Source organism: Nelumbo nucifera, chromosome 2, assembly GCF_055504915.1.
Source record: "Nelumbo nucifera cultivar China Antique chromosome 2, China Antique-T2T, whole genome shotgun sequence".
NCBI classification, from domain to species: domain Eukaryota; kingdom Viridiplantae; phylum Streptophyta; class Magnoliopsida; order Proteales; family Nelumbonaceae; genus Nelumbo; species Nelumbo nucifera.
Genome location: NC_142650.1, coordinates 102,477,189 through 102,613,217, shown reverse-complemented (window position 1 = coordinate 102,613,217; position 136,029 = coordinate 102,477,189). Strand labels below are relative to the sequence as shown.

Below are 136,029 nucleotides of genomic sequence, written 5' to 3'. Positions count from 1 at the left end.
CAATTCCACTAGTCCAGCAAAATCAGGTCGTGCAACCCGTTCACCAAGTGAACCAGCACCAACCACCTCCACCACCAACTGATCCCCTAGCTTCATGTGATGAAAGACGCCCTAAGCGCAAAGACAAGTTGCCTTTGCGACGTGACTGACATCGGGGTGAATGTGTGAAGAGAAGAGAAGAGGAAGGACGGGACAAGCACAACCAACATTAGCAACCTGAACTCTCTGCTCGACGTTCCCATGCTTCTTATGAGGTGAGCATATCAAACTCCCCGAGAACCCACCAATCACGAACGGTCGAGCAGACTAGGAAGTGGAGGCCGCACACACCGAAGGACCACCAAGGTGAATGATGGGGGCATTTAGATAAGCTAGACTCCATTCACCTAGAGACAATAAGCAAGTCAACTGCTATGGTACCCAACCTAGCTAGAGCATCCCCATTGGTTCCAGATATCCTTTCGAAACCACGACCAAAAGGGGTTTAAGACCCCTACCTTTGAAACTTATGATGGAACCACTGATTCAATGGATCACGTGGAAAATTTTAAGGCCCTTATGTTGTTTCATAGGGCCACAAAAGACAGTACGTTTATGGCATTTCCTAATACATTCAAAAAAGGCAAGCAGAATATGGTACTCCGAGCTGCCACCTCGGTCCATAAGTATTTGGACCCAATTCTCTTATTTATTTATCACTCACTTTGCTACAAGTCACAGATGCCAAAACAACTGTAGTAATGTTAATGCACATCAAGCAAAAACCTAGAGAGAACAAGCTAACAAATACATGAACGCCAAGGAGGCATACTTGATGAAGAAAGAACATAAAGAGAAAAAGCACAAGAGGAATGGTGATGAACGGGAAGGAAGAAAGAAGGCTAAGGGTTCTAAGGGTGAAGGGTTGTCAAATCGCTCTTGGACTCCACCTCGGAAGTTCAAGGTGTATACACCCCTGAACGCCCCCATGGTCAGATTCCGATGCAGATCTAGAAAGAAGAATATCTGAAATGGCCCAAGAAGTTGAAGGGAAACTTGACCAAGAGAAACTAGAAAAAATATTGTAAGTTCCACAAGACAGTGGTACGTGATACTGAGGATTGTTTCAACCTGAAGAATGAAATAGAAGAGCTGATAGCACAGGGTTACTTGAAGCAATTCTTGAAAGACACCCGACCTTTTGAAAAGCAGAAGTAGAAGTAGAAGGAATAGAAGAAGATCTGGGCGACCTCACATAAGGTATAGCAATTATTGTCCATGTTATCGCAGGTGGATCGATAGTAGTAGGATGTAGCCACACTGCGAGAAAAGCTTCAATGAGAGAACTACAAACTGATCTGGAAGGTCGAACTGAGAAGAAACCTAACCACCGAGTTGATCATGTTTATAGACGATGACCTAAAGGATGTTCGATTCCCTCATGACAATGCCTTGGTCGTCCATTTGTTGGTGGAAAACTACCTGGTAAAATGAGTGTTAGTTGATTATGGTAGTTTTACTAATGTGTTGTTTGTATCTGCTTTTGAAAATGAGATTAGACAGAAAATGACTCACCCCAACTGATCAACCTCTGGTCAGGTTCTCAAGAGAAACGATCATGCTACTTGGCAAGATCTGCCTACCAGTAACAGCGGGGACCGCGTCAAGATAGGCTACTATGATGACAGAATTCTTAGTAGTTGATTCACCTCCCTACAACATCATAGTAGGGAGACCACTACTTCACTCCCTTCACGCCATGGTTTCAACATTTCATTTGGCGAGGAAGTTTCCAATAGAACACGGCATGGGGACAGTCTGAGGAATCCAGATCGAATCTTGGCAGTGCTACATTGTGGTGCTAAAGGGAAAACAACCCATCAAAGAGAAGAAGCCAAGGAAGACAAAGAAGAAGTCGTCTAAAGGCAACAAGAAGACCACGATAGAAATAGTCGATCTGGACTGACCTGTTGATGAGAATGCCAACCGAGCTCATCCCATCGAGCCAATAGTGGCAATGCCCATCTCAGCAACTGAGCCTGAAAAAATAGTGCAGATCGGCTCTCTCCTTCCTCTAGAACAACGAGATCGGTTGGTAATTTTATATTTAAATTCTGATGTTTTTGCTTGGTCTGTGACTGATATGCCAGGGATCGATTCTTCAGTCATAACTCATAGGCTTAATGTTGACCTGAAAATTAGACCTATAGTGCAGAAAAAGCGGAAGTTCGCCCATGAATGACTAAAGGCAATCGAGGAAGAGGTCGAGAAGTTGTTGGATGTTGATTTTATCAGAGAGGTCGAGTATCTGGGCTGGGCTAGCAATGTGGTGCTCGTCAAGAAGGCGAATGGGAAATGGTGAATCTGTAAAGACTACATCGACCTGAACAAAGCCTACTCGAAGGACTGCTTCCCGTTACCTCGAATTGACCGCCTAGTTGATGTGACTTCATGCTATGAATTGTTGAGCTTTATGGATGCATTCTCGGGATGTAATCAAAATTTGATGGACCTAGCAGATATCAACTTTAAAAGGATAGTGCACATGGAGGATTTGAAGCGACCAATATTTTGGATATATCTACTATCGAGGTTGTTCCAGTGTTGGCACCTGAACCGAGTTGGATGGACTCGATTTTGAGTTATCTACAGACAGGAGCTCTGCCCTCAGATCAACTATAGGCAAGACAGATACAAAGGAGGTCAGCTCAGTACATGACCATTAAGGACTAGTTATACAAGAAGTCATTCACCTAGCCCTACCACAGATGTCTTAAACCCTTTGAGGCCGAATGTGTGCTCTAGGATATACATGGAGGAATGTGTGGGGCACACACAGGAGGCAGGTCGCTAGCACAAAAATCTCTATAGCAAGGATACTACTGGCCTACCATGAAAGCAGACGCGCTCGGCCTTGTGAAGGAGTGTGATCGTTTCCAGCGTCATGCTAACGTACCTCTTCAGCCCGTTGCCGACCTCTAGTATCTAGTTAGTCATTGGCCTTTTGCTCAGTGGGGGATTGACTTACTAGGACCCTTTCTAGCAACATTAGGACAATGGAAGCAACTCGTTGTTGCCATAGATTATTTCACCAAGTGGGTAGAAATCGAGCCACTGGTCGTAATTACTTTATGGAACATACAGAATTTCGTCTGGAAGAATATTATTTGTAGGTTCGGTTTACCATGGGTGCTCATCTAAGACATTGGAAAACAGGTTGACGACGTTGGATTTCAGAACTAGTGCAGAGAGATGGGCATCCACCAATAGTTCACCTCGATCAACCACCCACAAACTAATGGGTTAGTCGAGGTGACAAACCGCACATTACTACAAGGACTAAAGACTCGGCTATAAAGAGCTAAAGGTTGGTGGGTTGAAAAACTACCAAGTGTGCTATGGGCATACAAAACAACAAGTCGAACAACTACAAGAGAGAGACCCTTCAACCTAGTGTATGGGACAGAAGCAATAATTCCAACTGAGCTAAAGTGCCTATACTACGGACCGAGACTTATAAGGAAGACCTCAATGATGACGAGCTCAGGAACAACTTGGACTTAGTTGAAGAGACAAGGGACCAAACTCACATAAGGACAACTGCATATCAACAACGGGTAGCTCGGTATTACAATGCCCGAGTCCACAAGAAGAGTTTCAGAGTGGGTGACCTTGTCCTCAGGAAGGTGATTGTACCTGAGCAGGGAGTAGGAAAATTCAGTCCGAATTGGGAGGGCCCCTACAAAGTTATCAAGGTATTGGGACCAACGACCTACAACCTACAAACTCTAGGTGGGCGAGCTATACCAAGAACCTAGAACACCATGAACCTGAGAATGTACTATGTATAAGAACTTGGAATTATAATAAAGTTTTGAGTTTTCAATCAATAGATTTGTTGCAACTCAGTTCGGAATAGAACCGAGATGGGAACTTCATTTTCGTAACTTAGCGTAGTGTTGAAATACTAAAAACATAAAAGTGTTGAGGCATTCAGTCAGCTCCCTACTAGGATGACTCGAGTATACCAAGAAAGTCATCTCAGGAAAAAGGGGTAACAAATAACTCAATCAAGTTGGTAAACGCATGGGTGAGTGACTTCAGTCAAAAAAAACTTAGCTGAAACCACAGAAATAGCAGAAATCATGCACTTCCATTGCTAAGGAAAGTTTTGTACAATATATTAAATTTTGTCGAGCTCAATAGCTCGAGAGTACAACAGGAAGACAGACAAACAAATCATTGGGAGGCCTGATCACCGGACACCTAGTTGTTGGGGGTGGTAGACTCAACATTGCCAGCCGTTGGCTGAGCTCCATTTTCCTCCTCGGGCTCGCTCTCCACATCGGCTGCCAAGATCATATCTACAGGCGCCTGTTCTACTTTCAGCTTAGAGATTAAACGGTTAGGAACAGTAGCTAGAGGAGCTTGCAAAGTCTGAAACCCTTTTTAACGAAAGGGACGGTGTAATCAAGCATCTCGGCATCATGCTCCGTGAGCTTCGCCTTCAAGGCCTCTTCCCTCTCCGTGTTGGCCTTGAGTTTGGAGGTTGACTTCTAGCACTCTGAGTTGGAAGCCTCTAGCTTTTGTCTCAGCTCAACAACGAAAGATCGGAGACCAATGGCTTCATGCTCAAGCTTGGCCTTAACAACAACAAAGTTAGTTTCAATTTGGGCCTTTTCCATTGCAAAACTGTTGAGCTAGCATAGGTAAACCTCCTCAATCTGAGCCAAATTATCAACTCAGTCTTGCTAGTTACGAGCTCGGGCACAAACCCCTTGGGCCATGGCATTGGCCTAAGAAAGCAAAAGCCTAAGTCAACAACTCGAATGAATCAACAATACAAAAAGAATAAGAGCAGAACTTACCTTTATGATGTAGAAGAGATGAGTCTCTGAAACATCAAAGGGGAGGTTCTCTATCTCCTCCCAAGACGTCGACAACACCGCACCTCTGCTTAGCTCGTGGGCAACCACATGATCTCTCACGAAGTCGCCATTGCAAACTGTCCAATCGGGGTTCTAGATGGGCGTGTGCTGGGGGTGCAAGGCGGAGGATCACTCTCTTGTCGGAGCCATGGTAGGAGACCGAGTGATGATACTTGGGACGATTTCAAAAAGAAGCTACGTTGAAGTTTCTTCCTGCTGAACCTACACCTCGGTTGTAGAAGTCGGAAGAACTTCATCTTCCACAGTAATGATCTCAATCGAGTTGGTGGCAGGTTGATTGACTATAGCTCAGGATGACTCACCTTCCATCGTCTTCCTCTTCTTCAGCCTCGACCTCCTTGGACCTGTCAATATGCCAATAAGCCGATCCATATCTACACTTGGATCTAAAAAAAAAGAGAACAAGGTCAATACTAAAAACAACTCGGAAAGGAGAAAGCAACAAAAGGGACAGGAACTAAGTTTTAACTACCTCGACGTCATTGGCTTAGGCCAACACACAGGAGAGCATCATCGATCAAGTAATCATAAATCTTCAACCCGAGACATGCAAGCTCCTACAATTGATCATGTGCCTCTAAGGACAAGAACGGGCCCCAGGGTTGGTGATGGTTGCACCCCATTGGTTAATGAAGTGCCAAGGGTCATCGTGAACAACAAAAAGTACTTTGATTTCCAATCTGAAACCTTGTTGGGGAGACCTTTTAGGAATTTCCTATCGAACTTGAAAGTAAAATAGAAGAACTTTTCATCCCCTAGAGTGTGCTTAATAAGACACAGAGCGATGAAAGCTCGGATGTCGATGGGGATGCCATGTGCATGACAAGCCGAGATGACACCGATAATTATTCTAATGGCATTTGGGGTGAGCTGCCCCAAAGTGACGAGGAAGATACGCAAAGCGTTGGTGATTATACGAGGTAAGGGGAACCTTACCCCCGCAATGAAGTGCTATTCAAATACACAAACCTCATTGTCACTATGGTGCCAAGGGGTCTCATTAGGAGTAGAGAGCCTAAATTGAAACTCGTTAATGACCCCGTAAAGAAGCTGGATCCTTTGCAGGTTGGCTAAAGTAGATTGAGAAGGGGAAAATGGCTCAGTGGGATTGATGATGAGCAGATTTGGGATGGAGGCATGCTCACTGGGAACCGAGGTGAGCTGCCCCGAATCCCTATGAGCTTGAGAGGCCGACTCCACAACCTCTCTATACTCTTGCTCGGCTCTTCCCATCTCGGCAAAATCTTCTGCCGTGGAACTTGACATTGGAATACTAAATGAAAAGGAAAAAGAACTCGACAAACAAGAAAAGAAACTCAGTTAGAGATAACTCACTCGGGACTAGCTAAGAACAAAGATGAACGAACTGGAATGGGGGGCAAACCAAGCTTCAAGGACGAGCTCTCTGACATCAACAGGACCACTCCAAAGAATGAATGTGCAAATGGTCCCCCCTGGGGCCTCTATTTATAGCCGAAATGGGTGGAGGATGAACGACCACAATCAAATGTTTCAACGATTCAGATTTGTGACCATTGGGTTTCTTGAGGTCCCGAATCAGTTTAGCGCATTTTTTAAGTTCGAAAATGGTTAATCGACACTATTTCAAGTTTACGCATGACAGGTGGAACGCTTCATGGAACTCGTCCAAACATATCACCAAACAAGGAGGCAGGGGTAACAAAAGAATCAACACCAAAACAAGCGACGTAGTCAGGTACTTTCTTCACCCGAGCTTAGTTACATCGGATTCAGAAGTGGGGCAAGTGATGAGTGTAAGTCTGACCTCCGACCTACTGAACACGTGGCACGTTTGGTTGAATTGATAGTCTTGCCTTCAGCTTAGAGAACATCGTCTTGTCGTTGTCTCAAAGGATAAGAATCACCTCAGTGACATATAAGTCCATCTTAGACTTCTTAGATAAGCTTGTACATATGGGCTTCACTGACCTCCGGCCTTCGAGGAGATCTCCCTATCGAGACAAGATCCCACCCAAGAGAGCTCCTCCCTAGCATGAAAAGCTCCCTTTCAAGAGAGCTCCATACTCCGACACTTGTCCATCAAGTGACCACCTGGCAACATATGTAACAAGATTGTCAATATGTAAGGTGAACCTACCAAGTAACTGATCTCGGGACCACTTCATGCATTGAAGATATGGAGGACATATCACCACTGCATGTCACAACTATTCACCAAGTGGCTAATGCATGTCTTAGGTGGCTAAACAGGTAACACTGATTAGGCTCCAGGTGCCTGAACCGAATCCCAAGTGTCTCGACCGGATACCAATTGGCTTGAAACAGGCCACAGGTGTCTAGACTGAGCACTATGTGGCTAAGCTCGAGTAACAGGTGACCTGGAAGATCCCTAGGTGTCTTACCTGAGCTCCACCGAAGCAAAGCAACCTCTAGGTGTCCTTCATCTTTCCAACATGTATACACTTTGATAGGTACCCCGGATCCTATTTAAGGGGCGGGTTAGCATTCAATTCATACTTTATGACATAGTGAATTCTCAACCACCCCATAGATTACTCGGTACTGAATTAATCGTCAGAGCTACAAGCCCAAGATATCACCCCGGGCCCTCTAACCTCGTTTCCTTCTTATAGGATATCTCCAAGCTCGTCCAGAGACTTCATCACTTTTGGGGGGCATCAATTTATTGACGATCAAAGTTTTCAAATAAGGAATGTTAGATTTAATGTGCTCCTCGAGACAAAGTAAATTCGGAGCAGTAAATGCAATGTAACTCTCAAGTTTTAGAATTTACCTTTAAAGAGGGTGGGGTGTTCATGTTAACCAACACATAGTGATAATGGGTAAAACACCAGGTAAATTTAGGCACATTTAGGTCATTTGTATGTCACATTCAAGTGTTTGTGGAGAAAGCTTGAGATCCACTCTTTGATAGAGTGGGCAAATGGGATGATTGCATTGCAAGATGGCTGTCATTAAGTACACGCGGTGCAGCTCGGTTGTGTTTCTTCTTATGCCAAATCAGATTGTCAAGGTGTGTTTCCTTTTACACTTAGTTCATCTTGGATGTTAGATTGGTCCTCAGCAAGCATTGTCAAGGGAGATCAGACTAAGTATTTATTATTTGTTAAGGACACCCAAGGTGTTGCCAAGTCTTCCGATGTCTCCACGGGTCACAATCTTGTTGGTGGCAAGTTAAACCCTCATCACTATCAATTATCTTTCACAAAAGATTCAAAACATTATTAAAATTCAACATACGAGCCATAAGTTCATATGCCTTACAACAATTTAATTATACGCACTCAGGTATTTTAGTAAATTCAATATATAGGTCAAGGTGGGTTGGGTTTAGCCTAATACCATATCTTACTTGTACTCATACATGTTCCAAAATATCAAAACCCATCATTGCCCCAAAATCCATTTTTCAAATAAAAAAATTGCCTCATTGAAGAAGGTATGGTTAGGGGTGCAAGTCAAGTGGGCTGGGTCGGGTTTATAGTCAACCTAGACCAAATCCTATGATTTGGGCCTAAGGCTCGAGCCAAAGAGCAAGCCCAATCTTCCCAACCCGAGCCCAACCTACATTCTAATTTGATGCACTTGGGTTGGCTAGTGAACCCTCTCTAGAAGCAAGGTTCAAAATATCGATATGCTTGATACGTTGGTAGAGGCGTATCGGGTAGTATTGATATATATTTTTTTTATTTTTTTTTTCAAATTTGGTTTAGAGGGGCCGGTTTAAGTTTCGTCCACCCCATAAACCGGTCGAGACCTCGAAACACCCCTGTAAGGGCGTATTGGGAAGCCTCCGATACGGCCCAATATGTATCAAAACTTTGAACATTGTCCAAAAGTATTTGTATGTATGCATTTATGCAAATATGTATACATATATGTATGTATATATGTGAATATGTATACAAATATGTATGTATATATGTAAATACATATCTATATATGTATGTATGAATGTGTATGGTTGGACTAGGCTTGGGTTGGGACAAGGTCAAGTTGGGTTCGGGCTACCTAAGGGCTAGGCCCAGGCCCAGGCCCAGCCTTAAAAATAAAAAAAAAAAGCCTGAATTCTTGGGCTTGAGTTGAGTCGATTTGGGCTCAGGTTGGGCCTACTAAGTAGCACCCCTAGGTATGGTGGCTACATGTCAAATAGGGTGGAAATTGCCATCTCAATCTTAAACCCTAAATCTTAAATTTTAAACCCTAAACCCTAAAACATAGAGTGTAACTCTAAACTCCTAAATCCTTAAATCCTAACCTAAACCATAATGCATTTGGTTGGATTATGTGCACTTGTGCAACTCTAGTAGGTTAGGTTAGGTTAAGTTCAACCCTGACCAAATCATTTACCAAAAAAAAACCCTGACCCAATCTAATGATTTTGGGTACTTTCATTCATGTTGATATCAAGTTGAGCTAATTCCACTACTTTTTGTTGAAATGTTATAGTTTTATACACTCTAAGATTAGATTAATGTTAATTAATTCTAACAATATGGCACCAAAGAAGCAATTTATTGCAAATTGAATGGTCTAGGACTAAGGACAAATTGAAAAGGACATGGATTGAAGTAGTAGGAATTATTTACACTCAAAACATGATTCATGTATCCAACACTTACAGTTTGGACAAGGCTTAGATGATGATGATTGTATATGCATAGACAAAGTTATGATGTTTTAAGGATATAACATTATAAAATTTGTCTTAAAATTGTGAATACACCTATCCTATGTATATACTATATAAAGTAGATGTTTGCCTTGGTGTTGATGTAGTTCATAAATTTTAAGTTTGATTATATAATGTTAACTTATATTTTTACCATTTACCATGCACATGTGCTTAGCAGATGCCATTACACTAATCTATAACATATAAGCCAGAAACTTGCCTTGATTTTGTTGCAAATCATAATAAGTTAAAATTTCACAACACAAGGGTAACTTATATATTTACAATTCACTTGCACATGTGCATAGTACATACTTCTACATTAGTAGTATATAAAGTGAATACTTGTCTTAGTTTGGTACTAATCATAAAAATTAAATCTGAATACCATATATCATATATGATTAATGCTTACTTGCACAAGTGCATAATGTATACTCTTACACTAATACATATAAAATATAAATACACTAGAAGAACCCCATGTGATGCACAAGCTAGTGTTAAAAGATAACCATATTTTATAAGGGAGTAATTACATGTTTCATAATAAAAGGAAAATGAAATGATTGTACATACCATATTTTATTTTATTTTTTAATTTTTAAATAAATAACCACAAAATTCTAAAGGGATAAGGAAGCAAAAGTGAGTAGGTTGACATGGACAATTACATTTTCAAATATATAAGATCTTCTTCAATTTCAAATACCAACGTATCAAATCTTAGCCTACCTATCACCTATGGTGTGTTCATATCAAATTAAATTGCTAGATGTAGGGGTTGTTCTTTAATGTGGATAAGAAATCGGTGGGTGTAAAGTAGTCCACGTCACACCACACCACTGTGGTAGAGATGAATCCACACCACACCACAATCCATAGTTGTTATAAATCGTGGACAAATTGTGTAGAACGGTTTAGTCCACACCCTATAGTGGCGTTCTATAGGCGCGGACATCCACACCACACATTTTGATTTTATGTATCTCATACAATTTATGAAGTGATCAACACAGTTGATCATAAATGACTAATTTGTTACACTTTATATAATCAATAAATTAATATTAACCAATAAATATTTATTTTAATATTCATATAAAAAGTATTATTTATTGATAAAAAACTTTAAAAGATTACTATTTAAATAAATGAAATAACAAATTATTGTAAATGAGTTTCCCCTTGCGGTGGAGCACAACAGCAGAGGATAGTTTCCCTTGAGTAGACGATGATGGAGAAGAGCTTGCAATAGTAAAATGGTGTAGGGCAAAATGAGAGGTGATGTACTATATCAATAAGAATGGAAAATAGGTGTGGACGGAGTGCAAGCACAATAAAATAATGTTAAGAAATTTTGAGGTGTGGATAGGGGCCAGTCCACGTATTTTGGACCAATCCCATCCACACCAAACCGGACATTGTTTTTCATCTCATGGAGTGGACCAAAACGGTCCATCCACGAGATGAACATAATTTCAAACACCCCCATAGTGTGCTAAAATCATTTTTGTGTCAAAAGTCAAATTGCTTTTTTGTGTCAAAAGTAAAATTATTTTTGTGACCCTTTGCATAGAATCATAACATCATAGAGGGAAGTAAAATCAATGGAAAAAATAAAATAGAAATTATTAATTTTAATAATTATTATTTATTATCATAATTAATGGTTGTTATAAGAAAAAATATTATACCACCCTATATGCTATACTATAATTTAACCATTCAATTTACGTTGGGGCTTTTTTATTATAGGAAACAAAAACTCACCCTATCATTTATCAAATCGAAAAAAACTTACCCTACTGTTTGAAAAAATTACTACTCTTTTTTTTTTTATAATAGACAAAATCTTCCCCTACCGTTAACATGCCCTTATACTCCATTGGTACGGATGTTACACACGAATTATATAATTTTGGATAAATTATAAAGACCCCCCTTGTACTATGTGGTCAGTGACAAAATCCCCCCTGTACTTTTTTTTTGCGACAAAAACCCCCTGAACTTTAGCTGTTAAACAAAGACCCCATTGGCCATTAAGAAAATAGAAAAAGTGTTTCTCAATTACTATCAGAATTCTGTACCTTTCACTGCATTTAACAAAACAGTGTTGTTAAGATCCTGTAAAGAGCAGAAGAAATATGCATATTTCAGAAACTATCAGGAATAAAAACCAAAGAGGGGAGAGAAAAACAGATTGAGAAACCCACATTAAACAGGGTATGGGATTTGATAACAGGAACTATAGAGTAATAAAATTTCTAGCCCATTTCCAGTTAAACGATATCATAATGTGTACTTAAATTTAGATGGAAAATGAAATCGATAGCCAGTAGATAGAACTTACCAGATTGAGCATAGAAGCATGATCCTAGCTGCAAGTCCCATAGTCACATTTCTCTGGTGGCCACCAGTCCATTGTGGCACAAATAAAATCATGGTCTATCCTCCCAATGGAAGCGCTTCCATTAATTAAGACAGTACCTTCAATAGTTCCACCTCCTGATACATTCTGTGACACCACTGTTATTGAACTGTAAATACAGAAACCCACCCAGAAGTTGAAACCGAGAACCCATTACGGGATTCAGAGTTTCAATCAATGCTGAGGATTCTAATCCTTCTCAATCCCCATGAAAGCACAAAACTAGTTGAGTCTAAAGCTGGACATTGGAGGAAAGGAAGAATGGTAACTGATTAGCAAGGGAGATGTCCTTTGCTACTGTAACTCGGGGCTTGGTCACCAAGGAGAAATAAGGTGAGAAAACGTATAAAACACGAAAAGAGGGTTAAAATTGTCAGAATAGTTATTACAAGAGTAGTGTGGGGATTAAAAAATATTGCAATGGACTTTTCATCTTTTTTAACGGAAGGCTAAGGAAGGGGGTCTTTGTCTCACGGTCATAGTATAGGGGGATCTTGTCGCAAAACAAAGTATAGGGGGTTTTTGTCACAGACCCCATAATACAGGGGGTCTTTGTAATTTACCCTATAATTTTTCTTAATACCAAAACTACTCATTTTCGGTCAATTTTATCCTTCATTGTTCTTTAAACATTCAAAATAAACCCCAATGACAATTCCTTTTTTTTTTTTTAATCTCCCACACCTCACTTTGGCTGTTTGGGAGTTGATAGAATGGCAACAAATGGTTTGCCCACAACAAACAAGAGGCAGGTGAGAGTTTTGTTTCCTATAAAATAAAGAGTAGAGAGGGTATTGTGTATTCAGAATGGTGGAGGACATGACTATTTATAGGAATTGAAAATAATTCAATTGTCCAAAATACCTTAAAAACTAGTTGTCTTTTTAGTTGTTGGGAGGGGTATTTTGGCCATTTATCATTTTACCCAAATGCCCCCCAAACTAGCTATTATATAGCTATTAGAGAGGTATTTTTGTCATTTTTCTCCCCTAAAGCCAAAATACATAAATACCCTCTATATAGTTGTTTATAACTGTTGGGGGTATTTCTATAACCCCCCCCCCAAAAAAAAGGTAAAACTAGCGAGCAATTGTGTAGTGCCATGCCAAACCATGGACTTGAAACCCCAAGCTTAGCACGACCCATAGAATCGTGACGGGCCATGCTGAATCGATCCAAAATCGTTTTGGGTCGTGGGTAACACAACCCAATTTACACCTCTAAGCAAGGTTTTTAAAACTAAACCAGACAACAAACCGGTCAGGGGTTTGGTTCCTGGGTTGAACAGTTTGACCGTTCGAATTGAATGGATGGCCCACTCTAACAAAAAAATAAAAATAAATAAAAAACGGCCAAAACCATTAAACAGTTCAAACGGTTTGACTACCCAAATCAGCAGTTTGCTGACCAAATCAATGGTTTTTGGCAAAATAATAATTATGGGATAAAACGGAATTGGTTCCCGATTTTTCAGGTCCGATCGTCCGGTTCGGTCCTGTTTTGAAAACCATGCCTCTAAGTATTTAACACAGATTTTTTTTTATTCAAAAAGCACTCTGTAGTCTGTATTCGCTTGCATTGACACTTGTATAAACCAAATGAACGGTGGGTATGGATTCCAGTGTGATCCTAATAAACCAGATAAAATGGTGGGCCCATTCACGGTAAGTTAGTTGTTGGTCGTTAAAAACGACAAACTCTTCTCTTGATGATCGATGCGTGATTGCGTGTGTGGCATCGAATTCCTTAATCCATCAACTTCTCTGTTTTCGTAACATCTGATCATTCGTTAGTCGTTACAAGCAGTTCCGGTTCCAGACTCAGCAACTGACGTCGAGAGAGAAACTTCCGAGCTTGACTCTTCTATGTTTCTCCTCCAATCCTTTCCTTCCATCACCAGTTATGCTTACACGGTCGACGATGGTTCCCTGTCCGGAAGCCCTTCTGCGCTTTGTTTTCTCTCTGACTCTGTTGTCCGCTGCGGCATTCGCATCCTCACCCTTCCCAATCTCTAATGGCACTACGGTCTTCGATCTCCTCCCCCAATTCGGGCTGCCGAGTGGACTCTTACCCAGCTCGGTGAGGAACTTCTCTTTCGCCAATGATGGAAGGTTCGTCGTCGAGATGGAGAAACCTTGTTCCATTCAGTTTGACTACTTGGTTTACTACGAACGGAAGATCACCGGTACCCTCAAGTACGGTTCGATCACAAATCTCAAGGGAATTAGAGTCAAGCGTTTGTTCTTGTGGCTCGACGTTGAGGAGATCAGGGTGGATTTGCCGCCGTCTTACTATATATATTTTCAGGTCGGCCTCATCAATAAGAAGCTTGACGCCGGCCAGTTTCGGACTGTGCATCCTTGCCAGAATGGGGTTTCATGTGAAGGATCCTGGAAAGATCTTCTCAAGGTAAAATTTTTCCTTTCCCCCTGCTCTTCGGCTATATTTCTTGGTTTTTTTTCTTTAAATTTTAGTTTGTTCGTATTCGAGGCATTGAGTCTTCTGTTTCTATTAGGGAATATGGGTGGTTGAAATAAGATGGAAGGAGTTTGAATTGGATTAGGATAAGTTTGATCTAGAGATTGTGTTAGATTGGGTTTATGTTTCTCATTCATCTCCTTCTCTCATAGCCTCTGCGTCTGCTGTTTTGAGCTTATAAAAGCGCATGGGGTCACATTCTCACTCCAGGACTCGTTAGACCGAGCCACCGTGGCAGAGAATCCCCAGAAACTCTAAAACTTGTCTATCTTCCTTCAGTCGCCATCGACCTATATTCGGTTTCCCATTTACAGCTTGGTTGCAACGAGTTGCAGGGGAACGGAAATGAAAGAGAGAACGGAAGAGAGGAAAGGGGAGAAAAGAAGGGAAGAGAGAGAAAAAGAGGGAGAGGATTGATCCACCAAAAAACTAACTCGAGCTTCTAATTAGTGCGGTTAATATAGTTGGTATTACAACCATTACAACTGGACTGGCAGACTAGCCAACTGCTTAACAGACCAACTTTTGAACTGAAATAAGTTTAAAAATAACTATATTCCAGGCAATTCAAAAACGACCCCTTCTTCAGTTGCAGCTGCAAGCTGCAACTGTAACAGAAACATGCTCCTTTGCAACACCACCACCATCATCACCTGCTTTCCCTCTCAATCTCTCTTGTCAGCGTTGCCTCATCGTCAAAGAGGTTCACAATAAGGAGTTGGTATTTTGTTTTTGAAGAAGGACGAGAGAAAGGAAGAGAAGAGAAAAAGGGATACAGGGGAGATGGGGGACACAATGAAATCTTTAGAGAACAGAACACTGGATTCAGAAAGAGAAAAAGACATACGTGCTGCACTGGATGAGATGAAACCAATGAAATCAAGACATGCAACTGTGACTCTGTGAGTGTGGATGAAATGCTCAAGGCCCTGCAATGTACAACTCGGGAAAAGGATAAGAAATTGGAAGAAGAGGATGATGCGTTTATAAAGTCAATTGTTTTCCAAGGTTCATTTTATTCGAAGAATTCATGATGAGGATGAAGTTGTGGATGATGACAACAATTTAAATCTGCTTTCAACTGATACTGGTGCACAAAATGATTCCAAAAGAAGGAAAGCTTCAGAACATCTGGAAAACCAATGGATTCATTGAAAAAATGCATTTTTTTTACAGCTCTTTCATTGGTAGGAGTGTAGTGTGGCTGTGAAATTGTCCAGTTGGGGTTCAAATTATATGGACACTCATTCCTTAGTACTTGCTATAATGTCTTCTTCACCATGGTGACAACAGCCAGATATTAATCTTTTTCTCTACCAATAAAAAAGTAGGCAGACGGCAGACCATGCATGTTATTCCATGTAATACTTTTGATCTTTTTTGATGGCTAACCTCAAGTTGGATCAATCATCAAGAAAAGCTCAAGTTGGATCAATCATCAAGAAAAACTCAAGTTGGATCATATTTTTAAAAATGAGAAGTGCATTATGTTCTATCCTTGTAGGTTTAACTCATAAACGGGTTAAATTATTTGAACTATAAACATCATAGCTACAAAATACAATATGCCACTTGTCAAATTACCTATTAAAACATCAAATTCAAGGTTAACTCATCCAAAAATAACAAGAAGCTAGGCAAAGAACACTCTGGTTGCATGTGTTTTTAAAGTATGCAATGGTTAATTTGGATATAAGAATCTTGTCTTTGTTAATTTTGGTTGTGCATGATTAAATTTTGGGTAACAATTTAAGGCTTTCAAATTAAGATAGAAAGTTTTTTTTCTTTTAATGGACCAATCTTCTCAAGAATAAAGGGTGAATCTTTCTTCTCTCACAGAAGCACCTTGCTTGACCACGAGAATAATGAAGTCATTTTTAAGTTCCATGCAAACCAATGTGTACTAATTAGATTATTGCAGAAGTTTCATTAGATGAAACAAATTGTGGTTTTGCCTGATTTGATTCTTAGGTAATCAAGAAACAGTATGTACGCTGAGTGGCCTTAGCTGAGATGGATAGAACAATGGGATCATTGATGTGCTATCTAGGGAAACTCATCATGATTTGAAGCTGATTGGTAAATGAGGAGAAAGATATTCATATTGTTTAGTCAAATGTGAATGAAAAACATTGATGGAATGAGTTGGGAGTGCCCAAATGCAGGATGAAGAGGCTTTAAAACAAGTGTGCGAAAAACAAATTAATGTGGATAGGAGTACTTTGAAGTTGTTCCAACACATGTTGATTATGTGCAGCTTTCATAGACACAAAGGAGTGGTAGAACAGAATCTTGATTAATCACTTGTTTCCAACGACCCTTGAGTATTAGCAGATTGAGCTGAACATTCTAGTTGCAATGTTTGTATGATATTCTTATCATGTTTCATTTGAGGTGCTCCTTTTTTAACATTACCTTTTGTGGTAGGAGACAGGAGGTAAAAGATGGAAGAGTATGACAGAGGGAAGAACAAACCATTAATTGTTCTACCTTCTGCTTGCTACAAAATTAGGAATTGTAGCAACATGCTAAGAGTCAAGGAGGTGTCCTTTTAACCAAGTTTGATATCAGAGGATTGAAACATCTTATTCTGCAATCCATTTATAGCATGCTTTTAACTATGATACATCTCTCTCTAATATATAAAGAAGGATTTGTACTAAAAAGAAAAGATAGAATTGATATCTTATTTGTTAGTGTGTAAATAAAAAGAGTGTCACCCTTCATCATCATCTAACCATTACTTCTGACACTAAAATATCAGAGATTAATTCTGGAGTCAAATGGTCGGTATTTTAGTGAAAATGTGGTAAACGATATTTGAATGATACTGGAGAGGACTCCCGCAAGTCCTAGAGTAGTTCTAGGTCCGTGTTGAGTGATTCCATGTTCTATTTTATTTTCTTTATTTATTATTTCTCTATCTTCTCTCCGATCTGCAAGAAGCCATTAAAGCCATCAAGAAACCTCAAATTCTTCATAAAGAGTTCATTCAACACCCCTAAAGGATGAAATTTGATCCACGTATGTTTGTCTTTAGATTAAAATCTGAAAATTTCTTCTTCAGCTATTTTCATCATTTTGTACAAAACCATCTCTAATTGCTATCATATCTGTACGCCCTCTATAGATTTTCATCATCCTTTCTCCTACCATATTTCATCCTGGCACTCCATCTAAACGTCTAGTTTGTGAAATTTTGACATTTTTTTCCACAAAGGGAAGTGCTCAGGATGCTTTCAAATTAGATTGCTTATACTGCCCATCATTCTAAATATTTCTAAAAGTTTCATTAGAAATTCCATCTCTGCTTGGTTTTTAGATTTTCTATTTTTTTCATCTCAAATTGAAGATAAAACTTGTAGATCTCAGCAGATCTCAGCAAGCTCATCTAGAACCTTTCTAACTCCTAATAATCATTTCATTTAATCCTAACATCATCTCTAAACTCTTCTTATTCCATCAGTAACTTTCTGTTTTCATCTTTGGGTCATTCCAATCTTACATCAATTGGTATAGGAGCAGATGGTCCTAAGTAACTATAGCTATTGTTCTTATGCTAGACTTTGGAAAACCATAAGCTGTGTTGCTCTTGGAGAAACTAGAATGAAGCATTCATTGCAAATCCTAGGTGATGGATCTCTGTAATGGTGTAAGATAATCATGATGCCTTCAAATCCAAATTCTGTGTCCTTTGTTTGTCTGTAGGCCAGTATTTGTGCTGCGGAAGTTTTGGGGTTTTGAGAGCTCATGCAAATCTTGATATGAGAAGGCTGGTCATCTTTCTGAAGTGATTATAATAAGATACTCTGAAATCCCTTACAAGAAATACATCAATCCTGCTAGGCTCTCGTTTTCAAGACAATCTTATTGAAGCCTAGTTTGATTTCCCCTTCTTTAGGTAAAACTATTACCTCATTGATTGGCATACTTTTAGGGGGCAACTAAACCACTGAATGTTCAACTAGGATGGTGACCAGGTATTGCTGGAGTTCCTTTCCTTCTTACATTCTTTTTTCTTTCCTTTCGCTTTTTCTAATTTGGTTTGGAGAAGAACAATAAGCTCTATCCATCATTATATAATATGAAAAATAGGTGCAACTTTTTTTTTTTTTTACATTTATAAATGTTTCTAGGTGTTCACCAGTTTCCTTTTTTCTGACAAAAATGGCCTTAGCCAAGAAACTCTGTATGTGTATGTGTGTCTATTTGGGGGTGGGAAGAGATTACATATCCAACCATTGTATAAGAATGTTAATCATACATAGCCTACTTGGTTGTTTTGATTTAACCTTTGAACCATTGAAATTTGGACTTACAATTTGACAGAAAACATGACTCTTGATAGAGTGCAATGGGTGGACAGGATTCATGTGCTGAACCCAAGTAGTTAATCCTAATGTTGAGCTTGAACGATAGAAATTGTAGTTTTATTTATTCATCAGATTTTCACAATATGCAACACTTCTGTAGGTTACATATATTTCAACTTGGAGTTAAGGGGGGTATTTTCCTTGTTGGTTAATCCTAACCACCCATGTCTTTAATCATTCCAATTTCCAAATGCCGAAGCATTACTGTTTGTTAGCTAATGCTGTAATTGATATAATGTGGATAGTATGATGGTTGTGCATGTAGGAATTATAGAAACTGTTGCAGATACTGATGATTTGGGTGCATGGCATTCCTTCTTTGTATTATATAATTTGGGTGAATATGTAGATTGAATAGACATGACAAGTGTTTAAGTTTTTTAATTATAGATCAGTTTAGTCCCTTCTGCAGAAAATTACATTAATCTGCAGTATGTTTTATATGTGAAACGGTTGCAATCATGCATGACTGATAGTTATTGTTAGTTTCTATCAAATGCATGACTGATCCATGTGTTCCAATGTTAAAATTAGTAAAGGAAAGGTTTATAGACTCATTGAGAACCTTAGGATAGATATCTATATGACCAAAATTGTATTAATGGTCAAGAGAAGTGTGTTCTGCATTCAACACCTTAAATGATGGCATAGTTCAGTAATTTTGGTGAAACTACATCAATTTATTCCCTATTATCATGGATTAGAAGCAGCAGTGATTGCTGAGGTACGAATTGGTGTTTGCAAAGATTTGCCTATTTTTCTTGTCTATTTCAATTATGTTGAGATGCTTGAACCTAAGTAATGTTCTTTGTTTACAGATTATAGATCATTTCATTTCATTTATGTTTAGCTGCTTGAACCTAAGTAATGTTCTTTGTTTACAGATTACAGATCATTTCATTTCATTTATGTTTAGCTGCTTGAAACCTAGAAATGTTTGTTATTTTCCCATTTGTTTCTTTCCATGAGCCCCCACCAAATTTTACTAGGCTTCAGGTCTGATTCAGACCTTTTTTTGTCCTTGTAAGTTTGTTATGCAAGTCAGTAATATCTAAGTCCTGTCATTTTCTGATATACTCCCGAAATTGTTAACAATAGACCTTTTTTTGTCTATTGTGCCATTTTACTTGGTTAACAAGAAATTGTTATTTTTGCAGGTGCCAACTCCTTTTAACGAAGTTACAATGCTACTCACGGAGTAGAGAGGAACTAAATCATATTCCCATCAAGAGCAGTAGGTATAAATTATCCAATCACTAGCATTATCATGCTAGCTTCAGAGGATTGCCAACCAGAAACCAGTTTAAAAGTATAATATGTATATAGGCCTTCAGTTGACATGGTTTCAGTGATCAGTATTCAAGTCTATGTGCTGAAATCACTCCCACCATGACTGTTAAGGGGACTGCTTAAAATGCAATCAAAAGTTCAAAAAAGGTTAAGATAAATGCCCTTAAAGGGTACATCTTATTTTACCAAGTACCAGAGTTTCCTCTAATGGTGTTTCAGTCACTTATACGAGTCTCATCTCCAGGCCAAGTTTTAGTTTCCAACCCCTTTCTGTAATTTGTTTAAAGAGAGGAGAAAAAGAAAACTGACAAGGTTTTTAAATGGGCCTTACATGATAATATGTATTACACGTGTCAAAGATATGAAAAAGTAGAAAAGCATGTTTCTATCCAGCAGAGCTCATAACTGTTTTATTATTTTATATTGGGTAAATTACCTTGTACTTTGGGAGTGGTGACAAATAGGTACCTGAACTTTCAATTGCAACACTTGATTATCCTGTACTTTTAAAAATTGACACTTGGGTACATCCGTTAATATTCCGTCAGTCAAACATTACATAATGCCAAAAAAACCCTTCTTGTGTATTTCTGAGATCATTCTTAAGTAACCAAATGTCTACCCATGATGACATTCTAACATGGACAGCTGGATAACATATTCAAAATTTTCGATGTCAACATTTTCTGGTGATGATTCTACTATGTAGAATGATCTAAAAACATACACAAGAAGGGCATCTTTTAGATTATGTAATGTTTAACCGACAAAATACTAATAGATGGACCCAAGTGTCTACTTTTAAGAGTTAAAGGTACTCAACTATTGCAATTGAAAGTTTATGTTACTCATCTGTCACTATCCCCAAAGTATAGGGTACCTATCTATAAGTTACCCTTTTATATTTTCCTTTTTAGTTGCTACTTGGCCTTTGTTCATTTTTTAGGTTAAACAAGGGTCAATAAATTGGTCAACGCAAGAGTTGATCAAGTCACATGCATTCATATTGTAGTATTGGTGGGTCCCATGGGAAAAAAATGATTCCTGCTTGCAATTAAGTATTACCCTCTACCCATTTGCATTAATAACTTTCTTGTTTATTGGAAAAATTATTAACACATGATGGGACAATATTGTCCCTTGAATAATGATAGTTTTTATGGATAAAATGGTCATTGTCTAATCTTACTTAAAAAATGAAAGAATAATAGTAAATTCACTTTTGCTCATTCAATGACGTCCCAAGATTTTTTATTGGGCCAGCTGGATCTATTAATCCATGTCAGAGTTGCTTGTCCCAACGTTTAAATGAGAAACTATTGGTTAGACAAACGCCATAACCAATCGTTTCTCATTTAAACGCATTGGGACAAGCAATTCTGACATGGATTAATAGATCCAGCCGGCCCAATAAAAATCTTGGGGCGGATGAATGGCTCCTTGAGAATTGGGCATGGGCTATTCAGTGGGCTGTGAAAGCAATGATAAGGTTTCAGACAGCAATAAAATACATGATACCCGCACCTTTTTTAATAGGGCCCACGAATTTATAATCTTATCATTGATTCCACAGCCCGCTAAAAGTACAGCAATGTATTCAGCTAATTCGTAAAGTGAATGTACCTCGAAATTATTTTCTCATACCAATTTTTTGGGACCCTCATGGAAATACCCAATTTTTTGGAAAACATGTTAGCTAGTGATGAACACATCAGATGTTGAGTATTTTTGTTTTGTTTTTTTTTTTTTTTGTGTCTCAGGTGCTCTCCCAGTTTAGAAAGTTACATATCCTTTGAAATTTCAAGAAACGCTCCAAAGCTGAGAGTGACCGTTTCTTCAGAAAATAGGCTTATCAAAAAACATTTTCAATTATCCGCTGATATAACAAGAAGATAAAAGGCGTAAATGGGCAAATTAAGGAAAGGGTTCCTCTTTCCAAACACCCACTTAAAACCCACTTTTAACTCTGACAGTCAAGTCAGTTACGTTGAGCTATCTAGAGAGTAGTTGGATATTCAATGAATTAAGTGTAACCTGCCCCTTATATAGGATTCGGGATGCCTATCAGAGTACATTCTTGTGGGATAGAGCTTGGTCTCGGTGGAGTTCAGGTAGGACACCTGGGGCTCAGTCAAGACACCTCGGCCACATAGTGCTTGGTTCCGGCATATATGCAAGGTTTAAAATATTGTAATATATAGGCTGATACATACCATTTTCATAAGAAACCGATACATGGAACATGTAAAATTCATGTGTTCCGTTTCTTTTCGTATGTATTGACCGGTACAGGCCCATATCGAGCCGTTTTGGATTTGTACCAGTCGATACAAACCGAATCGTTTCGGTTTCCCTTGTTCAATTAATCTATATTTAATACCAAATCTCTTTCATTAATTTCTTTTATTACTTATCTATTTAAGTCTAACTTCTTCATTAATTAGTTAATTACTCTTATATTTAAAGCAAATTTAAATTTAAATATGAATTTTAGCACCTAATTGCATATCTCTCATTAATTCTATTAATTAATAACTCTCTCTTTCTCTCTCTCTCTCTCTCTCTCTCATTAATTTCGTTTTGTTAGTGTAAAAACTACAAATATTAACAATAGAAAAACTCCCTTGTCACCAAATTTTAATGCACATAATATCGTCACTAAACCAATCTGATTTTTTTTGCTGTAATTACATGCATTTTTAGTTTTAAGTCAATTGTTTTTCTTTTCTTAGTGGTGCTTATTAATAAATGCTGAAATTAATTATTAAAATTTATATATTAATAAATATTAAGATAATTATATCGATTATTTGAAAATTGATGTATATACATTCATATTTTAGTTTTTTTTTTGTTTTTTTTCACATTTTAGTTATTCCATCATTTTTCAATGGCTACTATTATGTATCGATATGTCACATTTTATATAAAAGTTAAAATTATGGTTTTTTACATTTAAATGATTTATTTACAATCATATAAAACTTGTAAGCATTGTTAATAATATATATTTTATGATTTATTTGAATTTTTTAACATATTTATGTGTATCTTGATTTTTCGTATGTATCCATGCGTATCCAAAACGTATCCTGATATGTTTCTTAAAATTGTCTTTCTGATACACTTTGTGTTTCCGATACTTTAAACCTTGCATATATGACCCGATTTAGGCCATTTGGTATCTGATCGAGACACCTGGAACCCGACCTAGCTACCTGGAGCCTAATCAAGGCTACTTGTTAAGCCACCTGTTGCATGTGTCGGCCACTTGGTGCTTAGCTGTGACATGTTATGGCGATCTATCCTCATGTTTCCAATGCATGAAGTGGGCCCGAGACTGGCTACTTGGCAAGTTATCTTACGTGTCAATGATCTTGTTGCATGTGCTGCCGGGTGGTCGCTTGATGGACAAGTATTGGAATGTGGGCCTTCTTGTGGAGGTCGGAATTGCCTGCACATATGAGATGAGTTTAAGAAGTCTAAGGTGGTTTCACCTGTCCACGAGGTGACTCTTGTCCTCTAAGATTATGACAGACAATGTTGCAAATCCACCTAAATATGCCACGTGTTCGATAGTTTGGAGGTCGAATTTACCCTCATTAATTGGTGTTACAACATTTTCTTAATCAGAACCTACTTTTGCTTACCACAGAATGTTCCGACCAACTTCCAGGCTTCTGAAACCGATTAGCTCCTACGCATACGCAACAAAAGATTCAGAACTGAAACAGTCAGCAACCCGTCAGACACGGGCGAGTCAGACATGCCACCCTTCCCTTTTCTTACTTGACACGAGAGAGAGGAAAGTTGTTGACTTTGAGTCAAGTCGTTGGTTATTCCATTCCTCTGTTCATGCTTTTGTCCGCACTGGCCACGGATTTTCAGACAGTTGGAACTTGGGAGCCTCCGAACGATGGCCCTTTCGCCAAGAATCCTGTGTTTCCTCTGTGTCCTGTTGGCTTCAACAGCGACCTCTCAATCTCTTGCCATAGCCAACGACAACGTCATCAGCTTACCGATAATTTACCCCATCGAGCCCATCACCACTGTCCGCGATCTTATTTCCCAACACGGCCTCCCAAAGGGACTTCTGCCGGATTTGGTGAAGTCCTACTCGCTGTCCAGAAATGGAGACTTCCGGGTGGAGCTTAAAACCACATGCTACGTTGACGCCGGCGACCTCCTCTACTACGACAAGCGCATTAGCGGGAAACTCAGGCACGGAGCTATTTCCCACTTACAGGGAATCAGAATACGGAAGCTTTGGTTTTGGTGGGTGATTGTCACTGAAATTCAAGCCGATGAAGATCGTGTCACCCTCATTTATCAGTCCATTTCCGGTCTTATTTGGTTTTCTGTTTTTCCCATTATGTTTATGGTTATGGGGGACTAGAGGCAGTCAGCGAGTCAGTAGCTTTGTAGGGACGGACTAACATTTACATGCACTTTTTTTTGTATTGTTCAGAAGCTATAGGTTTTCAATTCTGGTTTTTAACCATTATAAATTAGTAATAGTTCATGGAAGGCATTTTTTTAGTTGTTGAATGGGTTGGTTTAGTGTTGAAGAGATTCATGAGTTGGAGGTTCAATTGGGGTCGAATTAGAGGTTGGATCATGACAACTATTTTAACACAATTTGAACCCAACTTAAAAGAATAAAGTGCAAATTATTGATTCTCCACTTCACAAATTTGTAACCGTTTGTATTAGTCACAGGTGGGGGTATTTGACACAATACAAGGGGAGGATGTGTGTGTCATAGGTGGGGGTTTTATATAATAAAATAAAAATAAATAAAAATTTACAAGATGGGGTAAATCATAATTTTCACAAAAACAAATAAGATTCGATTAGGGTTAGAGTTATGATTAATTGAGTTTTCAACAATAATTTGGGTTGGATTGGGAGTGATCTCAACCGGACCCAACTTGAGGCCCCATTTCTTGCCCTAGAATTGTGGTTGATTTTCATCTTTAATTTCAAACAAAGGGTGAATTGCTGAAACCTCCCTTGAACTTTCAAAAGTTGTTGAACCATACCCTACTTTTTGGCATTTGCTAATAGTATAGACTTCCCCTTAAGTTTTTGACATCTGGTAGATAACTAGATATACCTATAAGGTAAGGAAAATGGAACTGACCCTATTCAATTTGTTACCAAGAATTTGGAATTAGACCTCAACCCAATTTGGTTCCAAGGTCTAGAGTTTTATCCTACTCGAACCAACTTGGAAACCCGACCTTGGTTGGCCCTCGTGGAACCAATTTTGTAATTGAACTATTTGTCTTGAAATAAATCTCAAAATACTTTTAACGATGTGAAAATTTGAACCCGAACACTCATGATTAGGTTATAAAGACCATAGTCTCACTTAACCATCGAGTCACTTATGTGATTTAATCTTTTTTTTTGTTTTAATATTTGAATGTATATAATAAGTATTGTAAAAGGTAATATTTGCAATATTTAAATTATAATGATGAGTTTTGAACCATATATTAATATATTATGATAAATTGATAATCTATATATTAAATTACTCAACTTTATCAATAAAAAAATATACTTTTTTAAACTATATATTATCTTTATTGAAAATCAAGTTTTTAAAGAACGTTTTCCCCCTTTTTTGGCCAAGGGTGTAAAGAAAGAACGAGTTTAACAAGTAGATCCTAAAACTGACCCTAGAACCACTAAGGTCAAAATCATTCTTGAAACCGATATTGACAAGTTAGGTTCCAGTTCCAAAAGCCTAGAATTGACCCCTATAAGGTAGGGTTTCGAGTTTTTCTTTAAAACCAAACCGAACCGACCCATGCTCATATACCCCTTCAATTAAAATCTGCTAACAAAAGGGAAAAATGACTAATATACCCATTCATAAGGGTGCAAATTGGGCAGGCTGAGCTGAGTTTTAGCTCAATCTAGGCCCAACACTAAGAATTGGGTTTAAAGCCCGAGTTCAAAGGTAACCCAGAATTATCCAAGTTCAAGGTCAAGCCTGAATTTTGGGCTCGGGTTGATTAATCAGCCCATACCTAAGTTGCAACTCTACCCAATCGCTAGCTGCAGTTTGATCTATCTTCTTCCTCTTCACCTTGGGTTTCACACACGTGCCCTCCAAGGTCTGGAAATCCAAACCCGAAAAGCCATGGCAATACTCTTTGCCTCGCTAGTGGAGCCTTCGATTCTAGAAGGAGAGAAGGTAGAGGAGGTGGAGAGATAAAACCTGCCCCTAAAAACACTCACCACAGAAGCTCAATTGATCTTTTCTTTAATACCATCTTCAACAAAGAACAACATTTAATAAAATGTGTGGGAAGAAGATTATACAAAAAAGAATAAATAAACAACTTACATGATTAATAGAAAGCAACAGATTAGATACCTCTCCTTACTCCTTCCCTCTTTTACCTTTTCTAGCCCACCCACCTGACCGTTCGTCCTCTTCATCCCAGCTCAAAACTCTGGTTCTAGCGCTCATACAGTCTGAAGTTGCCCACTTGCGAGAACAATGAAGTTGACGATGAGGACGAAGACTTTGAATACCCATCTCTTCAAATTTGATTTTCTGCTTTTCCTACAATTGAATTTCAACTGCCCAAGAGAGTGTGAGGCGAAAGACACCTATAACTCAGTGGGTTTATGTGTATCGGATCTTGTACTTGATTACGAAGACCTTTGGAATTTGAGATGGGTTCATCACTGATCAGTTAAAACAGCTATAAACTCGTGATCCGATTCGATATTCTTATCAGATTTGACCTCTTACTTTGCTCTTTTGTGTATCTGATTTCACTGATGTTGGTTTCTGAGTAATAAATGGAAGAAGATCAAAAAGACAAATGGGAGATGGAAGATAAAGAGAAAAGAATGGGAAAGGAGAGAGAGAGAGAGAGTGACAGTGATTGGAGTGGTGGCAAACTCTGGTTGATTGGGGGGAGACAATGAACTGTATTGGGATCTGATTTATTTATTTTTTTCTTTTTAAAATGGGTGAGGAAATATGATTGGGGAGGGTCCAGAAGATAAGGATTCTTGATTTTGAGTCAAGTCGTTTCTTCAATCTCTTCTGATGTAGTGCGATCTGATCACTCTTAGCTGGAAGGGGCCTTGCTCTTAGTTGGTAACGGACAACACCTGAGAAGGAGAAGATGAAGGATTCCCGGGGAGCTCGCCCGGCGGGAACACTCCGATGCTTAAGTTAGAACTCTGAGAGAGAAGCTTAGAGAGTAATGACGAGCTAAGAGTGGGGATACACACTACTCAATTACCAAAAATTCAATTACCTTTTTCTTGGGGGTCGAAGCCCTTATATATTAATGCGCTGCAAATCGGGTGTAACCGCCTCTGGCTCTCTTCTACAGCCGTTATTCGTCAGGCTGATTTGATTGGCGCATGTATCTGTCGCAGGGTACGGTCCTGTCACCTGAGAGACATTATGCAGAGCTGGCGTGTACGCCGCCTGACGTGAGACGTGAGCGCAGTCCTCTGGATTGGCAGGTGTTGCACCGCCGGACAAGAGACGTGGGAGCATACTGAAAAGCACGATCTTGTCGGATAAGATGTTGCCCGAAGACTCCGGGTTACTCAATAGCGAGCTCCTGTGTAGCGAACTCCTCTATAGCGACCTGCCTTGGTGCAAGCCATTCTGTAGCGGACTGTAGCGAGCTGTTCTATTGGGGTTTTAGCGAGCTCATTACGTCGAGTTGTGGCCAGACTGTCATGCCGAGCTATCGCTTACGTCAAGTCATATCCACGTGTCCCTTAGTTAGGAGGTCGGGTCAAATCACCCTCCATCATCTTCGATGGTTTTTGTCTGCACAACACATGGATTTTGAATCAGTTGTAAGCCACCAGCGATGGTCATTTCGCCAAGAGTCCGCATTCTGTGCACCTGGGTGCATTGAACTCATGAACTCACCAATAAAAAGCTATCACGTAGCATTTTGAATTTTGGTTTTAATTAACGGGTTTTCTACTGTTAGTAAATAGAATCCAGTTGAACTAGATACAAAAGGTGTAAGCCAGTTTTGAGAATTGGAAAAATTGGGTATATTTATAATTACATAAGAGATGGTTGGTTATGATATAACAACCCAGAAACCAACTAAACTACAAGTGGGCCACGTGGCTAAACCGCACGTGGGCCCAAGACTCTAATCCTAACACCCCCTTCAAGTTGGAGTATCAAAAGGTATCAAGACGCCCAACTTGGAGCGGAGATGATGAAATTTTTCTATGGGAAGAGCCTTTGTGAGGAGATTAGTTGGCTGAGAAGAGCTCGATAAGTGATGAGTCTATAAGGAGCCATTTTTTACTTGTTCACCAAAAAAATGACAGTAAATTTCAACGTGTTTTGTTCTTTCATGAAAAACCAGATTGGTTGCTATGTGAAGTGCTGCCTTGCTGTCACAACTGCATTGTGAAGGTGACGAAAATTGAATAGTGAGATCAGCTAAGAGACGTCGAAGCCAAACTAATTCGACTGTGACAGAGGCCATTGCTCAGTATTCCACTTCTGTTGAGGAGCGAGAGACAGTCAACTGCTTCTTGGTTTTCCAAGATAGAGGAGCCGAGCTGAGTAAAGTGATGTAGCTAGGGGTTTATCATCGGGTGACAGGGCAACTAGCTCAGTCAGAGTTAGAGTATTCATTGAGAACAAAGTTGCTATTGCTCAGAAGAGATATGCCATGCAATGGAGTGCCTTTGAGATACCAAACAATGCGTAAGGCAGCATCAAGGTGCTCTTGACGAGGTTCATGCATATGTTGACTGAGACAATTTACAACAAAGGAGAGATCGGGCCTAGTTACTGTGAGGTAAACTAAACGACTCACGAGTTTGCGATAAGACGATGGGTAAGCCAAGATGGGGCTAGAAGTGTCATCAAAATGGCATTGGGCCTCCATGGGTGTTGGTGATGGTTTGCAGTCTTGCATCCCGGTGTCAAGGAGAATATTAGTGATGTATTTATGTTGACTAAGAAATATGTCATCAACTGAATGGTGGACTTTAAGTCCCAAAAAATATTTTGGGGGGCCAAGATCTTTGATTTTGAACCTGTTGTCCATGAACTGCTTGAGAGATGTGACTCGTGTAGAATCATTTTCAGCTAGGAGAGCATGAATGACTGAACAAACTCACAAAGATTCTGCCATTTCTAGACGTGGAAGAAGGTTGTTTTTCGTCTACAGTCGTCGGCGACACTAGTTCTTAATGCCGACATCTTTTCTTTTTTCTTTTTTTTTTCATTTTTGGCATTTGCGCTGAGTTTGGGCGACACCAGTGCTCCAAGCCTCTAACTGTTGAACGTGTTTCTTGCTGACAACTGTATTGGACTAGGCAATTCAAAGTTTCAAACTTTAGAGAGTGGTGGATTCTTGGTAAGTCTTTTATTTTATATTTTGTGTTTTTCATTTTTTTTTCTAGTTTTGTGTATTTTTCACTTCCGATTTAGGATTTTTTTGTGTGTAAGATTTATAGTTTCTAACTTGCTAGAAGCTTAGATGTTGGCAAACCATTTTCTTTTCATTCATTTTAATATATTTCTTTTTTAATATATTAGAAGTTGGAAACCCGAATTTGGATTTGGAGCTTAAGTGGCATTTGGCAACACTTTTGAAGAGGTATGTCAAAGTGGTGAATACTTGAATATTTGATGGTTAATGATTATGATTGCATAACATAAAAAGATATGTTAGGTTGTTTGAAAACTTAATTTTCATCTTCAATTGTTATTCTTCTCTCCACTTTCATAGGTGATGATCTATGGTTGCACAACTTAAAAAGATTATTGATATGTCAAATAGTTAATGTTAGATGATTTGGATTTTTTTTTTTGCATTTTATGTATTTTTGGCTATTGTATATATTGTAAATATTAGGCTTTTTTTTTATAAAATTTAAGTGATTTTAGACATTTTTTAATATTTCTAATTATGACATCATGGGCTAAACTATCTAACCTGTTCGGTTGAATTGGTGATCCATTACCCAGATGAAAAACAGCTTGACCTCCGGGTCGGTTTCAAAGCATTGGTCTCTTCTTCACTCGAGTGATGTATTGACCAGTGATGCTTGTTTTTTAGTTTTAGCATATGTTTGGTCATGTTGGAGTTTATAAAGAGGCCATTTATTACTTTAAACGTTTATCTGTACTATCTTACTTTAAACATTTCTTGCTTTTTCTGTTTGGTTGGGCATCACTTTAAACGTTTATTGCTTTTCACCTTATATTAACACCCATAAAAGCATGTCACATCGGTATTTCATTTCAAGAAATGGTGGGACGTAAGGGGAAACGAAAAATTGATGTTTCCCCAAATGTCCCATGCATAAGAAACCAAGCATTTTAGTTTCTTTGTGTTTATTTGATAAATGGTGAAACCAAATAATGGTTTCATATGCAATAAACACAAACGCCCATGTGGTGCTGATATGGTGGCATTTTTTCAATAAACACCAACGGAACCAAACATCCTCTTAGTTAGTTCAATGAGTTTTTAGTTTTGCACATCTGTTTCATTTTCTTGAGGAAGAAGATGATGAATGGTTTGTTTCAAAAGGGTAATTTTGACATTTTCAAAAGTTTTAAGTCGCACATGATGTCATGTGATACACATAATTGACAACTGGTTAACGGTTAAGTTGACAAATTTTGGAAGTTTAGGTATTGGACTAACATGTTTTCAAGTTTGAAGACTAAAGTGAAACTAGGCCCAAAAGTACAGGGTACTAATATGTAATTTTTCCTTATTAATTTTATATTTGAGGATATTTTTTTTGTATGATGTGAGTGACCTGTTCATGGGTCGTGTTTTGGGTTCAACTGATGATCATTTTACACTTCTTCAATCTTGGGCTTTGGGCCAAGCCTATTCAAATTTTGGCAAAATCTTTGTTCGAGCCCGACCCATGTTTAGATGTAAGTATAGTATTTCTAAAACAATAATTTTCCCTCTATATTGTTGTGCATATGTATAATAAATTAATAATCAATTTCCTTGTATATTGTTGTACATATGTATAATAAATTAATAATTAATAGACCTTTTATCTCAATGGTTGTCAAGGCAACATGATGCCCTTGAAGTGTTACCTACCCCAAGTTATTATAGATAATAATATTGTAATAGATGTTATTATACTAAATTATTCATTTTGTGCATTTATAGTATTTTAGTGTTCTTATGTTAGTCTATTTTTATTAGTGTTTTACTAGTTGGGACCCATGCAATGCACAAACTTTGTTAATAGAAACTAAGGTAGAAGGAATCTTATAGCATTCCTAATTGGGCCAAGCTAGTTAACCTGAACCCACCCAAGCATTCCTTTTGTGTTTTTGCACTATCCAATAAATTTATATTTATTAGTTTTGTTATTTTATAGAAAAATATGATTAAATTCTATTATTTTTATTGTGTTGAAATTAAATTTAAATGGATTTTAATTTTATAATAATTTTATTTTTATTACTTATGTTTCAGATGCATGGGCTTTACTAACTGAAATTAAAGTATAAGAAGCCTTAAGAAATTTCCATTTGGGGATTGTTGGTTAAAGTCCAACAATAAAATTATTTATATAATAAATAAAATTTTGCCATTTTAAAAAGAAATCTAAATGGTTTTTAAAAACTTAACAATATTTGTTAATTATTCATTTCATTAATATTATATCATTTATATGTATGTATGTGTGTGCATATATTTATATGTATATATTAGTTATTGTTAGATAATTTTGCATTAATTTTTATTATTTTTAAATTGACTTTAACTTACTAAAATTAATTTTTATTAACTTATGTGAATAAATTACATATGATTGATACTTATTTTATTTATTAATACTTATTTTAATTTCCTAATTTATCTTAGTATTATTTTATTGTGACAACCTTATGTGTTGGTATTATATACTATTAGTTATTAATTTTTTACTACTATTACAAATCTAATTTTTTGATTAATTTAATATATTGACATGGTGGAATTTAGGCTGAGTTTGGAAAGAGTACAAATGCAAATATGTACTGTGCAAATACATACAAAATAATACAAAATGTAAGGTTTAAGTTGAGTGGGATCAAGGTGGGGACCATACTCCCCATCCTCGTCCCCTGTTTCGAAGTAACTCCCTATCCCTATCCTTGAACCCTATCAATAAGTCAATAGCGACCCGATCTTCATCTTCCTCACCTGATTATGAACACGAATTCCTTGAAACTTGAAATTGAAATGCAAATGGAAAAAAATTTGAGGTCATTGCTTTGCCCATTACATTTTTAAAATATTCTCCTGTCCATGTTTAAATGATTTGCTACAATATTGAATCCGATAAGGATGTCAGATTTGATCCTAAATAACATGTATATCGGATTAGATCCTCTCAGATCAGATAAAGGGGTGATCCAAGTTTGGTTCAATTTAAAGAATTAAAATGGGGATATCTGAATCCGACAAAATAAGATCGAACTTCGGATCGGATCAGATCATGATCTAATCCATGTGTACCCTTAATTGCAGGAGTAGAGAATGAAAAACTCACACAAGGCCCGTAAGCCCTAATCCAAAATAGCAATTGTCTAACCTCTTTTGCAAAATTCAAGGTGCATGGCACCAAGATCTTAAAAACCAAAGTGATCATTAAATATCAAAGAGGAAACTAACAACATATCCTAGATGGGAGGGGTTGTGCATGATGCAAGGATTTTAAAAATTGTTGTAATTGAGCCTAATCATCACTTTTCGTTCCTGCCTCTCGGTAAACATTAAATTTAAGTCTTTTGAGGCTATAACATTTATAAGTCCTTCTCACATGCCAAGCTTGACAATATTGTCACATTTGTTGCAGATAAGTACTACTTATGTGATTAGACATATCCACACATTTGTTATTTTATGGCTCATACTGCGGACAAAGATATTGGATATCAGATTTTTGTTATAGATGACTAAGAACTAGGAAGAAGAGGTTTAATCAAGCTCATGCGAAATTATGGAATGTAATCGAACGGGCGTTCGGGGTCTTCAAAGTACAATTTCAAATTCTTAAGTAAAAGGCATCGTTCCCCTTTCCAATTCAACAAGATGTGGTTATTGCATGTTTTGCCCTCCACAACTATTTAAGGAGGGAGAGTATCAGGGATGAATTGCTTATAGAATATGAAGGCGGTAGTGTTGGAGGGACGGGGATGAAGAATCAACTAGTGAAGAAGATGACTATGATCCCAACATTGGGATTGGTTCACCTAAGGATCGCGAATTCATGTTTTAATTACATGAGTATATTGCTGATCAGATGATATAGTAGATGATATGGTACATCAATATTATATATATATATATAGCATTGTGTCACGATTGTGGATATTGAGATTGAACATTGATAAAACTTTGATGTACTTGTACTAGTTATCTCGAATTGTTTAATATTTAGGCTATAATACTTGCCATAATGTACATTGTTCTATTCTTGATGGAATTAAGAATTAATTAGCAATTATAATAATATTATACAATTACAAAATAATTATATAGTATTGTACAATTACTAATAATATTATATAGTATTATACAATTATTAATAATATAAAATTTCAGAATTAATTAATTAATAATCATAATATTACTTAATATTCATAACCAATTAATAAATAATCATAATTCATTACTAATTAATTAATATTTAATTATTCATCATTAAATCAATAATTAATATTTATAAATACTTATTTAACATTTAAATATTAAGTAATAATTAATAATTCATTGTTCATAATATTAAGATTAATTAATAATATTAAAAATATTAATTAATAATCTTTAATAGTAATAATAATAATAATGTTACATTAAAAAATTAATCATATTAGAAGCAAGTAATAAATAATAATATTAAAATTAATTAATAAAATATTAATAATCTATAGTCAATAATAAATAATTAAGAATAATAATATTAATTACTAAATGAATAATTATTTCATAGTAATTCCAAAAAGTAATATTAAAATTAATTCATTAATGATTAATTTGTAATTGATGTTATTAATATTATTACTAATTAATAATACTGTTTTATACTATTTTATAGTTATTAATAATATTAATAATTATTAAATCATAATTATTAATAATGAACAACACTTAATAATAATATTACTTAATATTAATTATTTTAACTATAAATTAATAATATTAGTAATTAATAATAATCAATTATTCAATAATTGTAATTATTTAATTATAACTAGAATAATTAATTTGTAAAAATAATTAAGTAATTAATTAGTTAATAACAATAATACTATTAATTAAATAACAACGAATTAATAATTTATAGTTAATATTTCATTAATAATTATTGCTTAGCGATGATTAATTAGTATTAATCATTAATGAATTATTAAGTAGTACCTAATAATTAATTAATAATAATATTAACAATTGTTAATAGTAATATGAATAATATTAATCATTAATGTTAATTAATAATACTATTAATACTATTAATTATTAAGTAATTAATAATTAATCGTAATTATTAAGAATTAACAATATTAGTAATTAATAATGATGATGGTGATGATGATGATGATGATGATCTTAATAATAATAATAATAATAATAATATTCATAATATGTAATTAACAATAACTTCTTAAGAATAATATTACTAATTAATGAATGAATAATTAATTCATAATAAGTAATATTAATTATTTATTAATAATAACGCATAATAATAGTCAATAATAATATTATATAGTATTATACAGTTATTAATAATTTTAATAATCAGTAATGCGTAAATTAACAATAATTGAAATTTATTAATAATAAAATTACTGAATATGAATAATTGTAATCAATAATTAATAATATTAGTCATTAATAATAGTAAATTAATAAATTATAATAATTAGAATAATTAATTAATCAATAACAGTGATAGAAATAGTTAATTAACAATGAATTAATAATTAATAACGAATTGAATATGAATTAATCATAATTAGTAATAATAATAACGAATTAATTATATTATTGATTAATTTAATTCTTAATTAATAATAATAATAATTAATTATTAATGAATTACAAAAAGTTAATAATGACTTATTAATTATTAATTGTTATTTAATTATTAACTATTATATTAATTAGCAATAATTATTTATTAAGAAATAATTATTATACTAATTTTTAATATTATTTTTTATTGAATTACATAAACAAAAAATTATCTGATAGGGTTAAAATGGACATTTAAATATTTTCACAATTCAGACTTCAAAACAATATTCTTTACATTTGAAAAATTTCACTTAAGTTTAAAGTTTAAAGACGATGGCTTCCATTATCAAATAGAGAATCTGACTCACTCTATTAACGAATCCCCTTTAGGCAGGCGTTTTACAGCCCTAGATGCTCTGACTGACTCCATTAACAGGTGGGGCAGAGTTCGGGTTGGGACCGTTCTTCTTGTTCCTCCTTTTCTGCTACAACAACCCGAGGGACCATCGGACCAGAACAGCGCACAGCCCATAAAAAAATGAACATGGGGACCCACACCCACCTGCGGAGTCTATAAATTTATAATAATTCTAGTCGTCGCCTCTTTTATCTCTTTCCACTTTCATCGCTTCTTCGAACAGTCTTTGACTCTGAGGAGCTCCAATAATGGCGATTTCTCCGAGAATTATCTCTGCAACTGCGACCACTTTGTGTTTAACCTTTATCCTGTGTTCCATTAACATCCATCCTTCTCTCGCCGTACCAGACGACGACGTCTTGGAACTTCCTCTTCCGATCGTTTCCACTGTGGAACCGCCTATCAAATCGGTCCACGACCTCCTCCCCGAATTCGGCCTCCCAAAGGGTCTCCTCCCCGACGCCGTCACATCCTATTCACTATCCGACAACGGAGACTTCTCTGTCGAGCTTGAGCGCCCGTGTTACGTCCATTTCGACGAACTCGTATACTATGACACCAAGATCACAGGGAAACTCAGCTATGGAGCTGTAACCAATGTGTCGGGGATTCAGGCAAAGAAGCTATTCTTGTGGGTGAGCATCACAGGATTTCAAGTCAACGAAGCCTCGGACACGATTACCTTCTACGTCGGGGCTCTGTCGGAGAAATTGCCGGCTAAGCAGTTTGGGACAATTCCCCAATGTAAGAGCAAAGCGTGCCAAGGGAGAAAAGATGTATCTCCTTTGGTTGCTGAGGTAACAGATAATCTACCGTTCTACCATTTACGATCTTAACATTCAAATCTGCTTGCTTTGCCCTGTTTATGTTTTCTGATCTAACACTTCTCGGTCTTGACAATTTTTTTTTTCCGGAAAATTGGGGGTATAAATTTAAAAAGGATTGGCCGGTGATGTAGGAATTTTTTCCGGAATTTAGTGGTTCTGGGTATTTCAGTAACCATCTTCCCCACCCCACAGGCATTAGCGTTACCAAGCTTCAAATCTTCTCTTGCATCTTCCTTTACTGTTTAAATCTCTTCTTCAAGGGAAAACTTATCAATTTCCTTGTTAACAAGCTTCTATTGAAATAAGTTTACGAAATCAACATCTACTGATTTTACCAACTTTTCAAGCTCGCATCTCAAAAAATGGAGGGGGGAAAAAAGAAAAAATAAAGGTGTTTGTGATAAGATTATTTGCACAATCGATTTCCAATAAGAATTTTTACAATTATTTTGTGTATCAAATCAGTTGTACTTGGATTATACAGCCCTCTGATGGTTTTAGACTTTTAGTAGTAGATATGATGTTAGAACAACAGTCGTGGGTAAGCTGAAGCAGCAAAAATTTCTGTGTTGGAATAGCATGAATAAACAAATTATGTTGAAGCAGTTTCTGTGGGTTCTTTGGTCATTCAATTCTTTTGGCTGTGCAACCTTCATCACATTGTTGCAGCATATTCTTCTTCTTGCATTGAGAAGGATACCCCTTGACGAGTTAGCTCTGGGTTTCCCAAGTTTAACCCATGCGGGTATGCTGGGGTAGTGAGGTGTATGAATACAGGGAAATCAGATTATATAGAAAATTTGAAGGTGCATCTTTCGGTTAGCAATAGTTTTTTTTTTTTTTTTTTTGAGAGAGAGAAAGGTAACTGATTTCATGCAAAAGTTATTGGCTATTATATACCTAAGATACCAGGATACCCGTATAAGGGTGTTGTATCTTGTTGGATACTTCAATTTTTTAGAGCAAATTTCGTATCTGACACCTTGTTCAGCTATGTCCTCACCGCATCTGGGAAACATAGTTATATACAGAGAGAGATGCTTCATGTTTGAAATGAAGCCTGCCTTTATAAAATTGTAAATGATACAACTCTGCTTTCTATAGTGAAGTTGCAATTCATGGGACGTGAATTGAATGAAAGAAAGATGATCACCTTTAACTGTATGCTCTATTTCAGGGATTAGGGGTATCAATCTGTTAGTATTAACCAGTGATGCAGGTTCATTCCCTGCTCATCCACTAAAATTAAGTATTCATTACCATCCAAACTCACCAACTCAAATATCTTTAAATATGCCAAGTCATCTCAGTTTGTCAGGGAATTCAGGATATGCCCTAAGTTGGTAGCATTATTTTATTCTTTTAATAAGATTGGCCATTTATTGGTTTTTCCAAGTCAATCCATGCCACATATTCTCAAATTTGAAACAAGATGCTAAGTTTTTTCTGGAGGAATACCGAATATGGAGTAAATTGAGTATGCTGAATCAATTTTTGTGGTCTTCATTTTCTTCATGAAGAGCTTTTATGGTCTATTCCAGGCTTCCTGAAGATGCATGTAGAAAGGAATAGTCTATACATATGACTCAATTTGTGGAATGCATGATTCAGTTAAAAGGACTGTCAATTCTTATTATCCTCTTCTATGCAGTGATCATCTATTATGCTTTTAAATATCCATTGTTATCAACTTGCTTACTGTAATTATTCTCAATCCTAACTAACATATGAATTTGAAGTAGAGTTAGAATCCTGAAGACAATATGAAGGGGTCGTCATATCACTTATGCTTCTTGTTAGTTACTTCATGCGTACCTAGGGATTGCCTTCTTAACTGGTATTTAATTTAACCCATAGGACTAATGATGATGTTAACTTTTCTTTTCTGTTTCACAAAATGTGACTTGTCTTTGGGCCATTTATAGTAACTCATTACCCAATGATGGTCCTGCCTATCTGCTATCTGGGGTCTTGGGATGGGTGGATACAGACCTAAATTTGGCATTTTTCTTTGCATAAAGTGGACACTCTCATACTTGAATTCTCACACTTGTCGGTCCAAAATTTTACCCTTGCACCAGGTAATGTAATTTGTTGATGTATGCCATGTTCTAGTTCATGCCTATAGCATTTTTAGGCTTTTATGCTTATTGTGAAGTTGGATTCTTTTGACAAAGGCTAAACAGGAAGTTTCATATTTGCTTGATTTTTTTCTCTAATCTTTATTGCTCTTCAATATGCAAATGTGGGTAATATTATGGTCATCAAAAGGCAGTTTTTGACAGCCCCATAATGAGGTTAATGCATGATGCGTGAGAGATTTAGTTATCCATGGACTGATAATTGTGAAAATATTTTGCAAGTGCATAGTAGTTGCCTTGGTAGCTTATTTGTAATATAAGCTATTCATTGGAGTGGAAATTGATTTGTAGGTATAATTCGGTATATCCTCTTTTGCTGCCACCCACTTCAGCTTGAAGTTCTTCAGTTCCATGCAAGATGGAGAATATCAATAGATGCATGCTGATGTGTTTACATGTTCTGTATTCAGAATGTTATGTTTCAGTGAAGAACTTCTATTACCACAAGTAAAATTTCTCTTGGTCTCTAGACATATTATGTATGTGAATGCCATGTTTGTGTATGTAGCTGTAACTAAGCATTCATGAAAGGATCTTCCCTGTTCTAATCCATCCATGGTATGGCCTTGAAATGTTTCTCTGAGCTGTATAAAATTAGATTCTTATGAGCTTGTGGGTGATTGGGTATTCTAACTGTTTTTTTTTTTTGGTCTGAATTTGTAGGCAGAGAGAACCTTAATGCAGTCTGCAGCTCACAAATTTTGATAACATAAGCCATCACCTGGACCTAGGGTGGTGCACCTAGGCCATGGTCCAGGCCTGGGCCCAAATTAAAGTCCCATTTACAGGGTATGTGGGCTTGGGTTTAGATTATTAAGCCCAATTGTAATGATAAGCCATTAACCTTATATTTTCTGGTTCCTGGGTCTAACGGTCCGCCATTTGAACCAAATAGATGGCCCGTTCTGACAAAAGAAATTAAAAAATAAAAAATGGCCAAAAACCGCAGGATAGTTTGAACGGTTTGAATGGTTTGACTGCCCAGGTCAGCGGCAAGGTTCAAAGTATCGACAATGTATTGGTACTTTTTTTTTTAGGTTTTATTTTATTTTTCAAAACCGGTTCAGAGGGGTTGGTTTAAGGCCTGGTTACCCTCTGAACCAGTGTCTGACCCGATACAGCCCCTGGAGGGGCGTATCGGGAAGCCATCGGCACAATATGTATCGGCCCGTATTTGAACTTTGGTCAGCGGTTTGCTGACCAAATCAACGGTTTTTGGCCAAAAAGATGACTCGGGGGTAAAACGGTCCCAGTTTTTCGGTCCGGTGATATGGTATGAATAGAAGGAATGGTAAAGAGGATTCATGTAGCCGAACCTTGGGATGGCAATTTTCCCCATCCCATTGGGAACCACCCCATAATGATTTTCTCCTGCGGGGGTGGGGACTGGGAAGTTTCCATCCTTCCTTGGGGGGTGTTCACCAAAAATTGAAAAAACGAACTGAACTGATGAAGAAATTGAACCGAAAATTTTGGTTAATCAAACTGGTCAGTTCAGTTTTGTTTTTTTCTTTTTTGTTTGAAAAATTAAAGAATTGGTTTGGTTTTTGGTTTTCGGTTAAAAAAAGCGGAATATATATATATATATATATATATATATTTACAATTGCTTTAAAATATTATTTCCCTTCCCAAAATCGAAAATCAACTCAGTTTTGATAGTTGAAATCCTAGCTAAGTTCCTCTCCTCCCTCGCAAGTCCCAATCCCCATCTCTCTCTAGTCTTTATAGTTGAAGGGAGAACGACGAACATGCAACAAAGAAGAAGCATAGCCTCCGACCTTCAGTGCTCCGTCGTCTGATGTCCGGCATCTGCCCCTTTCCTCTCCGATAGCCTCGGCCTTTCAGCGATCTGCCAATCCATAGTCCGAACTCTGAAGGAATAACAGATGCCATATGTCCAACGTCTGCCCCTTTCCTCCTTGTTAGCCTCAGGTCCTCAGTCCTCTATGCTCTGCTAACCCTCCAATGCTCCGCTTGTTTGCAAACTTCATGTACGACATTAAACACGAGAAAGAAAATTTTGAAGATAGAAGGAACATAATCCGTAATCAACCTTTTGCCTTTTCCTTTGCGCAATACACATTGTAAAACTTTTGATCAGAGCAGTAATTAAAGTCCCGTTTGGTTTGTGGGAATAGGGGTTTGGAATCGGAATCAGAATGGGTTATTCCGATTCCAATTATTTGGTTGGGTGGAATTAGAATCCAATTCCCATTCCTGTTGGAATAGCATTTTCCCATTTGAGGGAATGGACATTCCTTGCCTCTCCCTTGGGAATGAAATTTCATTCTTGCTGGTTTTAATTCTCATTCTCATTTAAGTCTGAACCAAACAGATTATGGAAATAGATCATTTCGATTCTAATTCTGAAGGATTTTGATTCCAATTCTGACTGCAAACCAAACAGATCCTAAGTTTTGATTCACAAAAGAAAATAACAGGCCTTAATACAAGAAGATTAGATAAAGATCTAAGCTGTAAATAGAACTAGATTGAAAAGAAATTGAGGTTATTATTGAACCTTGCATAAAACGACACTTTTTAAAAAGCTGTAAATAGAACTACATTGATTCGGTTTCAGTTCGGCTTTTTAAAAAGCGGAACTGTTCGATTCGGTTAAAAAAATACCCACAGTTTGGTTAACCTAACTGTGAAGATCCCTAGCTCTCCTTGCCCCATGTGGTTCCCAATCTCTACCTCATTGGGATCCCTGGTAGTGCTGAGTAATATATATTTGTGTTAATATTAAAAAGGCTGAATATGTTTGGATCTATTTGCTATGATTGTAGTTTGGGTAAATTATAAAGACCCCCTGTATTATGGGGATAGTGACAATTATTCTCCTGATCGAACTTTTATTTGTGACAAAGGCCGTCACCCCTCATGAACTTTCACTTTGCAACAAATACCCCTTGGCCTTTAAATTAGATGATGAAATATATTAAATTACTAAAATACCCACTTGAACTTTCTTTATTTTCTTTTCTTCACCCTTTTCTCTTAAACCCTAATTGACCAAAAAATACCTCTCCAAAGGAAACCAGCTATAATAACAGTAATCATTTCATTGACATAGAAAAACAAGTTTCTTTGAATTCTTGTTTCATTTCACTAACATGAATGCCCCTCTTCATCTTAAAATATAAAAGTTATCCACTCCTTCCTCCAATAAACCAAGAAAAAACTAAGTGGATCTTAAATTTATATTTATAGAAAGAAACCTCTACCATTTCATGTAAAAATTGAATCCAATCAGAAATCTGCAAGGATTTATTAGAACAACCAAGAGGGCTTTAATATTATATTTAGAAAACCTATTGAATCATAAATTGTTTAAATAAATAAGAAAGGGGTAGTTTGGGGATTTAAAAAATTTAAATAGTTGAGTAAGAATTTTTTTAAGTTAACTGTTGGAACTCTTATAGAGGGTGTATTTGTTGCAAAGTGAAAGTTCACGGGGGTCTTTATTGCAAATGAAAGTTTAGGGATAATTGTCATTGACCTTATAGTACAAAGGGTCTTTGTAATTTACCATCCTAAATTGTAACTATTTATTAAAAAAAATGAAGGAAATAGAAATCAAAAAGTAAAATAAATTTCACATCATAAAAAAATGATAGGGAGTGGGGATCCCCACAAGGATAGGGAAAACGTTATCCTTGTTGGTGGGGATGGTGATAGGCAGTGGCTCCCCATCCCCGTGTGATTGCTATTCCTAGCCAAACCCCATATAGTTGGGACAAGATGATGATCATGATGATAATAATGACTTCCAACCTTTTCTTGATTATGGGTTACTAAATATTTGTCTCATCTTTCAAACTACTAAAATGTGAAATCTTGTTATGTGTTCTAGATAAGTTCTCTTTTGTGGGGAAAGTTTCAAATTAAAAGTTAAAATAATTAGGGGGCTGCTACTAATTTATTATAACTTTAATTCATGAGTGTAATGGAGCTTACTTGGAGTGTTTGATACATGACAAATCCAGAGGGTCATCTATTCTATTGTTTTTCTTTTCATTTGTGAGCCTTAAGGCTCCATTTGGTTTGTGGGATTTGAAGAGAAAAAAAAAAAGAATGTTCTTGGAATTTCTTTCTTTCCCATGTTTGGTTTGTGGGATATTAAGAAATGGGATAGGAAAAAAGGTAGGATTACATTTCTCAATTCTTGGGAAGTTGAATCACACCATTTTGGTGTGAAACAAATGAAAAAGGAGGAGGAAACTTGTTTAGCATAAAAGAACACACCTTTCTTGTATTTTTAAGAGTTAATATTAGATCCGTGATCTAGTAATAAATTATTTTTTATTTAAAAATATTAATAAAATAATTTAGTTAAATTAATTAATTAATGTTAATAATTAATTAACTAATTATTAATATCAATTAATTAATAATTACTTACTAATTAACAAAATATTAAATAATTAGATAAAATATAAATAATCATTTGATAATAATTTTATAATTTAATAATTACTAATAAAATATTAAAACTATAATTTAATTGTCATTGGAGTTGATTTTCTTACTATTTTCCCTCTTGCAACCAAACAATAGAACATGAAAAATTTTCACCCGTTTTCTCTTTCTCATCCCATCCCATCCCACCAAAATCGTCCCTCGTCAGAGGAACAGAAAATTAAGGTAATATTCTTTACAAATTTTGTGAAGTTTGGTAAGAACTTTTCTTTCCATCAAAAGACACTTGTGGCCTAAAAAATTTGGTCTCCTTAGCAATGACAGAATTCTTTTCACAGATGGGTGATACAATCCTGTTTTTTTTTTTTTTTAACAAAATTCTTATTTTTTTGGGTACTAGTTGATGAGTGGCACATGCATATAAGAGCTCATTGAAAGTGAATGGAGAAAAGAAATGAAATAATGGATAAAAACCGGAAAATTGTATAAACAATAGAGATTGTTAAAGGGCAGAATGTAAATTTGAAAAGATATTACTTATTAGGTATCCATGTTGATTTGACATTTTGGACAACATGTAGAAAAGTACAAAAGAATTGCTGGTTTGACCTTTTCACCTTTCCACATGAATATTGGTCAAAGCTCTCAATCTAAGGTGAAGGCACATGGATTCAAAGGTTCCACATGCATAGATATAAATTTAATGAATTAATATGGATAAGATGGAAATTTGTGAAAAATTTGATCATTGAGTAGTTGAGGATAGAATAGAAAATTATACAAATAACAAAGGTATTTTAAACATATAAATGTTCAAATCATTCGTTAAAATTGGTACCTAAATAACAAACAAGAATAGAATAGGAAATCATATAATAAATAATATATATTAACATGGAAAGTAGCCTAAATGGAAGAGGTATTGATGCTGTTCAATCTGAGTTGGTGCACGAATTGAGGAGGGCAATTAAATAGTCTTTGCTGGCAGGGCGGGGCTAAGCTACAAGGACGAGGCTGTGCTTCAAGACCTGTGATCAAGGAAACAGAAGTCAGAGGCCCGAGGAGTTACCCCTGGGTAAGAATTCCGATGCTCAAGTCAGTAGGGGGTGATAGGATGGTCGGGCCGAGCTATAAGGATGCCGGTCCGAGCTAAGTAGTGGTGTAGGTCTCGGGAGTTGGATGCCTTACCTCGAACACGGAGTGCCTTTTTATAGCCGAAGATCCATGTCCTGGTCGGACTGGGCTTCTGGGGTTGTAGGGATGAAGTTAGCCGCCGAGGTATTCGGGATAGAGTCCCATTCCCCAACGGAGTCGTCTTCCTTCTCTTTACCCGTAATCGTACTCATCCATATGACGTGTAGTTGACGTGGCTGGAAGGATAAGATGGGGTTCCACAGTAATAGCGTAGCTTGGTCGAGCTAGCCCGACATGGCCAGACTAGGCCAACGTGGTCGAGCTATGCCGACCCAGCCAAGTTAGGATGACATGGCAGGGCGATAGTTGAGCGGCCACGTGTCTCGCAGGGCCAACTCAGCCATACCCGAACATGTATTATAGGTATAAGAAAGTTGGACCAAAGGGATTGGGCGTGAAACTAAGATAGATAATCACAAAAAGAAAAAAAAATCTTAAAAATTCTTATTGAACACCATAACATAACAAAACTGCTTTCTATCTTAGAAAAAGGTTTACAAATAGTAGATGTTATCCGATTGCTATTTGTCTATAAGAAGGGATTACATGTTCAGTTTTTGCCTAAAAATATTGTAACGTGTCTTTCTACAAGCCATAAAAATATAATAGTAGTTGAAATACCAATTTATTAAGGCCCCGTTTGGTTCTCAGGAATAAGGGTATGGAATCGGAATCGAAATGAGCTATTTTGATTCCATCTATTTGGTTGGGCAGAAGTGGAATCTCATTCTCATTCCTGCTGGAATGGCATTCTCCCATTTGTGAGAATGGTCATTCCCTGCCCTTCCCTTGGGAATGAAATCCCGTTTTTGCTGATTCCAATTCCCATTCCCATTCCTGTACGAACCAAACAGACTATAGGAATAAGCCATTACGATTCCAATTCTGACTATGAACCAAATGGACCCTAAGAATAATGTTGTGCTGATCTGGCCGTCTAAACTGCCAAAGACGAGCATTGATCTACTCCTCGCACCACTGTGTATCACTTGTTATATTTAACCAATCAGGGATGAACATGTTAGTATTGTACACATGGAACCCACACATTGATGTATGGAACACTGGAGTGTTTACTTGTGATTGGTTACATAGCAAGTGATACATAGTGGTGCAAGTTGTAGATCCCGTGACCAAGACATGGTAGTTGAGACTTGAGGTGATCACTTCACATCATTCACATGCCAGAGACAGGACCAAACCCACGGAATTGTAGGCTTTGACTAGCATGGTCCTTGTGACTTGGGACTTGGGATCTCCTACCAACAAAACATGTTCGAACCCCCTACCAATTTTATCTAACACTTCACATCTAACCATGAGATTGGGACTACCATAAAAGTGGGACCCACCATGAATGAGATGTGCAATGTCATATCATGTTGGTAAGGGGTTGGAGCGTGTTTTCTTGGTAGGAAACCTGGACTCGGTCATTGGACCTATGTGCAGTCAGGTCCCCATTCACTATTGTATCCCTACTAACCTCTGACCAATTGATTCAGACTATCAAAAGAAGTCATTTGGATATGGGGAGCGGGCCTATTCACGGGCCGAGCTTTGGGCCCAATTTTACACTATCTCGGGCTTAGGCTTCAGGCTGGGTCCATTAGAATTTTGACCAAAGCCAAGCTCGAGCCCAGCCCATGGATAGGTCTAGATGTAAGACACGTGTTTATGTTTGGACTCCTTAACTTCCACTTGTTCATTGATGATAAAGAAAACTTTGGATGGCTTGGGTTGTCAATAGGGCTCTCTTTGCATGACAAATCAATCCATACAGACCTACAGGGTGTTTGGTATGGCTTCCGTTTATTTGATAAATGGTTTTAGGTCATTGCCATGTGGGCATTTGTCCCATCATGCTATTTCGAACTCCTATTTATCTTATAAATGTTTGTCTTGGTTTACGTGCAAGTCAACCATTGGGAGAAGTTTATTTTAATGTTTTCCCCAACACAAAGGTATTTATTTATTGTTTCGCTTATGTGTCGCCTAGTGGTGTCTAGCCACCAACAAATCAAGTACAAATGTTTATTGAATAAATGGAAGCCATACCGAACATATACTTAGTATAAGGGAAAAACTTTGGATGTTGGGGGCCAACAACCTATGCTATTAATAGAGTTTGGGCTGGGCACGTTCATGTATTCACGCTCATGTCTTTATTTTTGGTCGAAATAAATTAGGAGGCGGTTACTAATTAACCCATTCTCATGGTAAGTGGCATTCCCAAAAACACTCTCAATAACATAGGCTGTTGGCCCCCAATAGCCAAAGTTTTTCTCGGGATAACTTTGGCTGTTGGGGGCCAACAACCTATGTTGTTGAGAGTGATTTTGAGAATGCCACGTTACCATGAGAGTAGGTAAATTAGTAATTGCCCCTTAATTTATTTCGACAAAAAATAAAGACAAGGGTGTGAACAGCCAACCTAAAAACTCTCTCAAGAGCTTTTCCCTGGTATAAGTGTACAATTTAGACAACCAATTTTTTCCGTTATACTAAAAATAGTGAAAATTTTGGCTATCCACGTTAGAGAATATGCATTGCCCACAAGACTCTCCATATGTTGCAAGAAGGTAAACAACCAAATTTTTCCCAAAAATCATTTTAATCAGATAAATAACTTTATACTTAAAGCATTGGGAAGATGTACGACGACATTTAGAGGTTGACACATGATTTTCTCTTGCCTTGACCGACATGTTCTAAATTATTGACATGTGTTTCTCACTCCCTTCTCTCCTTTACTCTCTCTCTTCTCTCTCACTTCTCTTTACTCTAGCATTCAAAAATTACAAGAATGCCACGTATACGACAAAACTCCCTCCCTATATAATTGATTCTATAATATTTGAAAATTACAGAAATGTTACATATAAGACAAACACACATTCTTTACCTTGTCATGTAATTGCCTCTAATTATAGGAGTGCCACATATAAGACAAACCTCATTATGTAATTGACTCTATGGCATTCAAAAATTACAGGAGTGCTAGATACAATTATTTATGATTATTCCATCCATCTTCTTTCTCGATTCTCTCTTTTTCCCTCTTTCCTCCTATTCTCTTTCTCAATTTTTATTCATTTATTTTATTATTATCTGAACATTTAATAAATTATTTATTTTAATAAAATAAATCAGTAAAATAAAGGAGATGTAACATTGAGAGGAAGATTTTAATAAACATTTATTTATTTATTTTACTAAATTTCTTATTTATTTAGAAATAATTTACTAACAAATTATTCTCTCCCCTTGAGCCCATATTCAGGGGCTATTAACAGGTCGGGTCTAGTTTGAGATAGCCTATACTAGTCCCATCCGAATAAAATTTTATTTATTTAATTTTATTCAAATTAATAAATTATTATATAAGCATTAATTTATCTAAGAAAAACTAGGGTTGAACCAATAGGTTGGGTTTATCTTGATGGAACATATTGATTGAACATAATTATAACGGTTTTAGTTCCATGGTTTTGTCTTGATTAATTATAATTTTTATGAAATATATAATTTTTCTTTCTTGTAATTTTTATCATGTTTCATGTTTGAAATAGTAAATTTGATAAATAATAAATCAGATAATATTAGTTAAAAATGTTTAACTATTGTTTTCAATATAATAAAGTCTATGATTTGATCTCAAATAAATAATTGGTTCAAAATTGGTTTTACTTAGTCCTGACTTATTGACAACCCTGAACTAGATATAGCAATTACCGTACATAAGACTAAGTACGTGTTCTTCCGTGGGCGTTTATTTGTAGTTTTTCACTTTAAACGTTTATGATGAGGGGTAATTTGGCCCGGCCTATCAACATCCAGACACGTGGAAGTGACTATTGACTGGATGATGACTCGGCATTTCCTACCACCTCAGTGAGCCAGGTCATGGGTACCTCAGGAACCTCAGTCAAGACCGAGGTCTGAGCAACTGATGATGGCCTGACCTGCTGAGGTGACACATAGCCAATTTCTAGAAGCTAACCAGCTGTCTCCGGCCTCTCCGGGATCACGTTACATGTCTACATGCCCTATCCTTATCCCGCTCGGATCGGACGGACTCGATAAGCCTTATCAACTCACATGAAGGCCGTCTTCAAGTGTGGAACAGATTCCTAATAGCACGGACCGGGGATCTTGAAGCTGTTTCATAAGACCTACGACAACTCACCTATATAATGGCACTAACCCCAACGTCATAAGGTATGCATGATTATTTGCTCACTAGCTTTCTAGCATACAAGCTTTCAGTTCACATACTAGATTACTAACTTAAGCATCGGAGCACCCACACCGAGTAATCCACCCCAGGTCCTCTGAGCCTTCTTTTGCAGTTTGACCGACCAACTAAGCGGATCAACATCCAAGCAACCCTCCAGATAGGAGCATTCAAATCGTGCACAATCAGTTTATTTATACTCTTTCACTTTAAACGTTTTTTACTTTAAAAGTTTCCTATTTTTGTTGTTTGATTGAACTTCACTTTAAACATTTTTTATTCTTCACCTCAAATTATTACTCATTAAAGTGTGTCACATCAGCATTTGGTTTCAAGAAACACTGGGGTGTTGGGGGAAATAAGAATTTGACGTTTCCCCAAATGTCTCATGCATAAAAGTCAAAGTGTTTCAATTTTCTACTCTTTATTTGATAAATGGTAAAACTAAACAATTGTTTCATTTTGCTTGCTTCATCTTCAATAAGCGTCAATGCATATGTGACGATGTTTTTTCAATAAACGCCAATAAAACCAAACATCCCAAAGCTATAGACATCGAAAGGAGTAAACAAAATTGATAGAAAGGAACTCTCAAGTCTCAACAGATAACAAGTATAATAATGAACATCAGTTCTTTGGGCTTCCTACTTTATTTGGTTGAATTCTATTAATGAAAGAAATGTTCAAAACCATGTTATATTAGGTAGTTTACAAGGTTTCTGTGGGTTTATTAAAAAAAAAATTGTGAATCTTTGGACCACTTAATAATCCTATCCAAGGCTGTTAGCTAGGCTCCATCTCCACCCGTCATCAAATCATCATCCATTTCTACAGCTCCTGTCTCTATCTCTAGTCAATAAATAAGCATAAAATACTGACATAAAAAAGCATAAAATTGTATTTGGTGGAACAAATCCAAGATTGAAAATGAATTGAAAAGAACGGATAAAAATAAAACGAAAATGCAAAATAAAATAACACAAAACAGATTTACATGATTCAGCTTATAGACTATTCCCAAGCTCTACTCTTTCTCTCTCTCAACAACAATATAATGTATTTGGGCTGAATCCATATAATAAGCTGTAAATGGATCTGATTTATACCACTACTATGAAATTTTGTTTTTGGGTTTTTCTTTATTAATGCAAATCGAGACGTCGAAAGATCATAACAAAAACATTTCAATACACAATTCAACAAACAGAAATAAAAATATCATGTTAAACAAATCTTAACATATATAATTGCTAATTAGACTATGGATGAGGTCTATTAAGAGAGGAAGAATCCCATGGGAATCCATTGTAACATGATGGTATGGACTATGGACCATGGAGGTATTTTTTTGGGAGAGCAATCCGGTGGGAGCCCCTCGTAATAAAATGCGAATAGGATAAGCAGAGATGTAGCAATTCTGTTTTCTTTTGCATCTCACTTGGAAGACAAATAATATATTCCTTTCATGTAGTTGGGGCAAGGATATACTTGTCATGAATAAATTAATAAAGAAGTTAAGAATTGAAGAGGATAATCCTGAAACCCCTCTCTCTTTCTCCATCATGGTCTTTTTTTTTTTTTCTATATTTTGCCACATGGAAAGATGACGTGGAAAACCCAAATGGCCCATAAAATATCTTATCCATGTCAGCCCAGAGGTCCCCACCATGAGTTGGAGTTCCTGCACTTTTTTGTTTTGGTGGCATTGGATCTTTTGCACTTTTGGTAATAATTAAATTAAGGCCAATGCCTTTTTCAAACAATGTTTTCTTAATCATCTTAGGTCATATTTCTGCAGCCAACTTGTGAACAATCATATTATATAACAATAATTACACTATTTTAAGGGCTTTAGCAAGATTAGTTGTTAGTACACATTTTTTTATATATACAAGGAGAATTAGTACTACTGAGGAGGCTCACCTCATGCTTTGTACTTCACCCCAAAATGGAAAATTAGTGGGTGTTCTCTAGTGTGAATTGTTTTTTTGTGAATTTCAAAAACAAATCAAAATCATCTAGTTTGTAGAAAATATGTTTTTTGTATGTTGTATATGTGTTTTTTGTTTTCAAAACTGAAACCGAGAATGTATTTGTTGGACTTTTGGTTTAAAGAACATGTTTTCATCTGATTATTTAATATCATGTTCTATAAACTATATAATACGAGTACTGATATGAAATTTGTTTTCGAAAACAAGTAATGTTTTTTTGAAACAAAACCAACTTATTTTTAAAAAAACATATTAATGAAAACAAAAAATGAACCTTCTAACTCTCTTCCTTCTTTGTCAAATTCAATTAGTCTCCATTGTCTGGTGCATTAGTCCGTCTTAGTTTATCTTCATGATCACTAGAAAAATTAATTATCTCCCAGTTATCTTTCACCATGGAAATAAAAATGATAAAGTGCCTGGGGTCATTTTCCTAATAATCACCACTAATGATGTTTTACTTTTAATATAACCCTAGCGATGACTAAGATTGTGTTTGGTACCATTGCTGTTTTTATCTAAAGGTTTTAGGGTTGATCATGCAAATTACTGTTTTCAACTATTAGCCTCAACAACCAGTCCCATACATGCATTTTTCTAGTTGGATTGAGTCTTATACATGATCTCATCACAACACATATTTTTCCACCCAAAACATTTCAAGCAAAAGCAGCAATGATACCAAACACAACCTAAGTATTATTGTTTTTTATGTTTCTTATATTCTTAAGAATCTGGAGGTAGGTGTTTGGATGTGAATTTATAGGAATTTCTTTCCTTTTTCTTTTCATTTTAAAGATTTTGCATGCTAAGATATCACTTGGTTTATAAGGTAGTAATAACTGTGTTACTGTAAGAATGGTCTTACAATTCCTATTCATTAACACAATTGAGAACCCCAAATTTTAGTTTTTGACATTTTGCACTCATAGACTGAAATACCTTCTGAAAAATTTTGAATTTTGGTTCACCAGAGACAAACAACTCTGAACAATTCTTTTTAGATTCTTCAATGGTCGTTGTACTAACATATAATATAATAACCCATACTATGCTTTCTTGGAGGAAAAGAAAGAATGAAAGATAAAGAGAAATCAAACGGGTAGATTTAGACATGTGGCAATACAAGATGAGCTGTGAGAGTTAGTTAGGCCACTAGTTTCCGGGTTGGCGATTCGATTATTCGGCTCAAATGGATGGTTCATTCTAATTAAATTAAAAATAATTAAAATAACAACTGCTATTAATGATCAGGTCGTCAGCAGGTCGCTGACCAAATTAATGGTTTTATTGTCAAGGACCAGATTAAGAGTGAAACAGAACCGATTGCCTGAACGATTCTCTGGATGAACAGTCCAATCATCCAGGTCAAGGGCGGTTTGAAAACAATGGTCTTTCTTTTCAGGGGCTTCATATTGTCTAAGTTCCTACTCATGTCAAAGGAGATCCTTGATTAACACTCTGCAGATGGATTGGTTTCTGATCATATAATAAGAGCTGGGGCTGTAATGGTGGAGTGATCTGCATTTTATTCAAAATCAAACTTTGAAAAGATGACAATCTGAAATTTGTTCAAAATCAAACTTTGAAAAGAGAATAATCAAATTTTGTTTAAAATCAAACTCAAAGAAAAGAACAATCTGGGAAAGATTGTGAGGCTTTTGTTAGACTCTATTGTTTAATCCTGTAATTCTAAGTTCTAACCTGATTGGGTCATTGGGTGTATATAATCCAATTCTAGGGTTATGAGATTTCCACGATAATTGTACTGCACCACGCATGAGATTGTTGAACCAGTAAACTTATAACCGGACTAATTTGGATGGTTTATTTGTTTGGTACAGACAAACCACTTGGTTGAACCGCCACTACACCGTCACCCAGCCAAGACAGTCTGGGTTATAAGACACTAATGTGTGTACGTAGGAGAGGTTCTAGACATATTAATTAAGCATTTCAAAGTTCAAACATAACAGGCCAAAATAATTATAAGCATACAAACAAAATATTTTATTTATTTGAAAAAAATATTGGATTAATCAAATTTGATTATGCTTCTTTTGTCTCCTTCCTTGAGATTTGTTTATTTATTTAAATTTGTAGATGATGATTCCACCTATTTCTCCCATGTGAAGAGATTATTATTAGGCCAATCTTGATACCACATCATCATCCACCAGATAGTGCACCCCCAGATTGAGCTTGTGCTTCCATGCATTCACTTCCCTAGTCCACGTCAGCCTTATTCCCTTCAAACAATGAATTGGAATTTCATCCTCACAAAACCATCTTCACACCGTGGTCACAGCCTTTTGCAGTTGTGCATCTAAAATTTCTATTTTTTTTTTTTTTTATTCATGAGGAGACATTTCCGATACATAATTGTAAGTACAGTTTTGTGAGGACTGAATTCGATCTCCACAATGATATTTCCTTCATCCCTTTTTATCCCAATAATTGAGGTATTGGTATTATTTCTTGACGTTTTGGTGAAAAATGGGCCTAAGTAAGGTTGCATTTGGCACTCCTTAACTGCGATAAGTCCTAAAAATAAGGAATGCCAAATGCAGCCTAACCGGCAACGTTTTGGGAAGAAACGCCTACTCTCTCGAACAAGATCCAAAACACAGGGGATCAAGAATCTCTCTGCCTGTCGATCTAAACAGCTAAACTCTATGTTTTAACCGGTGTTGGTTGGTATCATGATTCGTGACCCTGAGTCGCAGATTCACTAACATGATAATTGGTTTGAATGTGATCGGATCATGGAACTTATTATTTTATTAGTTCTTGACGTCGTCACTGACGAACGAAGATTCGGACCAGTCGATCTGCTACAAACCAGAGAAAAATCGAAATTACAGAAAAAGAAAAATCTCCACACAAAGATGAGAGAACCGATGGAGCTATAGAGAAATGACGTGGCATGAGGATGTGCCAACCCGACTTCCCTCTGCCTGCGGCTCTGCCCCCACCACACACAGTCCGTCTCTCACACACCACCTATATAAAGAGCCAGCAGACCGCCAAGCGTTTCCAATTCTCCATGCTTTCTTCATTCAATTCAATACGTGATACAACACAACTCTTCTTCTGGGTAATCCCTCCAATCCTTTGTCCACTCTCTCTCTCTCTCTCTCTCTCTCTCTCTCATGTGTCGTATAGTTTTGTATTGTTATCTACACATACGTATGAACTAGTTCTTTAGCTTATGCTCTATGTATAAAGGGTTAGTCTTCCTCTTTCTGATACTTTCCATGAACCCCCATAAAGCGTTTCTTTTCTTATAGATGCCATGGAACAGTTTTCGTAAAGAAGGTCGTTTGAATCTTTTTTGGGTTTGTGTTTTGTCATAAATAGTAATGTGGGCAAGTGTGATCGATCAAGGTTGACAATTTTAGTTTATGGTCCTAGTATTGTAGGTATATATATTAATGCTTTATGGTTTTTCTCTTTGAAAACCTGTTTTCTGCAACTTGGTGTACGTGTGAAAATGATTTGTTTATGTGAATGTAGGACATTTTTTTTATTGTTCCATGTTCTGTTGCTTATCCATCTTTTCTGGGGCGAATTGGAAGTGTGGCATATCTTTCTAAAGCCTCCATCTGTCCTCTGCAGGATTCTCAGCATTGGTAGACAACTGAGTCTGCTCCAAGGAACAATAAGTTCATCTGTTTTCGGTTTATAGTATGGATGATATTGAATCATGCACTAGACCCCTCGGTAGAGGGTCTGTCTTCTGCTATGGTGTTGGCCACATGCTTAATGACGTGACAGCTGCCTGTTGGTTTACTTATCTATTGGTGTTTCTCACAGATATAGGACTGCCTCCAAGGTACTTTCTGGTTATCCTAGGAACATTTGATTATGATTATCAATTGGTGGACTCATGTCTCATCAGTAGACATATGATTTATGCAAAATTTTGTCTTCTTAGTTGATTCTTGATTTATGCAGGAACAATGTGGTAGGAATTTAGAACTACTCATCATCTAAGCCTTGTCCCAACTATATGGGGTTGTTTACATGAATCCTATTTCACCATTCTGTTCTGTTCAGTGTCATATCCATCATAAAATAATGGGCAGGAATTTAGAGCTACTGCTAGGATAAAACTTGTTTCTTACCTTGAAAATAAAGAATCTAATTGGCAGGGGGAAAAAGGATGCAATAAACAAGCCTATGAGATTGATTCATCATTGTTAGTTGTTTGGAGATGAGGATGGCTACCAAATGCTATGAAGCTAATTCATTGGGATAGATTTTGTTTGGTATTTTTGATTGTTTTGAGCTTATTAGGTGTGTTTACTTGGGTTTACTTTGTTTATCCAAGCTTTATTGGACTCCCCCTTTTGTACACACATTTTAATTGTATACTTTTTGCTTTCTCCTTACTGTAATTGAATAAAATGTATGTTACCGACAAAAAATTGGGTATCTATATTGATGATAAAGTAGCAAATTCTTGTTTCTTGGGACATTTCAATTATTACACAAACTGAATAAATCAAATTTATATAAAGATACAAGTCAAAAGGTAAAGAAGAAATTATTTTTAGATATTTTAGGAACAATTCTTGCAAAATTTGTGGATCCTGTAGCAGTGAATCTTATAAATCTTAGGCTCCATACCTGGGCTTCTTAACTTAAGACTGATAGTAGTATAGAATTATCAAAAAATTCCCTGCTCATTAGAATTGGCATTTGTTCACTTACAATAACAGTCTTCTATACTGCCCATAGATGATGATGCACTGATGAGTAGTAAATTCATCCTTTTATGCTTCTTACAAGATAGTGATTTAATTCTTATTACTCATTTTGGACTTTAACATAATATATATTGCAGTATTATATCAGATAAGGTGGCAAACCTCAGTAGGAGTCTATTCTAGTCCTTATGTTGGTCATTCTCATGAACAGGGATGCAGCTACTATTATGCTTTCTGGTCAAATTGCTGATGGATTTGCTACTATATTTTCTGGAGAGCTGGTACAACCAGATGAACCTATGCTGATTGTCATTTCATTTAGTTTCTTTGCTGATAAAGATAGTTTTTTTTTTTTATCAGTAGAAGATAGTCATTTTTTGAGGCATATTTTATTTCCTTAGAACACTTTGCCAGTATCTGTAACATGAAAATTGCCTTGTTTAGAAATTTCTAGATTTCATATCTCATTTTCTTTAATTTTTTATGCACTTTTGAGTTTATTTTAGATACACTATTTTAAACATGTAGCCCCTTCTAACAACACCTTGAGAATTATGGTTATTGGGGAAATTTTTTATCACTGTCATTGACTAAGATTCCCAACCATTTAGGATAAGCTGCATGAATAATATTCCAATTCTGGTGTATTTAATCCTTGCCTGTACTCCATCAAGAGAAAACATCAAATAGGATTCGTGGAAAATATTTGGTAAAATCCCACTGATGGTTAATGGTCTGGCGATATCCTTTATTTGAATTGATATACCCACAGAAAAAAAGGTTTTGGTTTTTACCATTTTCAATCCAGTTATATGTTGTATATGTTCAATACATATACATCTATTCATTCTATTGAGAAGATTTAGTTTTCTTGTCGAAACAATGCATGAAACAACAAAATAGTGGCGGAAGAGCAAGTACAGTGCTATATTTTATTAATTTATTTTTTGTGTGGGTAGGGGTCATTGCTCGGTTCAGGTTGAGAATGGCCTCTTTGTGCGAGGAAGTGCCAAAGGTTAAATCCATAACCAGTCCACTCCTCCCATGGATATCTATGACCTACATTGGGTAATGCCCCTTTTTCATCTATTTATTTATTTATTTTTGGGTGGGTAGTGGGGTTGGGGAAAAATGATAGGAAAAGTGCATAAATGGGTCAATGGTATGATCTGAATATAGTTCCTATGGTGGCCCCTGCCTTCTCTATTAGCCTTAGGTGCATATTCATATAGGCTGAAAAGGGCCTTAGAAGGACTAAAAGACATAGCTAAAAAAACTGAACAAAGAATCAACTTCGCATGGTTCGCTCAAATTTAACAGGATAGGCTTCTCTCTCTTAAGTGGGATATTCATGCATCTAAATTTCTGAACTGGGATTTAAAAGTTTCTACTATAAGCAATACTGAATGTTCTTTTGTTTACATGATAGATTGACAGGTTTGGACATTTCAAAATATGCCATATTGCGGGATCAGTTCTGGTTGCTATTTCCTTCTCTTCTGTTTTTGGTGTTTGTGTACCTTGTAAAATCTTTAAGACCGATTCAGCTACAATGGAAACAGTTGGTTACAGCATTTTTGCTGCAATTTTCAATGTGGGTTGGGCTGCTACTCAAGTTTCACACATGTAATTACCCTTCTTGCCTTGAAGTTGCCACTTGATTTGTTATTTTCTATTCACTTTAGCCTACAACTTTGGCCTTTAAAGTGTTAAAATTGCAAGCTTGTTCAGCTCCACTATCTTTTTCCCTTCAATTTGTAGACTTCTACTCATTGTAGTTAACAATATTTATTCTCACTGAAGGTCTATGGTAAATTGCATGACGCTGAATCCAACAAGCAGAGTTGCGCTAGCTAGCTGTAGAAATGCTTTTACAATGGTTAGCATCGTTATCAATCATGATTTTGTATTTGTTTTAATTCTGCACAAATTTTTAATGTTGATCCTTTTTGTTATTACTCCCTTTGTTATTGAAGGTGGCCAACCTCAGCCTATTTGCTGTTGCTTTAGCTGTTTTCAACTTGAGTAAACCCAAGACACCTGTGGATATTGAAAACCAGGTACCTTGTTTGTAGTATACTTGCCTCTTAACAAATGCTTAAATTCAAAAGAGAAAAGGGGAAAAGCTATGAACTTACTATGTATCTTACATATATGCTATTTCAATTGCATTCTTAAACTTTACTTTTGTAAAATGAGCAGTACCGCTGGATTGCATATTTGTCAATTCTTATTGGTTGCTGTTTCGTGGGCATATTTCTTGTTGGAACCAAAGAACCAAGGTGCGCTACATATGATTTCTAGTAATAGTTGTAAAAAAAATTCATTTTTTAATACCTACATGTTAATGCCACTTAAATAATAAAATTTCAATGTTATGTGATTTATTGTGAAGATTGAGGCAAGAAATAGAGGGGAAAAGTCTCCATAGGATTTCATGGAAAGACTGGTTCAAGAAAGTTCTATACTACCAAGTTGCTCTTGTGTATATGCTAACTCGACTAGTAACAAATGTTTCACAGGTTAGTATTCTTTTCCTTCCTACTTTTTATAGAACAAATTGTTTGCCAGAACGTGACATTTCAAAAATAAGGCATCTCTCTTTTGGTTATCAGAGATGCTTCTCTGTTGCATTTATTATAATATGGAAAGGTATCTGCTAGGAATTGGTTCATATTGCTTTGTCTTTTACATTTGTATTGCATTTTGTCAGGCACTTCTTGCTTTTTATGTCATTAATGACCTACAAATGGCTCAATCATCCAAGGCTATAGTAAGTTTCCACAGCCCATCTCACTACATTTCATCATTCTACATCTGTATTTTTAGAGAAACTGGGGGGTTAATATTATTTTTTAAATAACGTATTGCAGGTACCTGCCATCATCTACATTTTCAGTTTCGTGGTATCCGTCATTTTACAGGTCTGTCATTTCAGTTTCAGTTTTCTAGTTGAAGCATCTTTTATGTTTCAATTGTATCAAAGAAGATAAAGAACATTTTCTCTCTTGTTGATATTATTTCTTATACTGAAACCACTATATATCAATTTTATAGGAGATGAAATGGACTGGCCAGCGTATCAAAGCCTTCTTTACTGCAGGAGGCATTCTTTGGATATTTTCTGGTGCAGGAATTTTTCTTCTTCCAAGTAGCCTGCACAATTTGATGTACCTCTTGTCAGTAATTATTGGTGTTGCCAACGCTTTAATGACGGTACGATTTTTGTTCAGTCTCATTATCTTTGTTAACTTCAGTTATGCATATACAGATCTTGTTTTCTAAGGACCTCATAATTTCTCAAACACAGTTGAGTGCCTGAGGCAACAGATTATACAATCTTAAATAAGTCCAGCAAAGAAATATATTTCCCTTGCCATTTATTTAATGAAAAGTAATATTATCTTTAACCGATTAACTTAGGTAATGGTGGATCACAATCTACGATGGAACTGCAATATGCTTAATGTCAGATTTCTGAAATGCATGAGCATGGATAACCTTGTTATGCTAAATTTGATTCAAATAATGCTATCTGATAACCACATTATTATGGACAGTAAAAAAAAATATGGTTAATGCTCAAAAAGATTTAGGGTTTTTTGGCAAATTTTTCTAGGTAGATCCTTTCAATAGCCCAGTAGATGAGAAGATGCACTGAGCTTTTGGAATCTTGTATTTAAAGACCAAGACTGTTTGGTTCGCATCATAGTCTACCGGGCTGTTAAAAACAGCTTGGCTTTTGTGGTCTTTCTGCATGCTCATCTTTGGGTCTTACGCGATACCAAACGGGAAAAGACCATTTTTGGTCTTTTGAACTTCCTGCAGACCGAAAGACGTGCCAAATACCACCTTATACAGGACATATGACTGACTCATCTGATTGAGTTCCTTATGAGGCTGGAAGGTGGAAACTGTCTAATGATGGCTCCAGAGTCCAGTCTCTTCACATCATGGTATGTCAATGGCAGAGCTAGGTGTAGGAAGTTGTTTACATGTCCTGTCCACTCTATCACCAAAAGATCTGGGATAATGTAATCAGTAATGGATCATGGTACATACCGGAACTTTAGGCACTTACAAACTTTGAAATACATTTGCATTGCTCTGCACAATATGACATGTGCATATAACAATTGTACTTTCAAGCCATTCTATCTTATTATTCAAAGCCACATACTTTCTGATTCATTTAGGTTTATGCATCCCGACTTCATATCAGCCATAATTTTATGTCTTTGTTGGAATAACAGGTGACGGGAATAAGCATGCAGAGTGTTTTAGTTGGGGAAGATATTAATGGTTCTGCATTTGTTTATGGGTCATTGAGCTTCTTGGACAAAGTGTCATGTGGAATTGCCTTATATGTTATTGAATCCTATCAAGGTGGGTGGTTTATCCATTCTTTATTTTCCAAAGAACATTTTTGAAATTTTAATTTCTTTCACTTGGTTTAGATGAATTATATTAGACGAAAAATGCATAAAAGCCATATTGCTTTTCTAGATACTGTTTGCAGAATACATCAATGACAGATGCCAAAATTGTTTTATTGTTTAGTTTTTGAATTCTTCTTTTGCTTTTCTAGTTAGGTTAGTTGTACAGTTATTTGGTATTTTTGTGTTACAACTGCAGTCACTCTACACTTTACTATAGGAATATTGAAGTCACTGAGAATTTCCATCAGTGGCTCAGAAAAGAAAGACAATATATAATCCCTAAACAGTATCATAAGTCCACCATAGGAAAAGCCTAGTCTTCAGAAAGAGGTCTTCTGTTCTGGGAGATTTTCCTAAACAGTGTCATAAGCCACCACACATTTATATTTCTGGCATCTGCTTATAAAGTAGAGTTGATTCAGTAATTTTTGTTCTTTGCCTTTTAATTGAAAATCAAAACTGAGTTGAGGTTCAGCATTTTGGATCATGAGCTCAACCAATGGTATTTGGGGTCTCAATTCTCTCTACTATATTCAATATGCTATCTATTTTTCACTGGTTTCTTAGCTGCTGAAGTTAAAATGCTTTTATCTCTTTCAGTTAAAGTGTCTTTGCATATTTCATTTGTGAGGTTTTTGTCTTCTTTGGTTTTTAATTTTTTCCTTCAGTTGTCTCGTCCCCTTTCCCAAGTCAAATAATAAACAGAGAATCATGTAGTATAATAAATCTATTATTGGGTGCCAAGCGTATAGATAACCTCAAACCTGAACATCCAATTAATTGGGCACCTAATTCAAATTGGGTAACTTTAACCATACATCCGGTCAACAATTAAACATGGTATTGCCCATAGGCCATAGCTCTAACCAGTTTCCAAAACAAACAAATGGCCATTGTAGTTAGGATCATATGGTTTCTGATATTTGGTCTATAATTCACCACACATCTACTTCTAAGGTTTATGGATCACCAAAGGCATAATTGCAACTTCACTATGGTATACTTCTTTGGTGAAAAGATGAAGAATTGATTTATTTCTGAGCTCATGGTCCCTCTTCGCTGAGAATCTTCTATTTTGTATCTATTAATGCAGATTTCTCCAGCATTGGTAGTTTATCCATTACAAGATATGGTTTGAGTCTCATCACTGCTTCTTGTGCACTTCTTGGGGTGTTGGTCACATACACCATAAACTTGGAAACTCCCAATTTGAAACATTTAACAGAACCCCTCCTGGCTTAATGTTGATAAGGCTCCATTGATTACATTTCACCATGTGCAGCACAACTTGGTATCATGCTTCGTAGTTGAAACTGGAAAGTGAAGCACTGAAATGGACAAACCCCTATTTTCAGTTGTTTTCATAACATAAAGTTTCCATTTATGGGGAGGAACTGAGGCAAGTACAGTTATTAAAGAGAGTATTAATAATTAAATTTGAACTTCTCGTTCAAATGAATTCTGAGGTCAGGCAACTTCTTTCTGCTGCTAGCCAGGAGTCAGGTTAGCTACACAGATTTGTTTTTAGACTCTTCTATGTATTCCAGAGTTGTTCTTTCATCCTGTTTTGCCCCCAATCTTTTTCACTTTTTCTTTCATGTTGTCATTGAAAGAGCAAATATTAGAGTGCTTGGTCAAGAAGAGAAAGAGGGAAGAGTTGGTTTTGGAACACGTTAAGTACTATATACTATGGTCTTCTTTGAAGCTGTGATAGCCGTGTACAGGAATTTGGACACCAGTAAGATTCATTAATAAGATGATCATTTGTAACTTGTGGTGTTTTTTTTTTTTTTTTTTTTTTTGATATTCAACAGGGAAAGATGAATTGTATTCAATGTAAAACTAGGAGCCCATGTTGTCTATAGCCATACGGCAGGGAGAGTAAAAACAGTTGAGTTAGCTGACAAATTGTAAAGTCTTTTCCCATAATGTTCATTGACCAGCAAAATACAAGCTATGGTAAAGGAACACTGTTTAGAAACTAAACTTCATGCTGACAGTCCATAACTAAAACATGATATTAAATAATTGAAAAAAAGTTATTTCTTACATGCCCCCCACTTATTGTTTGCACTGTAGGTGTGAAACAATATACAGGCTGTTTGGTATTGTGGCTGTTTATTTAATAAACGTTTTGTACAGGATTAATCTTGAAAAACAAGAAAAGTGGTTGATAAATGTTCTTTTGATGTTTGACTACTAGGCGCCATTAGATGCCACATAAGATGAACAGTAAAAAACACCTTGGTGTTGGGAGAAACATTAAAATGAATTTTCACCCAATGATTGGCTCTCACACAGACCAAGGCACATTTATTTAATAAATGATTTACCAAACAGCATTTCAGAATAAATGCCTATGTGGCAATAAGCTGACACTGTTTTTTCAAATAAACGGCACCTGAACCTAACACCATCACAGTGAGTGAAGCCATAAGTTAAAAGATTTCCCATTCAAAGTGCGGATTGGAAGGCAATGAATGATGTAAAGGTAACCAAGCAACTGGCTTTCTTGCTAGCCTCAACCATCGCCAGGAAGTTATCTAATGAAAGATTAAAACTCATTTTCCTTCCTGTTTTACCAAAAAAAGGCTTCCCTGAGATGAAGTATTGAAGTTATGAACCCAAAATAAAACTCTCATTCTAATTAAAAAGTCGGTTCAACATTGGTCGGGAGTGAAAAATTCATCTGAGAAAAATAGGTGAAGGAATTTTCATATTTGTACGTTTAGATGTACAAATATTAGTCTCACTTAACATTAGTCCTTGGTGTATGACTTGATGTCTATCGAAATTCATTGTTTGGTCTAATGCTTGATTGTTGGCTCTTGGATTCTCATCCATTTGGATAACACTTGAATACCTCCAAAAATTGCCTTCATCTTCTTCAGGCCTAAGCGCTTCACAGTGGGTGCGGATGAGTGGCTGGCTTTTGTCAATTTCTGAGTCCAGCTTAGCGTTTTCCCCAATGACAGTTGGGTTCTTGGGTTCATCTTATATTAGTGGCCTAGGGGTGGCCATGAGTAATTAACATACCCAGCCTTCGGTAGTCAATGATAAAGGGTTTTTGCTTTTTTGTTTTTTTGCTTTCTTTCAGGTCAATGCTAAAGTTTGAGTCACAAGCCATCAACTTCACCTTATCTATTCAACTGTTTTGTGGGTCATATGCATAATGCACTTAGGAAATTTAGAGTCCGGATCACCTGCCAACAAAATATGTTCCAACACCCTCCCAACATGATCTGACACTACACTGGCAGGTCCCGCTTTTATGGTGGGTCCAGTTCTATGGCAAGATGTGTGGTGTTCGATCATGTTGGGAGGGTGTTGAAGTGTGTTTTATTGGCAGGTGATCCCAACTTGGAAATTTATGCTTTGTTCTTGAGAAAATTTTATTAATTTTCTAAATATATTGTCCGAAATCCCCACAGAATTTATACTCCCCGATCAAGTTCACCTCACCTATTCAACTGTTCTCAATTACTAAAGAGGATTATTGAATTTCACAAGAAATATGTCCATTTGTTAAATTGACACATTTAGACATGATATAATAAAATATTACAAATATGGCATGAGAATAGCAATTTCTCCCCTACCCGCAGGCACCCCCACCCAATGGATTTTTTTTTTTTTTTTGGAAAACAGATTTTTGGGGCAGGAATGGGTTTGGGAGTCGTAAGATCAGCAGAGATATAGGTAGAACACAGTATTAATATAAATTACTAATATAAGCTAAACTCAACCCTTCCCACCAGTATATTACTAAAATTCCCCTAGCGCTTATCATTAAATAAATTACTAATATGTTTAACAAAAGATAAACTACTAATATATATCAGAGGATACATTTACATTTACATTTTAAATTGGAAACCCTAAGCTTTCCTCACCCAATATATATATATATATATATATATATATATATATATATATATATATATATGTTTTTTATGTGTTTTAATCAAATAATTGGATAAGTAAGGCCAAATAAAAAAATGTAAGGTCAAGAAAGGTTTGAATTATGAAAATCCAACTAATTGTGGGTTTTGAAGAGGGGTTGGGGTTTTGGGGAGGGTCTAAAATTTATGAAACCTTCCCTCTTCCAAAACAAAGCCCTCTCCAAACCTACCATGTTGCCATCCCTATGTGGAATTAGGGTATCTAGTCATTCCGAACAACCCAAATCGATCCCGACCTAATAATAATAGGAACAGTTTTGTTCGGTTCAATGACAGCACCGACCAGTTGGAAAAGAGAAAATCCACTCTTTAGCATGCATAAGGTTTTTGTCAATTTCAATAGGGCAATGCCTAATTGTTCCAAATCAATTGGTGAGTCCAAATCTGGAATAGGGATGGAAATGTGGCGGGTTCAATGAGGGTTTTGTAAATTCTAGGCACTATCCGCCTTCCTAGATCTCCAAACCTGTATCTGCCCCAAAATCCATAGCAGGTTGGATTTTGAGAATCCAAACCCTCCGCGTATATGAAAATGCAAAACTATCCCTGACCCTACCTCCCAGCATTCAAGGATAGGGGCGGATTGGGTTTAGAACCTGCATTTAGTTTCCTATTATTTTTGTCATATATAAGCAATAAACAAGTAAAATAATATAAATAAACTACAAAATTTCCAATTATTTGATTAAGACGTAGAAAACACATAAACTATCAATTTTCCTTTACATAAAATTCAAAATATTATTAAATTCAACACTTAGTACATAAAATTTATATGCTTCCCAACAATATGCGGGTCGGGTTTAGCCTAATACCGTACTCTCATCATACCCATACGGGTTGTAGAATCCCATAACCCGTCCCTCAAGCAAAAGAAAAAAAAAAAAAAAACCGCCCAATTGGGGAGGGTAGGGGGCGGGTACCCCACCCGGTAGGGTAGAAAATGCCATCCCTAATCTGGAATTACCTATGTCGTACGAGGTCAAAACCGACATGACCCGTTTCAAAACCCGATTGTGGCCGGCCCAAACATGACAGTTGACATCCTTATAAGAGATTCTGATGTGGGACCAAACAGGCCCTAAGAACCTGTTTGGTGGTTTCTTGACTTCATGCATGTGGCACATTTTGTTTTATCGAAACAGCCAACCCTTTCACCCCGAAGGAAAATACCGAAAAATCTTACGGAAAAGGAAAAAAGTGCCTGAAAAAGCAAAAAAAAAAGAAAAGGAAATTCTAAGACACCACCACCAAGGCATGTCTAGGAGACGGTCTTCCCCTAAGAAGATTGTGAATCTACCGTTGATGATTGATATCCCACCATTGTAGTAGACGATCATGTTTGTACTGGGACCAGAATGGCCCACCAACTAATCAATCAGAATCAGAACCGTCGGATCAAAGTTTTTTTTTTTTTTCTCGCTCTTGCTTCTTATACCGCAACGGCCAACGGTTGGTGTCAGTTGAATGATCAAGGAACTACCAACGGTTGGTGAGTGATGGACATGTTAGTCATTTTAGAAAAATTCTAAGAGTAGTATAAAAGGGAGTATTACGTGAATCGAGAATCTTTCAAACCTCCCCCCACCAGCAAGCTAGCGAGGAAGACTGGTAGCGGGCGGCTCTCTCTCTCTCTCTCTCTGTAGTTACAAGATTTCTGGATTTCTGGTAATCCAACAAAAATTTCTACTTTTATGCGGCTGTTATCCCGTCGTTTACACATGATTACTTCCCTCTGTTCTCATTAATTTAGCTAGGTTGTATTTGCAGCTCTAGACGTGTATGAATTTGTTCTTTACATGGTAATTAACTGATGTTGTTCTAGATTAATTGTGAAGTTTTATCTTGTTTTTCTAGATTTAAAACTTCTCATAAAGGGGTCTGTGCTGTTTGTTGAAAATGAGTCTAAGATCTTGTGCTCGCTCTGCGTTCTTTATGTTTTTGGCTTTCAATTTCTTTCCCCTGCTTTTAAGTAGTATAACTCTTGCTCGTGGTAGTAATACAGTCTCGGGGGCAGGTTATTTGATCAGGATTGACATTTTCGATTTATGGGTTGAAATGAGTATGCGAGTTATTTAAATGAGGTTTAACGACTTATGGGTTCTGGACTGAAGCTTAGTTGCTCTGGGAACATGTGAAGATGATTTCAAATTTTCAATAGCTTCCTTTACTAAACTGTTTAACCATTTATATTCCCTGGAAATTTGAGGGTCTGTTGCTTTAACCTCTTTCTAGGTCATTTAGAGCTTTGGAATTACGTTTTGACATTATGAAAACTGAAATTCTTAACCTTTTAGAATGTGTAGGTGTAGCAACATCCTCTGCTTTATTTTATGTTATTTGTTTATCTGTTTTGGTGAATGGAGAGTATTGTCTACCTTCCCTGAAGCTGCTGTCTGTTCCAATGCAGGAGTTATCACGACTAGAGACAATTTAGTTTTGTATTAGGTATTAGCAGTCTATTGTTATGGTTTATGGAATGGGAGATGAGGAATCATGCAATAAGCCCCTTGGAAGAGCTTCTGTGTTTTATTATGGTGTCGGCCACATGCTTAATGACATTACATCTGCATGTTGGTTTACTTATCTATTGGTGTTCCTAACAGATATTGGATTGTCCCCTAGGTACACTTTTTGTTTCCTTATGGTATCTCTATCAGTTTTTAAGGCTCTTTTGTAGTTCTTAGAAATTCCTTCTAATACTTCTATTGGTCATTTTGATGTACAGAAATGCAGCTACGGTTATGCTTTCAGGTCAAATTGCAGATGGATTTACAACAATATTTGCCGGAGAGCTGGTATCTTCCACTGCATTTATGCTGCTTATCATATCTTTTTTATTTTTTGTTGCTAACTGATATATAGTAATATTATAATGTTTAGCTTCCTTTCATACATCCAAGTGTTTAGTGCGAAAGAATACATAATTTTTACCTTTACTCCACTAAAATTGCTTAGTTGAGAACTTTAGGACTTTCCATCTCATTTTCTTTGATATGGCCTGCCCTCCATCATTCTTCTACTTTGTTGTAGAATTTCCAAAACTAAACTTATATTTTCTTGCAGTTATTCCATAACAAGCTCTCATTATATTATTCTAATCTGTTGATCGTCTGGCCAATCATGGAAAGTGTTTCTGACTGGCTGTAGAGGAAATTGTTCCCAGTGTCATCATCTATCCTGACAATATAGGATTAGCTACAGAAAATTCTATTCCGCTATTCCATTCAATCTAGGGGCATTTTCATACCCTAATTATGAGCTTGGAAATTTTTTTTTTTATCAATAACACAATTCATTATATAATCTTAATAAAAATTACAAAGAGGAAGACAAACTTTCTTATGTTCCAAGTGCAGTTTGAACCCCAAAAAAGGAAAAAAAGAAAAAAGAGAAAGAGAAGGGGAAATATTTCCAAATGCAGCTTGGAAATATTTTTCTTACAATGAAGATAGTTATTTCAATTGAAAATATTTTTTATGCTGATGATAGTTATTTCAATTGAAAATATTTTTCTTATGCTGATGATAGTTATTTCCTTGGTTTCTCATGCTGGATATTCAGGATTGGCCAGCATCAAATAGTATATCTTTTTCTACATTAGCAAGTTCGAACCTCTTTATATTTGAGAGGCTTGGTTTTGTTTGTTGAAATAATGGTATTCCTAGGGTTGAAATGAGTGAAATTGTGGGGTAAGTGGGTAACCAAAATATAGTGGAATCCCATAGAGAGTGCAATACAGTTGGGGGTAACAACAGATTGAAGGTTGAGTTATAATAAAGATTCTCCTAGTGGCCACTGCCTTTGGAACATTAGGTTTATAAATATGTTCATATATGCTGAGAAGGGCTTTGTAAGAATTAGAAGATGACTAGACTTGGTTGAACAAAGGATCAATCTCCCTTCCAAGTAAAATTTGGTGTATCTGAATTGTTAGCTTTCTTTCTTTTTGATAATTTATTTGATAACATTGGTTTGAAGTATTTTTCTTTGGTCTTATGCTGAAAATAATTATCTCTTTTTCTTTCACTAACTAGATAGACAGGTTTGGGCATTTCAAAAGATGGCATGGTGCAGGATCAGTTCTGGTTGCAATTTCCTTTTCTTCTGTTTTTGGTGTTTGCCTTCCATGTAAAATCTTTGCAACCAATTCATCTATAGTGCAGACGATTAGTTACAGCATATTTGCTGCAATTTTCAATGTGGGTTGGGCTGCTACCCAAGTTTCGCACATGTATGATGGTTTTTGGCTTAAATGTTCAAATTTATGCAAAATTCCCATTATTTTCTCCCTTAATTTTCATCATTTTTTTGCTAAAATATATTTCTGGACAACTAACCATATCTTGAAGGTCTATGGTGAATTGCATCACACTAAATCCAACAAGCCGAGTTGTGTTGGCTAGTTGTCGTAATGCTTTTACAATGGTTAGCATCTTTCTTGATCTTGAATCTGATTCATGTTTTATTGTTCTATACATTATTACCAATATTATGCTCTTTTTTGCTCTAATTATTGTTAAAGGTGGCCAACCTCAGCCTATATGCTGTTGCTTTAGCAGTGTTCTATGTTAGCAAGCCCAGAGCACATATTGATATTGAAAATCAGGTACATGATTAAAAAGAAATCTATTTTCTTTAAGACAATCATATCAGTGAGAATGGGACTTGGGTTTGGCTCGTGAAAGTGTATCGATGAAAAAGAAAAAACTTTAAATAATTGCCTATAATTTTATATTTTTCTTTGGTTTCACCTTACACTATTATTAAATGAACAGTACCGCTGGATTGCATATTTGTCAATTTTCATCGGGTGCTGTTTTGTAAGCATATTTCAAATTGGAACCAAAGAACCAAGGTATGTAGCTACTTTTCTTCTTTTAGTTCGTAGAATTGTCCGGTCATACCATTTCTTGAAATAGTTTCACATCTAATGCTACTTGTCCAAAGGAATCATCTTTCATTTCATTTGGTCTATTTTGAAGATTGAAGCACAGAAGCCAAGGAGCAAGTTATCAAAGGATTTCATGGGCATACTGGTTCAAGAAAGTATTATACCATCAAGTTGCCATTGTTTACGTACTGACTCGACTAATAACAAATGTCTCACAGGTTGGAGTTGTTTTCTTTTCCTTTATTTGAGAAGAAATCTGGTCTGGCAATAAACAATAGAATGGAAATTCTTTTGGTTGCTAAATATGCTTTTCTGAAGTTCCTATAACTATTATCCAAATACATCTGCAAGATTTTCTATGGGTTAAGATTTTGCAGGAAATTTGTTCTAGTATTGTTGTTTTCTCATTAATGATGCTTTTCCATTTTATTTTTGTTCAGGCCTTTCTTGCATTTTATGTCATTAATGATCTGCAAATGGCTCAATCATCTAAAGCTTTGGTAAATGCATGAACCTTATGATATTAGACCACCATTAAGTTTATATCTGTTCCATTTGGAGATGACAGTGGGTTCATTACACTTTCTGTGTGGATAGGTTCCTGCCATCATCTACATTTGCAGCTTTGCTGTCTCTGTAGTTTTACAGGTATAACTCAGTACCAGTACGCTAATTGAACGTATTTTTGTGAGTCATCAGTATAAGCAAACCTTGCTTATTTTATGAATTTTACTACTGTTTTTCTTGTTGATATTAAACACCATTATATATCAAAATTATAGGGGATCACTTGGACTGGTCAACGCCTCAAGGCCTTCTTTACTGCTGGAGCTGTTCTTTGGATATTTTCCGGTGCAGGAATTCTCATTCTTCCAAGTAGCATGCACAATTTTATGTACCTTTTGTCAGTGATCATTGGTATCAGTAATGCATTAATTATGGTATGTTCGTAATTTCCAGGGTTTCTAATGTTAAGCTTGTATGAAAATGGTGCTCCATAACCTTATATCTTTTTGTAGATACAAATAAGAACTTTAAGCACTAGACTGTATTGTACATCTGATATTACATGCAAAGAAAACCAAAAATAGAACTTACTCCATTCTCATTTGTTTTTATTGCTTAACGCATCTGCACATCTACCTAAAAGGACAACTGTGATTTCACATATTACGTAGTAGTGGATCTGGAGATGCAAATGCAAAGAATGGAACATGCATTCACTGGTATACTTATAAATTTTAGAGATGTTTTCTTTCTTCTCTTTTCATATTGGATTCACATCAGAAGATAAACCATTCACAGCTCTTATCAGTCAAGTTAAATGTACTAGTTGCATTCCCAATTATGCTATCCATGTCTGCCTTCTTCAGAATATCATAAAAAAAATGAGGGAGGTGGTGAATCAATCCATGAAAATATCTGACTTAGGTGGTCACAGTCAACCAATTTACCCAGTTTTGGCTTAGGTTCACAAAGGTTATAAGCATAAGATGTTAACACCAGAATCCTGTCTTTTGGTAGCCATGCCAGATGTTTGGTGCCACCCAGTCAGGTAGTGTATACTGAATGGACAATTTGATTAGACCTGGAATAAGCCATGGTATCATACCGCAAAAGTATCCAATTTGATCTTGAAGTAGCCAACTTAATTTTAGTTTTACTGAAACTTGATATGCTTTCTGAGTATAAAGAAATTTTCCTATCAAACTACTACTACTTCTCTTAAAAAGTACTTACTTTTTATTGTCTTCAAGATCCCAGCTTTATAGCTGCTACTTATTTTGCCTTAACTGAATTAACAGGTGACAGGAGTGAGCATGCAAAGTTTTCTAGTTGGTGAAGATCTCAATGGCTGTGCATTTGTTTATGGGTCATTAAGCTTCTTAGACAAAATTTCTTGCGGTCTTGCTCTATACGTTCTTGAATCCTATCAAAGTAAGTAGTTTATTATTTTTTTATCAGAAAGTATATTATTTAGAATATACAAAAATAGATTTAATCAAAAGAATTTGGTTTAAAAAGGTTATTCACTTCTTTCATCTTTAGAAAGAATGAAAAGTTTATTTTCAACGTGATTCTTATAAAAGAATACGTCTAACCTTCATAGAGACCTTCCTGACAATCTGAGATGTCACACTAGCAAAAGAGCTAGGACATGTAGATGATGCAATTCACTCAAAATTTGCCAAGGTTCCTAACTGGTGGATCCTGAAAGTGCATGTTTATATATTTCATTGCTGTCTTGGTTTTCATATCTTGAGCATCAAGTTCTTGGCCCCAAACAGTTGGATTAAGGCTTTCTTTAGCTGAGCATATCTTAAGCATCACTATCTAAGAGAATTGCAAGAAATTTCACACTTCGTACTACTAACTTACAGAATATTAATTGATATGAAACAAATGTTGATTGAACTTTGAAGGAACCCGTTTTCAACTGTTAGACAAAGCAATCCCTAGAAAACATGCAATGTTGACCTGCATATATTGATTAATTCTTATTTGACAGTAATTAAGACATAGATGTATATTATAAAAATAAAGTGTTCACAAGAAAACACATGAATGTTTATAAAGGCTACCTATAAGTAAATTATCAAAGTAAATAGTTGTTGTTTACATAATTTTATTATTGTTTTTAAACTTAAAATGTATTAAAAGCACAATTGATTTGCAAAAGATACATTATTAATAAGATAGTATTTTGGATACATCTTACAGGTTTCTATTATGAAAAAAATGTTTGCATTTTTGTTTAGATTTATATAACATTTGTAAATTTGACATGATTCTTGCAATATCATTTGAGTATGAGTATTTAGTGCATTTGTTTTTACTTTTTAATATCTTAAGTGCCAAGGTGGGAATTTATGAATTTGACTTTTAGACTCTTTATAAGAAGTGCTTTTACTCTCTAAATTTGTCAAACCTGTCGTATACTCCTTTTTTTGCAATATAATTCCTATGTACTCATAAAATCCATTTTATCTATCTTCAGGTTCATGAAAAAAAAAATTCTCCTAAGTGATTTCTAGAATTCAAAATCATGCCATTTTGTAATTTTTTTGGTTTCTCATTTTAAGGTAAGTTGTAGATGTTTGATACATTGCCATCTAAATTTACTAAAGCATTGCATGAGGAATATCAAGATCACATAGGAACTAGGATTTAGTAATTAGATTTTGACTCTAGAATTGGCATGACCGGACCACTCAAAGTTTCCAACAACTATCATCTGCTCACAGTAGGTAAAAAGGTCAAAACGGATCTTTCTACATGTAAGCTAATTCATGTGCCTTGGCAGTTGGCATTTACTTAAAAACTGTAGTCACAGGCTCCCTGCTGATGGGATTACCTTTTGAATGCTTTGAGGTCATGAATCTGATAAACAAGTAGCATTGGTCTATAAACAGCTCGCATCCAGGCATGTACTGGATCTGGGGGAATGTATTCTATGAACCTATAGTCCCATCTGGGTTTGTGGCCTGAAGGAATTTAAGCTGATTCAGTGCATTATTAGCTACAAACTACAGAATGTTGAATTAATTGGTCTCCCGATAATGCCAATTATATGTAATGGAGGTTGGTAGTTTCCTTGGTGTCCCCTATCATTGATCTTGTAATAAAGATCCATTCATTTCCAAGGAAGTCAGAAGGAAAAGACAGCACTATAAGATAAAAGGGAGTTGAAGAAACTACCGTGCTCAACTTACAATGGTGGAAAGCAACGATTTGCAGGCCAGGGAGGACAGAGGACCAAAATGGAATCTAGTTTTCTTCGTTTGATTGCTATGGGGAAGACTTAAAAATGATATTTTAGGTAACCTAGGTATCAGTTTTATGGCACCACCTTTCGGGGCATTTCACAAAACCTTTGTGTTTTATTTTATATTTTTTAGTTATTTTCCGTGTCCCCGTTTCTATTTGGGGTTTTGGTAAGTCGTCTAATCTGCGTTTTTCCTTCTTGTTTCTGTTGGTGAGGCCAAGTCATCTGGGTTGGGTTGTAATGTGTTGAGGCTGGTTCATTTGAGGTCCTTTAAAGTTGAGAGCTTTTTTTTTTTTTTGATAATGCAGTGTGGCTTCAACCCCCATAGGGACAAGGTGTGTTATGCAAGACTAGTAGTTAGCCGGCCAGTGGGTTAGGGTAGCAGGGATGCACATAGAGACCACACAGTTTTTCACAATACAGAGATACTAAATCATTGCCATCATCATCATCTAAGCCTTGTCCCAACTACATGGAATCGGCTAACATGAATTCTATTTTACCATTCTGTTCTCAATAAATATTTACTTACCAAAACAAAATTTATGTTGATTATGTGATGTCCCATGCAATCAGTTAATCATCAGGGTATGAGTCGGTTACCCAATTTGAAGAGTTTAAATTGCATAGGGCCAAGCTTCCAGGCCAGGCCCATTCACATTTTGACAAAATCTCAACCCAAGCCTGCCCAAGTTGCATACCTAGTTCATCATTTGATGGTAGTTCATATGTCCATTTTGTTCAAATCAATAAAAATTTAGATAGTTACAAATTAGAATTGGAAAATTTGCAGAATTTGGGGGTTATGTTTCATAAAATTAATAAAGATCTTGACAACAGTATATCTACCACTTTACACTTGTGCCAACTACACCATTACCCATTTCTCCATACCACTTTCACTGTGATAGCAAAGTCTTTTTACAACTATATGAGGTTGGCTACACAGATCCTCTTACATCGTCCACCATCAAGGATGATATCTTCTGTCTATGTTATTTCAAAAAATAAATAAAGAAAAAAAAAAGGCTGGATAGATCTGTCTTCAGAATTTCTACTATTCTTTTATAATATCCTTTTTATGCAGGTTCTGCTGCAAGCCTAAAGGGCTGTCATCGGATCATGGGCTGCCTGTCAGTTACAAGATATGGTTTGGGTCTGGTTCCTGCATCTTGTGCACTTCTTGGACTGGTGGTTACATACACCATGGACCTTCATACACCCCATTTGAAACCTATTATGGAGCCCCTCCTGACATAGTGTTGAAATTGCTGGTGCAAGCATATAATTGGGGAACAACATTATGCATTTATACAACTCAAGCATCAGCAATAACTCTGGTTTCTATTTTTGAAGTATCCAAGTGTCAAGGGGGTTTTCCTTTAAAATGTCAAGCAATATTCAGGAAGTAGACTCCAAATGGAATCTAGCAACCTGCTTCAAGACAGGCTAAAACAACTCTACAAGATGTCTCTCTCCTGACCATGTACAGGATTAGATATTTGTAGGATCATCATTTGTAAGATAGACCAACGATGTACAATTTGCTGTAGTGTTGCAAAATCTAATTGAATACTTCTTGTTCATAAACTAAAATGTGAAAGTGATTGTAGCATCGTATTATTTTTTACTTCACAATTATAGATTTTGACACCTGAAAGCCAGCGCATATGGATGGAGAGTCCATTTGAATGCATCCCATTCCCCAAGCATAATTATGCTGTCTCTGGGTGTTGCTTCTTGTACCTTGGATTTTCAACCATTTGGATGATTCTCGTTAGCATTTTGAAACTTGTATTAGCATACGGCCATAAAAGCATCAGACCTTTCAGAATTGGAAAGGGAAACTAAACTCCATGGATTGTTAGTTATCGCACAATAGCGATCTCTTATGCGATGTTTGGTTTGATAAAAATGAGAAACAGTTCCCTCAGCTCTCTATTTCTGATTTCTCCTATTTTTTATCAAGCTAAACTCAGCCTTAAAAGGTCTAGCCTTATAGTTGTCTCTGCCCCGAACAGGGTTGGACATGAAAAGATGTCTTAATACAAATGCTAATGTCTCAGCACAATTAGCCGATTAGTCCTTTCAGTCGCAAGAGGCAGAACTAAAAACACCCACTCAGCTTCAGCATGAGCAGTTGAGCATCCCTTTTGTCTTTTTTTGGTGATTAGCTCTTCCATTTCCCATGTTTTATTTCCACATACTAAAGGAAAGGAAATATGTCTGTGGACACACATGCCAACCAGAAAGAATGTACTCTCTCTCTCTCTCTACACATGCAGATGGATGGTCTACATTTGACCTGGAAGCACTTCCAAATGGCAAAGAATCATTACTGTACGCTCAGAGTATATGACCTTTCACCAGAAATGGACACTGGAATTTTCAGATCTGTAACCAGGACGCTTTGCATTTTTCAGCTTTTTGAAGACTACGGAGGCAGAATCTTAAACGGAGCAGAATACGGAGGCAGAATCTTAAACGGAGCAGCTTCCCTTCCATAGATATGGAGCCTCACCCACTTAAAGCCCTGATTAGTTGAAAGTTGAAACATCCGTGGAACCAGCCCTTTTCTTTGATAGAACACCTGGCTCTTCTTTAAGACGTATATAGAAGAGAAAAATAAAATTAGTTGAATGCGTTGCCACCTTTTTCTTTCATGAGCTCTCAAGTCTCAACAAAAAGCAATCAGCCCAACATTTTGGATTACAGGGCGCTGCAGGAACCAGTTCTGTTGGAGCATGAGGGACAAGGCAGTTAGACCCTTCTACACTGCCTACAATAGGAAATCTTGCCAAATCCTACCTTCTCAGCGTTGGGAACAACACTTTGGAGAGAGAGAGAGAGAGAGAGAGAGAGAGCTGGGCGAGGCATTAGTGCATTATTTATTTATTATGAATGTCCCAACTCTGAGGTAATCAAGGGATCATTTGGTTTGCAGTTAGAATCAGAATCGGAATGATCTCTTCCCATAGCCTGTTTGGTTTAAATGAAAATCAGAGTTGAAATTGCAATAAACTGGAATGGGATCTCATTCCCATTCTCTCAAATGTGGGAATGTCATTCCACCAAGAATAGGAATGGGATTCTGATTCCCTCCAACCAAACGGTTGAGACCCCTATTTCCACAACCAAACGGACCCTAAGCATGTGCTGTAAAGTGGCGAGGCTCCACCCTTTTTGGTGGAGAACCCTTCCCTCCACCCACATAAAGGAAGGAAAATAAAAGAGAAAACCAATTGTACAACACCTCAAGAAAGAATAATAGAGTATAGAAAAACGAACACCAAAAGCGTTGGTAGACTGTGCCACTGCTACTAGTTTGTCAACCATCAAGTTTGAAACCAGCGTCTGGCTGAGACCACCATGCCCCACCCTGTACTGCCATGAACGCCAGAAAGAACCTTCTCCAAGGATGTAATTCCCCACGAGAAATGTTCAAACTTTAAATTTCAAATTACTATTGATTTCCACAGCATCCATAATGATGTCTACGGTCCCTTGGTAGAATACCTTTGGAACATCTTTAATGGCTTTCATCTTCTCTGACAATTTTAGTGGCTATTTAAATAACAAATTGCAGACCTTTTAACTTTATCAAAGTCTAGTCAGGGTCCCCCTTGAAGACCTGAAACCAAGCTCATGCACCCTCAAGGAAAGGAAGAAGAATAAGAATGCCATAAGCTGCCTACGTTCTGTTAATTTCAATGTTGTCTTTAATGCCAACATGGCCACTAAAAGCTTTAATAATAGAAGAGCTGTCAAAGCTTTCCAATTGATGTCTAAGTTAAATCAAGACATATCCAGGAAGGTGCAGGCGTGGCAAGCATACTTTCAAACTTGTCATAGATGATGATATGATATGTCGTCTGGCATTTAGACTAAAGCTTCTCTCTCTCTCTCTCTCTCTCTGCAAAAGCGTCCAAGGTGAAGTAGACATTAATGTCATGTTCTACTTGTTTTAACCGGATATTCAATGGTTTGTTGCTTTCTGAAAGAACTATAATCCCATATCGACCATACATACAAATCATAGAGATGAGTAAAAGGGCAAGTTGATCGACAGCAATTGGATGTAATAATATATAGGATTCCTTGGCCAATCTCTATAGCCCATATATATTCACAAAGCAGTTCTAGGAGTACATATATCTCTCTTACAAATAATAAATCTAGAATAAATATTACTATGCCAGGATTAACGACTAAAATCGCACATGCACACCCACCCACCCACACAGGCAAAGATATGCATGCAACAGAGCCACATGACAAGACTTACAAGCTGCAAAGGCGTTGCATGTCACTATGCTCTCTCTTCCTCCACAGATGTTCAAAATGGCTTCTTCTACAACCCCAACTGTCTGCTACCCCAGTTCTTTGGCAGTTGCTCATTACAGTATTAAATTTTATACTATCTCAAAATCCCAGTTTAGAGCACAGGCATGGGAGTATTGAGATGAAGCTTCCTTTAAACATTTCCATTTCCCTTCCAGACTTGCACATAAAGCCCACAACTAACATGAGGTAAATTCTCAACATCGTTTTTCATAGACAACCTTCGAGATGACTGTTGACTGAAACTGCAGACAGGCATTCGAACAATTGAGGGAGCATGCTGCTCCATTGAGACTGGGACCTACAGTAACCAGTGAACATACTGATTGCATGTAAGAAACTCATCATGACAAATTGTTCTGTAGACAAGCTCCAGAGAATCTTTTGAGTTGGGCAGAGACAAGTTCAGAATCATCAGAAACCTCCTGCAGTTATGCCTGGAGCACCTGACAGTGCACAATGTGACTCTTTAAACCACCTCTACCTGCAATACTGGACAATATGTTTGTGACTAGGGTCCTAAGGGGACCTTTTGATCCAATAGTTTCCCAAAGTTGAGGGTTGGTCTCCACACTTTTATCAGGGCTAGAAACATTAACCAGACTGATGCTCATATTGTTGCGGATAATGCAAAGCTTCCCATTGAGAGGAACAATTGCAGCAGCTTCCAGGGCACGTGAGCTTCCCAGGTGGAGCTTACTATCCATAAATTTGTTCCATGAATCTGAGGCTTCATCATAGACTCTCAGTTTGCAACCATCTCTGCAATCCAAGGCATAAAGCTTCCCATTCAAAGAGATACTGGGGTTGCGCCATCCTGAAACCATCCCATCATGAACTGGGGCCCAGCTGTTATTTTCAGGGATGTACACCTCACTCATCACCTGACGATGGGACCCAAGCCCCTTCAGAAACCACTTCCCATTGTAAACAACTCCAATGAAGGGCACCATGGCTGTGCTCATGTCTGCAATAAAACTCCACCTGTTCTTGTTGGGATCATAAACCTCAGCTGACCTGAGAGTTCTTTGGATCCCTTCACACTCTCCACCAGCCACATAGAGACAGTTATTAATGACACACGAACCAAAGAAATGGCGCTTCCGCAACATATCTGGTGCACGATGCCATTTATTTGTCCTGGCACTATAGAAGATGACCCGTCTCATGGAACCCCTGAGTGGATCTTTGCCTCCAAATAGATATAGATGGCAACCACTTAGAACAGCACAACCGAACCCAAGTGCTGCTGAATACTCAACAGGAACAGGAGGAAGAGGCTGCCAGAGTTGATAGATAGGGTCAAAAGCATGCCATGAGATCCTTCCATCACGGTCTCTTTTTATGACATAGACCCATTCCTCTGCCATTCCTAGATTCTTCCTGAGTGAGTAAAAGAAGTTACCAGAAAGGAGCCGATACCATCTCTTGCAGACTAGACGCAGCTTTCTATGCTCAAACCGTGGAACCCGGATAAGGCAAGCAATAGCAAGATCATCAGGAAGGCCAGGTATAAGTGGGGGTTGAATCCTGGTCCTCTCCCTGCGGGAATTTTTGCTCTTGTGTGCACGAGGGTTGATATCAGGTTGTATACAAAGTTTTGATCCTGGGACAAATTTCCTTGCCCCAGCAACTGTTTTTAGGCCTGCATCTACTCTGCAGTAGCATGACACAGACTCCACCTGCATCAGATTCAATGTTAGGGTGCAAATGGTTTATTCTTCTGTATGACCATATTTATGTGCTATGAAACAACAATAATAACAGCAAAAAGCCAATAACTACCTCCACTCTCCACTACCAACAATAACAAAAGTAGTAATTAAGGACTGCATATAGTCCACATGTCTATGTCAAAAGAGAGCAATACTACTATTATCAATGTTTTCGAAATTTATCAGATTTTCAAAACAGAGTATGCATGTTTCTATATTTATATTTACATAAAAAGGAGCATCAGAAGATCAGGTGGAAGTGAACAAGTGATCACATCTTTTTGTGATACCAAAGGGCTTGATGTGGTATCTGCATGAAGACCACCATAAATAAACATATTTCATTTTTATGCTGAGGTGATTAATAGATGGTGATTACAGTCAATTATTAGGAAACATATGGTCCACACTCCACAGTCAACTCAATGCTCCTAAAAATGTAGCTTATTTAGAAGAAATAACTGTGACTTACTGGTGTATTTACTGAGAGTAATTAGCTGATAATAGATTGCTCTAGTCACTACCTCAGTGACTCTCAAGATATCAAATTGCTTCTAGCTGAAAAGATATCTTTCAATAGCACCAGCCACCAAGATAATGAGGAAACCACACAGAAGGTGAATAGCTTCTGAAAAAGATCCTAAAACTAGAGGGTTTTTTTTTTCAAATTTTAATCAGTTTTTTTTTTCAGAAAAGCAAGAAGAGCATTAAAAAATAATGGTTTTGTATTTGCAATAACTTTACAATTTACAAATGCCATCTCATGGACAGAACCGGTTGCAATTCCAGAAAGCCCTGGAATGCAATACTTACAATTTTATGCAAGCTACAAGGAGTATGGTAGTGTATGCACCATGAGAAACACAAAATCAATGACATACAGAGATGGACATCAATATGGGTATTGACAGCATGTTGCAGTTAAGAGACAACAAGCCTTCACTGAACTATTATGTTAAGACAACTAGTTTTCTTTTATTACAAGATTTATATGTATAAATGTACTGGAAACAGAGAAATTGACTTCCAACAACTACAAGGTTCCTATTTAGGTGCCTGTATTTTGGGTCAAGCTTTTGCTGTTTTTTGGGCCTCAACATAACTGGGTTCAAGAACTTTAAAACCATTTTGTTATTTTTCTAATTGAGGTGCTATGATCATTGGAACAACTGTTTTTTTTTTTTTCTTTTTTGTAATAAAAGAACTTCTTGAAATCAGTTAGGAAACAATACAAAAGTCCCATCAACTTACAGAAACCAAAATGTCCAGTAAACCATACAATTTTTGCAGAAAAGAGGGGATATAGAATGAAATCAAGTCACTGATTGAAACTCAAAAAGAATGACCAATTAATACGATTCACATAAATAGAAAATAAGTTGCTAGCCAGATAAAAGTGCATATGGACACAAAGGCCCCACCATGTTAATTTTGTGGTCATATTATTCAAGGCATAACTGAATTTTCATGGATGATTAATATCTATTGTGGATTTGAGTAAAGGGGATAAAAATCCAAGTGAAATAGTATTACGAACTTTATATGAAGTTTTTATTATCCTTTATTCACCATATGTTAAACAGGAAAAGAATTAGGTTTTTTTTCCCTTCTTTTTGCAACCAAACCATGGGGGAAAGACAAAAAAAAAAAAAAAAAAAAAAAGAAAAGCTCAAGGACATACATGCCAATCATAAGAAAAATTAATAAAGGGAAATATGTACAACCTCAACTTCACATATTGTGGTGGCAACCATGGCTGTAAGCTATGCACTGAAGTGGCATGTGCTGGGCACAACCCAACCAAGGTAGCCCAGCACAAACTGATAGGTTAATCAGAACCAATGGATCTGATACCCGTATCAGATTGAATTCAATAGCTAATTTCAAATAAATCATCTAAAATAAACAAATATGTTCATAAGATGGTCAAAGCCAGAGGAGAAAATAGCAAAACTATGCATTAAAGCAATAGTATAAGCAGAAGACAAACAAATGCATCTAAAGGAAGGGTTGTATTAGATACTTAGTGTATTCATTCTCCAAGGAACCAAGAAGTAAGAACAACTGATAAGCATAGGCAAAGGAAAAGCAAAAAAAAAAAAAAAAGAAAAGAAGAGAAATAACATGAATTAGAGTTATTGCTTATCATCCTTGAGCAAGAATTGGAATCTGATCATTAACATTCAATTCTTACAAAATGTACTCTACACCAAAACAAATTCTTACAATAAATTCCAGAAAAAAGGCCAAAGGCTGACTACTAGAGGCTCCAATACAAATACAATTGAAAAGTAGATGAACAAGAATTAAGTTTATATTCAGAGAGGTACTAGCCTACTAGGCACCTTGAGCACGTATGAACAAATAGAAGGAAAGAGAACTAAAAGCATGGCTCAAATACTCGAATCCAGCAGAAACTAGTGTGCGTGGAACTCTAAAACCCAATGTACAAAGGGGTAAAACAATAACCAGCTAGAAACGTATAAACAAGAATTTTGTTAAAAGCAGCCGAGTAGGGAAACGATTCTCCGGGCTTAAGAACTTAGAAGATCGAATCTTTACCTAAAACCAACTCTAAACGAAACAAAAGTTGAGATAATTCGCCCCAACAATAAGTTCCATTACTCCCCGACTGAATGAGAGAACCGATCCATTTCCTCTCCGAAGCTAGAGACTTGAATATATCCATCTCCAGAAACAAATAGATCTGGTATCCAACCTACCCATCTCCGAACTGAAAAGGGATTCCATATTCCTACCTCTAAACCTCAGTTATAAGAGTAACACAGCGAAATGTAGCAGCCTTCTACTTTATCTTCAGGATTGAAAAAAGAAAAAACAGAGCCACAAAAACTTGGCTTTTAGTAAGCAGAAACGATAGTTAGAAAAACGCAAAACTACAAGGGAACAAAAACCCAACAAATTAACACATCTTCACCAGATTCCAAAGATACAATCAAACACAGTAGATTCACCAATAATTCGATCTGGGTTTCTCGGAAAACGCATGGGCTGGATGAATAAATGTCGAATGACCAGAAGTGAATGGAAGGAACTTACCAATGGAGCTTGAATTCGAACACCTCTTTCCCCATTCGAAGATGTCTGAGAGGCCTCCATCTCAGAATAACAACTTCATCTATAAATTAGTTCATGAAATTGCTGGCCGAAACCAGAACCAGAAACGGGGAGAAGAGAATCTCAAGAGACTCAGATCGAGTTGCTCAAGCTTTAGTCGGATGAATTTGGCACAAAATAGAAAGCTTGTCTTTATGTCTGCAAATGGAAATAACGGACAACAGTAAGAGCTGAAGAACTACAGCAACCACTCCAACAGCAGAAGCATCAAACGTGAGGGCAAATGGGATCCTTTCTCTTCTCCCCTCTCTATAACTGAAGATTACAGCATAGCTGGACCCATTGTCTTCACCAACTTCTTAATACTAAAATGAGAAAAAATATTTATTTATTCGTGGGTTATATTATTATTTTTTTTTCTCGTCAGTCTATCACCACAAGGCCATAAAGAAGCTCATCAGATCAGAGTCCTACATACCGTTTTATCGGTCAAAGTGTCAAACCATGTTGGGGTGAGATCAGAGATGGAAGAAAAAAAAATGGAAAATGACGATTATTATGCATCTAATGTCTATCATCCTCGATGAACACTACCCACCATTTCATTCAGGATCCTACGATCAAATGAAGGCTTGCTTATTTAGTGGTGCATAGTGGAGGAATTGAGTAGATCAGAGGACATGAACCTTTGTACTTTGATCATCTTATAGTAAAAAACTTTGATCATCAGGTGTAAGTTTACATTTCAGACAATTATAGGAGGGATCAAGTCATCTGGCTTCTTTAGAAGATTCATCAAAAGGTGCCCACTGATTGAAGGGTTTGATAATCATGACTCAGAGGATCATCAAGGATTATGGATATGAGTTCCATCTTATATTTTTAGAAGGTGACATAACATAACCAAGAGGGAGAGAGCTATGTTGGGAAACATCCCAAGATTGTAACCACACAGCCAATGATGATAGATATATGTTCCGTCATATATTTACTCACCAACTAAAAGGTGGCCAACTGGCCATAAAGTTTGTGAGTGTGTGAAGGAGAGAGAGAGAGTCAAATCCAAAAAATGGATACTCTTAGTCATATTGTGCAACACATTAGTTATAATCCAAACACTAATGATATATAAAAATAAGAACAAGAACCTAATCTGGTGCTGTTTAGTTTAATTGTAGTTTATCTTTAAACATTTTGTACTACTTTTCTCTTCAAAATGGAGACATCTCTTTCAAAATTGAGATTGATGTTTTTATAGCATATTAGTCGGGACCAAGGATTTAAATATTGATATGATACGTTACATATGGGATACGGATTGGCAACTCGGTGTTTTCTTGCGCGTGCGTTTATTTTCATAAAGTTGCACCTAGCGTGATTCAAACACAAATCACCCAACGCTAAAGCCTTAAGCGCACGCTTGATCCATTAAGCCAATCCTCATCTTATGAAATTTATTAAAATAAAATAACTTCTTTCTATTCTAGTGTCCACATGTGATGCAAAAAATTTACATTTGTGTTTAACAATTTCAGCAAAATAAAAAAATAATATTCAAAACTAATATTTTATAAACTAATAGAATAAATAATTTCTTAAATTCACATTTATATAAGAAATTTGTTTAATCTCAAGAAATTTATACGAAAAAATATATTAATAATAGAATAATTATATTAGTACTTAATATTTATAAATTTGAACATGACATGTATCTTAAAATTTTATAAATTATTAATTAATATTTTAATTTGAACTAAATAAAAGTATATATTATTTATAAAAATAAAAATATTGTTTACAAAACCCTCAATAATATAATATAAATTGAATTTGTCAAATCCATTAATCTACACATATCAAAAAATGATTTTTTTTATCTCAAAATTTATGAAAATAAAAATATTAATATGGAATAATTATTTTAGCAGTTAAAAATTATGAATTTGCATATGATGTGTATCTTAGAAAATTTAATATATTTTAACTTAATATTATATATTATTATAAATTTTTAATTTATATTTTAATTACATTTTATAATAATGTGTTTATTGTTTACAAAAATAAAAATATTGTTAACTAAACATTTGAGAATTAATTTTTAGTTGATTTTCAGTTAATTTTAAAAATTAAAAATAGTAAAATAGAAAATAATCAACATAATAATTCACATAAAATATTTGCATATGTTTTGTGCCTTGAAATTCAATAGAAAATAACATAATAATAGCTTTGTGCTTGTATTAATTTTAAAAAAATATATATATTATATGTTCCAAAATTCTTGATTGATACAATATCAATAAAATTTTATGATTTCTATTCATCCCATTATATTAATTGTAGTATATTTCTTCACATATACCTTTAGAATATACATTTTCTATGTATTTATACATTAATTATGGTTATTTTGATCTTACAAATAATGTTTATGGAATTTATATGCATTTTTTAGTGTATCCATATTTTTTCGTCTGTATCCATGCGTTTCCAAAGCATATCTGTATCCGTATCCGTATCTGAGTGGTCCGATACGATACTCAATACCGATATTTTAATCCTTGGTCGGGACCTGTGCATCGCATGGGTTCATCTAAATGGTGTCCATCTAAGTTCAATTCAAGTATTAATTAGTTTTTGGGGTTATGCCTAGTTTATCCGATCACAATCTAAGTTGTGCTTTAGTGAGAGTGGCCAATTTCCTATTTTTAGATAAATTTGAATTATTTTTTTGTATATTAAATTATTAATGCTAGTTTTTTTGAAAAAATATTTTTTATTGGTTTATTATTATTTTCTTATTATTTTTAGGTAAAGTTATAAAAAATCCTCTTATAACAATTCTATAAACCACCTTTGTGTTCTAATCATAACAAAGACCTTCTTATAATTTTGAGAAAAATAGTGCAAATACCTCCTTTCCCTTGGCTCTTTGGTACCAAAGATATTAAAGTTACCAAAATACCCTTATCAATGTTAATGCATTATCATACATAATATATTTAAAGCTTCAACTTTACCCTCCACTAATTTATTTTTCTAGTCAACTTTCAAAGAAAATTTCTCCTTACTGTTCTTGGACAAATTTGAAAAGGTAGAAGTGAAGTAAAATTAATGCATTGCATCAACAATTTTTATTTGGAATGCTGACTAAAGGAAGGTATTTGCACCTTTTTTCTAAACATTAGGGGAGGTTTTAAATTGTTAAGGTCAAAACACTGGAGAGTTTCATAGGGTTGTTAGAAAACCTAATGAGGTTTTTATAGTTTTCCTTATTTTTAAATGGAATCTAAATTGATATTAAAATAAGTAAGCTATTTTAAAACAAATATTTTTTATTAATTTTTAAATTAGCAAAAATTTAATTTATTTAAGTATATTCAGTTTTATTAAATTTAAATTCCTTATGAATTTAATTAACTATATAAATTTTTATTTTTTTTATTGGAACTTAAAGTTGGTTTTAAATTAATAAAATTTAAATATACAACTAATAATTGTTAGATAATTTTTTATTAATTTTAAATTGATATTCATTTTTAATTTATCTTATTCCTTTTATTAATTAAATATTTTTTATTATACTAATGAAAATATTTTATCAATAATAATAATTAATAATTATTTTTGTTTTATTTAACTTAGTAAATTATTTTTATTATGGTTATTTAATTTTTATTATTTTCAAATGGAATATAAATGGATTATAGTTTTAAATGGAAGTAGATTATTTAGCACACTTTCAATATAACTAATCTTAATCTACTAATAATATCTCAATTTCAGTATAATTAATCTTTACTAATAATTATAGTTTAATACATATAATTGTAGTTAAATTGAAATGGAAATGAATATATTCATTAACTTACTAAAGTTAATGAATTTTATGCAATTTAATGGAGAAATGGAGATGAGAGAGAATTAGTGGCATGATTTATTAAAGGAGAGAGTTAATGGCATAATTAATGAGGAGAAATTATTAAAAGAGTTAATGGGAGGGAGAGAGAGAGAGAGAGAATTAATGGTGTTTTAATGGGTTATGCTAAAAGTCTTGAAGGTGATTGGTCACTTGAATTATTTTGTTTAATTTTAAAATTGGAAAATTCAAAAAAATAAAAAATATAAATATTTGCCTTTGAGGATAAACCAAAAAAAAGATAAGTGGCCTTGAAAATAAACCATAGAGCAGGAAAGTGCTAGCTTGGCACATTGCATTTTAGCATATAAATATAGATAGGGGTCATTAGGTGCCAAATAAGATGAACAATGAAAAATGCCCAACTGGTAGAAGGAAATGTTATTTCAAACTCCATTGGTGCTGAGTTGACACTGATTACTCCTTTTTCCTCAAAGTGCTGGTTGCGGGATTTGATTCCGCATCAACACTAGAAGAAACCAGTTAACACACCAATGAGCCAGACCTCGGTTGGTGATATAACAAAGGCTTTTGGGATCACTCTGGTGGGAAGGAGTAAACTGACCTCATGGAAGTATTTCTTTCCCAAAATACTTATTATCTTCTTCAAAAGGATGGTTTACTTCTTGCTCCCTAAACTCTATGACTAACAACATTCATTGCCCTGTTTATTTATATACATAAAGCATCCCTAACCCTCACCATTACCATCTAAGCCTTGTTCCAATTATATGAGGTTGGCTACACAAATCCTGTTTTGCTATTCTTTTCTGTTTGGTGTCATGTCCATCATCAATATGGTTAAGTGGCTAGAATTAGTAACCGCCCCTTGATGGATGATCAAAATTAACCAATGCAAATTCCATTTGTGTGGAATATAAGGTGTTTTCTCCCACCCATAAAAAGTTTTAAACAAAGACAAACCAATTTTCCTATAATAGGCAATTCTTTCTCAAGCTCCAGAGACTCTTTTTCCATACAAACTTAAATGGACACATAATTCTCATGGTTTCTTTCAATCGTTTTTCGATAATTCCAATATAATTAAATACATATATTAAATAAATAGGATAATTGAAATGATCATGAATAATTTGGTAGGGAGAATAAAAGATGTGGTCACAAAAATGAAAAATCAATTGAACAAATTTGGTTCTACTACAATTTCAGTAGTTGAGACATGGTCTGCCCCTAATTCTTCTAGTTTCTTGAACATGTAACAAGGTTGCCTTTTCTTATGAGTGCAGTAGATGATCTTCTATGCATGTGAACAAACCATTGTTGTCTATTTTTACTCATTTTATCGCCTATTATAGATATTCCTACGTTCCTTTGGATGATTTAATTTCTAATCCAATGCTTTTAAGTTTTTTTTTTTTTTCCACTTATCCATCTCAACATACCCATTTCTGCCACACTCATTATTTTGACACGTTTCTTGACAATCTAACCCTCTGCTCTGTATGACATTACTTGTCTTATAATTTTTTATAGAATTTTACTTAAATCTAATTGATATCCACCTATCAAGTATGAAAAATGTATATTTATAGAATGCAATATTATCAAATTAAATTATCCCAAAAGATATTAATAATAAGCTCTGTATTTTGGAATACTTTTAAGCATTATACCTATGGTTTGTGTTCTTAAAAAGAGGGGTTCACTCACCTATAATACCAAAAAGACACGATATTTGAAAACCTTGTGACCAATCAACTGGTGTCACAAATTTATTAGCCAATTAGGTGGTATTTATCAAAATTCATAGATAGATTTTGATTGATCAAAACTCTTTCGATATCATGTCTTTCCAGCATCGTAAGTTCTATAACATGCACAATACTGTATAAAAATTTATTAACCATGGATTACTCACATTAACATTGTTCATATTAGTAGGGCTTTTTTGGTTGTTGATTTATATATTGATCACACGTTGACATAACCCTAGTATTGCTCTCATTTCCAGTACATTGTTTTGTAGCAGTATTATATAGAAGCATAAAGTGAATACAACGGCATAATCAAAAATAACTTTTTCTATTAAAAAACAAAATAAACAACTCAAAATTGATTAATAAGATGTCACCAATGTAAGATATGTGCATAATATATGTTTGTGCTTTCATGTCTTTATGTGCATCTATGTTTGTATCTGTATGGACATGGCTCTCGGCAGAAAAGCCCACCTCAAATACTTGGGTTATTTTACTTATTTAGGCTTGGTTGACAAAAAAGTTTAAATACAAGAAGAAAGATTAGAAAAGAAAGAATTTAATCATGACTCGGATACATATAAAGAATTGTCTCCATTTCTACTAGCTAGTTGAATAGAACTCAATAATCCCATGGTTGATCAGATAACATCTAAAGCATATGTGGAGAAGACTTTAGGGCAATTGGGGCAACTCAAGTCCCATGTGTATGAAACACTAGCATATTCACCTTGTGATTAGATACATATAGGGGTGTAATTTGGGCAGGTCCAATCCGAGCTTGAACCAATCCAGCCTAAAATTTTACATGGGTTAGGCTTAAATTTTCGGTCCTTGAGCTGGGCTTGGGCTCAAGAATTCAGGAGTTTTATTTTTCAGGCTGGGCCCAAGCCTAACTCCTAGGTAGCCTGAGCCCGACTAGACTATAAATCTATATATATATGCAAGACCGTCCACGTTACCTTACTTCTCCTTGCTCCACTACCCCAACCCTACATTCTCCTTCACTCTCTCTCCTCCCCCCTTCCTAAAACTCCTAATGTTCCATCTCAGCACTCTCTCTTCATTCCTCTCCCTTCCAAATAGGTTCTCTCTCTCCCCCCACAATTGACGTCTTTTACTTTCTATAACAACTTAACTTCTCTCCTTAATTAACTTGATATATATTTTATCCTCTCCTTCCCTTCTGTCTCTAATTCCCCTCTATTCTCTCCACTTTCCCATAAAAATAAAGCCATAATTTATTAAGATTTGGTTTTCCAAATCAAACAATATTTATATCTATAGATGTGATTTCAAGTAAAGAGATGGGGATAAGGGGAATTCGATGTTTCCTATATATTCATGGCATCTTCTATTATTGTTAAATAATCTATTCTTAAATAATAATCTATTGTTAAGTAATCCATTAGTTAATAAAATTATTAAAAAAATCTGGAAAATATTCTACTTCAGAAACAACCTATTATTTAACAAATATTAAATAATTTAATAATCTATCAAAAATTAATAAAAATTCATTATATAATAATTTTTTGTTATTAATAAATATTCAAAATTTCAACGTTTAGTGTAATTTACATTAATCACTGTAGTTTAATAAATTTTCATTAAATTTTTACAATAATAATTTATTGACCGAAGATATTACTAATTAGTGTAATTCACTAATTTCTATAAAATCAATAATTATAGTTAACAATTATCAAATAATTTAGGGAAACTATTTAATCTATGAAAAAATAATCTCCAAAACTATTTAAATAATAATCCATTATTGTTATTATTCAACTACATAATTATTAAAAAAATTAGGAAATTAATCTATCAGAAATTGTTTATAGTTATTTAAATAACAATCCATTATTATTATTTCAATAAATAGTTATTAAATAAATTAGGAAAACTATTAAGTCTACCCACACCGATCTAGACCACTTGGTTGACTTCGATCATACCTGGTTTTACATTAATTAACAACAAATTGTTTACTTTTAATTAAAAATAATGTAATTTATCATAATTATATTAATTTACTATAATTACATTTACTTTGATTAATAGTAAATAATTTAGGCTTAAAAAGTAAATAATTTACATTAATTTATTGTTATTGTAAATAATTAATTTACTATACATTACTACTAACCAATATCAATTTCAATAATTTTTTTTTGGAAGTTATCATAAAATGTTGTAATCTGTTGTTATTTAATTTACTATTAGTTAATTAGTTGTAAAAAACTAAATTGTAGGTATGGAAATTTTCCTTTTAAAACCGGGGCCCTACCCCGCCCCGTCCTGAACGGGGCAAGTTTTCTCAAATCTTAAACAGGGACGGGGCAGAGACAAGGTGGGGACAGGGAAAATATTTTTGCTCCAAATTAGGGATGGGGTTTGAATATAATTTCCCGAACCCTATTGTAAATTAGTAAAATATCCATAGATTTAATTTTGATTTTTAAAATATCTCTAAGTTTTCCTCATATTCTTCTAACCCTAGGATCCCATAATTTCATTTATAAAGTACCCCAAAATTGTCATAATCCAATTCCTAAAATACCCCCAAATTCCCATAATACTATTTGTAAAATATCTGCAAATTAGACTTTTTTAGGGAGTTGCATCAGGGTGGGGAAATTTTGGAGATTCCTCATCCCCGATGGGAAATGGGTGTCTCGCCCCAAACCCGCCCTGCCACTAGGGTTGAGGCGGGAATGGAATAGAGTGTCTTGACTTATGGGGGTGAGGGACAAGGAGAGGTGCCCCATCCCGTGCATCTTATGGGCCTCTGCTAGTATACATATATAGATATGTATTTACATATATAAATGCATGTTTGTATAATATATATATATATATATATATATATATATATATATATGGACTTGACCTCAGTCTCAGTCCGGACTCAGGCCCTAAGCCCAAATCTTAGGGTTGGACCTGAGTTGACTATAAAATCAACTCAATCTGCCCAACTTGCACCCCTAGATAGATAGCCCACATACAGGCATGTGAGTAGCAGATCTCGACGCAATTAGGGCATTTAGGGTCAGTTTTTTGCGATCGAAAACATATATATGACATAAATTCATTTTCAATGGAATATGCCCTTTCTGATGAAGTAATTTGGACCCAATAAAACTATGCGTACTTGCTACTTTGTTTTCTCCTGCAATTGCCAAGGACCTCCATATAGTTTATATAACTGATTCTCCTTCTATGTATATCCTTAGATCTAAATCAACACTTTAATTTCTGACTCTAAGTGTGGAACAAAATAAACCATATAATGCTGTCTTTTATATTTCTGTTAGAGCCTCAGAGGTCTAGAGCTGTTAAGTTAGATTACTAGTTGAAGTTAATTGAAAAATGTAATTCAAGGTGTTTGAAAACTGGCCCGGAGAATGAATCGGTCAGGGGTTCGGTTTCAGGGTCTGGTTTCTAGGTTGAACAGTCTGACCGTTCAAACTGAATAGTCGGTCTGTTCTGACAAAAAATAAGAAAAATAAAAAACGGTCAAAATCATTTGAACAATTAATCACCCGGATCAGCAGTTTGCTGATCAAAATCAACGGTTTTTAGCAAAACTCTGACTTTGGAGAAAAAAGAAATTCCTGGTTTTTCTGGTCCGACTGTCTGGTCCGGTCCAATTTTGAAAACCATGATATAATTAGCTCTTCATTTCAATAATTGTAGTCAATTAAATAATGAAATGCCCTACGGAAACATTTCTCTAGCTAGTTCCAGTGAATTGAATTAAGAATCTTCTCAACTAATCCAGTCAACCCCAAACCAAGCCCAGTTCTTCCCAATTAACCCTCTAAACAGAACCCAAATCCATGCTTGTTTCATAGATATTTTGGGTGCAAAATGAGAGAGAAATTCCACTGATTCAGTAAAAAAATTAATCAAAAGTATTGCTTTGGGTTTGGGAAGTGGTTGTAGACTTGTAGCCAGTAGAGTATCCTTCTTATATGAAGAAGGGCCCCTAATTGGACCTAATCAATTGAAAATGAAGTCTCATTAATTCTCATTTTTGACATTAGTACCACATATGGTAGCCACCCAGCTACCTGTTTAGGTGAAAGGCTTTTTGACTTAGTGCCGTTTGAGGAGTTTGGATGGCATTAATTCTAGAATCTGAATTTCACCAAGAATTAGACTTTAGGGAAGTCGGTCCCAATTCAATGTGTAGATTCTACAATCGATCGTATTGGAATTTAATTTGTGGGATTTTCCTTCTGATCTGTGGTCCCATGCTCAAATGGCATATCTACCAGTGGAGATTTGGGTTCAACTCAGTCCAGGATTTGAATCCGTCTGAGTCTGAGTCACAAGTTCACCTTTCTATATTATACATTATTGCAAGAAGACAATTCTGATGCTTGGACTCTTGTCCTCTGGCATATGTAATACCTATGACAAATGAATAAAAATAGGAAAAATATATATAAAAATGGTGAAATTTTTTAAATAAATTTAATAAAACTAAAAGGAAATGATATCCCAACTATTCATTTTTTTTTCAAATTTCCAACATTTTGGAATTCATATTATTAATAAATAAAAGATAAGATGATTCAGTCAAAGGTGTTGTTTGACAAATCTGTTTTGAAAGATTTTCTAACACCCCATCTGGCCAAAAGACATATTTAGCTTTTGGGGTCTTTTCTTTGTTGGAAGGGTGGCCATAAACCCTAATTTGTTCATCCTCAACATGTTGGATAATTCAGTGGCCATGTGATAAACCACATGTTGATAGAAAATTGGTCATTTCTGTGCCACACTCTTACACCTGCAACCAAGTTTTCTTCTTTAATTATATTATTATAATTATCTATTTATTTTTATAATATTCTTTTAGTTATTTATTACTTTGAAATTAATTGTTTTTCTTTCTTTTCATATATGAATAGAGAATCCATTGTTTAGAACCTTTATTGGACCCCTCTTACCAAGTCATTTGGCTTGCTATAGACTAGATTATCGAGTGGCAAAATGCTTGGGCAATGAGACACTTGTATGAATCCAAAGGGGTTCTATTTCGATATTCCTGTTAGTATTTATTACACAAGAAGATGTTGAGGGTTAAGTATTATGAGAAGGCACTTAGCCTGACTTCAAAGCATAAGGAAGATGGTGATTCATCAGGCCGATCAACATTGTTTATCTTCAAACAAAGATAAAAATTGTTTTGATAAGCATCCTGGTCTATTATGGTCTATCAAGCTATTAAATAAAAGATTTTAGGTATAGAAAGATGAGCTTCTTGATGAATCATTTCGGGCTTCCCCAAACTCTTGTATTTCGTTGTCAAATAGAAAAAAAGACTAAATTTAAATTTTAGTCGTTTAAACTTCAAAAATCCTGAAAGATTGTGTGGAAAGACTTACCAAATGCCCCTATGGTCAGACTAATCGGATTGTTAATATTGTAGGTTTTTGTGAATCATGGCACAGCAAAAAAAAATGTAATATGAAATGATTTTCATATGGGGTCTCTATCATGGTTTTCAAAAGCGGATGGTCGGACCGGAAAAGCTGGGAACCGGTCAGGTGATCGGTTCTGGTTTTTTCCAAAATTGGATTTTCCATAAAAATTATTGATTTTGGTCAGCAAACCACTGACCCGGGCAGTTAATCATTCAAACCATTCGAACGGTTTTCATTTTTTTTGTCAGAATGAGCTGACCATTCAACCCGATAACCGGACCCCTGACCAGTTCAGTCTCCGGATCAATTTTAAAAACCATGGCCTCTATGAGTTTACAGAAATTAAGCAAAAAAAAAAAGGAACTTATTACAGCGTCTCTTTCGATCCACTGGTTTCTTTTCTTCCTTCATCTTGCATAGTTGATCTTAAGTTACTTTAATTTTATAAAATTAGATATGTTTTCAAAAAAAAAAAGTAAGATATATTTTTTTGATATTAAAAGCAACTCGTATGATCAAACAGGCTGTTTCTTGGAATTATACAAGATGATTGAATTTGGGAAACTTAGTGATTGGTTTAGAGTAGAATCTATCTATCCATCGTTCTTTCTTTGTTTAATTTGAGATGGGTTTGCTTTAGTTTCTTTTCCTGGGCCCCTGTTGTGATTAAAACTTGTAAGAGATAGGAGAAAATTTGTGAAAATTGCAATTCTAAATTAATTCTAATGTCTCTCCCCTTCTCTTGAACCTTCTCACCAGTCACCATAAAAGCTCCCTATAGAAAGTTGGAGTTGAGTGTCAAGTCATCTCCTTCAGTCACATGAGATATATAACTTCAAAAAGCAGCAGTGTGTCAAGTCATCTCATTGTGGGCTCTTTTACCAAAAAAAATTCTCATTGTGGCTCACTCTGAGGGTGTTTGGAACTTGGGCGCTTATTCAATAAACGCTGTCAACATTTCTCTTCTCATGTTCTTATGTATGCATCGAGAATAGTAAATTATGACTTTGGTTTTAATTCACACCTATCATTTGGGAAAATTGTTTTTTAAAGCTTTCCCAAATGGTTAGACGTTTTTTTATGCTGATGTAGCACCTAATTGTCATAAACAATTGTAATTATTATTTTTGTTAATTTTATAAATAAATAAAATATAAACGTTGAATGAAAAAACATAACCAAAACCAAACACATACTCAATGTCCTCATTGTGGTTGGTGGAAAGCAACATTTTATAGTGATTGGTGGTGGAAGTGGAGGGCCTGACCATAGACCACTAGGGCCGGTGTGGGATGGATCTGATCCATTATAAACTTATGCGTTAGACTTGAAGAATGTGTTAAGTTGTTCTCTTTTTATGTATTTTCGGCTTGTGCAAGAAGACAAAGAGCAAGTCTTGGACAGAAAACTTGGGTGCATTGGGGTTTAGGGATTTTCGTTATCATTTAATTTTCATAGTGGAATTCATCTCCCCTTTCATTAGTGGATTAGGCTAAAAGTTGAATTTTTCTTGAGTTTCTCTGTTTGCATTTTCTTCTTTATTATTGACCAATTGTATGTATAGTCACACACATTTGTTGTTGTGTTTTCTTGCTTCACTTTGATGCTTGATGAACAAAACAAGATTATTGAACAACGCATCATAACTTCACCTTATACACTTTGCAAGAGGATCAAGTGCTCAAACTATAAGAAAAGAAAAGAAAAAAAATATATATGATTATACAGGAATTGGACGAATGCCTAACATTTTGACTTGTGAACAAGCAACTTGGCATGATGGTAAAATCTCAGGCTGACAAGCATGAGAACGCTGATCGAGTTTTAGAGTAGCCACTTTGTGCAAATGGAAAAATGCCAAGGATTAGGGCTGTATCCAATCAACATTGGATAATCACCTTTTTTTTGTTTACTTTAATGGGGCTTGTTTAGAGTAATTTTTTGTGTTCCCATAGCTACACTAGTATGTTGATCAATTCTTCTCATTCACACCCAAGATTCAAAATTTAGCAGCTGATACATACCTTATCAGACACCAAATATTCAAGTTTTGGTGTTTTGACCTGTTTCAGGGGTAGAAAAGCCTTAGGTTGATCCATCTGAACAAGTTTTGGAAAAAAAATTAAAAAAAAAAAGGGGTGTATGGGGTCAAAACACCCGATACACCCCGTCCAACGTGTCAGTGTGTATCGATATTTGGAACCTTGTTCACAGCCATAACAGTTTCCAGCAAGAAAGTGTGTTCATGCTTTGCAGTCTTCTTATCCTATTGGCAATTAAAATGGAGCAAACCCAAAAACATTGTCATAAAGAATTGCTTGTTTTGATGCCATGAGAAGAGACGATGTTTCAATGTTATGAAGCTCCTGTTATGATGGCAGGTGTGATCAATCCATCACACAACCGGCTCATTTAAATGGGTTGGGTTGGGTTGGGTTGTGGATAACCATTGGGTTAATTATTACAGACATAAATATTAATTCCTTAGTCTTTTTTTTATTTTCATTTGAATTAAATAATTTATAATTAATGCATTAAATTTCTAGTAATTATTGACTAAATTTAGTTTTGTCTTGAATCAACACACTTCACCCAACATAAATCCAAATCAATTTGACCCAAGTTCAGACCAATTCAACTTAGCATAACCCGAGCTAGCATATACCGATCTAGTCAACCCGAATCCGAAATAGACCCCGGGCGGGATGGTTTGGTACTGCTTGCTCTGCCCAATTTGGGTCATCTAGTCCAACCAATATTCACACAACCCAACCCGACCTGGTATAAGTCGATACGGGTCGACCTGAATCTGAAACGATTTCGAGCGGGATGGTACGGTGTCCGCATGCTTTGCTCAGTTTGGATCGTCTAGCCGGCCAATATCCACACAACTCGACCCGATTTACTTATGTTGACCCGCTTTGGGTCAGTCAGTTCGGTCCCAAACCCGTGCACAAACCTGATATGGTCTGGTCCAAGTCAATCCACCATTGACTGAACTGATCCAGTCCGGTCTGACTAGACTGATCCAGATCTAAACGGTTCAACCACCCTTGATGTGATTAGCTTGAAGATAATCCAATTAGATAGTTCAAGTTGGTCTAACCGGTTTGAACCTAAGTGGTTGGGTCAAACCCGAAATCCGAACATAATCAAATGGCTTCATCGCTTGTGTAAAAATAACATGAATGTAATGTGATTTAACTCTTCACCGCTTGTGTAAATAGTAACTACAATTACCACCAAGATATCACCAACTTATTTGTTAAGAGAGAATTAGTTTTTTTTTTTAAGTCCATAAATATAAGATTAATGGGTTTGGACGGGTTGGATTGGGTTAAAGCGGGTTTGGGTTGAACCCAACCCATTTAATTTTATATAATTGGGTCATTAATGGGTTGACGGGTTAGATGGATTGGGTTGAAGTTCAACCCAAACCAAACCCAACCCAGCCCGCCCAATTGCCACCACTAATGGCACTATGGCAGGTCGAAAGAACTATGGAAGAACTTTCCAAAGGTATGCTGTGTTTGGAGTGCTGATCCTAGATTTCAATGGGTTCCTACATTGCTTGTTTGGTCTGAACTGCACATGTTTTCAAGTAATTCATCTTAGCAAAATTCTGCTTTTACTCTACCAAAAATTCTAAGGGTCCGTTTAGTTTGCAGTCTGAATCAGAATAGAAATGGTCTATTCTTATAGTTTGTTTGGTTCAAACAGGAATCAGAATGGGAATTGAAATCAACTGCAATGGGATTTCATTCCCAAGGGAAGGGAGAGAATGGCCATTTCAATTCCGCCCAACTAAACAGTTGGAATCAGAATGGCCCATTCCGATCCCAATTCCAAACCCCTATTTTGGTGAACCAAACGGGACCTAATTCTTTTTTCTATCAGCAGGAAAAAAAACTTCCAATTCGTGGTATAAAATTAAGCCTTATAAGTGGATTAAGTTGCTGATAAGAAATGGCCAAGTTTTCAATGTTTCATCTTATCTTATTTTCTTAATGTCCAACCATTTTAGTTAAAATTGGATGAACTTAAAAAGCCACGTTCTCAACATGCCCATTTCCATTGCTACAGGATGATATGATTACGAATACGAGTAGACCTGTTCATGGGCCAAATTTTCGGCTCAGCCCATCAACATTTTACACTGCTTTGGGCTTAAGATTTATGCCAGGCCCATTCAAATTTTGAGAAACTTTCGTTTTTTTTCACATTCCCTGCTCTTTTCTGACTGAGAAATCAATCCCATGCAATATTTACCCCTATTAATTTTGTTGAAAGCATCTTAAATTGTGAAGTTGGAGGAAGATTTGGTCTGAGTTCTTGTTAACCAAGAATTGACACCAAACAAAATATCTAAAATTTTCATGTTGTGTATTATATTTGAAAACTTTAGCAATGGAAGTAGTTCTAGAGTTACATTTTAATCTCTCTCTAGGATGAAATTCGTATCATGCATAAGCATGCATGGATTGATTCTTTTGGGTTTTAAAAGATCCCACCAATGTGTATGGAAGCCATAGTTAACTAAAATCCTGTCAATTTAAAGTTTGAAATGCCCCAAACTAATTAATTATCTTCTGGGCTTATCCAGACATATTTGAAAAATAAAATTGAATGAACTAAGAGAACTAAAACCTAGGATGGTTGATCTGCTGTATTGGGTACCAAAGAAAAATCTGCTATAAGTAATCAAATTCCTAATTCAAAACACTTTAATTATAGGAATGGCTTCCATATCTGAAATGCACACCTTTCTCTTTTCTTTTCTTAAATCTAAAGCTTTTGTATTTCATGACTTAAGTGCTTAAGTTAGAAAGGTTCCAAATGTGAAACTAAGAAATAAAGCTTTGCATTTTAACAATTAAGTGCACAAGACCAGGGCAAACCTAAAATTTAACTCAATTTCATATTTCAATTCTAGATCTAGGTTGCATTTGGTACTGTTGCCATTTGTACTTGCAATGTTTTAGATTGGTCAATATAAATATAATATAAATATGAATTTTTTTTTTTTTTGCTACAAATGCTTTGAGTTATCAATAGAACATTGGGTATCACTATTGATTTTTCAGAAAACGTCAAATTTGGTGTTTCTATTATAAATGTCTACACCTAATCCAATGCCTATATTTCCTTAGTTGTTATGGTTATTTGATGTGTTCTGACAAGACAATTTCTCAAAAAATTTGTATTGACCAAGATAAAAGGTTGCAAATAGGAGTGACAATAATTGCAATAGGTGGTTTTATATTTAGATTTAAATCCATGGATAGGCCAGTTTTTTAACTAATTTTTAAATTAAAAAATAGAAACTAAAAGATCCTAAACATCTAGTAGGCGTTTGGCACCGGAGTATTTCACAAGTGATGGCGTGCACTTCAGCAACTCCCTGCTGGATGGCAGCTCGAATGCCGAGCTGGTGGCTTCCTTGCAGATGTCGAGTTGGAGAATTTCCTCATCGGGAGGTTGCTCCTCACGCCGAGGTCACTTTGATCGGTACTGACGAGGTACAATAGGTCGGCAAGTCCTCGTGGAGGTCGCTCCTCACATCGAGGTCCCTTGGACCGGTAACGACGATGTACCATAGGTCGGCCCTAAACGAGGTGTTGCTAGCCGCCCTGCCGAGTTGCCCGAGTTGTGTATGAGGTCACCAGCTGGGTCTCCATCAGGTCGGCGGAGGTAGGTTACCAACTAGGTCTCCATCATTTTGGCTAAGGCAAGTCATCGCTTACGTAGTGTCAGGGTGTCATGCGACGATTTTGGGATCGACATATGGTGCGCTATCACAAGAGGGCCAAATCTACCCTCATCAACAAGCTTGCCACATTAAGAAAAATGGATATACTAAATTAATCGTGTTTGGCAATCTGTTTTTCAAAACAATGTTCTTACAATGATTAGCTCCAGGATTCCGGAAGGAAGATGTTTCTTGAATCATTGATAATCTTGAATCACTAAGGTGATGTAGCACATTAAAATTTAAAAAAGCTAAGATCTTTTTTGAGATGTCATACAGTTGTCATTATAAGTATATTATAATAATAAGCCAAAGCACTTTAAACACCTAGTAACCCATCAACAAAATATCTACAACTATTCAATTACATCTAACTTTACAAGATCCTGGTCTCGTTGGTAATGGAACTTGAAAATCTAACCCACGACACCAAAATCAAGTGAAACGGGTGGAAATCACTTTTTTTTTTTTTTTGTATTAATGAGTTTTAGTGGCATGCCAACTGATACAGTTGATACATCCATCAAAAGGATGAAAATAAAAGGGGCAAAAAAAAAGTTGCTAATCCTATTCGAGAAACCTTCTTTCACACCTAAACCCTCTAAAGCCTCCTTCTACATCCATCAAATCTCAAGTTTTGTAAAGATTTTTTAACTTTAGAAAAAAAAAACTGTAAAAATAAGTATAATTTTTAAATTTCCAACATAAAATCTTGTAACCTCTTGTTATTTGTTTTTATTTGAATGCTTGAAAATGTTTAAATATATGTTGATCTACTCTTCTTGTCATCCAACGATAAAGATTGAATATGGCATAAATCTAAAGATGATCTATCATATCCATAGATCTATTGGAATTTCTTGTTTTCTTTTTTTTTTGAATTTTTTGTATTATTCTGAATAAAAAATACACAATAATTATTTCAATTAGAAATGACTATTAATTATGCAATCCTTACCTTTTCCCTACCTTTTCTTTCAAACCAAATGCAGCCTTAGAAATTGTATGGATGTATCTTGATGGTTGGGTAAGATAATTGGAATCTTCTCTCACCCTTTAAAAGTCAAAACTTAGGAATTATAATTCAATATAAAGTTTTTAATGAAAAATTCAAAAATAAATGAAATTGCATTAAAAAAGAGAAATTGATATATTTTACATGATAACTATATAGTAGATCTATGGATGATTTATCATTTCTATAAATCCAATACAATGTCAAAAAATTAATTCTTTGAAATTTTATTTATTTTTTGAAATAGCAGTAGATAGAAAATAAATATTTGAATAACTCAAAGAATTCTACTTTTCTTCTTGTGAATGATTTCTATTTTGGGAAGTCGGATAGTTAAAATCTTTCATTTTAGCCTCTTATAAACAAGATATATGAATTATTTTCAAGAAAACAAGAATACCAAAGCATGTGTTCCCATATAATGATTATGCTATATTTCTTCATAAAGACAACTAAAGTATGTGATTTTTATGGGTTTCTCATTTAAGATTTATATTTAGCGTTAATGTATTTTATGATTTGTTAGATATATATACATATAACAATTTTCTATGTATCCATGTATATTCAATGTGTATCCCTATCTCTTAAAATTGTCTTTCCAATACACTTTGTGTTTTTGATACTTCGTTTAAAACTTGTACTGCAAGAAAAGTGATATGATTACAACCTCAACTTTATAAAATCTATAAACTCGCTAATAAAAGGTGATGTGATTACAACCTTAGCAACCAAAAGAAAATGTGCATGTTAAGTTTATGCACCATAAAAGTGCAAATTACCTACTTTTATGATTCATCAATGACTCACCTTTCACAGATTTTTGTGTGTGATGGACTAGAAAGGTAGATGCTTCAAATTAAAAATAGATAAAATAAAGCATGTATAATGAAACTGTTGTAAGAATGATAAAGAAAAGGGGTTTAACATATTGATATGAAATGACTGATAATAGAGGCAGATTCATAGCCTTTTTGGGCAGAGGAGCACGACACACCCACTGACCATTGCAGTGCGATAGAGATGATGCACATCTGAAATGCAATTTTATAATAAACATGCATGCTTTTTAAACATTGAAATACAATGCAAATTTAATATGATATGAATATATGATAATAGTTGTAAAATGTGCAAGGGATTAACATCCTGTTGTTTATACGCTACCCATGAATACTAATAGATATATCTCCAATCTTTATTTGGGTTTCTCCACCACAACCATATTTATGTTAAATTGTTAATTATTGTATCCTGATACGTCTCTCTTAAACAGCTTCAGAAAACTTTTGCACTATGATCTTGACCTTGATACAGATTGATCATCAAATAAACATGTATTAAGTGAAGCCGTGAAGGCTGGGAATACGTGAATAAAATGGAAGGCATGTAGCCAAAAAGAAGAAAATAAAAGGGCTTAACAATGCTGCCAAATCAAATTCTCATTAAATTTTAGGACACAAGGGAGGGATACAGGAAAAAGGAAATTGCTAATTTACTATCAATCCTTGTCATGCTTTTGACCAACTACTTTTTCTCATTGGATAAGTTTCAATTAGGCAGGATAAAAGCTAGCGTCGTAAACATGTAATGAATAATTGAACAGGGTGTTACATCGAGATATTAAAAACTGAGGAAAACCCCTTTGTCTACAGCTTTTGGTGGTAAAGCTGCGGCTAGCTGGGGGATTAGGATAATTTCAGTTTTTGACCCAGACAAGAAATAAGATTAAGCCATTCCAAACACATTATGAAATTTACAGTGACGGTGTGTATTGTTAAAAATCCAGCTCTCTGTCCCATTGTCAATTATATATAGAATCAAGATTCAAAGTATTGACACATATCGGTCTGTATCGACTAATATATATCAACCCGGAACCCCTCCAATACACCCCTATAATGGGTGTATCGGGAGTCTGACCGATTCAGGGGATAGAGAAGACCTAAACCAGCCCCAGCCCCCCTGAACCAATTTTAGAAAAAAAAAAAAAAAAAGAACAGACCCATTATACGGGCGTACCGGGCTATGGAATACAACTTACCAAATGCCAATTATATGGATACAAGAAGTCCATCCATGGTTTTGGTAGTAGGCAATTAGGCATATTGAGACGCTGTTCCACCATACACCCTTGCTTGCCAGCCGGCCCAGTAAGTGAGGGTTAAAAGGCAGGGCCTAGGTTTCATTTTCATTTCCATATTAAACAATTTTTTTCTTCCAAAGTGAGTACCGAGTAGTAGCACCTTTTTTTATCTTTTTTATTGGAGTCACCCACCAGAATTACAAAGACAACAGAAGCAAAAGAAACCATAGCCTCATAGATTTCCCACTATCATCAAATTGGGTCGAAAAGAACACGCCTCGGAGATGAAAAAACGGCCAAAAAGAAACCCACCTCTTCTCTCTCTCTACATATTCTACAATCCAACCCATAACCACCAAAAAAAATTGTAAAATCATAAAACCCTATCTGTTAGTTGTTTTCATCACCATCCTCCACCATTACACACCCCCTTCTATGACACTACAAACCCTACAGTCCCCTCCATAACAATCCAAAAGTAAAAAAAAAAAAAAAATCACTTCCAACAGTGGGAGAACCAAGAGGAACTTTGACACTACAAAGACAAAAAGAATAACCTTAAGACCTATAAATTACGGTAGAAAAAGAAGAAATAGGTGTAGATGTGCACATCTGAAAATTATATTTAGATAACACAAGTCCTATGAAATTTTGGGGCACTAGTCCCACGCACTGGTATAGGCACCCCCATATCCACCACCAGGGGAACTACCATATCCACCACCGCTGCTGTTGCCGCCTCCGCTGTAGTAATCTGCGCCACTGCCACCCCTACTGAAAGGTGCGTCCCTGCGGAAGTCTCTACCACCAAAACGACCTCCACCAGTACGCCGGTTCCTCCCCCCTCCATAGGAAGACCGGGCGGCATAACGAGAAAGCCAAGCAGGCACTTCCTGGTTTGACTCCTGCATCAGCTCAGCCAGGGCCCTTGCCAATGAGGAATTGTTCTCATTGAAGAAGGCCGTAGCCAGTCCCGTCTTACCAGCCCGTCCTGTTCGTCCTATCCGGTGTACATAGTCATCAATGTCATTGGGGAGATCGAAGTTGACCACGTGTGCAACATGAGGTATATCTAGACCACGTGCTGCCACATCTGTTGCCACCAGGATAGGGGTGACACCACTCTTGAACGACCTCAACGCTTGTTCTCTTTCCTGCAAATACCCCAAACAAAAATGTTAATCACTTTATCAATGTATTGGCTATTGGATGGTAAACAATATTCCATGCGATAGCGCTCAAACAATGTCCTTACTGTAACAAAATGTTAATCAAGTCTCCCTTTGTTATTTATTAAACTCGCACAACGTTCAAAGTATACATATGCCATTTTAAAGGAGTTATGAGATTTAACCCTTTTATATGATGAAAACTACTGTCAGGATTATTCAAAAACGATTAAAAAAAAGAGAGTTTTGCTCAAGAAAACTCTCAATTCTGTATGGAAAGTAGTAGATACTTTGAACCATGTAGTCCACGATGAGGAAGAACAATTGAGAGTAATATGGATAATGAAATTTACACTACCATATATTCCAAATCGGTGACAAACAAGGATCATATTATCCACATTTTCCCGATAGTGTCAATTCTTAGTTGTCCTAATTTTCTCAGGATTGTTTAAATAATGTGCAAAACATTGTATAGACAGTACGAGCCCAAGAGGGGCAAATAATCTAAAAATTATCTGATGGAACTCTACCCCACATGTTTTATTCAAATCAACCCAACCAAGATAATGTTCAGTTTTTCTGAACGTTGGACCTTAGAGAAATCCTTCTCACCATGCCTTGGTCAAACACCTTTCTACCTGCCCATTTTGCTTTAACAGCAATTCCCAGTTGCCAAACATTATGCTCAAAGAATCAAATGATATCCCTCTAAATAACACATTCAACCCAATCACCAAATAATCTATTCTACATACTTAAAATGCAGTCAACAGCTTATTCTCTCTCAATTGCTTCCTAACCCCCTCAGAATTTTGTGGTTTCCTGAATTAAATAAACAAAATCAAACATGGGGCTATTTAAATCACTCACAACCAATCCAATTCCCTTTTTATTAGGAAATTGAATGTACTCGCACCGCCATAGCCATAGGACATGGGCATATTTTAACACCAGCCCATCCATTGTACTGTATCTCTTCTAGTATTCATCTTAATTGTCAGAAACTTCTCTAGGCAACCTAAACCAGTCAAATAATAGAACTACCTAATCTTATGATGTCCACATGCCTTTGTCATAACAATCACAACCACCAAAGCATATACCAGTAGAAAATAAACTGTAGGATGACTTGAATCCTAAGCAAGACTCAAAATGGTGAAATAAAAACATGTCTGAAAGTTGGAGAAAATGTAAATGCAATTTTCTTAAGGCATTGGAGTGGGAGATTCTATTGAGGCTGAGTTTATGGTGGTGATACAAGGTGTGCAGCAGGCATGTGATATGAAGATAAGCAAAACTGTCATTGAAGGAGATTGAGAGATTCTTAAGTGATAGTTAGATGGTTGATGAGCTATGAGCAATCTTTATGGATATACAAAAATGAAAACAAGAAATTTAGATGGCTGACTATAAATATGCAAGTAAAAATGCAACGGTTACCAAGATCATCTAATGGCACGGTTGATGCATTAGCCATCAGCTAACAAGGGGTGGCTACAAACCAGTTCTTTGTACATATGCATTAGCCATCAGCTAACATGGTTGATGCATTAGCCATCACCTTTCAGAGAGCATAGCCACCAGCTATCCTCTCTAAAAGGTGTTTTTACACTTCGTACATATTTCTATTTATAATAATAAAATTAAAATGTGATCGTTGCTTATCAAAATAAAAAAAAAAAGTTGTCCAAATAATGTTGTCTAACAATAAGTTGAACTTACCTGTTGTGTTCTATCACCATGGATTGTAGTTGCAGGAAAACCATTTATACATAACCAATGCTCCAATGAATCAGCTCCTTTCTTTGTTTCCACAAAAACTAAAGTCAGCGCTTGCTGCAAAATTAATAGCAGGAGGAATGATCAGCATACAGCCAAATATACTAAAAGAAGAAGAGTTTCTAATCAGAGTAAATAGCTATTAACAGGAAACTATAACTGTAGCCGTTTGTGCTACCTTTCCATGTGTTCCATTTGCCCTCTGTGCATGAAGAAGATCCATGAGGTGGCTTCTCTTGTCAGACTCATGTACAAATTCCACTCTTTGGACAATCAAATCAGTACTTGAACCAACCCTTCCAACAGCTAGAAAAATGTAATGTGAAAGAAAGTCAGATGCCAATCTCTGCAAATAACCACAAGAAACTGTCAGATAAATACAGGGGTGAATGCTCAAATGTGAATCCTTTAGCAAGATTACCGCAATCATATATTCAGATTAACTTTGCAATACTGCTGACATCAACAGCAACAGTATTTTTCTCAAGGCTCTATTTGCTTCACCATTAGTGGGAACAAACTTTTCCGATCCATAAAAGATCAGTAATGTTTTTTGGCTCTTCCGCAAGCAAAACTTTGCTTGTTTATCCCTTTTAAATGGAATCAAACACAGCCTATGTGAAATCCCTCTCATAGGAAGAAAAATACTGGGTGTTTGAAGCAGAGAAACTATTCATGCAAAGGGCCAGAAACATCCATGTAAGAGTGAAGATTATGAGAAAACAAAAACATAAGAAACAGATAAATGACTGGAATGAACACTTTGACTTTCATCTTACAGCCCTTGCATGAACGTAAAGCAAACTATCAAATAATAAACCATAAGTATCAACTGCATCGTCAATATCATCAAAAGCTTTCTCCAACTCTAGGTGTGGAAAATATTCCATTTCATCAGTCAATTCTATCCAGGATGGTAACTTCCATCACCAGACATGACTTCAAAATCCTTCCACTACTGCATTCCATGCTTTTTCCAGGCATCATCTCATCTTTGTTAGAGCCAACAACAAGCATCAGATCTTCTTAAATAATGCTGTCAACAGCTCACATTGCATGTGATGAAACCAACTAAAGTTAAAGGCCATTACCCAATGCTGGTCCAGGCGATCAGGGGTCTTGGGATGGGTAGACTGGACAGAGACATAATATCCAACATTTTTTTAGCACAAAGTGGCTGCTCTCAGACTTGAACCCACGTTCTCATGCTTGTTAGCCCAAGATCTTACCACTGCACCGAGCAAATGGCATGAACCATCCCAAGTGGACTCCCTTATAATGCATTATCCAGATATACCATAAAAACAAGTCAAAAAACCAGCATAAAAGGCCAACCATTAATAAGGATTCTAATTTCTAAATGAAGCAATCAGCATGGTTAGCAGGATAATCTCAACCAAAATTAGAATGCAACACAAGCACTTTTACTTAGTGTAACGCTTTGACCCAGTCAAGGTACCAAACCCCCCAAGAACTATTAATCTAAGGGAACCAACATACAAGAAATAAAGAAAAAGATAAAACTAAGAAGAATCTTAACAAGTAGTTTAACCAACCTGTATCTCTTTTGGGAAGGTGGCACTGAATAGCATTGTCTGTCTTACACCCCGAGGAGGCATGTCCATTTGTTCCACAATCTTTCTAATCTGTGGCTCAAACCCCATGTCAAGCATTCGATCTGCCTCATCTAAAGCCAAATACCTGATCATCTGCAGTGAAACCCTAGCCCTCTCCAGTAAATCTACCAATCGTCCTGGAGTTGCCACAAGAATATCAACACCCCTCTCCAAGTCCCGAAGCTGGCAAAATTTAATAACTCATCAATTAAAAGTTACAGCAGAAGAAATGCATTTATTATGGACTGACGTGCAAGCCAAAGACCACCTTCGTTCACTATAGTATCATGATATATGGGATATAATCTCCTAAACAAAAAAAAGGCCAAGAAAACCCATCAAGTATACTGAACCCCCACCACATGATGTATGAGAGAAAGTTCCAAGACACAAAGAAGAGCCATGCATAACTTAATGTTACCACTTGTTAATTTGCTAAAGGCTCCTAATTTAACCGAATTGTCATTGTAGTTTTTTATTTACTATATTCAAATAATGAGGACGGGAGAGCTTCCCTCAAAGAAGTACAAGAATCTGTAAAAAGTATGACTAATTACAAAGAGACTGCTATTAGGGCCCAATTACAAAATGTCTAGATACAAAAGCTAGCTTCAGAAATTTCATTTGAAAACATGTTGCACCCAGTTGTTCCTTGCTTGACTGAAAGAGATGCCTCTGAATTCCATCAAAATGGAGCCCATTAAAAGAGGGCTCTTTCAGCTTTTGCCTTGATGCCCTCCAAAGGAGTAGACTGCCCCTCAAAATTCCTCTTATTTCTCTCCCTCCACCCAGTACAGAAAATAGAAGAAGGAGAAATCATCCACAAAACATTCCCTTTTGTGCTCAGGTTGGGCATTGACCAAGAGGACAAGAGGTTATCCAGATTACTAGGCATCACACATTCTCTGCAGAACAATTCAAGAAATTGCATCCAAACGCTACAAATCACTGGACAGTGCAGCAGCAAGTGATTAGGGGTACTCACCAATATACTTGATTTTGTTTTCCAATATAAAAACTGCCACATCAGCAAAGATAATATTTTTTTACCAATGTGGCAGTTATTTTTGCTTTGAAAAAAAAAAAGCACACATATTGATCTCAGTTTTTTTCCTTCTGAGCTCCCAACTTGAGCTAAGCTTAATAGGCTCTCTATTTCAATTATTAGCTTGTTCAAGCAAGGCTTTTTTATCTTTTCTATTTAACCACTATTCATTAATCAAGGCCTTTATCTTATATTTAAAAGGTCCCTAACATCTTGTGCAAGTCATTTTCTACTCAAGTATATGCAGCAGGTCAATATTGGTTTAATTCTATGTGGAAAGCTATGGAAAATATAACCCCATTGTTATAACTTATAAAGACATCCAATTGTAAGACAAAGTTGATCACGTATTCAATTAAATTCCAGAGAGAGTTACAAGAGCCAAAGACAGCATCCATTTCAGAGGCTATTCAGTGTTTTAAGGCTCATAGAGTCAGAGGTGAGGCTCATTTTGTGGGGTATGCCTCATCCAAACCTTGGTGCAACTCGGTTTGTTGCCATTATTTGATGAATTAACCATTGATTTGAAGTCAACCTAGTAATTTACCACGTTTTATGTTGTATGTATGATGTTTGGAGTTTAAATAGTTTATTCTATGTGGGAATTAGAAAAGTAAGGTTGCAACCTTAATGTTAAGAATCTCATGCCCTAAATGACCTAATAAGATTTTTGGGATATTTTATTTCTTCAGAGATTTGGATGTGCACATTCTTTTTATAGTAAATAAAAGAAATTAGATTTGCATATTCTTGTATAGGTTTTCTTCTAATTTTCTTTATCAAAAGTAGCTTCTTACTTCATTCAGGCATCTTCCTCACCTTGCACCTTGTACCTGAAGCTCAAGGAACCCCATGTGCTTTAGCTGCACTTTTTGCTTAGAAGGGGTCTACAATTCTCCAGGATGATTAAATCAGCAATATTACCTTTATCTTCTAGACCTATTGACCCTCAGGCCAAATAATTGAATCTAGTTGTCAGGCCAAGAAGTAAATGCAAAAGCTAATAAGATTTAGATTAAAATAAGTGACCTCAATTATTTTTTCTGACAAACAGTAAATTAGAAATATTTTTGCAGTAAGAAAAGTCTCCTTACTATCCAAGGTTGTGAATATACAAGGTACAAGGGAGAAACAATAAAAGACCATACCAGTTTCTTCACTATAATAACTCTTTATAAATCATCCCAGACCCAAACATTTTTTTTTTGATAGATATCCCAGACCCAAACATTTGCCACACAGGAGTATCCCTTGTAAGTTTGTAACCCTGTAGTAACTATAAAATATGTCAAGCTCTTGCCTACTCTTGGAACCCACATGAATAAGCAGTTCAAAACTTTTCGCTAGACCTCTTGCTTCTCTAACTAGAAATGGAATCTAGTTGTCAAGCAAAGAAGCAAATGTAGGAATTGATATGAGATCTAAATGACATCCTTGTTCCCAAATAAACAAAAACAATATCTTGATGCAAGATGATAACACAGAAATGGAATAATAAGGGTAAGAAAGGTTCCCTTTTTTGATAATAAAAGGCAAGAAGCTTCCAGTGACATTTGAAAGACATTAGTACCCATGATTTCAAGATAAGGCTCATTAGCTAGTTGAATAGAAATTCAAATGAAAGTGATTTCCAAGTGGGGATATAGTGGATCAAATGTGCATGCAGGAAGTACATTGTGCCCTGAGCTCTTGGTAAGACATGCCAGAGCATTGGCATCCAACCTGAAGTGCTCATTCGGTTGGGTGCCAAGAAGTGCAAACAGCATGGATGACTCATTAGAAAGTTCGGGTATATCATTAAAAATAATTATTTTGGGGTGAACCAGGAAGGGGACATTGTGAATATTTCAGTTTACTGTTTTAAAAGGCTTCAGCCTTGGCTGTGATCTGTAACCCTGTGAGATCGACTTGTATGGTTGTTTCCACCTATCATTAATAAAATTATTCAAGTACTGTTGCTTATCACAAAAGTTAAATAATAAAGACACCATAATATTTATATGTCAGATAACTAGGTAGAAAAACAACAGAAAAGGGTAAAATAATGAAAACCTGTTGGTTAATGGGTGCTCCTCCATAAGCAACCACCACCCTAACACCAGTTTGATAAGAAAATTTTCTCGCTTCCTCATGTATCTACAAGGCAAAAGATAAGCACAAGATCAGAAACGAGGTGAGATGAAATTCAACCAGAACACAAGGCATTCTCAGAGCCAAATTAGAAAAATACCTGGCATGAAAGCTCTCTCGTAGGAGACAAAATAAGAGCAAGTGGATACACTGTTCTTGCACCACGGGGTCTCTGTGCGAACTTCCCATTCATTATCCCACTGATAATCGGGAAGCAGAAAGCGGCTGTCTTGCCAGACCCAGTCTGAGCGCATGCCATCAAATCCCGACCTGCAATACAAATCGGTATAGCATGACGCTGCACAGGTGTTGGCTTGACATATTTGCACCGTCTTATATTTAGATTTAGTGCTTCCCCCAAGTCAATCTCTGCAAAAGTATTCACAGGCGGTGGCACATTTTCCCCACTCGTCTCAACCGGGATATCTTCATACGCATCAAAGTTAATGCCGGAATTCTCCAGCTCATTAAAAGCAGGCTCGGCATCGGCATCATCTCCAAACGGGTTCACCTCACGTTCTCTGTTGCCCCAGCCTCCGCCTCTGCTGCCCCAACCACCACCACCGCCGCCGCCGCCGCCGCCGCCGCCAAGGCGACCACCGGTACCGTATCCAGGCCGCCCCAAATCAGACCTAGGACCACCCCAACGATTTCCACTAGGCTGAGTACCATAACCCGGTCGATCGTTGCTCACAGAAGGACCGCTGTATGCCGGAGCCGCCGGAGGTTCCGAAGAAGGCGGCCGGTTACGGAGATGTGGAGGCACATAAGAAGATCTGGCAGGCCGTGAAGTGCTACCAACTCCATTACTAACAGAAGAACCAGCAGCTGGCTTCTCAGCTGCAGATTCGGCAACATCAGCCCACGAAGTTCGCATATCTGAAAAAATAAATACTCTGTTCCTTTCTACGGTCACTAACAAACCTTACTCAACAATCTGATCCACGGCAGCAACTTGAAAAACCCTAAGAACCCAAGCAATCCTTTTCCCACCAAAATTCTACTTCAAAGCCAAAGCACCCAGCCTTCTCCACCATCAACTTCTGCCCACATAACCCTTACGCCACCGAGCCCAATAAGTTAGTAGATTTTCTCCTCTGTGTTCAGAACTATTTTTCTTAAACCGCCAAATAAAAACCCTAAAAATCAAATCAAAAAAGAAGGAAAAAATTTAAAAAACACAGATCACAGAACATTCATAGGACCAAGTGAAAATACAAAAACCAAAAGCACCAAAACAGCACAAAACCGAACAAGAAAAAAAAATGCAGACGAGGCGAAAAAAAAAATAAAAGAAAGGCTTAAAAAAACCTTCGCCCACCTCAATTAAAGAAAAGAAAAAATCGGAAACGCAAAAATAAGCATTAAAGCCGACCTTGCTTCCTCGGAGAGAAAACAGAGAGGAAATAGACAGGGGAGACGAAGAAAAGCAAGACAGAAATAGACGAAAGAAGAAGAGGGGAAAACCTTTCTCCTTAGATGGGGATACGAGTGAAAGCAGAAACCCTAAAATCGCTGTTGCAGATAGAGCCGCTGTTGGTTTTAGTTTCGATAACCAGACAGGCCGAGCGTTGCAGACAAATCTCTCGCGCGATCGGACACACCATCAAAAAAATATCTCTCTCTCCCCTTTTATTTCTGTTTTTCTCTTTCCTCTTTTTTTCTCCCCTTTTTCAACTAGGATCAAAATTCTTCAATTTCTCTGGTTTTTCTCTTTTTTCTTTTTTTTTTTCTTTTTTTTTTCTTTTTTTTTTGCAAAAAAGAAATTGAGAAGAAAAAGAAGAAAGGCTGCCCCTGCCCGTATAAGATGGGGCTGACGTCATAATTAAACTAACGGTCTAAACGTGACTGCCGTCTTAAACGGTGAAACGTGAAATATTGAGAGTTGAGACATAAATATCGTTCGATTCGTTTGGACGCAAATACCCTCGCTGTCTCGGTTGGTCGTTGTTGGTGAACGGTGAACGATTTTGCTGGACGTGCCGTGCATCAAATAAAAAATCTAAATGGAAATGACTATTGGACAGGACTGATCGATGTCCTGGGCCCCTCCCCTAGCATTGGGAAAGCCCAATTAAAAACTAGGGCTGGGATTTCTCAATCATCTTTTGATTCTTTTTTTTTTTTTGTCTGAAAGCTCAAAGGCCCATTTCAATAAGCAGAAAGGGGATTTCTCTTATAAAATCTATGGATTTTTCTTCTAATGATTCATCTCATTATTCTTATCTCAGCATATCTTTTTTTTGCCTATTCTTATGCCTTTGTAATAAATGAATCTAGGGTTTACACAAAAACATGTCTGGTATCACTATTAAGAGAATTTCATAGTTATTTAGATATTTGGATTTAAAATAAATAGAAAGTAGGGATTAATAAAAAATTGGGTTATGCCATACATATGAAAGAGTAAACACAATAATGATGTATTTGACTAATCTAATGGAAATTTTGATTAATTGATAATGTTTGGTTTGGTTTTGCATTAATGAATTTTATATTGATATGAATATAAAAATGAAAAAAAAAGGGTTTTTCTAGTTCAGTCCACCACTTCAAAATTCTGAACTCCACGGTACAGGTGAGATGAATCCTAACCGTGGATCGATATCAAATCTAAGAACAGAAGGATACGATTTATAGGGAGCTACTAGTAGAATAGGAGAGTACTGTGATTTCATATTTATGAGGTGGACCGGAGTCTACTTATCCAAAAAAAATTACTTTTATATTTTTATTAAAAACTATTTTCATTTTCAGTACAGAGACATTTAACCAAACAATTACAAAGTACAAATTCACGTCAATGCTGCTTTCACAATCTTACCAAATGCAGCCCAATATACACATCTACCCCAAAAGGACATTTCTCTAATCAACCTGTATTCAGATGGTTATTGTTACCCACTTCCATGTAGAGGTCTCAATTTCAAAACAAGGGAGGTGGCTTCATTAGTGAAGCCCCAAGTGTTGTGCTGGACTGTGGCCTCTCCCAATGTCACAGATTTAATGGCTTGGTGTTTGGACAGGTTTGGTTTGGACTTTGGAGTAGCTGGTACACCCACAACCAAATTTGATTTTATATGGGGCATGGTCCAATTCATCCAATTTGATCCAAAATGCTTGCCCATCAAAAGTACTTGTGCTCACCATTTACTCAGCACAAGCTTTAGCTTAGCTCAATCTCATAGTTCTCAAGCTTATGTTACTCCTAATCCTCCCAAGCTTGGTTTGATGTTGCATGTGCCAATTGTCACTACACATGGCAAGTTTTTGGCTCTTCTAATGAAGAAGAGAACCTTCTTCTCTTGGTAATCTTTTAATTGAACCGGATCTTAGAATATCAATTAATATACCAACTATTAAAAGATTGTTATTGCTACAAATCATCATCATTATCCATTTCTAATCCCAATTATATGAGGTCGGTTACATAAATCCTGTTTCCCCAATTTGTTCATATCCACTATTAAACCATTATGAGCATAAAAAGACAAATCAGGATCCATATCATTATAGTGTGGCAAAAGTTTTAATGCTACCTGTCAACCTAATTGACTCTCTTTTTTTTTTTTTTTTTTTATTCAGGCTTGGGATTGGCAAATGTATGACAAGCTCACACTCGCAAAGTTATTTCTACAGATAAAGGCAGAAAATATCCATGCATTTAAATGCATATCATCAATATACAATTTACTTAACAGACCATTTGGATGGCATCTATATCTATAATAGAATTATATATAGTGAGAATTATTGCGAACAGCTGCTGTGTTGCTTCTCAAGTTATTTGGTATTTTGGTTTACCACATTTCTAGAAATGCTAACATGGTTGTTCATAATATTGACTAAATTTGCTACTACTTGTACAAGAGTTAAAACTTGGACTCAAGTGCCCTGAGGGGCCTTCTAAAAAAATGTGTCCAAAGTGTTTGATTTAGAATATTATACACATCAACTCTATAATCTGCCCTAGTTCTAAATTCCACCTACTATTATGTGATTTTTGAGCAACAAATCGTGGGGAAATGATCAAATTTTCAACAAATTTCATATATTACAATGATGAGGTATTCCTAAAAATAATTCATTGCTGCACACATTTGAGATTGTTTTAAATGGTTGTGTCATTTGGACCAAAAAAAAGTCGTTTCATCAAACAACATTATTTAAAGTGCGTTGTAAAGATGATAATTGTTCCATTATTTATACTGAAATTTTTTGTTTGACTAAAACACCCCAATTTTTTAATTTGGTCCCTCTCTCATTGTAAGGATAGAAATATAATTTGAACAACCACTTTTAATTTGGCCTAGTCCACGGCCCGGCCTGGCCCAAGGCTTGGCCCATAGACCAGCCCAGCCGACCCCCCAAGTATATAATATATTACATATTATGTTATGTTATATTATATATAATATAAATTATAATTATATAATAATATATAGTATATAATATATTAATAAAATGAACAATTGTTTTCAATTTTATTTTTGAATCTAGTCTCTCCAATTATTAGGGCATAAAAATGTAATTTGAACTACTACATTTCTCCTCATTCAATTTCCTCTCATTAAGTCTTATATTTATGGTATTAACTCCCATTTTTCATTGACTCTTATATTAGTTGGTCATATTAAAAAAACGTGTGCCAAAGAATAATTGTTTTTATTGATGATAGAAATAAAATACAAATTTAAAAAATAAACCCAAAATAGAGTTGTTTGACTATTTGGTAGCAAGTCAACAATTCAACAATTTAGGTTAAATTGTAAAGCCTTGATGTCATAATTAAATAATAGTAAAGATTAAAAGGATGAAAACAAACAAAAGTATAAAAAATACAAAAAAAAAAAAATTGTAGAGGACATTTGGGCAAATCTTCACTATCGTATATTTATTATATTAAGAAAAAATAAGTGTGATAAATAAGAATAAAGTTGGAAAAAAATTCGGAAACATATTATTTACTATCATCATCATCATCAAAAATTGTCACGTGCAAATCACATTTCCACTTACTAGTGAAGAAAAAGAAGAGAAACTTTGTTTTAAATCCAACAGTGTACACCATGTGGTTTGATTATCAGACTATATGAGAACATTCATTTTGATGAAAAAAATTGGAATTTCACATGCATAGAACTTAGGGAAATTTGAACCAAATCCCGTCTAACCCCTTACATGATCCCCGGGCAATTTGAACCAAATCAAATAATTCATAGAGAAATTTCCTGAACAATACCCTAAACTTTGGGGGTTGTGTCAAGTCAGTCCCCAAACTTCAAAATGTGTCTCTGCAGTACCCTGAACTTTCAAATTGTGTCTAATAGGTCCATACTGTTACTTGACCATCAATCAACACCGTCATGTGACATCAGGTACGCATTAAGTATTTTTAAAATGGAAAAATTACCCTTTATGATATTTTTCTAACCATTCTACCCATTTCATCTAAGTGTTAAAAGAAGGAAAGGGGAAGAAGTGTTATGAAACCAGATAGGTGATCGTCCGATTACAGTTGGGGGAGGTTGAATAGAGGAGCGGGAGATTCAATAATGATCAGTGTTTAGTTTCATAACCCTTCTTCCCCTTTCCTTCTTCTAACACTCGAATGAAATGGGTAAAATGGTTAGAAAAATATCATAAAGGGTAATTTTGCCATTTTAAAAATATTTAATGCACACTTGATGTCATGTAACGGTGTTGACTAACGATCAACTAACAATAATGACCTATTAAACACAATTTGAAAGTTCAAGGTACTGCAGAAACATGTTTTGAAGTTTGGGGACTGATTTGACACAACCCCCAAAGCAAGGTTCAAAGTTTCAATATGTATCAGGCCTATAAGTATCGTATAAGGGGATTCTCAATACACCCCTACAGGGGGTGTTTTAGGTCAAACCATGGTTCAGGGGGTAGATGGGCTTTAAACCGACCCCTCGAAACTAGATTGAAAAAAGAAAACTAAAAAAAAAGGAGAAATGAGCTTCGATATAGGTTGATACTAGACCTATTCATGAGTCAACTCGGCCCGACCTGACCCCCGGATGGGCTTGCACACAGTTATTAGCTAGCGGGCTTTACCTCGGGCCTAAAAGCCCGGCCCGGCCCAACCAAGTGTAACCTATTCTAAACCCTAGCCGGATAACCCTTTCCTATTCCCTCTCTTCAGTCTTCATCTTCTATCTTCTCTCCTCACTCTCACTCTCAAGAACTAGTGCGAACCAAGACAGGCAGCCACCGCTCTCAATCTCAGAGGTGACACGCGAGCTCAGGCACCAGTCGTCTCTTTCTCCAGCGGTGAGTCTTCTCTCTCTCTCTCTCTCTCTCTCTCTCTCTCTCTCGTCTCTCTTGCAGTTCTCATTCTCAGTTTCTCACTCACTGTCACATATTCTCACTTTCTCAGGAACCAGTGAACTCAAAGCACCGGCGCTAGCTACGCCACCAGTGAACTCAGTCGCCCCTCTCTTCGGCAGTGAGTCTTGTATTTCTCAATTTTGTACAAATCATGCATTCTGTAGTCTGTAATCTATATAAATCATGCATTTCTCAACTCTGTTAGCTCAAGTAAATAAGTTTTGGGCTTATCACTTATGAGTGAAATCACAACTGCATTGAAGTTAAACCCATTTGCCATCTGTTGAAGACTTGAAGTAAGAACAGAGTTAGAGAATTTTTTAGAACAAAAGTTGTGTGAATCGGGCTTTGGGCTTAGGCCCGAGCCCAGGCTTCAGGCTTTCTATGAGGGACAAGCTCGGGCTCGAGCCTGAAAAAATCTTGTTAGTGAAAAGCAAAAGCCCGACCCGACCCATGGACAAGTCTAGTCGATACGCCCCTACCGGTGTATCGGCTGTATCGATATTTTGAGCCTTGCCCCAAAGTTTAGGGTACTATTCAGGAATTTTACCTAATTCATATTCAAATGCTACAATAAAGGATATTGATTTCACGATGTTAGATTCTTTTATAATCCATTAAGATCCAAATATCAAAGAAAAGTTGATGGATGAAAGCTAGATTTTGGTAGGGATGCAAAGGGATCAGATCGGATGTGAATGAGGGAATATTCGAATCTGATCCGATTTGATCCAAAGATCTTATTGGATCTCACAAATACATATTCAACTTTGAATTTGTTAATAATGTCGGATATCTAAATATGAACTAATCCGGTTTAATTTTTTTAATTTTTTAAAACACAACAGTTTATATAAAGAAAAAACAAAAAAAATACAAGTATTTTATTCAACTAGAGTTTTATAAAAAATAATTTAAATAAATAAACTATATATATATATATATATGCGTGTGTGTGTGTGTGTGTCAGATCGAATAGGGGCTGATTCGAATTGGATTCAATTTTCAATCAGATCCTATTATTCGATCCGATTTGAAAATCTAACAAAAGTATATCCCAATCCAACGAAATAGAACCAAATCGGATCATGATCCAATCCATTTGCAACCCTACAATTTGGCTCCATTTAAAGTATGAAAAGAACTTTTGAACTTCTATTACTTCTATACAAAATCGGTCACATTGATTCTTATAATTATTAAGGCAAAACTTAAGGTGCATGAACTGTACAATGAGGCAAAAAATGTGAATAAGTGATATAACTATACATCAAAGTCAACATCTTTAATGTTATTAAAGTCTTGATAGTAAAGCACATATTGTGCGACATTAAATAATAAAAAGTAGATCATGAGATTGATTGAAATATTGACTAATATTTATTAACACATTGTAATTGGACTCTAAATTTAAAGATGAAAAACAATGTCATGAAGGTAATGGTAGTTCTCACGCACTGTCCTAGAAACCATTATGCATGATCTGACATGGCCTGGGTTGTATGGAAAAAGAAGCATTTAATTGGACTCTAAATTTAAAGATGAAAAATAATATCATGAAGGTAATGGTAGTTCTTAGCATACTCATAAGAATTAAGAAAATAGATGGAAAAAGAAGCATTTAATACACAACTTCTATTGTCTTGGAAAATTACATGACCAAATATAGAGCTGTAAAATGGGTTGTGCGGGCCAGCACGGCATGGCTTGTGGGTTGTTTTGGGTCGTGCCTCCCTCTCCTAGTATATTTTGGGGGTTGGTCCGACATGGCCCATGGCCCAAGCCCGTACGGTAGGGGTGGCAACGATTCGAGCTTTTCACGAGCTGCTAGAGCTCGGTTCATGAAAAGCTCGGCTCGGCTCGGTTTCAGCCAAGCTCAGAGCTGCTCGAGCTTAGTTCATAAAAAGCTCGGCTCGGCTTGGTTTCAGCCGGGCTTGAGCTCGAGCTCGAGCCCAATTCAGTGGCTCAATTATTAAACGAGCCAAGCTCGAGCCTACTAGAGCTCGACTCGTGAGGCTTGCGAGCCGGCTTGAATATATATAAAATAAAAATATTATAATTCTAAATTTTTAAATATAAAATATTTTTTTATATATAATTTTTATTTTATAAAATATTTTTATAATAAAATATTTATTAAATATATAATAAGATATTTTTATAAAATATAAAACAAGCCAAGCCGAGCTCGAGCTTATGAACTCTTGACTCGAGTTGAGCTCGAGTTCAAGGTTCTGGCTCGAACCGAGCTTGAGCCTTATAGAATAGTCTCGAGCCGAGCTCGAGCCTAGTACTATTCGGCTCGGCTCGGCTCGAATCCACCCCTACCGTAGGGCCCATGCCGTGCCGTGCCATGCCACGAGTCAGGCTAGGCCATGGGTCGGGCCAAAGCTATGAAAGGTTTATTTAAAAAAATTGAAAAAAAATCTTAAAATTTTTATTTTATATAAATTTTGATATATACAATAATTAAATAAAATAGTATAACAAAATTAAAAATAATTGTTTAATTTACATAATTATAATAAATATAATATATTATTTATATAAATATATATGGGTCGTGCCATGCCAGCCCACGGACCTGAAACCCCTAGCCAATTGTATCGTGCCTGGCATGGCCTACATACTGTCGTGTTGGGCCATGTCAGGCTGGTAAAAAATCATGCCAAGCCATGCTGGGCCACGGGCGGCATGTCCCGATTTACACCTCTAACCAAATATCCATTGAAGATGCTAAAGAAGGTTGTGTAATATCTCAAGTTAAACAAAAAACAAGAAAAAATAATAGAGGTTTCTTAATGCAAACACAGGTTGTAAAGGAGGACGTTTAATGGTGCAACATCGAATTGTGATCTTCAATTTTGATTAAGAAAACTATTAGATCTAACAACTTAATACTACCCTCATGGTTAGGTTTGGACATTGAAGTGGATAAACTAGTCTGGCCGATAATTTGGAATCTTATATATAGATTTTTCATTGAAAATTCTCAAATTACAAGAAACAAACATAAGGAATCTTATATATCTTATCTACCACCAGTTTTTAGGTTGACGGTTAGACTGTTCGGTTTGAACAGACGACCCATTTTGACAACAAAAATTACAGGCAAAAATTATGGAATCGTTCTAGCTACCAGTTTTTAGGTTGACGGTTCGACCGTCTAGTTCGAACGGATGGCCGGTTTCGACAACAAAAATTACAGGCAAAAAAGTGTGTGAGGTCCATTAAGTAGTATCATACGTGTTATGTCATTCGAGCGTGTGACTCATATGACCCGAAAACGGAACCGTTCTAGCCACCCATTTTCGGGTCGAAGGTTCGACTATTCGATTTCAATGGATGGCCTGTTCCAATAACAAAAATTAAAAAAAAAAAAAAGTGGCCAAAAACCATTGAATGAGTCAACAGGTCGACAATTCGATTGCTCGGGTCAATGGGTCATTGATTGATTCAATAGTTTTTTGCCAGGGACCGAGATTGGGGTTAAACAGAACCAGTTGCCTAGACAGTTCCCGGGCTAAAATGTCCGTTCAGGTCAATAGCGGTTTGGAAACTATGGTTTTTTATGCTTTTGGATTTTCATTATTCAAAGGTTTCTTCTAGTGTGGGCTTTATTTGAGCGTGTGTGGTATGTTCATTTTTTTCTTTTTTTTTTGTGTTTGGTCTTCTTTTTCAAGAATCCTCCAAAACGATCTAGGGTTTACCATCATTTTATTTCTTCCCTTTTGTTTTTTTTTTTATTTTGTTATGCAATGTTTTTTTTTTTTTTTCTTACAAGACGATCTGCTTTCTCTTTCTTTAATTGCATATATGTTTAGCCCCGTCTCAAAGTGGAACTTTGGATTCGATTTTCTAATTTTTTCCTTGGTTTTCCAGTTTGGTGGATTTACCACCAATTTTTTTCTGTGTTTAAGCTCGCTATGGATTTATCTTTCAAGATTATCCCTTGCAATATCCACCCTTTCCATGACCGTTCGGTTAGAACAGATAGCTCGTTCTAACAACAAAAATTAAAAAATAAAAAAATAATTAAAAATAAAAAATGGCCAAAAACCGTTGAATAGGTCTGCGGGTTGGCGATTCAACCACCCGGGTCAAGGGTCATTGATTGATTCAACAATTTTTGGCTAGGGACTGGGTTTGGGGTAAAACGGAACCAGTTGCTTGGACGGTTCCCGAGCCAAACGATCTTACCGTCCGGGTCAACTAGGACTTCTCGATGTGAAACAAAAATAAAGGACACCTATGAAGTAGAACTCAGAACTATCACTGTATGATCGTGTTCTTTTATATGAGATACTTTGCTGAAGATATATTTAAAAAAATGAGCACATAATGATCTCTTTTAAGTCTTTATATGAGTTTCAAGAGTACTTATAATTGCAAGTTTCTTATTAAGAAACCATTATCTTTTTTAATATATTTAATGTAGCAAATAACAATGTTACAATTCCAATCCAGCCCCTACTTCACTAATTACTATTGTTTAGGAGTTTTAGAATAAAGTACTATTTGCTTTTTAATGCATCCATTTGTTTGTGAGTATGATTTGATATCCTACTTAATGCAAAAGTTGCAATTTTCTTTTTTATCTCATTTGAAGTCATTTGAAGTCCTGCCTTCTCTTTTGTATAAAGTGGTTTCACTCCTTCCAATTTGCAAATAAGCACCCTTCCTCTTGCTTTAATCGTCTTCCGTAAGTATAATACACATCGTTTTGTTCCCCAGTTAAAATCATAAGACTGTTTGTTTGCTGTGCAAATCTGAACCACATACAAAATTTGTAACCAGCTAGCATTTTTTTTTTCTTTTTAGTTTTTCTTTCGTGACTTCATGAGAGTACACGACAAGGATAACCCATCCCATACCCATTGTGGCAATGGGACTTGATCCCAACTCTACGCTACAGCTAGCCCTAAGACTTATAGTCTAATTTTGAATCCCTTTGGCTCAATTTGGGTACAATGCAAATTTGTTCAGCGCAAAACCTTGTATATTATATTTCTAAACCTTGTATTTGTACTCCTACATGATGTGAAATTTGCACATTGTCCCATTTGCACCACCTCAAAGTTCAAAGTATCATAGTTTTGGGAAAAAAAACTATCCCACTTGCACATTATCCCATTTGCACCACCTCAAGTATGTAAGTGCAAATTTGCACATTATCCCACTTGCACCACCTCAAGGTTCACAAAAAAGCAGTTTAATTGTTATTTGACTCGGTTTGGAAAGAGTACAGTTACAAATATGCAAAGTGCAAATGCATACAAAATAATACAGAATACAAGGTTTAGTACTCTACATATTTGTATTTGTACTCTTTCCAAACTGAGCAGCATTAACTTTTGTGTTTTTGAAGTATAGTACCAATAATTTGAACCATACACAACCTTACTCCAGTGAAGTGCAAAGTTCTCTTTCTTTGCCATCTAATGTGTCTAATGCCATTAGCCTCTTTCCGAAATATGGGTAGAAAGGAATTGTTGAGAATGATCATCCGCCATTTACAAAAGGCCAACATCAACCATTGTAGATCCTATCGTAAATTGTGGAAGAATTATTCTCTGCCTAGTCTTTCAATTAATAATATTTAATAAATCCAAATCCTAAGTTTTCTTCAGCTTTTGATACGCTTGATTGATTTGAGCATTTGATATCCAAGAGATTGCATATTCCAAATGTAAGCCGAGTGCCCCATAGACAAAGCATAGTACACATCGTATTTAATTGAATCAGGATCATATAAAATAGAGAATTGAACTGAAAACAGGAAGACTTAAGCAACCAGGCCCTCAGATCAAGTATGGCAATAAAAACAGGCCCAAAGATCAAATAGAGAATTGAATCAGGATCGTATTTAATTGAATCAGCGAGCAAGTATGGCAATAAAAACAGGTCAACAATTTTGGCTAAACTGATCTTATTGCTCTCTAACAGTTCAGTTAAAATTATGGACAAAAGTTGGTTCACCAATGAGTAAACATTTCAATACCAACCTTGGAGTAAGCAAGCAAATAAATAGCTCTAATAGGCAGCTTTGAAGTACAAAGTCGAGCATTTAGCATCTCCAAACCATTGAGAAAAAACTATAAGGGAGGAAAAAGGAGAAACAGCCATCCGAATCAATAAGGTCCAATTAATTAATACTAAACAGACATAAAAGCACCCAGTAAAAATAGAATCCCTTCTTCCCTCTACAAACCCCCATAATAATAAAAGGAAAAAAAAGAAAAGAGGAAAAATGAAAGAAAAACAAAAAAAAAAAATACCACATGTTTTGCGGGAAATGATACATGTTGCCTCAGCGTCACCAGCTCCTGCCTTGTGTCAAGGATACTCAGCATAGTTTTGGAACACAACCAAATTAAAGGGCGCCTTACCACCCAATTTTACATGCTTATGGCCCCCCACCACCACCAACAAAGCATAGCAGGTTGAAATTATAATTCTTAAATCCGATAAACAGCTCTCAACACGGATCTGCATCCACCTCGTCATCAACCAGCAAGCACACACTCGGCTGCTGGAGAGTTGGCAACAATCCAGAGGCAGTTGCATTATAGGAAATAATCAGGCGTTCTACGAGTAACATCTGGTTCTCCTCTCCTTGGAGCTGGTTCAAACTGCAACCATGCACAATTCAGGCATTTTAAAATTCACTTCTTGCCCTTCGCTGTTACATTACATTATGTGTGTGTGCTAAATTCATCTGTATTTATACCCATGTGTGTGTGTGTGTGTGTGTGAGAGAGAGAGAGAGAGAGAGAGAGAGAGATTGGGGGGAGGGAGGAGACCTGAATGAATGTGTGTCCTTTGCAGTCATCCACTTCCAAGATCGATGCCATGTTCCCACAACGATAGCAATAGTTAGGCGCACTAAATATGGTGACCACCTTTTGTTCCTGTTACAAGCAAGATATCAAATTCACATATCTTCCTTTCTACTAAAAACGCAAAAATAAAAAACTCTGGAAGTTGGGATGCATAGAAGTTACATGTCCCCAGTTGTATCCTTCCATGACTAATTGATGAGCTCTAGCAATCAACTTTAAGTTGTTGGTATGGTTGAATTGCTCAGATATGTCCTGTGAATAGTAATATAATTCAAGATAACAAAAGCTTCAGAGATTCTTGTAACTTCCTGGGAGCAAAAGAGAAAAATAAATGGAACATTTTTTTGAAAAAAGTTAAAAATAATGAATTGAAATGATTGTATTATATCACCTGCCCAAAAGTATAACCAGCCCCACGAGGAGAAATACCCCAACCACAGCGATCATCTGGGTCAGACCATAGGAGATCACACATTGGCCCTTCATGGGGAACTTCTTGAACACGGTCAAAATTCCGTATGTTATCAAGTGTCTCAATGGATGGGGATAACCCACCATGTAGGCAAAATATTTCTGATTCAACCTTCAGTGTGGAAAAGAGGTGGTAAAAAGTAGGTTAAGAGTCTGGAATACAAAGGAATAAATAAATATTGATAATCTGATTTGTACTCAAAAATTTATCGAACCGAACTCAAATCCAAGGTTGAAAATTTTGATACGCCCGTGTATCGGCAGGGGCATATCGGTACTTAAATTAACACGCTTTTATATTTTTTTTGCAAAATTTGGTTTTTGGGCATATTTTTAACCATATTTTTTATTAAAAAAGAGTGGTTCCCAAAACCCCTTTAAAAAGGCGTATCATGAAGCCACCAATATGACACGATCGTATCGAAATTTTGAACCTTGCTCAAATCTTGGAATACTCCATCCAAATCCTACCTGTATCTCATACATGGGGATTCACAACATACTTATCTATACTACTAATAAAAGAGCGAATAACCCCATTTTCTGGACTTTTCATTAGGCATTTTTACCCCTTATCTAAATAACATACAACGGGCATAAAAAAGGGCATATATGTCCTTTACTCTCACTCCAAAAACTGCTCACTTATAACTGTTCAAAAACTGTCCACTTATAACTGTTCAAAAACTTTCCATGAATTGTAAATAGTTTTGTCTTGGAGATACTGTCACATGCAAATGCACGTACATGTTTACTAGTATTAAATATTAATTGATTGTTCAATCTTGTTTTCTACTTTTCTTTGGATATTTTATGTTCTGTAGATGTTCATGGAAACTCCAGTACCAAATTTTTGTCTTTCTTAAATTCATTTATGCATACCCAATCCAAATTCCAACTTTTGGCAATTCTAAGCATCACATACATAGGATCCTCAACATGATTACATTTCGCAAACCACCCAAAATTCTTTTCTTTGGGTACCCTAATTGCATTTTGTGCATCAAGTGCATAGGAACCATCCTTCTTTACCTTAATTGAGCAAAGCCTCAATCCTAACTATTTGAGGTTGGCTAACAAATCTTATCTTACCATTGCATTCTATAGAGACATTGCACTGTACCAACAAAACATTATTTGATTGGTACACTATCAACAAAGCATTAATACCAAGTATATGGGGGTTGGCTACACATCCTAAAATACCATTGCATCTATCAAGATACATGTCTTCTGTCAAATAAATACCATTGAATCTATCAGGTTCATTTAGTGCCTTCTACTTGCACCCAGCCACTCCTCACAGAAGTCATTGGCCTTTTTATTCACATGGCCAAAACCATCTCAGCCTACCTTTTTTCATCTTGTCATCTATTGGGGATACTCTAAATCATATTCCTAATACATACACTGATTTCTACTTCTACCTTTCCCATTGTCTCTGCTAATCGATCTTAGCATTCTTTTTTTCATAAGCAATCAATTTTAGCATTCTCAACTCAGCCACTCTTCCTAACTTTTTCTGTTCTAATTCTACCTCTTTGATCTGGTTCTCTACAGCACAACACATTTTGTTAATTATCAAAAAAAGAAAGGTGTCAGAGAGCATACATAAAAAAAAGAAAAAAAAAAGATGGCAGAGAGCATTTGGCATGCCAAATTAGAAAACAGGATATATCCATATGGGAATTACAGAATTCGACTGACCAGGGCTGTCAACGGAAAATAGTCAAAAAGGTCCGTGAAGATCTTCCAAACATTAGCATTGCCATACCTGTAAAAGAAGAATAACAATTAAGTAATTGCAGAGTTCCAAGAGACAACAAGAAATTAGGGTCAAGGAAAAGACTAAAAAGCAACAGCTCATCCACCCAGACTAAGAGCCACAACAGCTCCTAGACGTTTCAAAAACTGCATTCAATAGAATATATGAACTAAAATTGATGCCTACAAGCATTAGATTCACAAATGTCTAGAATTACTACTGTTCATGTTATCTAATGAACAAAGGGCTTCACTATGTGCAGATGTACATTCAATTCTAACATAGGAAAGAGGGAACTTTCATTATGTCTTTTTGCTGCATTTTGCACACTGAAAAAAAAATGATGAAGAAACTTATCTAATGGGATCTCTTAAATCATGGTACAGAAGATTGTTGAAAGAAAAGCTATCAGAACAAAAACATGCAAACCATTCTAGCATAAAATGCTATTACAGAAGTTTTCACTTTCTCAATGTGGTAATATGCATTAATTTAATTCTGTTATTCCGAAAGGCCAATCATGTTGATACCCATGTGATTTACTGTGCAGAAGTAACAAGGTCTGGAGACTGCAGAGACTAGAAATCCAGAGGTTGGCACATGACACATCCAGAAAATTTAGAAGATTAGGATGCTTGTTGGTTGGCAAATTGAGCCTATGACCAATGATAAGTAGATCCAACATGATTAATTTCCTAGGAAGAGGGCATTTAAACATCCAAAATTTAAGTGGAAAATTAAGTACAGAAGTTAATAATAGTTTGTCTTTTAATCCTTCAAAGTTTTAGGTTTCAGATGTAAAAGCTTTTACTCCCCAAAAACATTCTACAATAACAATGTTAAATAGACAGACCGTGCAGAAAACCTAATCATCTAGAAGAAATATAAAATAAAAATTTTGTGAATTTTGATTGTTAAACTACAAGTAGTACAACCTCTTGATCTAACCAGAAACTCCAACAAAACGAGGAATGTAAGGAACTCACTTTCGTAGGCATTCATCATAAAACCCATACACTTGTGTAATCTGCAAAAGAAATGAAAAACAAAATAGTCAGCATATATCATTTACTAACAAATGCAATTAGTTCAAAACCCACTAAAGAAATATGGCATTGTAGCAATTGTATCTTTAGACCAAATAGATTAATACAGTGTGCAGTAGCATTTGTGTCTAACTTCAGGTCACATATTACCTAAATTAAACAATAACCCATAACCACAGGAATATATAATAGAAGAGATATTTTAAAGAAATTATTCAACTGTAAATGTGTACCTGACGACTTTCATGATTTCCCCGAAGAATTGTAATCCGTTGAGGGTAGCGCACCTTAAGTGCCACCAGGAGCTGAGTAAATAAGTTGGTCAGTATCATAAAAATAGTTATAAGATTATAAGAAACACGATATCCAGCAACCAAAAACATATAGAACCACATGAGCACCTTAAGATTGAGATGTCTCCAGCAAAGAATTATTTTAAATATCCACCTCTAGAATGCAACTCTTGTCTAATCAGATTAATCCTGACCTAGCCCAAAATGTTTGGTCTGGTAGTAGAAATCTTAAATTAAAATCTGCTATATGCATATGGAGAAACAAAATATTCACACACACAAAAAAAAAAACACTGATCTGGTGGTATAATTCTTGAATTCCTGAATCTGGAAAGGAGGGTTGTTGGAGGAGTTTGGTTCTCAGAATGCATCCTGATCAGAGATAAACTATATCCAGGAATGAGCACCTTAGTTGGCCTTATTTCATGTTGGGAGTTGAGCATTCAGCTCCTAAACACTGGGATGGACAATTTCCACTTCCCAACCCAGGCCAACTTAATTCAACAGAAGTGCTATCTATATGCAATAGGGGTGCTCTGCTAAATGGAACAAAGACATCCAAGCACAAGACCATATTTCATAGCAACTCCTTACTTGAAACTAAGATGTCAGCTTGTTATCAACTTCTGAACCAATAAAATTCTAGAATGGGGTAATCATGCTGCTACATAAACAAATGTAACAGAAATCTTGGAGCTGGGCCAAGGAAAAAAGTTCTTATAAAGGTTTCACCTAGAATTGAAATGATCATAGAGAAACTCCCATTCTTAAACAAACATTGCTATAATCTGATAGTATTATGCTAATTAAAATCAGTAAACATAAAAAGAAAATCAATTCCTTGCTTTGGTAATGCATGGGTTCATATTACCAACAACCAAAGGTATAAACAACTTTACCCATCAAAAAATAAAAAGGGTATAAACAACTTTTTCATTCATTTCTGCAATCCATCCATCCCTTTATAAGTACAGTGCAAGAATAAACAACTTTTTTTCTTTCTTTTTTTTTTTTTGAACAAAACAAGTTGATATCACTACTGCTCACCGTTACAGTTTCAACCGAATAATATCCACGGTCCACGTAATCTCCCATAAACAAGTAATTGGTATCTGGACACTATCAAACAAGAAAAAAAGAAACTATAAGACTTGAGTATGAAAATAGCAATAAAGAATAATGCCATAAGGAAAGAAAAAAAGAAGTGATAAATACACAACAGTACCTACTGCCTGCACCTAGAACCTCTATCAAATTTATATCCTCAAGACCCTACTGGATAATTTTGTGCACCAGGAAATGTTACTAGATCACCTCTCTAATCAAAGATTGTTTATGAGGGAAACAACAATTACCAGGAAGGCGCAAGGGAAAAAGGAAAAAAATTGATTCACAGTTTCACACAAATGCAAGGATTTGTGTTTTTTAAGAGAATCATTTAGATTTTGACCATAGAAAATTGCAGAATGGTCATTCTTCTCAAAGATAAAAAGAATGACTCACATCCAGAGACAATTTTTAAGATAACCGTAAAGAGGGAGATTCTATATTGATAACCAATGTTTTAACTATAGGCAGAGACAATGACTCACATCCAGAGACAATGTTTTAAAAGAATGACTCACATCCAGAGACAATGACTCACATCCAGAATGGTCATGCAAGGTGTCCCACCACCTAGATGATATAAATTTTATAATATAAAAAACTAACTTTTGGATAGTTCCCTAGTTTCATATAATATTCAGCATGTACATTAATAGAAAAAATAGCAATTCTCTTTTATAAGAACATTAAATTTCCTCTAAAAATGTGGCAATTTGTCACATCTAAAAGATAATTTTTTTATATATTAATTTCATTATATTCAAAAATAATACTACTATAATAAGTATTTAAAAGAGTAATTTCATATCAATAATCAATTAGCAACTAAAGAAGGTTATTAACTTTATATGATAAATTTCAAGATGGAAAGTAAAACAGAAAAAACAAGGATGGAGTTTCTGTTTTATTTAATTAGAGAGAGAATAGAAAAAAGAAGCTCTTTATAATTGTATTCTTTGTTTCCTCTTTCTTTCTTTCTTTTTCTCTCCTCAGAACCCTTTAATCTTTTAAATTTCAATAGTAAAACATTAAAACAAAGTATAAGATACAGCAATATAAATGATATTATAAAAGGCGCCCGTCTTGTCATTTTGTCGCCTAGAAGGGAGCCTAGTTGCTAAAGGTCAAGGTGCCCAGCCAAGGGCACCTAGGTGATGCCTTGACAACTATGGGCATGAGGTGTAGTTCAGAGAGAGGCATAAGCATCCTAAAGAGGAGGATAAGGAGGAACAAGGAGGGGAGGATGAAGAAGAGGAAGGGGGATCTCATTTTTCTTTATGTTTAAATCTTTTATATTAAGAAGAATGAAGATGCATACCACTAGTTGAAAGGGGGTCTTGTCAAATAATAAGAAAAAGTGAATAAGAAAATTTTTTCTCGTGGGTCCTCATTCTCTTTTTTGGGTCTCATACAATACTCACACAGCCATCAATAATTATAAAAAGTGGATAAGAATTTTTTTTTTAGATTAAATACCTTCCCTCCGATCCGAAAAAGTTCTGCAAGATCGTGAAACTGACCATGGATATCACCACATATAGTCACAGGGCTTTTCACAGGCTGCAATACCAAAAGAAAACAGAACAAAAGAAAATGTTAACAATTTATAAGATGGACTCTACATTCTAGGTATTGAACTAATATATTCTTAAACTTAAGTTACGTGACAAAATCTCAGATAACAAGGGAGATACCAGTTTAAACAAATATTTCAATTATCCCATTAGAACAATAAGCAATAAACAGAAATGAGTCAAATGACCATAAAAGAAAATGACAACAGCATAACAGAGACAGTGTCACACCTGCACGTTACTCTCTTCCATCAATATCTCCTTAGCCTTATCACATAATGCCCTGACCTGCACCGAGAAAATAGATTTATATGTTTATCATTTCTTCCTCTCCATATTAATATGTACAGGATTACTAACTACAAATAAATGCATTCATTATCTGGCCAATTGGCAATATCCCTTAAATATAATTCAAGTTCAACCAGACTTAGAGCTTGATATTTAAAATATAGGTGCTACCAATCATAAGCCAACATCTGATTATCAAGATTTCTTATCTGGCCAACATGGTTCAACTTCTGATGAAAAAAGTTGCCAGAAAAACCTATAGTGTCTAAGTTTAGCCATCATCATCTAAACATTGTCTGAACCCAATTTCACAATTCCATTCTGTTCAGTGTCATATACATTGTTAAATTATGAGCGTTCAAGTCATTCCTTATTGACTTCAATCCATGTCCTTTTTGACCTGTACCTAGCTCTTCTGGTTCCTTCAACTTGTAATAGATCATTTCTTATGACTGAACAGTAGATAGTCAGATCTATGCACATGCTTCTTAGTAACTTCCCCTCATTTTTTGACCTATTGGAGCTACTCCTAGGTTCCTTCAGATGAGTTCATTTCTGGCCCTATCCTTTCTACTTTTCACATTCATCCATCCAAGGTTCAACGTATCGATACACTTGTGTATTGGCAGAGGTGTATCAATACTTAAAATCAATATATCATTAAAAAAGGGGTTCCCAGAAACACCTGTAAACAGGTGTATCAGACCCCTAAAGATACGATATGATACGCCTGATACAGGGCATGTCGTATCAATACTTTAACCTTGCATCCATCTCAACTGTTTTCTAAAATTCTCCTTTCAGCCTATGTGGTATTCACCTATTACATAAGACTCCATATACACCCCTCCATTTTGCCCATCCCTCTCTGATTCTATGATAAACATCATCCTCAATCTCTCTCCCTTGTTAAAGATTATTAATCCAAGGTAGTACAAGAGGTATCTTATAAAAAATAAAATAAAAACTCATGGTCTCAAATCTAAGTGTACCCTGATTTGCACTCCTATTATTAAATTCTCGTTGTCTACATTCTGTTTCAGTCATTATTTTAAAACATCTTGTTTCTAAGATATTTTAAAAAAAAATTACAGAAAATTATAATATATCTACTGTGCTGTACTACAATGAGGGGATGTACAAACAGACAACAAGACAAACCTACTAAAAGATACCCCACTTAAGGGGGCAAAGTGCTTGCACTATACAAAAAAAGTTCTATCCACTCCAGATTTAGCCAAATGATCTGCAATTGAGTTCAGCTCCTCTATTTTCCCCACCATTCAAGTGTTATGCATCCCTTGTCTTTCCCAACAAGGTAGCAACCAGTGTTTTGAAAGGAATGCTTAGGTGCACAGGAGAGGGTCATTTTTTGTTTTTTTTTTTTTGTAGATTTTTTTTTTTGTGTCTTAAACCTCTGTGACAGTTTATCAACATTTAAATTACCTTTTACTTTTAATTGTAACTAGTAATAGTCTGTTAACATTTGAAGTAAAAGGCCACTTACCCAATGCTGGTTCCAGGCTCGCAGCTATATAGGGTGTTGGGAAGGGTAGACTGGGTAAAGTTCCAACCATCAGCATTTTGTGCACAGTGGCCACCCTCAAGCTCAAAAAACAAAAAACTTTTCAAATACTTGAAGCCTTAGTTCTAACGAAAGGGATCTCAAATAGAAAATTCCCACTAAAGAAACAATGACAATACACCTAATATCTAATCCCTGATCCTAAAATAGAATGAACTGTGACTAAAATCACATAACAACCTCTTTATACATACAGGACAAAAAATTAGGTTGGGGCACTGCACAAGACCCTTGCATGGACTTGTTTGGACTTGCCTAAGGGGGCCTTTATGAAGGCAATGTGCCAATCTCTAGAGGTTAGGAATGCAAGATGTTTAACATCACACTGGCCACTTGATGTAATTTAAGTGGGAGATAAATAAACAGATTGAAAGTTTCATGTGCTTGAATTGTTAAGTGCCTGAAGAACTTTGATACAATCCACATATATTTGCTTTCACTTCAACGTTCGCTTTGAATATGTTTTATCATGCTTGTGTATTTTAAAATGAATCAATAGGCTCTTTAAAACATTTAATTTCTTTTAAAATTCATGTTTGCATTTTTTTTACGTATTCAGCATCATTATCATCATCATCTAAACCTTATCCTAACTATATGGGGTCACACGGATCCTGTTTTGCCACTGGCCACTCCATTCTGTTTAACGACATATCCATTTTTTTTTTACATATTACCATTTTTATTTTTTATTTCAAAAATATTTACCTTGCTTCAAAAAGGCGCATGCCTCACCCTCACAACTTGTGCCTTAGGCCGTGTTTGGTTGCAATGCAATTTTTATTTGCACTAGTACAAATGCATGGGAGTGCAAATGAAAAAAAAAAATGTAAATTCTCGTTTAATTTTGTTTTGGGTTTTATTTTATTCTCCTTCGTGTCTTAATTTAATTCATTTGTATTGCAATCAAACAAAATAAGCTAAAATTTGAAACAAAAATAGGTCAAAATTTACACTCAAATAATTTGCACTGCTATAGTTTTGCATCAGTGCAATTTTATTTGCATTGAAACCAAACACAGCCTTAGGCATTAAAAGCCCATTGCACCTTGTAGTTTTAAAACACTGGTTATAACTTCTACACTTTACAGATAAAAAAATAAGACCTTTCCCTGCTCATGCTTCAGAGGACTTCACCAGTCTAAAATTAAAAGCATATCATAAGAACATTCTATGTTGAGCAAATTTAAAAAATAAAAGGTAGCAGATAGTCAGATACATCTCTCTGCTAATGCAAAAGGTCTGTGAACTAGGTTGTAAATCAATTCACGAAAAAAATAATAAAGATTGCAACATTCCTAAATCAACTTGCTAAAAGTGAGAAGAGGGAATACCACTCCCAAAAAGAAGAAACTGTTTAAACTGCAAAGCAAAAGCCTTGAAATCAAATTGGCAGCAGACCATTTATCTACTAAAGATAAGCATTTGGTACCACGATAAACCAAAACACATTACCAACAAACTTTAATGCCAAAATAAACCATACCAGTTTCGTCAAATTTCGCAATGATGAACTTCGCAGTAAATAGGTATATTGTATAACTACTTTCCCCAAACCAAACACGGGCGCAAAGATCCACTCGGTGGATCGAATTAAACAAACAGGCAAATCTAGGAAAAGATTCACGTGATCTCCTAAAATTCCAGGCCGAGGTCAGCGTAGAAAACCCTAATTGAGCTAAAATCCCAGATCACTTCCAAACGAAACAAGAATGAACAAAAAAGAATGATTTTTTCGAATCTTGAACACGAAAATCCTCGGAAATCAGCACTGATCCGTCAAAGAAAACACGATTCAAGCAGCTTAAAACGTAACCAAGCACCGAAAGCCGAACATTTAGGGAGAATCTCTGATTCCACCACAAGAACAAGGCGAGATGCAGAAATGACGGGAAATCGAGGGGGTAGAAAGGAACCTCTGGCTCGGACAAGGGCTTGCACTGCATCAGCTGTGAAATCTGGTCGTCAATGTTGCCATGAGAGCTCGAAGTGACCTGATCCACTGTCATCTTCCGATTCCTCTCCTTCACTTGTTCCACACAGAAAATTGGAACCTTCTATACTCCCCCTCAATCGATTCAAATGAATAAAAACACCACTAAATAAGATTAGATAAAGCCCTAACCCTAGATTTCGTCGTCGTCGTCGCTCTGTCTCAGAGAGAAAGAGAGGGAAGGGGAAGAGAAGAGAGAGAGAGAGAGAGAGAGAGAGAGAGAGAGGGGGGTGGGGTGGGGGTGTAACAAAAGAGGAAAACCCTCGCTATCCTACGATGGCCTTTTTATTGTGTGTGTGATGTTGATGTGATACATAAAATCGAAATCGCCAACTCAAAAATCATTTTATGGACTGAGATTTTGAGTTCAGGAAAAGCGTTTCGGTTATATACTATGAATTGTTTATCAATTTATTTTTTTCCTTGTAATTTAATATCACATTTACAAAAATACCCTTATACGTAGAGAAACTTTTTCTTAATAAACAATGGGTTCAGGAAAAGTAAAATATAATAAAATAAAAATTTGTAGATAATAAAAAAATGTATTTAATGTTAATAAATAAGGTTTTGTTTTTTGTTTTTATTAGAATCTGTATATTTTGAAACCAAAGCCAATATTTCTTTCTTAACTATACTATGGTAAAAATTATAGAGTTCAACTACGGTGCATTTATTTATATCGTTGCATTTTAAATCCACTTTTGAATCAACTTCTTGATGTACTTTCACATTAAATATTTAGCAAAGGTGTTGTTTGGCAAGTTTTTGTAAAATCTTCTAAAAATTTAAATGTTCACAAAAATGTAATAAGATTTTGGGGTTTTATCTTTAAAGATTTAGTCCGTTTGATAAGTATCCTAATCTACCATGATATATAGAGTCGTTAAATGAAATATTTATACGTGCATAAAGATAAGAAGCTTCATTTGAAATTTTCAATTTTTTGGCTATTCCGGACTTTTATAAGCTTTTTAGGGCATAGATCTTTCTGGCTTCCTATCTTCTAATGCCAAGCAGAAAAAAGACCAAATTTTGGTGTTTCTAAGTTTTGAAAATCCTTAAAAATCACACAAAAAAGACTTGCCAAATACCCCCAAAGTATATTTAAGTGGTGTTCTTTTCTTGGATTTTGAGAGGGCGGAAAGTTGGTCAATGGGATTTTGGTTCCCATTGACCAAGAAACTCGTGTTCTTTTTAAAGATTTATGTGGGGATCAATGAAACTTTATTTTCCTGGGTAAGTGATACCCATATCCTAAGTAGGTAAATAATTTTCCCACATAGGAAAAAAGTTGCCAACACTTGATTGGAACAAAAATATGCCCCTTTTAATAATGAATTTTTATGACTAAAAATTTTTATTGCCTTATTTAAAAGAACATGGGTAAAACCCAATAAATGTATTTACCCAGATAAATAACTTCCTGAAAATCGATTAGGGCCTTACTGTCATGTGTAAATTAATCACATATTTCACTGCATGGTAATTCACGGTAGATTTTGCAAACTAGAATTTTAAATGGAACATTGAGTGACGAAAAAAGGACGGTTGTTTACATCTCAAGGCCTCCTTCACTAATCCTTGTATGAATTTACATGAAAGTTACGTTTGGTAAGAATGCAAATGCAAAATTGAGAGGAATCCATACTCCAATTCAGTTTTGTAGTTGTTTGATAAGGATGAGTTACTGCACTGAAAATGAAAGTAAATATGTAATTTTTTTTTTTATATTTTACACTTAAATTGGGAGCAAGTTTTGCTTCAAAAAATGGAAATGAACTGTCCTCAAAACTAATTAATGTAAAATAGATAGATTCCAATATTAAAATTTGTATTTATACCAATTATAGATAAACACAATAGAAAATTTATCAATCAAAAACCAAACCAAGATTAGATTTTTGACCAAATTTGCATTTACATGGATACATATGCCTTTTGTGCTCTTTTAACCAAGGTTTTTAAAACAGGACTAGATAGGGAACTGTTTTGGGGTCCAGATCCTGGGTCGAACAATCTGACTGCCTGGTTCGAACGAATGGTCCACTCTAACAAAAAAATAAAAAAAATAAAAAATAGCCAAAAATTGTTGTCCAGGTTGATGGTTCAACTACCCGGGTCAATGGATCACAAACCAAATCAATGGTTTTTGGGCAAAAGATGATTTTGGGGTGAAATGGTTGACTGATTCTTAATTTTTCTGATCCGACCGCCCGATCCAGTTCGGTTTTAAAAACATTGCTTTTAACCCAAACATAGCCCGCCCAACAAATAATATCCTTATACTTAGCCCGTCCACTTTTTTCAAATGTTGCATTGCGAATAAGTATCTTTTAAACTATAATCCATTTAGGGACTAAATGATATCCAGTCTCTAAATTCTAAAAGGAAAAAGGATCAAGAAGCTAGAAGAATTAGAAGACAAGCCAAAAATGGCATGGATTGAAGTAGTGAGAAATGGTTTAAGAACCCACAATGTAACATAACAATAGATTTAGTGCCAAACACCGAGGACAGAATGTGAGAATGGTGGATTAGGATTCTGAAGTTGGAGTACAGATGGCCTCTTCTCAGTCAAGTCATTTGCCACTCACTTGACAATGAGTACTTCAGAAGATATGCCTGCTTCCGAAATCTGGAATCCAACCTCTCCTTCAAAAATCAATGCTCTAGTGTGGGCTGCAGTTCTAGACAGGTGTTTAACTAAAGCCCACCTATATAAGAGAGGGGTACATATTCAAGACCAGAGGTGTGTGTAATATAATCAAGGGGTGGAAGATAGCAGTCATCTGTTTCTGCACTGCTCAATATCTACTAGAATTTGGAATCACTTTCTTGGTTCGGTGGGTCTTGCCTGGTGAATACCAGCTCCGGTGAAGGAGATGATGTGGAGTTGGGGATTACAGGGATTGTCAAAGCTTGCTTTAGTAGTGTGGATGTCCATTCCGGCTGCAGTTATCAATACCATTTGGACAGAAAGGAACAAAAGACTATTTCATAATATCTATAAGGATCCGAAAGACTTGATATCCGTTTCTTTTGGAAAGCTGATTTCTTGGGTCTCGACTTCGAAGGGAATTCAGGCTGCTCAGTTGGGGGCTAGGCTGAATTCTAGGAGTCTATGGCATCTGTAATTTTGCTACGTTTGGGTTGTTTCCCCTTCTAAGGTGTTTAGTTGGGGGGCCTTTGTACTAATTACATTACCCTTTCTCAAAAAAAAAAAAAAAAAAAGCTGAAACCATGGTTGATCAAAACTCTTTTTTTTTTATTAGGGTAAATTGCTAAAACCTCCCATGAGTTTTTTAACTGTTGCTCAAATTTCCTCTAAAATTTGCTAATTGGAATCACTTACCTTGAACTTTCTAATATAGTTGCAAGTAAACCCCCTCTCTTAGAATCCTCTTAAAAGAAGCATAAAAATGTTCAAAATATCCATGTAGTTACTTTTGACCAAAATATTTATTTTCCAAATTTTCTCTTCGTATGAATCACTACCCTAAACCATTCCAAACTCTTTTTTGAAATTGTTTTATTTTGCAAATTTATCTTTCATATCAATCGCTCAAAGGTAAAGCTACAACTATAAACTCATATTCTTTTGTTCATAAAGTTTGTATTGTTTTTTTTTTTCTGTAAAATCCATCCTCAATTATAATTGCATGGATGCTTTGGACATTTTTGGTTT

General features: G+C 35.8%; 6 protein-coding genes and 1 long non-coding RNA gene across 12 annotated transcripts; 4 read left to right on the top strand and 3 right to left on the bottom strand.

Moving 5' to 3' along the window:
* The first annotated feature begins 13,779 nt into the window (after nucleotides 1-13,779).
* On the top strand, nucleotides 13,780-20,367 carry LOC104587493 (uncharacterized). Its single transcript, XR_016083148.1, has 2 exons — nucleotides 13,780-14,446; nucleotides 20,046-20,367. It is a non-coding gene; the product is annotated as an uncharacterized LOC104587493 (long non-coding RNA).
* A 15,407-nt stretch (nucleotides 20,368-35,774) lies between these two features.
* Nucleotides 35,775-39,489, top strand: LOC104587494 (uncharacterized). 2 transcript variants are annotated; one of them, XM_010245124.3, is made up of 2 exons: nucleotides 35,775-36,419; nucleotides 39,254-39,489. In XM_010245124.3, the coding sequence occupies exons 1-2, from the start codon at nucleotides 35,871-35,873 to the stop codon at nucleotides 39,293-39,295; spliced, it is 591 nt and encodes a 196-aa protein (XP_010243426.2). In that variant the 5' UTR covers nucleotides 35,775-35,870; the 3' UTR covers nucleotides 39,296-39,489. The 2 variants fall into 2 exon arrangements, with proteins under 2 accessions (XP_010243426.2, XP_010243427.2); XM_010245125.3 differs by lacking the exon at nucleotides 39,254-39,489 and adding an exon at nucleotides 38,882-39,142 and having other exon boundaries at nucleotides 35,793-36,419.
* Nucleotides 39,490-52,910: 13,421 nt separating this feature from the next.
* Nucleotides 52,911-66,096, top strand: LOC104587495 (uncharacterized). 4 transcript variants are annotated; one of them, XM_010245127.3, is made up of 13 exons: nucleotides 52,911-53,534; nucleotides 54,056-54,272; nucleotides 55,361-55,430; nucleotides 56,579-56,775; nucleotides 56,953-57,028; nucleotides 57,126-57,209; nucleotides 57,352-57,431; nucleotides 57,545-57,671; nucleotides 57,863-57,922; nucleotides 58,023-58,073; nucleotides 58,207-58,365; nucleotides 59,403-59,535; nucleotides 65,961-66,096. In XM_010245127.3, exons 2-13 carry the CDS (start codon nucleotides 54,127-54,129, stop codon nucleotides 65,996-65,998), a joined length of 1,221 nt encoding a protein of 406 aa, XP_010243429.1. In that variant the 5' UTR covers nucleotides 52,911-53,534; nucleotides 54,056-54,126; the 3' UTR covers nucleotides 65,999-66,096. The 4 variants fall into 4 exon arrangements, with proteins under 4 accessions (XP_010243429.1, XP_010243428.1, XP_088753145.1 ...); XM_010245126.3 differs by lacking the exon at nucleotides 65,961-66,096 and adding an exon at nucleotides 60,682-61,356 and having other exon boundaries at nucleotides 52,914-53,534; XM_010245129.3 differs by lacking the exons at nucleotides 52,911-53,534; nucleotides 65,961-66,096 and adding exons at nucleotides 56,109-56,217; nucleotides 60,682-61,356 and having other exon boundaries at nucleotides 54,156-54,272; nucleotides 55,287-55,430.
* LOC104587496 (uncharacterized) lies at nucleotides 66,018-73,806 on the top strand. Its single transcript, XM_010245130.3, has 12 exons — nucleotides 66,018-66,175; nucleotides 66,279-66,348; nucleotides 67,588-67,784; nucleotides 67,903-67,978; nucleotides 68,076-68,159; nucleotides 68,329-68,408; nucleotides 68,536-68,662; nucleotides 68,885-68,944; nucleotides 69,042-69,092; nucleotides 69,227-69,385; nucleotides 70,250-70,382; nucleotides 73,298-73,806. The coding sequence occupies exons 1-12, from the start codon at nucleotides 66,018-66,020 to the stop codon at nucleotides 73,468-73,470; spliced, it is 1,368 nt and encodes a 455-aa protein (XP_010243432.2). The 3' UTR covers nucleotides 73,471-73,806.
* Nucleotides 73,807-76,257: 2,451 nt separating this feature from the next.
* Nucleotides 76,258-81,696, bottom strand: LOC104587497 (Galactose oxidase/kelch repeat superfamily protein). Of its 2 annotated transcripts, none has more exons than XM_010245131.3 (2): nucleotides 81,327-81,696; nucleotides 76,258-78,233 (listed from the first exon to the last, which is right to left on the bottom strand). In XM_010245131.3, the coding sequence occupies exons 1-2, from the start codon at nucleotides 81,384-81,386 to the stop codon at nucleotides 76,983-76,985; spliced, it is 1,311 nt and encodes a 436-aa protein (XP_010243433.1). In that variant the 5' UTR covers nucleotides 81,387-81,696; the 3' UTR covers nucleotides 76,258-76,982. The 2 variants fall into 2 exon arrangements, with proteins under 2 accessions (XP_010243433.1, XP_088753147.1); XM_088897021.1 differs by lacking the exon at nucleotides 81,327-81,696 and adding an exon at nucleotides 80,829-81,284.
* Nucleotides 81,697-101,487: 19,791 nt separating this feature from the next.
* Nucleotides 101,488-110,683, bottom strand: LOC104587498 (DEAD-box ATP-dependent RNA helicase 37-like). The gene is made up of 7 exons (XM_088897501.1): nucleotides 110,482-110,683; nucleotides 109,115-110,153; nucleotides 108,937-109,020; nucleotides 105,780-106,022; nucleotides 104,402-104,569; nucleotides 104,167-104,280; nucleotides 101,488-102,426 (listed from the first exon to the last, which is right to left on the bottom strand). Exons 2-7 carry the CDS (start codon nucleotides 109,889-109,891, stop codon nucleotides 101,932-101,934), a joined length of 1,881 nt encoding a protein of 626 aa, XP_088753627.1. The 5' UTR covers nucleotides 109,892-110,153; nucleotides 110,482-110,683; the 3' UTR covers nucleotides 101,488-101,931.
* A 10,816-nt stretch (nucleotides 110,684-121,499) lies between these two features.
* LOC104587505 (serine/threonine-protein phosphatase PP2A-2 catalytic subunit) lies at nucleotides 121,500-132,497 on the bottom strand. Its single transcript, XM_088897018.1, has 11 exons — nucleotides 132,265-132,497; nucleotides 128,704-128,760; nucleotides 128,375-128,458; nucleotides 126,839-126,910; nucleotides 125,732-125,803; nucleotides 125,439-125,479; nucleotides 124,395-124,461; nucleotides 122,608-122,799; nucleotides 122,379-122,468; nucleotides 122,178-122,285; nucleotides 121,500-122,006 (listed from the first exon to the last, which is right to left on the bottom strand). Exons 1-11 carry the CDS (start codon nucleotides 132,355-132,357, stop codon nucleotides 121,941-121,943), a joined length of 942 nt encoding a protein of 313 aa, XP_088753144.1. The 5' UTR covers nucleotides 132,358-132,497; the 3' UTR covers nucleotides 121,500-121,940.
* Between the last annotated feature and the right edge of the window lie 3,532 nt (nucleotides 132,498-136,029).

Coding starts and splice junctions, on each gene's coding strand:
- LOC104587494 (XM_010245124.3), top strand. CDS start 35,871: ATGGCGATTTCTCCGAGAATTATCTCTGCAACTGCGACCACTTTGTGT. Junction 36,420..39,253: donor TATCTCCTTTGGTTGCTGAG/GTAACAGATAAT, acceptor CTGAATTTGTAG/GCAGAGAGAACCTTAATGCA.
- LOC104587495 (XM_010245126.3), top strand. CDS start 54,127: ATGGATGATATTGAATCATGCACTAGACCCCTCGGTAGAGGGTCTGTC. Junction 57,432..57,544: donor GTTGGAACCAAAGAACCAAG/GTGCGCTACATA, acceptor TTTATTGTGAAG/ATTGAGGCAAGAAATAGAGG. Junction 57,672..57,862: donor TAGTAACAAATGTTTCACAG/GTTAGTATTCTT, acceptor GCATTTTGTCAG/GCACTTCTTGCTTTTTATGT.
- LOC104587496 (XM_010245130.3), top strand. CDS start 66,018: ATGGTTTATGGAATGGGAGATGAGGAATCATGCAATAAGCCCCTTGGA. Junction 68,160..68,328: donor ATATTGATATTGAAAATCAG/GTACATGATTAA, acceptor TTAAATGAACAG/TACCGCTGGATTGCATATTT. Junction 69,093..69,226: donor CTGTCTCTGTAGTTTTACAG/GTATAACTCAGT, acceptor TCAAAATTATAG/GGGATCACTTGGACTGGTCA.
- LOC104587497 (XM_010245131.3), bottom strand. CDS start 81,386: ATGGAGGCCTCTCAGACATCTTCGAATGGGGAAAGAGGTGTTCGAATT. Junction 78,234..81,326: donor TTCGAATTCAAGCTCCATTG/GTAAGTTCCTTC, acceptor AATCTGATGCAG/GTGGAGTCTGTGTCATGCTA.
- LOC104587498 (XM_088897501.1), bottom strand. CDS start 109,891: ATGCGAACTTCGTGGGCTGATGTTGCCGAATCTGCAGCTGAGAAGCCA. Junction 109,021..109,114: donor CGAGAGAGCTTTCATGCCAG/GTATTTTTCTAA, acceptor TTTGCCTTGTAG/ATACATGAGGAAGCGAGAAA. Junction 104,281..104,401: donor CAAATGGAACACATGGAAAG/GTAGCACAAACG, acceptor TTAATTTTGCAG/CAAGCGCTGACTTTAGTTTT.
- LOC104587505 (XM_088897018.1), bottom strand. CDS start 132,357: ATGACAGTGGATCAGGTCACTTCGAGCTCTCATGGCAACATTGACGAC. Junction 128,459..128,703: donor TGGAAGAGAGTAACGTGCAG/GTGTGACACTGT, acceptor TTGGTATTGCAG/CCTGTGAAAAGCCCTGTGAC. Junction 124,462..125,438: donor TATGATGAATGCCTACGAAA/GTGAGTTCCTTA, acceptor CTTCTTTTACAG/GTATGGCAATGCTAATGTTT.